The sequence below is a fragment of the Boleophthalmus pectinirostris genome, unplaced genomic scaffold, assembly GCF_026225935.1.
Source record: "Boleophthalmus pectinirostris isolate CB_2022bp ecotype Guang Dong unplaced genomic scaffold, ASM2622593v1 HiC_scaffold_14, whole genome shotgun sequence".
In the NCBI taxonomy this organism is placed as follows: Eukaryota; Metazoa; Chordata; class Actinopteri; order Gobiiformes; family Gobiidae; genus Boleophthalmus; species Boleophthalmus pectinirostris.
In genome coordinates this window covers 7,811,694-7,955,872 of record NW_026571047.1, presented here as the reverse complement: position 1 = coordinate 7,955,872, position 144,179 = coordinate 7,811,694, and the positions used below count along the sequence as shown (strand labels likewise).

The 144,179-nt window shown below is 38.4% G+C and overlaps 2 protein-coding genes across 3 annotated transcripts; both read right to left on the bottom strand.

The window, feature by feature from the left end:
- Positions 1-25,922: 25,922 nt before the first annotated feature.
- On the bottom strand, positions 25,923-28,042 carry rasd1 (RAS, dexamethasone-induced 1). Of its 2 annotated transcripts, none has more exons than XM_020939704.2 (2): positions 27,703-28,042; positions 25,923-26,972 (listed from the first exon to the last, which is right to left on the bottom strand). In XM_020939704.2, exons 1-2 carry the CDS (start codon positions 27,971-27,973, stop codon positions 26,443-26,445), a joined length of 801 nt encoding a protein of 266 aa, XP_020795363.1. In that variant the 5' UTR covers positions 27,974-28,042; the 3' UTR covers positions 25,923-26,442. The 2 variants fall into 2 exon arrangements, with proteins under 2 accessions (XP_020795363.1, XP_055006286.1); XM_055150311.1 differs by having other exon boundaries at positions 26,816-26,898.
- Positions 28,043-30,721: 2,679 nt separating this feature from the next.
- On the bottom strand, positions 30,722-99,523 carry pemt (phosphatidylethanolamine N-methyltransferase). The gene is made up of 7 exons (XM_020939711.2): positions 99,195-99,523; positions 96,474-96,581; positions 57,253-57,368; positions 40,723-40,868; positions 38,264-38,375; positions 33,965-34,039; positions 30,722-31,590 (listed from the first exon to the last, which is right to left on the bottom strand). The coding sequence occupies exons 1-7, from the start codon at positions 99,282-99,284 to the stop codon at positions 31,536-31,538; spliced, it is 702 nt and encodes a 233-aa protein (XP_020795370.1). The 5' UTR covers positions 99,285-99,523; the 3' UTR covers positions 30,722-31,535.
- Positions 99,524-144,179: the final 44,656 nt, after the last annotated feature.

Sequence of the window (144,179 nt, the reverse complement as noted above, 5' to 3'; positions counted from 1 at the left end):
CAGTAGCAGGACAATATATATCGAGAGTTCATCAGTTGAGAAATGCAATGTATATCGAGAGTCCAACAATGATAGATGCAGTATTTGACTGCACAGAGTATATCAAGAGTCCATCAATAGTGTGCAACCATGTACACAAAAACCTTAAACCCAGCTCACACACAGTTCATTGGAACCCACTGGGTTTTGACTGTTTATTCAGAGGGGAGGTAAAGTGCATAAAAAGTTCATGAAGGGAATGTGTGAAAGTCAGTGGGTGATGGGTGTGTGGGTGCTTTGGGAGAGTTTTTGTGGGCTGCAAAGAACCCCCTACCAGCCCGGTAGAGGAGAGGTGCGACTCTGCAGTAGTTCAGTAGGTTCGGTAGGTTCTGTAGGCTCTGTAGGCTCTGTAGGCTTGAGGCCTGCTCCTTTCAGCTCGCCATCAGGGGGGTTAAAAACCTGGCCTGGGCAATAAGACCAAGTTTTAAATCAATTAGTTGTTCCTTTAACAGTAAGGCTAATAATATTTTCAGTGTGCACACAATACAAGTTAAATAGCACTAGCTGTACCATTAACAGTTTCAATATGATAATTCAGACAGTAGAAAAATAATACAACATATTAAATTGTATTCATAGTCTGTATGAATATTAATAGTGTCATTCAATAAAATAAATATGCTTTTCCTAGCCAGGAGCAGCAGGGAAGATAAAGAAAAAAATAACAAGTATTGCACTAAAATGCAGTAGTACATCCTTTGAATGTGCTCAAAATATCATGTATAAAGAGGAGGTGAAACTCACAAAATGGATGTGAAGCATGGATTGTAATTGTGTCAAGGTTTTGTCTAAGAGTATGTAACCATCACATAAGAGGTGAATCAGTTCATACAGAACCTACTGTACCGTCTGTGTGCGCTCTTTATTTTTAGACACTGGATAATACTGAGTCAAACCAGAATGCTCACTATTACAGAATCTGAATCTGAGCCTTACTTAAAGATTGTAATGATTCTTCAATTTTGGCTTAATTTGTTGGAATAATTTGTGTTGTAAATATACATTATAATTCCAGGTCAATCAAAAAGAAATTTGAGAAGAAAAATATGCTGAAATTACAGAAAGAGACTTCTGAAACACTGATGATTCTAGATTTACTCAGAAGAAACATATTTTTTCTGATGCTTTAAACATGATTTCAACTAAATGTAGATGTTTTCTCATGATTTCATTTGTCAGATAATAATAATAAACAGTTAAAGCATTGTGTGATATCACGATTTCCAACCAGGAAGTTTAAACCTAAAAAATGTCCAAATTGGGAAAACGAGTGTTAATGTTTTTGCACAAATCTTAAATACAGTATAATGATCTTTATCGAGTTTTATTCAAATGACGGCTGTGAGATTAATTGCAATCAAATCTTCTGGACATAATTAGCAAATCACAAAGGCTGCAATTATGGTACTTCAAAATAAAGTACCATAATTTCCAACATACAAGAACATACATAACATATTCTGTGTAAAAACTGCTCATTTTTGTCAGTTCCTCTGGATGTGAACTTTGGACAGAATAATGTTATAAATCACAAATCTAATCACAATCATAACGCTTCAGAAAAATCACTATTAAATATTTTTGCAAGTATATGCATAAACTATGCACAGATCACAAGTCAGTCCCCTGTTGAGTGACCAGGTTCCCCTGTGGAGAAACATAACTTTGTGTTCCTTATTTTGCAGTTCTACTTCGAAACATACTGAGTCTAATTTCTGGCTATAAACCAAAAGTTAGTTGACTCAAATCTCAAAACACCACCACATTGCTCACTCACAGTATGAGATCGGACAGAAAAGCACAAGTGTGAACAAGACACTTGCCACAATTCACTGAATGTTCTGCTGGCCAATTTAATGGACCTCTCTCAGTCCAGGTGAGCTCAGGTCTTCTGATAGAGTCATACTGTACCGTAAATTCTGGACTATAAGCTGCTACTTTTTTCTCACACTTTGAACCCTGCGGCTAATGAATCGATGCGGCTAATATATGGACGGATTCCTTGTTTGGCACATTCTCCATTCATATATCCGGTCTTTGGTTTGGCAACACAGTGGATACTCGCAGCCTGAGTGCAGAAAACACCGCTGTCTGTGAGGTTTACACATGGATCTAGAGTTAACATGAAGTTGCTACAGTAGCTCGTGATATTGTTAGCGCACTCAAATAGTTTATCGCCGTGTGATAAAATAAGTTATGATGCTAAATGAACATTAGTGAGGGGGACACTTCTTACCCGTGTGTGTAAATGACGAGAAGAAACACCTCAAACTTCAGTAGACGGACATCCACTCAGACCTGATTGATAGAACTAACCCCACCCCCGAGAGTCTGAAATTTGCTGAAATCCTCCAAGACACTGACATGATACAGACAGGACAGCGGCTCTTTCTGCAGGAGACATGCGCAGGGAGAGATGGGGGTGATGCACCGAGGAAGTTTTGAACAGTTATTTTGCGCTTCATACAAACACCCTCTTCAAGGAAAACACACAAAGAAGATTGATGTGTCTGCGGAAGAAGGAAACAGTGCCGCTGCACATGAGCTCGGCATCAGTGAGTCGATGATGAGATTTTGGTGACAGCAGCATGACAAACTGACTCAATGCAAAAAGACGACAAAAGCTTTCAGAGGCAATAAAAGCAGTTCTTGAAAACGTGGACACCTGCGGCTTATATTCAGGTGCGGCCTATACATATGTACAATTTTAAAATTTTGTTAAAATTTTGTTGATGTGGCTTATATTCAGGTGCGCTCAATAGGCGAGTTTCAGCTGACGTCATTGTTATTAAAAGTCTGTGTTGCATGCTGGGAAATATTTTGGTCGGAGGCAAGAAACAAGATAGCGTCAAACACAGTGCGTAACCTCGTGTATTTATCCCCGATAATGGTAAATTCCTGCTGCATTATCGGATGCACAAATAGAAGCACGGAAGAAGGAAAATGTCTTTTTCGTATTCTGAGTGAAAAGAACCACTAACGGTGAATTAAACGGCTTTCAAACATTCACAGAGCAAACGTAGAAGATCCTAACAAACCGTGGACTCCAACAAGTTCAACAACACATCGAGACTCTTGGAGGTTTTCATCTTTTCTGCTGTGAATGGCCCAGGAGTTTCCACCAAGTCATTGTGGATATCGCCCAAGTGAATATTTGGCCAGGTAGTTGGCGATTCTGACCAGAAATTTGGTTTGGTCCAGGCTCTGTAGGGGTTGAAAAGGGTGATTTTTCGTCCGTTGATGCTTATGACCAATTCCTGGTCAAATCATCTTTGGCCCTCTGCTGTTAGAGTGGATAAATAACCGGGATCAATACCCTTTTACGTGCTTTCTCGCTCCGTCCGTCATGTTGAATTAGTGTTTATTGCCGCCGACCAAAATAATTCTCAGCATGCCACGCGCGCTTTTGTCAACAATGAAACTCGCCTATAGTCCGGAAAATACAGTATTTTCTTATGAACAGGCCTCAGTTTTGATCATGCATTGACTGTTTCAGCTGCACTCTTCTGCGTTCCTGTGTCTGCTTACTTGATTTAAACCAAATTCAGCATTGTTGTCCTTCTTGGAGCAGTAGGACGGCTGGTGTGATAGAGTTGGCATGCCCCCTCATACCGATTTACCGTCTAGTGGGCATGTTTCTCGATCTCGATGACCCCCCTGAAGCGAACGAAGGTGCTTGTTGCTCTCTGTGCCGTTGACTAGACACCTATGTCATTTGCATAAAGAGCATCAAGTACCACTGTTGGATCAACGAGACCACTGACATCACATGACACTTCCTCAGAAAGAACAGATTCAATGATTTATTTATTTGGGGCAACACTGGCTCAGCGGTTAGAGCAGTGGTCACCCCAATTGGAAGGCTTTTCTGCTCAGACCGGGCTCTGTCATTGTGTCCTATGGCAAAACACGTCACCCACATTGCCTAATATGAATGTGGTGTGTGTGTGAGTGATTGGCGGTGGGCCATCAAACCGATGGGGCTGAATAATAACTACATTACAGTGCAAGTGCAAGTGCATTTATTATTATTATTTTTGCACAATATTTTGTGATTGATGATGGTTTGAGGGACCATTGGCACAGATTGGCAGCCACGGTTTTGTGATTTACTGCCCCTATGGCCAGAAAAGAAACTCATACTTTTACTTACAGTACTTTGAGAAGTGGATATATAATGCTTAATATTGTAAAGTGATTTTGTAACTAGCTTTATTAGACCAAAGTTTGGTCTTGATTATTTTTGCATGATTCAAATCTTTATTGCTGTCATTCCACATTCTACAAAGGTCATGAGAACTCACTCTACTGTACAAACTAACCAGGCTTAACCCAGCACATAAACACACAGCCTAGAACAACACTGTGACGTTACTGTTTAACTGGAGCTGCTTCCTGTTGCTTTTTTACATCTTAACCCACAGCGGCACAGTGACAGCCGGTCTGGAGAAGGTCTACCCACCGACCTCAGCCAATCACAGACCAGCACAGTTAGGCATTTAGTTAGGCAGTTAGGATGAATATGCATCCATATTCATCAAATCACGTGCATCAGGTCTCGTGGTGTAAGGTGTAATGGTGCTGTACCTGACTCTGACTGTCTTAAAAACAGGAAAAACACAAGTAGCTCATATTAAACAGTTGCAGTTATCCAAAGTTGTTCGTCATTTATGCACTGTAATTCTTCCCACCATGAGTTTAATTTATAAGTACTTTTCACAACTTGCACCAAAACATGAGAAAAAAATCTGAATAATTATTGATTGCCAGTACCACCTCCTTCCAAGTAGCTCGCCAAGGGATTTCTGAATTATACATATTGGGTTGAATAACTCAAATTGAATTGATTCAATTTCGCATTTCCTTTGTAAATATATCATTTTTATGCTTAATTTTGTACACTGATAACTGGATAATGGGTTATGTAACTCTACCTCATGTTTCGGCTTAGCATGGCTCTTATTACAAAATTTCTGGTGACTGCAAAAATTAGTAGCTCTCTGGCATTTTCATTTTACAAAAAATAGCACACAGAAGGAAACCCCTGCACTAGTATGTGTGTACTGCAGTTACATTGGTATTAATCTAGTTACAGATTTCTTTTTTTTCCCATTGGTTCATGCTACAAGCTCCTTTCCATTTGCAGTCCCTGGGCAGGTCCAACACACATTAAGAGGCTCTTTACATTAAACCGTCTCTAACAACAACATTTCATCAATAGCAGTAGCTCCTTTAAATAACCACAGTCCAATTCAGACATTTGAAACAACTTTTTCTGGCAAAGAGGCATAGCAAGCCATTTGTGCACAACTACTTTTTGAAATATACACTACCAGTCAAAAGTTTAAGAACACCTTCATTTTTCCAGTTATTTATTGCAATTCAAGTCGTGCAAGTCTAATGAAGAGCTTGAAATGGTACAAAGATAAGAACTGAACAGATAAAAAAAGATAAAAGATAGAAAACACAAGACGAAGCACTGCCAAAACTACCTCAGGAAAAAAGAACAAGATGTTGAGTTTGAAAACATGGAGTGTCCATCACAGTCTCCAGACTTAAACCCCATTGATTTGGTTTGGAACGAACTGGACAGAAGAGTGAAAGCCAAGAAACCTACAAGAGCCACACATTTATGGGAACTTCTGCAACAGACTTGGGAAGAACTTTCTGAAGAATATTTGATTTGTATTGTAAAAAGAACGAGCGACGAGTGTGTTCAGCTGTTATATCTGCCAAAGGTGGACACTTTCATGAATCAAAAGTTTAGAATACATTTTGGTCAACAGTAAACAGTAAAAAACTGGAAAAAGTGTGGTGCTCTAAAACTTTTGACCAGTAGTGTATGTGTCTATGATGTGTCTTTTCCTTTAAGTGGAGGCATGCATGTTTTTACTCCAGTTGAAGGATTCAGTTTGCAAAAGTTAATGCAAAAAGTGCTTATATTTTGTAAACTTTTATTTACTCTACAGTACTGTCAAATTTTAAGTAAAAGTTCCTATATAACATATAATTGACTGTTCTGAGCTTTAACTCATGTTATAATGTTGTTTCCTTATCAAAAACATACCTGGAGTTATGTTTTGTTTTATTCACACATGTTTGAATAACTCTTTATTATTAGTCTGTCTACATCTCCACAGTAAGTAAGTAAGTCTTAATTTATATAGCACTTTTCACAGACATTTTTTGTCCCCAAAGACACTTTACAGAGCATTATTCAGCATTATTCATTCACTCTATACCTGGTGATGATAAGCTACTATTGTAGCCACAGCTGCCCTGGGGCAGACTGACAGAAGCGCGGCTGCCATGCCAATCGGCGCTATCGGGCCCTCCGACCACCACCAACACTCACACACACACCACTTTCATACTAGGCAATGTGGGTGAAGTGTCTTGCCTAAGAACACACAATGATTGAATTGATTGTATTTAACTGACCTTTGACTATCAACTGTTCTGGAGACCTGGAGCATGTTTTTTTTTTTTTTTTAGGTTTGATGGGGGGAAAGGGGTGTGCCCGGAGGAAACCCATCCAGACACAGGGAGAAACATGCAAACTCCACACAGAAAGGGGATTGAACCCAGAACCCAGAACCTTCTCATGTGAGGCATGAGTGCTAGCCACTCAGCCACCATGCCAGAGCTCAAAATGTTCTGTTCCACCTTGTGATGTCATGACGCATCAAGTTAACAGCCCCTTTTACCTTTAGTTCAGTAGAAATTGGCCATTCCAGAGGTGAAATCATCAAAATGATTCTATTGAAGGTGTATGGAGTTTAAAAACACAGTGGAGCACTTCCTGTATTACAACATGATATCACAAGGTGGAACAGAGTGTTTTCAGTCTGAGAGAAGAACACCTCCTAAATCTGCAGGGTTTGTGTGTTAAAAATGTATGAATGAAAGAAAACACAACTCCAGGTCTGTTTGTGACGAGGAAACAACAACATTTCCTCAAAATTCTTTCTTTATTACATTTTTAACCAGAAATATCACATTGAGATTTGCAGACCTCTCTTCAAAGTAATCCTGGCATACACAACAGGCTGCTTGACAAATATATTTGCTATTCCAAGTGTTGTCAGAGGAATTTGAAACACCATGGTGACAAAATCAATACGAAAGACCAACAAGATAAAATAGTAAACAGTGGCTTCACATGAACTCCCTCACTTATCTAAACAAGCCTGAGCACACTGTGACCACTGCAATCGAAACAAATACAGGATAACACCCCTACAGAGGAATCCTGCAGCGATCAAAGGAGCAGGCTAGTAGGTCGTGTCAACTATCCATAGATTTCAGGATTACAAAGTCCAAGCGTTTCTCAACAACAGCATTATATTGAAAAAAGGTGACTGAATTCACTCTGCGTCCAAATGTCCACACTGTTCCCAACCTATGTTTTATTTGTATTTGTTTATTTGCAAAACATATAAAATAGTTCATGCAGTTGTATGGAAGTCTTGTAAAAAGCTTATAAAAGAGACCCAGATATAATCAAAACAAAACACATACCATATTTTTCTGACTATAACTCAAGCTTTTTTCATGGTTTGGGTGGTCCTGTGATTTACACTCCGGTATGACTTATATATTAACATTTTTCACACTGACTGACGTGAGAGGGCGCTCTAGGCTTGTGTGTCAGTATCTGCTGCTCCTGTTACTCCTGTACCACTGTCCCTTGGCTCTACTGTGTATGTCTCCTGCAGGAAGAGACGCAAATGCTCTCAAAAAGAAAATCATTTTTTACAGATTACAACCTGCAAGTAGTGAAATCTGCAGCCAAAAACAGTAATCGAGCAGCAGGAAGAAAGTTTGGAGTGAGTGAGTAACTTGTGACACTGGAAAGATGCACGATGCAACTTTCCTGGAAGTCACTGGATGAATCGACAAAGCCTGGATTTCAGTGACAACCAAAACTATCCTGAAAGGCCGGAATAATTCTAACTGGAACTGATGCTGAGTCTGATGACAGCTACACAGAAGAGGAAGTGGCGCTCCGTTTACCTCCGGAGGTGGTGGAGTTGCAGAGTTGGAGAAGTGACACCGAGGAAGAAGAATTGAATGGATTTAGTGATTTTTGTTGTTTATGCTATAGTTATCTGAACAACAGTTCATATGTGACGTTAACAGTCTGTTGTTCTCTGTTCTCAGTGTTGGGAAGGTGACTTTTAAAATGTATTCCCCTACAGATTACAGATTACACACCCCAAAATGTAGCTTGTAACGTAATCCATTAAATGACTTAAAGTGAGTAATGTAATCTGAATACTTCGGATTACTTGATATTGTCATGCTTTTTAAAGTGACATGAATGTAGCAACCACATCCTGAAAATTCTTGTTTGTTCTCTTCAAATTGTCTGTTGAGCCCAATTCTCCATGAACAGACTTTTGTTTACTGTAGCGTAACAAAGACTAGAATATTTTAACATGAGACGTTTTGTCTGCTATAAGAAAATAAAAAGTCCAGTCTTTGCTTAAACATATTAAAAAGATTATTAATTGAGAAATGCTTTCTGTATGAGATCATCTTAAATTATGTCCACCCTACTGTTAGCTGTCATATTGTTTAGTCCTGGTTTTAGTCGTGGTGTTAGTTCTGTTTAGGGGGGCACAGGAGGAGGCGCGGTCCCTCTCTTCTTTAAATACAAAGTGATGTCTGAATTGAGAAAACACAAATGTGTTTTTCCCTGTGCACTGCTGACTCTGTTCTACTGGCTCTTCGACCTCGTCCACTGTGTGACTGACGCCGCCAATGTTAACATGATGTTTACATCGCTCTTATTGCACGCGGTCTGTTTGGGTTTTGAGTGGAATTACTGAAATCATAATTTTAAAAAATGGGGTATAGCCCAAAATGTGAAAACAGGAAAATACCACTGTGTGATCCATTTATTTCAGCAAAGTAACTGTAATCCAATTAACAATCACTGAAACAGTAAGTGTAACTCAATACAGTTACTCATAATTTGTACTCTGATTACGTAATGTCGGTACATGTAATCTATTACTCCCCAACACTGTCTGTTCTATTGTTATTACTAGAATTTACCTTTGAAGATGAAATGTCGGTTCTGGTCTCTGATTTTATTAAATACATTTCGAGAGAGCTGACGTGGACAGTATTGTCGGAATAGGGTGTATAAATAGGGCTTCTGGGTAACTGAAGGCGTGGCTGAGATAAATCGTGTTTGGTTGGAGAGGAGGTGGAGGACAAGCTAATGAATCTCAGTTAATCATATTAACCGTCTCCAGGCAGGCGTTGCAGATTTGCAACAGATAAATTTCAAGTACCTACTTACTCCACATCCATATTATATGAGCTTTGTTTACTCAGGAGCCTTTTCTCCCATCCATGCTGATAAACGTGGACGATGCAGACTGTGCAAGAACAGCTACACGCAAACGGCCTGCCAGAAGTGCAAAGTACTTTTTTTGTTTACAAAGGATAAAAAAAGTCAGAATTGTGTATTACTACCCCATATTATAATTTTCCCCAAATATCAGATTTTTCCTGATACTAAAAATTAATTTGAGCCTGAGAGGGTTAACTCCACTTGTGCATAAATAAACAGGACTATAGAAGATATAAAGCAGCATAACTACTATAGAACAACACCAGTTCGTGTGATATTATATTGTGTTTAATGTGTTTAATGCAGCTTTGTGCCTATTTGTTTTACATTTAACAGAAATAAAACGTAAAAGCACATGGCTCATTTGAATAATAATTTAATAATCAAATTCATTTACATGAGCTCCATCTGGACAAGAACTTGCATGGTTATGATTATTCCAGAAATACTTGTGTGACACTCTGATTTCATTATTATTTACAAAAATGTGTTGAAGATTTCTTCCCAGTGAGACTGATTTACCTAAAATAACTAAAGGAGAAAGCAGTGACGTCCATATTGTATTATTCGATTATTTTAGAAAGCTGTCAATGATTTCCAGGAAACATTAGCGCTAGAAATGGCTAAGCAAACATTTTCGGGTTGTGATTTGAAAAATATGCTTTGAAAGGACTTTGCGAAGAGGACATGGATTCTTTTTATAACTGTATGACTGATTGTGATGGTAACAAAAAATGTGGCAACAAGGCTAACATGGAGAATCAAGATAAATGTCATGAACGAGTGCTTCAATTCAATGGGAGGTCTGTTGATATTTTACAGCTGATGTCATCAACATTCCCTGGGGGTGTGGTGCTAACTGAAAGCACTACTCTGTTAAAAGCCAGGATCATGTTCTATGTACTTCAATCTAGTACTGTACTGTATATTACTGTAGTACATTTGATGACACCATATCACAGTAGTTTAGTTACATCCAAAGTAACAAATAGAGAAGTGGGACGGACATGTTCCAGTTTGTTCTTGTAAAATTAAGCACATCATGTATCAACTGTAAAGAGAAAAGTATTTTCTAAAAACATACGTTTTTTTAGGAGAAGAATCAAGTCTTCTCAAGTCACAGTGGTCAAGTCCGAGTCAAGTCCAAAGTCACTGACCTTCAAGTCAATGAATTGACAAGAGTCGAGTCCCAAGTCTTAGTCCATTTTATCAAGTCAAGTCTCAAGTCCTAAAAATAGTGACTCAAGTCTGACTCGAGTCCAAGTTATGAATTGCAAGTCCCACCTCTGGGTAGTAGAGTCCAGTTAGTGACAGCATTCAAACACCTCGACAGGGCTGCTTTGATTATGTATCTATTTATACCTACCGAATATCTGCATTAAAATGTACTTTGTGGCATATTCTGTTACACGACCAGAGCAGAGTACTGCAAAGTTGGAATACTTTCACACTGAGTTTAATTATATTATGTATAAACAGCTTTATGTTTGTTGGCATAAAATAAGATGAAGCAGCCTGAAAGCTGAAAGAAGAGCCATGAGGCTGGAGTTCTGACGCAGAAGTATTTTATTACTAGTAGTAGTAGCAGCAGTACCATCAGGGAACAGAGGTGGGTAGTACTCAGTTACATTTACTTGAGTAATTTGACAAAACTGTACTTTCCAGAGTGGTTTTCAGACACAAAATCTGATTACAATCTGATTTCTGGACCTGAAGATGACTGAAATGACACAAAACCACTTTACCAGTCATGTTTTTATTCAGAATTAAGTCTTTGTTCATGCTTTATTAAGGCTAATGAAAGTGCAATTAGTACAAAGTGCGACAGACTTTCTCCACGCTCTACTTACTGCAGAGTGAACAAATCCACTAATTAGACACAGTTCAAATTCTAACCTATTTGCCAGAAAATCTCCAGTTTCCATGGCGACACACCAACATGACCTTAGCTGATTTCTTGGTTGTCTTGCAGTTTCCATGAAATATAACAATGCATTAATTATCAGTGCCCCATGACTGACTGGCAATCTGACAAAACTAACTCATGTTTTTCCCGGTCTTAAATCTTGTTTTTGTTTTGTTCAGTTTCCAAATCACCTGACCTTCTCTACTACATGCTCACACCGAGATACTGCATGTTGTAATTGACTACATCTACAAATCTCCTCTTTGCTTTTCCATTACACATTTTTCTGACATATCCAACTTAGATATCAGAGTGTTGAAAATGAAAGTGAGGCTTATAAAACATGTTAATACCGTTGTTTTCAGCAAACATAGCATTTTCAAAACAATAAAAGGTAATATGGTGATTTAAATATGTTGTGTTAGCAGTAAATACCCAATAGAATTAAAATACCCTGTCTTTAATGGTACATTTGACTTAATATAAAGAAGAAAATAATGTGCAACTTGTAGGATGGAACTACTTTTGTTACTGTACATCATCAAAATGGACTACAATATAAGAAATAACAGGGTAGTTTATCTATCATATTTTATTAGATACATTGTTATTTAAAAGTTTGGGGTTTTATAGATATATATATTTGCGTTATGTATACTGAAATGTTTTATTATATTTTATTAAAACTGGTAAAAATAATAAACCTAAACTGCAATTCAATATAAAAAAAAGAGTTTTGGTTGGGTTTACAAGATGAATAAAGTAATAATTTCTTGTTTTTAATATGTTTTATTTTCCAATGTGGTTTTAATCTACAAATGGCAAATATATTAAACTAAAATCTTGTACTTATTTATGTACAAAAGCAGTTGAACTTACGGTGGCCGACAAGCGCCAAAAAACACTTTTACATTTCACGATACACATTAACAAGTTTGAAAACAAAAATACATTAAAAACACACATCTACATCTTGAAAATAAACTTACATTTCATAAAACACATTTACATATGTGCAAACAAATTTACAAAACACAAAACACTTGTACAAGCGCCGAGTCAAATTTAAATGACCAACGACCATAACATTAGTTTTACTCAGGATTAGTTCTGTAATGCGTCATTGTTGTTCACCTTTAAGCTTTCCTCTTTCTTACCTTGATAGTTGTGGATAAATTCTTCATGGACAGAATGTGAAGATTTGGTGATGGGGCAGATTTATGAAGCTGCTAGGAAATACACCAGACATTTCTACAGATCTTTTGCCATAGAAAAGCATTAACTGGAAGTGACGTTTACCCTGCATCACGGCACTTCTGACCATTGGGAAAAGGTCTATGTGTTTCAGGGTTTGTATTTGTGTTTTTGCCACATGTAAATTTGTCTCGGCACTTGTACAAGTGTTTGGTGTTTTGTAAATTTGTTTGCACATTTGTAAATGTGTTTTATGAAATGTAAATTTGTTGTTCAAGATGTAGATGTGTATTTTCAATGTAATTTGGTTTTCAAATGTGTTAATGTGTATTGTGAAATGTAAAAGTGTTTTGCACTTGTTGGCCACCTTATAAACTTAAAGATGTACCATGTCACTTTTATGGTGTGGAGTCCACCAACTGCTTGTCACCATGGAGATGTTATTGTTTTGCCTTAAGATTTCTGCAGTAAGGCATTAAAAATCTGCATTGACCTAGAGGTATGTTTACTGCTAAAAAGATATATACCTTGGGTGAAAAAAGCTTCTCCAAATATCTGACCCGTACCTTGACCTGCTTATCTCCATGGTGATAAATACATTCAGTGCTGAGTTCACTTCAGCCACTGTTACCACATCCACCCCCTCTTCCTGTAGACTTTTGCCGAATCATTACTCCCCAATGTTGTAATTACATTCATCAATTCAATGGCTCTTTTGTGACGTCAAGCATTTGATTAAATCTAGATTTCATGATAGACCCTTTGATTGGATTCAGGAAGAGGGTGCTGTGAGGGATGCAAATCAAAGGGTCCAAACCTCACTTCCATGTGTGGGAACAGACCTTAGATTGACAATAATTATGCAATTTTCTTCCGCTATGCTCTGCTGGAGACTCCTTAGAAATCTCCCCAGTGCTGCTCTTCCTCCTTTAAGAGGATTCTTCCAGAGCAGATCACTAGGGCCCTGTCCACACTAGTATGTATTTGAGTCGTTTTCATTGTGGATGCAGTGTTCGTTCACACTAACCCGATGGAAAACGACTCCAGAGATGGAACGATCTGGTGCCACCAGCTCCCATGTATTAATTTGAGTACGGATCTGATCCGGCACTGATACGCTGAAACGCTGACGTAGGTCTATGCACCATGAACTAATTCACCACCAAAACGCTAAGAGGCTAGAATGTATGTCCATTCATATATACAGTCTATGGTCTATGCGTAGGACCTGCAGACATATAATCTCTGAAAAGTTTCACATGAACCATATCCAACGTGATAGAAGCACAGAACAGACTCACCATCAGCAGAACACCCCTCTGTCACAGAAAGAACACATATAATCCACTGAGTCGTGTCCTTTTGTCCAACAGAAGCTGAACCGCATCAGTGCACCATAGTGAGCTGTTTTTTTGAGCGCTTAGTTTATGCAAATTAGCCATGCGGTTTTAAGTTTTGTTTCTGTAAAAAGTTAAACATTATGCTCAAAGCTGTGTGGATAGGGAAGGCTTGCGGACACAGAAACGACATGTCTGGATGGAGATCATCTCTGATACGGTGATACGCAGATTCGTTTCAGTGCAAATGTAGTCTAGAACATCTCGCTTATCTGTTAATTCTGATCTGACCGTTCCCTTTAAACATCCTATAATGGAACAGTCGGTTTTCTCATACACAGCAGCAAAAAACTGGATCACGCTTCTGGCTGAACTTAAAATGCACCAACTCCCACACTTTGTCTCAAGGGCTTAAACAATGGCATCTGAGCAGCAGGCGCATCAACATTAGACTTCTTCAAACGATTAAACATTCTGACTGATTGTACCATAGATGGATTGTGTAGACATAAATGTATAGTGTTTGATTTATGTTTGTGTTTGTCTTGATGGTCATGTTGTTGATGAATTGTATTTTAGAGGATAATAATACTGATGAATTTGGTAAATGTTAGGGATGCAACAATAACTGAAATACTGTGATAGTGTATCGTCAAAGTTCTCACAATAATATCGCGGACCATCACAATATATCAAATAAAAGTCTCTTTGCCTAAATGAAGAGTGCAGCAATAGATAAAAAAAAAGACAGAGAGAACTACACAGACCATGATCCTTTGCTCCATTTCAGTGTAGACTTCAAGAGGAAATATTCGCATATTCAGTTTTGTTGGCTTCCACAAAATATTGCAATAAATAGTGAGATTATATCGTGAAAATATTGTATCGAGAGATTTGGATATTGTTACATCCCTCATCGTGGGCCTCTCCAACATATCATGAGCTTTCCCACGATATCGTAATAAATATCGTACAGGGTGGTTCATACCATGACAATATCGTATTGCGAAACTTGGATATCGTTACACCCCTAGCAAATATATATTTTACAGAATATTGATGACAATGACATTTTTAGGAGATTATGATGATTTTGAAAACTTGTATTTATGGAAATTAGAATGAATTAATTTTGATTGTTTTAAATGTTTAATGATGAATTGGATAGCGGGTCTTTTAAGGAGACATGGTTACTGATGAAATGTTGTTGTTAGAGTAAATAGTAGTAAACAGTTTCTATAATCTATTCAAGGACTGCAAATGGAAAGGAGCTTGTAGCTAAATCTGGCACAGAGCATCTTTTCTCTCTGAGACTAATGTTTTCTGTGCACTGTCCTTGTTTTAAATAATAATACTTAGAAAAAAAAAAAAACAGCGTTACCTCCAGTGGCCGCTCAAAGTCATTTATTTAGGCAATTGATTTTAAAGGAAGTAAAAGCTTTAATACAAACATGGAGGTACCTAGAATATTTTCTCAGGCCACACTTATCAAATAGAAGTTGAGAAAATTACACAGTTAAAATCACTATGTAACACTGCTGAATCCTACATCGATCACCAATTATGAAAATAAAACTGAAGATCTAAGTAAATAGGCTCTATTCATGCTTACGTCACAAACCAGGAAGACGTTTGGAAACATGCGATGATAACTTCCGGCGGGTTCTGTTCGCAGTAGTACGTCTGACAAAATCTAGGAAAAATTAGGAGAAAATGTCCCAGTTTTCTTCATCTCCATGTCATTGTAGCGTTCCATTATGTTCAGCTAATCAACAATTACAACACCTCAGTTTTCATCGTTTATCCACTGACACACAACCCCGAGCGCACTGAGCACATGTGATTGGAAGAGATGAGGCACCAAATTCAAGATGATTCCAAACAGCACATACGTATGCAGTCTTCATTTTACCATTTACTTCAGTGGGTTTTATCACAGTCGGTCGGTGAGCCCAGTGTCGGGAACTACACCGGAAGTCATCATCGCATATTTCCAAACGTCTTCCTGGTTTGTGACGTAAGCGTGACTAGAACCTATACAGAACAGTGGCCGTGTACTGGTGATGGTGAAAACGGGAGTTGATCGTCAGTATGGCGTATTGAAAATAAGTGATTAAAGATGACTCAAACCTGCACGATCACTCCAAATACAACTTCAAGACGGTAAAGGAAAAGGGAAACAACGAAGGATTTCTGTCTGAGCAGCAGCAGTGAGTTGTACTTCCTGATAGAAAGCTTGGCAGCGGCGGACTGATATACAAGAAAATAGTCCCTCAACATGCAATGCAAGGTTAGTTTTACTTCTAAAATTATTCTGTCGACACAGACATTCACATCGACAGTCTGGTGTTATAATAGATTTTCTTCGGGTGTTTTGTGGAGTGGGTAAGGCTGTTTTTAGTGGCAGGATAACTATGGCCATTGACATGCACTAGCCTAGCACCAGTGACCTCTGCAAATACTGGATGGAATATTTTAAAAAGGCTCACACTAGGAAATGAGGCCCTATGTCCCTAAAATTCCGAACTGTCCCTTTAAAAGCTCTGAAACTGTCACGCCCCTGCTTGTCCTGAGTCTTCTGGGCGTGGATGTGGGCGGAGTCTGCTGGGAGCACCTGAACACCATCTGCAATCAAGCCTGCTACAAAGGCCCAGCTCTCCTGCCAGACTCTGCCAGATTCTGCCAGATTGTTTCGTCTACCAGATGGTGATTTCCCTGTCGGCTCAGTTTTTGATTTTTCACTCGCTTGCTGTATACTTACCTGCATTTTTTGTACTCCTAGTTCCTGCCATTGAAGACTCCTGCATCCCGGCAGCTGGCTCCTCATCTCTCCACCGCCTGTCCACCCTGGTTAATAAACCCTGTTACTTTTGCATTTTTGTCCTTGTTTTGAGTCCTTTTTTAGGTCCACTCCAGTGGTACGCAGCAGAAACGTCAATTTTAACATGCTAGTTTTTGTCAGCAATTTAACTGATGGTGAATCCGTTTTGGCATTTGAAAGCTGTGATCTTGTAAGAGCTGTAGGTGCATGCAGTACACTTGGTAGGCAACATTCACCCATAAACAAATGGTTACTGGTTCAACCCCCAGCATATTGTCCTATCCCATGGGCAAACTCCTTGATCTGTCTTACGGTGAAAATTCCTACAACAACATAGTATACTTTATATTTTGTATTATTATGACTTTAGAAGATTTATAAGTGCACATTGTCACTTTTGGTGGAAGTTCCGCACCATGCAGAATTAATATACTGTAAAAGTCCTATTACCTTCTGTTATATATTTTTTTTATTTGGAGCACAAACTGGTTCTTCTCAGAATTGTTTATCTGAATGAAAGTAAATAGGTTACAGAATTCCATTAATGCTTACATGTCCTTGAGATTGAAAGTTCCCTTTTATCAGAAGCTGGACAAACAGAAATGAATTAAGAAAAAGTACAAAAGCCCACGCATGGCTCCTCGAAATGCTAAGAGATGTGAATTTGCTCAGGAAGGCACCGTGAATTTGTGAAAAGACATGGGTGAGTTCACTACTTAGACCAGGTTTGAGTCCTCGCATTGACGTCTAATGACATCAGCAGGTCTTGGCTCCCACTGTGTGGTCTGAGGGGCTGTAAGTGGAGTCGGAAATCCACCTACACTTTTTATTTGAGACACTTAATCTACAGACAGGCCCGTCTATACAGCGCCTCCACTCAGCATAAAGGCGCCATTTAGTGCAAGTGAAGATAGCTGTTAAAGTGCTTATACGTATCACTTGTGTAATCATATAAGAACTAACGTGTTAATGGTGTGAAGTTGACTTAAGAGAAGTGTTGTGGAGAGAGCTGTGGGTCCTATAGGGTGTCAATCAAACACAAAGTAAGGTGGGTACATGCTAGAAGTATTTAGTACAGACATAAATGGCCTCTTTTACTCAAAATTGACTCTTGTGAGCTATAAAAGCTACACTTTTCTGGTGGAGGGTCTATCAAATGTGTTATTGCTTTGTATGGCATTAAACCTTTCTTTCTACATGGAGACCAAACCAGACAAAGTTACAGGTCAGATCTGCGGAGAGGCGACCCCGCTCACAGTCAGAATTATTGTTTTTCTAGGTATTTTTGAGCTATAAACTATCTGTAATTGAATAAATGTAAGGTAGAGCTGTTTAATGTCATACTGTGGAACATTCCAGACAGATCAATGGGGTATCCATAGAAACCACCAACCAAAAAGTTACATAGTGCACTTTTAGGTCATGTTAGAATGTTATTGCTTCAAAAATATATCTGGAGTGTTTGTTTTAGTAACCATTTATTATTAGTCTGTCAACACCTCTAAAACTCAAAATGCTCTGTTCCACCTTGTGATGTCATGAGGTGGTAGTCTTCATGTTAACAGCTTCCTTTTACATTTTTTAGTTCAGTGGACATTATAAATTCTGGACTGAAGTTATCCAAATGATTCTGTTGAGGGTATACAGAGGTCAAAAACATAGTGGAGCACTTTTTGTATTACCTGATGACATCACAAGGTGGAAAGATGGAGTGCTTTCAGTTTGACAGAAGAACTCAGACATGCGTGAATGAAACAAAACACAACTCCAGGTATGTTTGTGATGAGGAAACAACATCATAACATAGATTTTTTTTAAAAACCCTGTGCAATATGGGTCCTTTAACTTGCAATTTACCATCTTAATCTAAATAACATTTGAGTTCTTGCTTTTTCTAACAAACTTCAATTCTTACTTTTATTTTATTTGTTGTACAGTTTTAATGTTGTTTGCTCATCAAAGAAATACCTGGAGTTGTTTTGAGGACTGTATGGGTGATGTGTCTTGCTCAAGGCCAAGGACGGTGAGAGTAATGCGGGTACTTGAACACATAACCTTCATTTTAGACGGTAAACATTAATTAGTTTTTGAGTTGAGCTGTAGGATGGTGTTATTATGCAAAATTGACTCTGTGATGTTATGTGGTTGTGATTTTAAACCTTAAGCAGCTCCTTTTACCTTTTGTTTAGTAGAAATTGGCAATTCCAGGGCTGACATTATCCAAATGACATTACTTGAACAAATACTTTTATATAATTGTGCCTCATTTGGCACCAGTCTCTTGCTATTTTTGCTCTTTGTAATTAGAATATATTGTGAGAATATTTTGCGATTTGTGAGTTACTGTGTCCAAATAAATTCCCTTGTGGATCAATAAAGTTTGTCTAGGGCTACATTTATATGATGATGGTCTGAACAGAAGAAGCAAAAGTGGCGCCACGTCTTCACTTTTTATTCCGCATTTAAACAAGCGTTTTCAGGAGAAAATCTGTGTGCATAAACGCGTACACAACGTGAGCATGAGCAGATCTCAGACCAGAGTTTTGCATCTTGGGCAGTGTAGACGGAAACACTACGGCGGAGTGTATTCAACTTTTCCACTCTGGAGGGTGGTTTCAGATATTTGTGTTTTTAAGCCCCCAAAACGCCGTCACCGTCTAAAAGGACAGGCACTCACGATTAAATATTTAGTTGTTTTTAAATGCAAGCGTTCTCGTGCCTTCTAAGTCTGTATTACCACATGACATCACAAGGTGGAACAGAATGTTTTCTGTTTGAGCGAAGTAGTCAGCCTTATTGTGCAGGGTCGGTGTTTTTATCAAACATGTGTGAATGAAACAAAACACAACTCCAGATATGTTTGTGATGAGGAAACTGGAAGCTGAGTGGGCGGTAAAAAGTACATTTGACATTAGTTAGAGTAGAGAGTTAGAGTTAGTTAGAGTTTTAGATCAAGCATCACTTCTCATAATTACTCCACATCCTGTGAATATTTCATGTACACACTGTGAGACATATGTGTGAAGTGTCTTCAGTAGTAGCAAAAAATAAACAACCTCATTACCTTCACATATGGTAAGTGTTATTTTATGTACATTGCATAACCACCTTGTATAGAGTTCACACATACGTTTGCGGACTGTTGCATTAAAAGTTGAGTCTGTTTACATTGTGACATTTCCTACTTTCTACATTTTAAATGCATATGGAAGATGTCACATATATGAAGCAAGATATATGGAGTTATGTACCTCATTTTTAGGACTATAAGGTGCACTTAAAATCCTTTAATTTTCTCAAAAATCGACAGTGCGCCTTATAATCGGGTGCACCTTTTGTATTAATTCTGGTTGTGCTTACTGACCTTGGTACACGGCACTCAAAAATCTGTCAAAATGTTTTAGTACGACTTTGGTAAGTTACAAAGCCACACCATTTGACAGATTGCTGGAGCATAACGGTTACTATAGTCAGGAGCCTCGTAGAGTAAAGCCCGTCCTTAGTGTCATGGTTCATGTTTTGTAGCTTTATTGTTGTGTGGCCTTGGTGTTTTTACTTGCTTCTAGTTTTGAGTTTTACTTCCTGTCTTGATTGTTTGCTCAGCCCTAAGTGCCCTAACTTCGTACAAACCGTCTGACCTCGCAGCATTGGATTTCGTTCGCTCGACGGTAAATGGGTCCTTTTTATCATTTAACCAAAAACATCTTTCCCCTTGATAAAATTCACCAAACATTCTCTTTATTCTGGCTTTAAATCCTCGATCTCGAGAATCGTTGCCAACACAGAATATATGGCTCTTCGCTGATTGGCTGGTGCCTGAACTTGCACTTCTGGGGTTTTTGCGAACCGACTATTGTATTTTGATTCCTGACCTAGTTGCTGGAGAGAAATGAAATTGAGCGGAGGCATTAGGTGGCGCCAACCTGACTGCCTCTGCCCTTGGTTGGTCCATTGTATTTGTCATTGTCTGTGTTTTTGTAAGTGTATTGTCAGTTTAGTTTCACTTTTGGGATTATTTGGATTTTTGAATTTTTTTGGTTTGTTATTGAAGAACTATAAAGCAGTCCTGTATTTTGGGTCCTTCCTTTGTTTCCTCGTGACACTTAGTCCAACAGAAGCTGACCTCATCAGCGCACAAGGAGAAAGCTGTTTGTTTTTTTTCAGCATGTATATTTTATTCAAATTACCCATGTGGTTTTAAGTTTTGTTTCTGTAAAACATAAACAAATGTGTGCAAAACTGCATTAAACACATTATTACTCAATGTATATTTGAGTCCTCCTCATAGGAAACAAAAAAACAAACTTAAATGATCCACCCACATTCACATTCATATTACACATTCATCAAGACAGGGAGGCAACTTCAGGTGAATTACATCATGATCTGCTAATGGATCGTGGACATCTGGGCTAAGGGTTCAGTCTCAAGTGTTGTTTGTTGTTGTTTGTTTCTCTATGACAGTTAACCTTGCTGAGCTTCATGGAGATGTTATTGATTTGCCTGGAATGTCTGGAACAACAATAAACGTTTTTGCATTCTTAGTCATTATTATTAGTTTGTATGACCGTAAACAAATGTAAAATCCTTACATTTTTAAATCTCATTACTGTTTATTTTGTATAATATAAATTATAAACTTTTGTGCCCTCTTTTATTGTTACTATTAGTTTGTAAGACCGCAAACGAAAATATATTTGTGCATGTATGTATATATGTGTGTATGTATGTATGTATGTAAGTGTGTATATGTGTATGTAAACATATCTATGTATGTATGTATGTATGTGTCAACCACGTGTTACGGCAAAACAATTGGGGTAGGACACAATAAGTTCAACCTACTCCTTTTGGTCCCAAACATGTACGTGTACATATCCTTATGTCTGTAATGTACCTTGCTCAAACAAACAAACAAACAAACAAAAATAAATACATACATACATACATACATACATACATACATACATACACACATTAAAATGTTCCATGGTATGACATTAAACATATCCATCTAGCATTTATTAATCACAGGTGTTTCTGTTGCTCAAAAATACAATTATTCTTTCTGTGAGTAGGGGTGACTCTCCACAGATCTGACTTGTAATGTAGTGTAGTGCTGTAACCTGCTTGTCTTCCTTCTGATAGATAGGTTTATTCTATACTGTGGAACATTCTAGACAAAGCAATTTCCATGGAGACAAGCAGAGAGTGGAAGTGTTTTGCCGTGCACCTTTAGATATATTCAGTGTTTGGTGTAACACGTTACAAGGTAATGTAACTACTTTTTTCAGGTAAACATAGTGTAATGCACTACTACTGAAAATTTGCTAACAAAACGTAGTTCCTTTTTCAGTTCGGCACAAAGTTACAGAAATGTGTACACGGGATGGTCCCCGTCCTGGTGGTGCAATGCATTTGGGCACTGCACTGAGGACAGTCCACGCTGGTATTGACAGTTGTGCCGGGAGCAGAGGGCCCCGTCCCCGCCCGTGTTGGACGCTGTTTCCCTGCGTAGACTCCACCTGTTTACCTCTTAACGGTTTCGCACCCTCTTGAACTCTCTCTTTAAAGTTCTTTTCAACTTTCCCTTATGGCACTTGTTGACCGTTGGTCTTGTGTCAGTATTTAGCCTTAGATGGAGTTTACCACCAAAAAGTTACCAAAATAAGGAGTAACATAAAAAGTCACTTTCCATAGAAGGTAACTAAGTAAAGCAAAGGATTACTTTTTAAAGAAGTAATGAGCAATGAGCAAACACTTTTTTAAAGTAACTTCCCCAACATATGTGTTACAGGTTAATCCAAGAAAACAGGAAGGTGATCATCAACAAAGTATGAAAAATAAATAAAGAGTAAACAACCAAAAGAATAAAAAAAAATGAAGCAGCCTAAATAAAAGTCAGTCTGTAAATTTGATTGGCTGTTGTGTTGTACAGAGCGGTGAAACTGACTCAGCACATGACACTGCAGAAGGTCATGTCCTGTCCTCAGTTCGCACCACAGTCTATGCTCGCAGTAAAACAGCTAATCCTTAAAGCTAGGCCAGCTGCAGCTAAATTTATCTTTATTTTGGTGAGGACTGCCCTTTTTACTTGTTTGTAACAGGAACAATAATCATTCACAAACAATATTGACATTATAATATTTGTATTTGTATTTCCTTTTATTTAGTTATTTAGTATTTTAGTTATTAGTGAGTTTAGTTATTATTTAGTATTTTTTATTTTTATTTTTATTAGTATTGATTGACTCACCAGCATACTTACATTCATATGACCAAGATCATACATTACAGTTTTAATGATAGACCTTCATCTACATCATATGTGCCATAATTATGACAACAATTTAAACTCAGATTTTAATAAATAATACATTTTACAATACTTTTTTTTTTTAAAAGGTGCATTGTGTAACTTTTATGATGGAGGCTTCGTCAAATCTTCATGGAGATGTTATTGCTTTGTCTGGAATGCTTCTATCTTCATGGAGACCAAACCAGGCCAAGTTGCAGATCAGATCTGTGGAGACACAACCCCACTCACAGCCAGAATTCCTGTTTTTCTAGGTATCTTTGAGCTAGAAAATCATCTGTAATTGACTAAATGTAAGGTAGGAAGTAAGGTAAAAGGGTCTGTAGCCAATTTTGTCCCATAAACTTGAGCTAAATTTGTTTATATCAGTACAGATATATCGTATAAGCAGTTCTTGAGGTCAAAATATGTGTGCTGTGTACTGTTTGATTCTAATTACACCAGAAAATCAGGAAGGTTGTTGTTAACGTACTCATAATAAATAAATTGTTCTAAATTGTATGGTTCAGTTCACGATTGTGCCCTCACCGTTTTTGACTGACTCTATTGTAACGTAACTGTAGCACTCCTTTTTGGAACTACATAAAGGAAGTTCGCCACCACTTAACCCCATTTTTCTGTCCAGTCTAAATGTAAAAAACCTCATAAGATAATTTTTTCTCATGAGTGCACCATTTTGTCTCATGAGATCTTGTCCCATCCCCAACAATAGTAATGTTCGAAACGCATTAGGTAAGTGAGCAATACATTTGGACCACTGCGAATCGCTGAAAATTACAAAAATCAGGTAGAGCTACAGCAACTTTTAAGGTCCCATATCAAGGGTGTTGGACTGGAGGGTAAAGGGTACTGTTTCCAAGGGCCCAGTGCAAGGAGAGCCCCCTCATTTTTCAACATGTAGTGTGGCAAACCAAAATAATTTGCACCAGGGTCTAGAATTTGGTGCTACAACCCTGGCCCATATTACACTATTTTCTGATCTATGTTATAGTATTGTTTCCTCATCAGAAACATCAGTCACAAACCCTGCGTATTTAGGATGAGTTCTTCTCTCAAACTGAAAATAACCTGTTCCATCTTTTTTGGAGATTATATTTGTGATGCGTAATGTAAAATAATTGCCTTTATGTATTTGTTGATTGCTGCATAAGAATGTAATTTATTATTTACTGCCTGATAATGCAATGTATCATTTATGAAATATTGAATAAACTTATTATTATTATACCTTTTAATTTCATGTGGTAAGTTGGATGATTTCAAGGTGGAACAGAGCATTTTGAGCTCTGGAGATGTAAACAGACTAATAAAAAAGGATTACTCAAACTTGTGTATGAAACAAAACACAACTCCAGATATGTCTTTGAAGAAGTAACAACATTCTAACATGACTTAAAGATGTATTGCAGGGGTGTCCAAACTTTTTACATCAAGGGCCACATATCTATACACAGATGAAGCAGAGGGCCGATCGAGGGCCGTAGATTGATGCTCAATACAGTTAATAATTGAATATGTGCATGTTTAACATGTTAGAATGAGCCATCAGTCTTTATTCATGCTAAAACCACACACTAAATATTAAATATTGACTTGATCGAGGTAGATAAAAAAAAAAAAAAAAAAAAAAAAAAACTTGCAGTAAAAAGTTCATTTTTAATTGATGCAAGGTAATTTGGGCCATTTCACCTGGAAGCCTGAGGGCCAAGAAAAAAATGTCTGAGGGCCGCATTTGGCCCACGGGCCATAGTTTGGACACGCCTGGTGTATTGTGTAACTGTTTGGCTGCTTGTTTCTATGGATATGCATCTGAAATGTTCCAACGTATGGCATTAAACAGCTCTAACTCACATCTATTCAATTAAAGCTGTTTTTACTACTCAAAAATACGTAGAAAAAGTATTTTGACTGTGAACAGGGTTGCCTCTCCACAGTCCTGACTTGTAATTTGATCTATAGACAAAGCAATAACATCTCCTTGGAGCAAAGCCATATACTCCACCAGAAACGTTACACAATGCACCTTTAAAGCTCCCAAGAATCCAGTTTGTGTAGTATAATAATTTGTGTAGTATAATACTTTTAAACTCCCCAAACTCCTGCTGACTCACTCCGTGCATTCTCGTCTCTACTGTGGTCTATATAAATCGATATAATGCTGACAAAATATTTAATTAACTATCGATCTTTTGCGACTACAGCCCCATTAACCTACATAATTTACCCAATAAGTCCCAAAATAGCTACAATATTGACATTTTATATTTGTCTCACATGGATCGAACGTCGCCAGCCATCTGCCTCATTTGTACGCAGCAGTGGATTTATTTATTTATTTTGAAACAAGGCTATCAGATGGACACTAATGGACTGGGTAATTAGCTTTGATATTAGCCTTAATGAATGCTGGGAACAACGGAACACGGCGTTTGCATTAGCGTACAGGCGACGGGAGCAGTGTTACGACGCGCTAACACTGTCTGTATTAGACTCGATGTTCCAGCCCGGTGGATACAGTAGACGGCGTGATTGCTGATAGCTAGGCCCAGTCACGTCATACGAGCCCGGGGAGGGAACGTGGTGGAAAAGGTCAAGATTAGAAGACCGCTGAGAATAGCACGAAGCCATTACAGTGCTAAAGAACAGCTTGTTGTATGTGCTATTCAAATGCGAACACGGTGTGATGCAATGTTTTGTGCTAATGTTGAGACATTGGCATACATGTTGTGATGTAATAACAGCGCACGGTAGGCCTTTGTGAAGCAGATTTGTAGTCATAATAACATTGTGGTCGCATGTTAGCTTAGACATTTGTGAGTAATATGTATTTCAGTGTTGTTTTGATTTCTAGCTTCATAAATGTGTAGTATTCTTTGGGGTACATGAAACATAAAAAGGAGTGGATACGTGTGTATAGTAAAAATCACTGCAACAAGTCAAAATGTATTTCAATATATTTTTTATTTTAACTTATTCTCTCAAGTCTTTGCAATAAAAAGGAACAGACAATAAATATACATTCACAATAAAAAATAGTTCATATTGCAAACACATTCAAGTGTACTCGACCATGTAAAGTCTAAGAGCAAATGTAAACAGCTTTTCCCTCTTATAACGTCTCTGGTTAGAGTCTCTTATATTTGTCAATCTTTAGGTCAGAAAGGCGTGACGTCAACACAACACATGAGCACTCGCCACTCACAATCAAGAAGCCACATTACGGGTTTAAGTAAGCTCAGGTTGGTTGAACAAGCTAAGGCTCTCAAATGTCTCTTGGGCTGTGTGTGCTAGAGTCTTTTGTGTGTTTTTTTTTTTTTTTCAGCGGATAGTCTGCATCGCCACAGCTCCTGGTATCCATGGAAACGGCGCTGCGGCGTAAGGGGCGCACATGTCCGCTTTCTTTAAGTCAGCGACCCACCGCTGACTCTCTGCTTTATCACAACTTCTTTTACAGAGTCAGTTTTAGCTAATAACGCATCTTTCTTTGTCCTTGCCCTGCCCGCCGCCTATCGCCTTCTCTTTAATGTACATGAGGTCGCTGTGCACACTAGGTCTTCGAGCGCAAGGGGTCACGATCCCGTACGCCTCGCCGATATCTTTGAGCTTCTTGTTCTTTAGCGACTTCCTGTGGAGCATGTCGCAGTACTGCACGGACACTTTGCGGTGCAGGTCGGGGCTCATCTCGTGAGGTAGCTTGGCCAGCGTGAACAGAGTCTGAAACATCTTATCCACGTTTTCGTTACGCTTGGCCGAAATTTCGAAGTAGGCGCACTTGTCATCGCCGGCAATGAGCTGCTCGATCTCCTCTGGCTGGACCTCTCGGTAGAATTCGCGGTCACCCTTGTTGCCGCAGATGACCAGTGGGACGTCGATGTTCTCCTTGATTTTGTTCTTGAGGCAGGACTTTGTCTCGTAGATCTGGCGCTTGAGACGCTGCACCTCCTGGAATGAGTCTCTGTTGTCCAGGCTGAAGACCAGGATGAATACATCGCCTGAAGAAAATAAAAGAAAATTATACATTAGTCACATGTGATCAGATCACCTCAACAACAGGACATAACATTGGAAACTACACACTATAATTACTATTACCACAATACCAGAAAGCCACTATCAAATAACCTTGCAAATTTTAAGTTGTATTCAGTCAACTCTTCTCTTCTGATATGTGCTGCTGCAATTGTAAAATTTTTTCCACAGAGGAAAAATTACAATTACAAATGTTTTTATTTCTATTTCTTTCATATTTCTTCTGTTTTTTGTAGTAAGTTTAGTAGTAGTAGACTGGTAGTAGCCTATTACTATGATTAATGCTTTATTATTACCATTAATGCAGCACCCATGCATTTCAGAATATTATTTGTAAAACTAAATAATAATAAATAAAATAAGATTAAAAAAAATATTCATAATAATTTGATAAAAAATGTACTGTACTATTTTTTTTATTATAATATAATTTTATATGCGGAATGATAACAAAGTGATGTGACAACAAGAAAGAGGTTCGGCTGTCACACTGTAGCCAATTCTCACTTCAAAGTAGCAATAAACAACATTTTCTTTCAAATTCAGTAAAAAAAAAAACTGATTTTGCACTTCTTCTTTTAAGATTCTAAGGTAGGTATAAGAGGATAAGTGATTTTAACCCAACTCTGCAACTACCCGTCAATAAAACTAAAAGTTCAGCTAGTTTTACCTAAAGTTTTTCGCTCTACGCACCTGTTAATATCGATAGTCTCCTCATGGCGGGAAACGGGTGGTTCCCAGACGTGTCCAAAATGTCCAGCTGGTAAACGTCCCCTTTGATGCTGTACAGTTTCCTGTGAAAGTCCTCTATGGTCGGCGTGTACTGCTCCTCGAATCTCCCGTTCAAGAAGCGAGACACGATAGCGGTTTTCCCAACTTTCGTGGAGCCGAGTATGACCATCCTGTAGCAGTTCTTGGCGGGGATGTCGTAGTCACTTTCGGACGGCGACATTTTCTTAATCATGGTGACAACGCGTGAGTGCAAAGGTAAGTGCGAAGGTGAGTATCGGTTTTAAGTGCTGTTATTGTTTCTCTGTGCGGTTCTGTCTTTCCAGCCGCGGTGCGCTCTGCTTTATAAGCCCGAGAGCGCGGCCCCTCCTCCGGCTAACGTCACGGACACACACATACACATACACGCGGTAGACAGACAAAAAAATAGAAGAGCTGCCCATTCACTGTATCGTTCCCATTGCTGCGTCAGTTTGCTATTTCTAATGAACGGCCGATCGGGATCGACTGTGGGAAGAAAACGCACGGACTGCATCACCAAGTCAGGTCAATCATTTAATGTTCACCAGAGTTACACTTTGTACAAAAACAAAACAAAAAAAAGGAAATGAGTTTTTTGTAACTGGTTAATGTATCCCAAGGCGCTTCCTAAAACCCAACGGAGCGTGTAAAAGTTGCTGCACGGTTGCATAAAACTAAACATGTGCTAAAACATCCGGCTAATGCATGACATGGAAAACGCACAGTTATGTATTTCAGTGGTCCACATTCAACAAGCATACGGCGCAGCAGTAATAATGAACGCCAACAGAGGGCGCTCCTGCACGGGTACAAGTTCAGGACGGCATGACAAGGCTACTGCTCTATGCACAGACTACTCAACTATATGTATGCAGCCTGTAACCTACATTTTGACTATTATATATGCCTATCTACCATGTAAGGCAACATGTAAAATGGGTAGACTGTGTTTTTGTTGAGACAGGTTTGCAGCATTGAGAATCTACTGTGGCCACTTTTCAGCAAAGGCAGGTTTGAAAACAGTGCTTGAGTGGTTTTGAATGAATGCATGAATGCTTGACCTTAACCAATATTTTCAGTATTTCTGTGGGTCACGGTTAGGGTTTTTGACCTGCTGCTGGACTTAGTCAGCTAGTCTGTTTGGTTAATCAATTGTCCATTTTCCCCTGTCTCTGTTATAAGCAATACAATGTGCAGACTGTAAAGTAAACAGAGGTCACTTGGAGAACATTATTCAAGTTTGGTGCCATTTTTTAAAGGCTTTATTGCAGGTATCGCTTAACAAATTATAATATAGCAGGAGGTTTGTAAAGGAAAAAAAACAAATCCTATTCATCAGCAAAAGAGTTTGTGTTAGAATTTACTATTGTCACTTAATTTTAAATTCAGTTGCTGACAAAATAATACTATCTCTAATACAGATATGAAACAAACATTGTACAGTATCTTTTGTTTTTGTTTTGAATGCATTAAGTGGATGACAGGGCATTTGATGTTGGTAACTGAAAAGGATAACTAACAAACCTATGTTGTTGTGTACTCTGGTCTTGATGTGTGTGACTGGCCCCTGAGCCTCTGCACAGTCTGAAGATCAGAGGGGCCATTGTCTGTACGAGTGATCCTGTTGGTTACCCAGCTACACTGTGCGTCACAATGCTCACCAGTCAGCTAACTTTAACCAGCTGCTACTCACTCAATCCACAGCACAAAAAGACTTTATACAAGTGAAAAAATCACCCTGATAACTTGTCCCACTTCACATATTAGTGCGCCATTCACCTTTTATCAGTTTAAATGACTAATAATAAAATAATAAAGAAACAAACTGAGAAAAAGTATAGAATATAAATATATGCCACAGCAAACCTTTGACACGTTCCTTAAATGATACAGCTGCTATGAACCAATTTAGTTGCACCAGTGAGAACCAAGCTGCTCTATCTGCCAAAACCCTAAATGAACCTTTCCTATGTTCCACAGATAAATGTTTAGTTTACCTCAAGTGTTACAATAGATTTGGTATTGTTTCCAGTCTTGTCTAAGTGAGATGATTCAACTCTCTAGGTTTCCTAGTGGGAAATGTCAGTAAGGCATAAATCCTTTTTCATCTATAACTGTTTGATATACAGTTCAAATGAAGCCACCCTGTTGAGTGTGTTTGCACCATTATAATATGACATGTTTATGAGACTGTTGTGAAGTGAGAGGTCACTTAACAGCCTTACAGGTTAAGGGCTCTTTAACATAAAGACAGCACCACTTACAGCCAGGTATAGCACATTTAATGTTTCACTTATGTAATGATAAATACGTACAAATACATGCAAAGTAAACATAAAAATATAAAACATTCAAAGAAATACCCTTTTCAAATATTTGCTTAGTTAGAATCATTTAATTGTTTAGAATAATGTAATCTACAAAGTATAAAGAAACTGTAGTTTGTGTCATCTTAAGTGTGCTTAACACGAATTTGTCCTACAAATAATTTGTTTTCTAGTCCAATAAATAAGATACAGTTGCAGTAATTATTTAACAGAACGTTCTAAACAATTATGCAAGTGAAGTTTTTTCAGTTCATCATTTGTCTCACAGAAGCTGGAGCAGAGTGGAGCCTGCAGTGACACGTGAGGGATCAATGTTGTGTCTTTCATAAAGCCACTCATCCTTCCATCTACACTGATCGAATTTCACACAGAAATGTGTGCTTTCTCCAGGAAACATGAGGAGAAGTGCTGGAGACCACTTTAGTTCAAGTAAGTCTACTCGAAAGAACACAGGGCAGAAAAGGCTTTAGTCATGAACACATTTCCAAACTTAAGCAGTATGTCTGCACTTTTGTGATAATCATAATCATAATTAGCTCAATGCAAATTAAAGACAAATTTAAGTATGATTTTTCCCCCCAGCATTTTTTACTTTAGTTCTTTGATTTAAGGCCAACAAAATCAGACTTCAAACCTTGACTGTATAGTTTTATTTTTACTTAAACAGTACATCCACAAGCTGTTTACGGTTGTGTTGGGGATTAGTACAGTGAAAACCTGAGATCATTCACCTCAACAATTTTATAATTGACAAATCATGGACAGTTCGTAAATTATGAACATTTCACATTTCATATCAACACACTAACAATAACACTGGTTGTCTTTAATGGTACAACATTAGCACTGCACAATATATTGCATTTTTATTCAAATTGTGTCAGTTCAGTCTGACAGGGGTTTTGCTCAGTTTAGTTTTTGCCAAGTTTGAATTTTGACAATAGAAATTAATTAATTAATTAAAATTAATTTACTATTTCAAAATAATTATTACAAATACAACAATAATATTGATGTTACAATACAATAATAATTGAATATTACATGCCTTAATATTGTACAGCCCAGTACAACATCAAAGAAAATGTGAACAAATGCATGTTATATATCCCAGCTGCTAATAGTTAATACTATGTCAAACAGTCTGTGCAGCATAGAGAGGTCAATTAAAATATAGTTTGAACATAGAGATTGTCTTAAAAATAATAAATTAGCTTCAGAAAGATATTTAGTAGGTCATCCAAAAACCAAAACCAAGACTCTATTTCTGCATTCATGAGATAATGTTTGATTAAATAATAATTTTGTGTGCTTTGGTGTGTGTAAAGAGCATTTTAACACAGTGTCAAATGTGGTATAATTTATTCTCATTTAATTTTCCCTGTGTCCACATTACAAGAAGGCATCCTGAGCAATAGTGGGATCCGAAGGCGTCTGTGAAGGAGGCCATTATTCATGCTTGCGTCGCTGGCTTCTCTCCTGATAGATGCGCTCTGTGAATGGTCTGTAAATATAACAGAGCAAACATGAAACGGGACAATAAATCAGAGAGGAGAATGCCGTACCACTCAGTGCCAGGACCGTACATGTGTTAAGTGAAGCGCTGAGTGATGAGAAAATGAGTATGTCCATTGTCCAACAGGAACTGCACATGTGCCTCTCCATGTAATAGCGTATATTTAGGCACCATTGACCCATATTAATGTCATAGCAGTACTTGAGAATTCTCTCTCTTATAACCAATTTGGAAAGTATTTATCTCCTTGAAGCAAAGAGAGCTACCACTTATTAAACAGAATTGTCCCATTTACTAAATATTAATTGTATCTCTTTAGATATTCTTCTTGTAAAATTAAAAAGGATGAATGGACTACGGCTAAATAGGGTTTGGTTTACTAAATTATCTGAGAATGAAACTAATCATAACATAAGGTATGTTTTGTCTTAGGGGATATTCAATTTTACTTTATTTTATTTTATTTTTTTTTTTTACAATGGGCACAGTGGGCAATTGACAGAAAAAGCACATGCATATAGTAAAAAGTTGCAACTTGGAGAGGTGTCTGAACTTCTATTTTCAGCACACAGTATGGTTCCCATAAATCTAAAATCATGTCAAATCCAGTCATGCAGTCCACTCTGTCTTCAAGTTTACCCAAATCAGATCATTCAGAATCAGTGCCACGGGCTACAGATAAATATAACACCATCCAATCCCCCCTCACAGCTTGTGGTGTGTCACCTTCTTTTCTATAAATGACAGATTTCTTATGACTGACAGAACTGGTAAAACCGTAGGGACATACATGTTTACCTGGGCTCTCTCTCACAGCATGTGGTTCTGTGACATCAAAAAAGGCAGGGTCCCACGAACAGAGAACAGTAGTGGTCAATTTTTAGATTTGATATAATTTCATTTTGCTAATTAAATAAATGATACAAGTATTAAATATTTAACTCTGCAATGGTTTTATCAACTATTTATTACAGGGAGTTTTATTTAAATAAACTCTGCATAATTTGGCTTTCAAGTTTAAGGATGTAACATTTTGGTCATATAGTGAAGTGTAATGTAAAATTCAGAGCCAATAGCTTCCACCACCGAGGTTAAGAGGATTGTGTCTCCCTTTGTCTTTTTATGTTTGTACCAAATAGAGGATATGCACAACTGTGTGGTCAATGCGGACACACAGTGGCACACCTGCTCTGTCGCTGAGTCCACCTACATAATGGAAGTGCTGATGAGTAAGTGCTAGCTGCAGCTGCTTTCAGAACAGCCTGCACATTTGTGTATTCTGTGTTAAGGGACGACAGATTCTAAGCCGGTATGTGGGGCGATCATAAACTAGTTTTTAGACTTGTCACGTAATATCCGCTGCTTGTAGAGTAGGATAGACCTCTGAGAAAAAAATAGTCTTTAACGAGGTGGTATTAAACTTCAGTGTGGTATTAATTGCTAACACATAACATATTTAGATCACCATATTACCTTTTATTTTTTGAAAATGCTATATTCACCAAAACAACATATTAACATGTACAATAAGTTTCAATTTTGTTTTTGGCACTCTCAGTCCCACCCCCTTTTCTCTCAACACGAAGTCACTCACCCTTCAGAGCGCAATCACAATACAATCAGTGTGCATTTTGCTAAAGAGACTATGGCAGATTGCATCAGATTTGTGAAGTTGTATATTGTTTTATATGCTTTTGTGTATTGAAAATGATCATGTGGGAGCATAGACTTGTGAGTTTCTTACATACTGCTAACTGTAAGGACAGTCTGAATAGGTGCCCAGGATAAATTGCTAAATTATGTGGCCATATTGACTTGTCAAAGCCTGATCCCGTCAGATCTCAGAAGTTAAGCTAGGCCGGGTGTAGTTAGAACTTGGATGGGAGACTTCTGGGAAAATCAGGTGCCACAGTGGGGCGCCAGTCGCAAAAAACTATTGCTGTGTCCTTAAGCAAGACACTTCACCCACATTGCCTAGTATGAAAGTGGTGTGTGCGTGAGTGATGGTGGTGGAGGCCGACTGGCATGGCAGCCACGCTTCCGTCGGTATGCCCCAGGGCAGCTGTGGCTGCAGTGGTGGCTTACCACCACCAGGTGTGGAGAAAAAGAATAATAAATCTATAAAAAATGCTCTGTAAAGCATCTTTATGACATATGTCTGTGAAAAGAAAAGAAAGACTTACTTACTTAAACATGCATGGATAATATATAAAACCTCTTCAGGCATGTTTTTGATGCAACGTTATAATATGGTGGAAAGCTTCAAAAAGTTGACTGTGTATAATACCCCCCTTTAAAACCCACAAGGACTAATGTTGTGCTTTTTAAATTAATTAATAATAAATAAACCTAGAATACATACCCTTCAAATTGTATTGCCACCTTGTATGCCACTGCTACAATTGCTGTCAGGGTCAGACCAGCAGGACTTGAGCCACTAAAAACACAAAGAAGAGGATGGCAGGTTAAATTTGGTGCTTATGAAATACAATTTACACTACTCTATATTGTGCCTATTTTTGACCAGTCAGTCGATCTCATTGTTTGAGGTGTGCAGCAAAGAAGAGTTACATAATATTATACAACTAAAGAAAACTCAGTTGTAAACTGACCATTAGACTCCATGCTTTATGACCAGCAAATTCATAGAGATAATTTCTGATTTGCGACAGTCAGAAACATTTTCCTTCTATTATTAAACCCTAAAACACTATAACTGCAATTTGGAAGACATTTTGCTTTGACATGTCCTTTTGGGTTTGTTTGCTCATGTGCAATCTGACCTGTTTGACCCACTAATTATGAACCATACATCTGCGATCAACATTACTCAGTCATCGTGGTTTTATAACTTGTGCCGACCCACAAACATACATCATAGCTTGGGTCTTACTCTCTTCTTTTTGAAACCAGGTTAAAACCAAATGGGAATATTAAAATATTCTTTGCTTATTTTTACTGGGGTTTTGTGATGAAGATAGTACAGTTTTTTCCATGTTCAGGTAACTTGAGTCAATTATTTTTGACAACGCATAAAATAAAGTAATTCATATCTGATCTTAGTAGTAAAAAGCAAACATTTAAAAATGGGTTAGGTATGACGTCCCCCTCCCCATAGCTCCCTCATCAGCCCATGTAGCCTAGATATCTTCTCTAATTGACAGGCAGTAGACAGGTCACATGTGCTCTAAAGCAAGCCGTGCCGGGATTCGTGTTTTCTTTGTTCTACTTAACAATGCACAAATGATACCTGATCTTGCTTTTAAACAACCCTGGTGCAGTCTCTTATGCTCACATATGAACAGAAAGTAATCAGAAGGAATAGGAGCATACCCGTGTTTGAAAAAGGAGTCACATTGACCTACTTCTCGTGTGAGAGTTAAAAAGAGTTATGGAAATCTGCCCCACAAATCCACCATACACAGCATCAACAATCCTGGTTGCCAAGTTTCTTCAAAAGTGTATCTGTTTGATACTAGTAGCCAGCAGCAACTGTTTTAGCCCTTATCAAGATTATTTGAGATGAGATAGAAGGCAAGATGTTGCCAGTATTTGGCTGGACATCTACCACTGTCAAATATTTTTATAATTTCTGACACTACTCTGTCAAAATGTCAGCTCTTTACTGGTGTCAAAATCGCCAGATACTGTTGGATTTTCAGCCTCCTCCATGCAGTTTTGCATGCTTCCATTACCAAGACAAACATGGTAGTAGGCTCATGAGACTGAAGGCTTACATGGTTCTGTGGCTTCCCTGACAGAGTCTGGAACTGCTGGAACTTGTCTGGAATCTGTTTCCCTCATGGCCGTTCCTAGAGTCAGTTACAGTCTGCCTGGGCCCAACCTTGGCTCTGTACAACCCCACTGGAGTGGATCCCTGGAAATTCTGGTCTGTTCCTCAGGCTCTTATGATTGTTGAAAAGCCAGCCCCGGTCAGGCTCAGCTTGGTGAAAGCCAGATCACAGATCTTACCTCAGGGGTGATTCCTCTAACCTTTAGGGATAGAGCCTACTATGCTTTCAAACTTTAGACAAATCACCAAGCTGCCATTGTTTACAGTAAGTAAACTGTACACCTAAATGAGTACACTCAGGGTGAGGACTTCCAGTCTGGTCTTAAAGCAATGCGCAGTACTGAGGCACCATTGCACCTCTCTGAGCTCCTTAATCTTTATACTCCTGTCTCTTACAGGACAGCTGACCAGCTCTTCATGAGTGTGCCACAGACCAGCAGCAAGCTCAGAGGGGACCAGGCCTTTGCGGAGGCAGCACCAAAACGGTGGAATAAGCTGCCTTTGCACAATAAACAGGTCTCTTCTGTCCCTTTTTAAAATCACTTCTTAAAATGCACATGCTCATTTTGGACTATGACACAGTTTTTTTATTTTTATTTTTTTTATGTATTTGTTTTATTCAGTGTGTTTTAATATTGTAGCACTTTGTTCCACCTGGTTGTTTTTCAAGTGTTATAAATACAGTTGCAGACTATATTAATCAGAGTCGATAAGTGCAGGGTCTTTTGCCTGTGGCAAACTTTGATAATCTTCTTTTTCTTTCTCTTCAGCAATAACATCCTGCCTCCCCCCACAAGATAAACACATGAATATTTCCTTATGTAACAGAAGGCCAGATATATATTTTTTTTACAAAAGTTATGATGTCTGAAATGTAAGTGCAGTGTAGACAAATAGTGAAAAACTTAGAAATTAAAATAAAATAGTCTGTCATTTACAGACAGAATACTTACACCTATTATGCTCTATGTGTTATATGGAGACATTTTAATGCATTGTCATCTCGAATCCCATTGTTCAATACACCAGACAGTCAGTATAAAGAAATGCCTTTCACCAACAATATAAAGTGTTGGTATTAAGTAATTATTTGTGGTATATTTCTGATTTGCAAATCTACAAATAATTGTACAGCGGTTGAATAATGAGTCTTTACACAAGACCAATTATCAATAGTGGAGTTTTAAAATGACTATTTCGTTTGCGTAGATAATGGTGAATCATGCTACTGTCAAACAACATTGCCCTTATGGGGCATGTGGGGTTAGCATGTGAGCGCAGTAAGTGGCCTAATTAGTGCATGTTGCCTACTGCGAGAGACTAGAGGTGTGACTTTCTGCTCTTCATACTCATCAGTGGAAGCTCCAGTACAAGCTGTGCGCCCCAATGTGACTAAGAGACATTTAGGCACAATGGGTCTGAAGGACCACTAACACTCAGGTTAGAGGGCATTTACATATGACAGAGTATCTCACAAGTACATGTTACATCAAGATCCGAAAACAATGAATGATGAAGGATGAGCAATGGATGCAGGGTGTGAATAATGCAATACGTGGCAGGGTTTTTCAGGGGGGATGTGGGCATGCAACCTGGATTACTCCATGGAGACAGAAAGTAAAAAATACAGTTAGAAACAAACATTCTACATGGAGACAGATAAATTTTATGCAATTCCAGGTTCAGAAAGAACAACTCCATGAGACAACCAGGTGGCAGACATTTCACCAGAGAAGTTACATGACAGGTCTGTGAAGAGTCAAACCCCCTCACAGCAAGGGTGCAGGGTGTTCAAGATTTTTAGTGCAATAACAACTCTTGCAAGTAAATAAATGTATTCCTTTATTTTAGTTTTTCTTATTGGCTGAATTTTTGGGGTTGAGGCTTTAAAGGGGCATTGAGTAACTTTTCTGGTGGAGGGTCTGTCACATGTCTCCGTGGAGACATTGCTCTGCCTGAAAATGAAAAAGTATGAGATTAAACAGCTTTACCTTATAGTATATTTATTAATTTACATATGGTTTTATAGCTCATAAATACCTAGAAAATAGGAATACTGACTGTGAATGGGGTTGCCTCTCCACAAATCTGACGTGTAACTTGGTCTGGTTTGGTCTCCATGAAGATAAAAAAATTTAATACCATACTATGAACCATTTAAGACAAAGCAATAACATTTCCATAGAGAAAAGTATTTGATGGACCCCTCCACCAGAAAAGTAACACAATGCACCTTCAAACTGTTGTATAGGTTATGGGGCAGTTACCAACCAAATTAATAACTGCCCATCAGTGGCTTTATACAATCAAACATTTAGCTATATAAAAGATGAGGAAAAAGAAGTGTTTTGTCCCAAACAAGCAAAGATATTGCTATCCCTAGCCCACTATGTGGTAAATCAAATCTATTGTATTTTTTTATACATGGCCCATCAAGGTAATGGTATTTAATAGAGCAAAACTAAGAAAAACTGGGCATAGATACTTACAACAAAATGTGTTGCAGTTTGCTGTTTTTAGGAAAATCTTGGGGTGCTTCCCTAGCAACATGCCTTATATTGCAGTCTTAGTTGTCATAGTGACAAAGCATACATGAAAAATGTCTACTAGGAAATGTGCACTTGCCAGCGTTTCATCCCCAAGCCTCCTGTACTTAGACTACTTATGATTAGGCTTCAACCTTGCACCGTCTTGAGAATGGCACAGATAAAGGCATTGTGCAGATCTATTTTATCTTGTGCAAACTGTATAAGAAAATGTGTCTTAAATCAATGTATCATTTAACACAGGTTTTGGACCTATTTCTGATAATGTGTTACTTTTAAAAATGAATCTGATTTAAAGATATTTGTGCAAATAAAAACTTACATAAGCGCTAAACCAAGGTAGTTGGCAGTGCTGCCCCAGTACATGGGGTTGTCTATAAGGTTGAATGGGAAACCTGTCACCTTCTCGTCCATCAAGATGCCAAAGTAATCACCTGAAAAATACCATAAAGACGCTGTTATTAGAGACAAAATAGTGGCAGTATCCACAATACTATTTGCTGTTGTATGTTTCTGGTGGTAAATGGAGGCATAAAGATAAGTGGAACAAGACACAAATCAATTACAGAACATTGAGACTTCCTGTTGCTTTTTGACCCACAAACATTTTGAATACATTGAGTAAGACTAGTTTGTGGTCAGTTGTTATGCCATTCCATGATAACTGGTTCATTGGGGGGTGTCTAAAGAAGAAAAAAACAAACAAACAACTGAACTAGGGCATAGCTAACCTAATCACTTTTGTATCCCTCACTATGTAATGAATTGTCCCTGTATTGTGCACAGATGGATGTAATCTGACCCATTTTTAGTATAACAGGACATGAACATTCAAATGGTATTCAACCCCTTTCTAGTAGGTCCCCCAAAACTGTCATTAACACATGTAGTGAAGGTTGCCCATTTTTTTAGTTTTTTTATTTTATTATCGACCATTATTATATAACAATTTGGATTACGGCATTTCAGTTCAACCAAATGTGGGTGGGATGAAATAGGCCATATAAACAAATGTGTTTTGAAAAGGAAAACTACATGTAAATGGCTAACCTCATTTCTGACCTCAAAACTGACTAGAGGCACCCATTCATATTCAAAGGAAGACCCCTGTCCAACTGTGATTATGTGTATTGGTCAACCTGGATTTTTGGATGCATGCTGTTATCTTAGAGGCTGAAGAAGTAGGTGTGTGGAAAGTGACTGTGGTGGTGATGCTTGGATCTGATCAGCCCGTTGAGACAAGGTGTAATTAGATTGTGTTGATATGTTTGTTTTCGTTCCAGAGTCGTAGCTTCCAATCATCAGGTCACTGTGACTCAAAGAGGCTTAATATAGAGCCAAGAGGGCACACTAATTCCCTGCACACCTACACAAACAGCATCAGCAGGTGTTTGTGTGGAAAGAACTAGATCGGTTGCCTGGCCACTCAAAAATACAAGCTTTCCAAAAATGTACATGTCATTTGGACACTGGTTTTATCTCCCATAGTTCAGGCAATCAAGTTTGTTTGTATCAAAACTGTTGTAAAGTAAACAAAGGAAAAAATAAGAGAATGAACTTCACAACATTGATGATTTCAGCTTAACCATTGTCTTAACCACTAAATGATGTTAAACTGAGGTTTGCACAGTAGAACTAATAGTGCAAGAAACTTTTTTGGAAAAAAAGAATTAACAGGTTTTAAACATACAAGGCAAGATATTGTATGAGATTTGGGATTCTTTACAGAGGACAGGACCAGGAGCTGGACAATGCCCAGGTCTGGTTTAGATCCTAAAATATTCCTTAGTGTAAAAACTAACTAGCTGTGAACAGGCTATCTTTAGCTCTAATTTGTAATGTGCCTATTTGTAAGATTGATATTGCCAGTCACATGCATTAATAAAGTCTTTTTTGGAGTACCTTTAAATGCAGTGTCAAATTTGCATATGTGCTCAAACTATTTTAACAGATACTCAGTGAGCAAAGTCGGCACAACAATATCTTGTATACACGATGTACATAACTAACATGCTCTCACATTCATAGACCACCACCCACGCAGACTCACACCTTCTGCTTGTCCGGCTGCCTGGCTCTGTCACCATATTGTGTTAAAGTGAGAGCTTATCAGAATAACTATATAACAAATATGGATTTATAACAAGACCTAATGTTCTGATCAAATGCAATCCAAGTGCTTGTTTTCAGATGTATTTACCCCATTCTCTCTGTCCTAATATAGTATTTTACTTCTAAAGGGGTATTAACTGCTAGCACATAACATATTTAGATCACTCTGCTACCTTTTATTGTTTTGAAAATTCAATATATGCTAAAAACAATGTATATCTTATAAGTTTGACTTTCGTTTTTGATTATTTGAATCTCCCCTACCTTTTCTCCCTGTAGTAAGTCACTCCCCCTTCATACTTTTGTATATTTATGGAGAACTGTTGTGTGGGACCATGTGTGAAGTGGGCGTGAGGGCTGAGCATTGGACTGAATCTTACAGCTAACGTACGGAGTGCCCAAATAGTGCCTGGGAGAGAGCGATCAATTATTGATAAATGCTTGGATGACATCTAAAACTTCTTCAGGCCTCGTTTTGATGAGGTTATAACATGGTAGAAGGTGAAAAGAAAAAAAAAAAGTTGGATAGCAATGACATAAATCATTTGAAGTGGCCGATCAAGGTTGAGTTAATCCGAGTCTAAGTGATAATTAATAATAATTCATATTTTGCAAACAATGAGTGTATGAATGTAGTACTGAAGAACAAAATGGCGTGCTGACACTCACCCAGGAATGTTCCAGTAAATCCCAGAGCCAGGAAGCTACTGACCACCAGCACAGTGCCCACCACCATGAGAACCACACCCATGTAGTACACCTCTGTCCGCTCCAGCGCCTCCCACCGGGGCTGAGTCTTCATGGCCACGGTCATACTGAATATAAAGAAAAATACATTGTGGGCTGTCAGAACATGCTGTCTCCACAAGCTCAAGAGACACAGTCTGTCTGCAGCAAACAAAAGAATGAAATAATGAATAGCAAGTTTAGTGAGATGCAAAAATATAAAAACAGAACACATTTGAAAGAAATGTAAATGACCTACTTTTATCAGCCTTGTACTCTCAAAACATTAGTATACACTGTGACAGAAGGTAATGTAATTCAGTTTTTTCTACCCCACAGTACATCTAGCAGCAGCAGATGCGTATGTTTATGAACATGTTAAGCATGTATGGAACTACAGATGAAGAAGTAAGTGTAACTTTTCCATAAAGAAACAAAATAAGCAATCATTAAAATGTAGGTATGGGCACATCACTGGTGCTCGTCTACTACAGTGAACATAGAAAATGAGACAAAGCTTGCACCCTTACTCACAAACTGCAGTTAATGAATTACAATGTTTTAATCAGTGGATCTTCCTCAGGTCAACAAGCAAAACAAGCACAACTTGAATAAATCATAAACTATGACTCACCACATGTAGATAATGGAAATCCTTACTTAAATTAAGTTCTAAGCTCACCCTGATCTTAAAATCCATAATTCATTTCAATTCAATCTTTATTAAGAACACATGATATCTGGTTCATAGTATAAAAAAAAACCAAAAAAAACAATAGTAAGAATAAAAAGTTAAATACAGTGCATGTTATAACGTATACAGACAAGAGCGCCAGTGTCTCCACAGCTTAGAGGTGAATCTGACAGATCTCCTCACAGGACACACTAGAGCTTCAATGATTTGATTACTCAGATTCACAGCTCTACACATAAATGAATAAATACAACACCTGATTATGACAGCACAGGGTCTCACATCACAATTTACAAACAATTCACTGGCGCTACAGAACCTCGGCACTTTCAGTAATATTCTCAAAGAGTCGTTATACGCCACTGTCAAACTCTGCAAACTCTTTTTCTTATAGTTACGCCAAAGATGCGCAGTATACAAAGGTGAGCAAAAACATTTAAAAAGTGCAATTTTGACATCACTGGAGCACATAGAGAACTTACGGACAAGCATATTGGCCTGGCCATAAAGCTTACACTGCTGCCTGTACATGTCTCTGTCATCAGAGAGGTCACTGGTGACATAATGTCCAAGATATTTGACCTCATCTGTGAGTTGGAGGGCACTCCCGCACAGAGAGAAAACAGGAAAGGACAACTTTTTGTCCTCTTTTGTTTTAACAATCATTACGTGACTTTTCCGAGCATTGTACTTAATGTCATATTCAAAGCCAAACTGAGAACAGATATTTAAAAGCTGCTGCAGACCTGCACTGTAAGGGCACAGTAGGACTAGGTCATCTGCATACATTAAATGATTATACAGATAATCACCAGCAAAACATCCAATTTTACATTCATTCAGCTGCACAGACAGGTCATCAACATAGATATTAAACAGAAGGGGAGACAGGATTCCACCCTGGCGAACTCCATTACTGACCCTAAAAGAGTCAGAAGTAGAATCAGCCCATTTCACCTGCATGGACTGACAGGTACACCAGAAGATAAGTATTCTAATGAGGTACCCTGGAACACCTCGGTTTGTTAATTTGTTGAATAGTTTCCCATGATTAATCCGATCAAATGCTTTAGAAGCATCTAAAAAACACATGAATATAGTGGACCCCTGGGAATTATATTTATCCAACATCTCCTTCAGTGCAAAGATACATGTGTCAGTGCCATGACCATGCTTAAAGCCAAACTGATTAGCTGTAGTGTCCATACTTTCGTTGCCCATTCTTTTTCGTGTGCATGTTAAGATCTCAATTTGTCAATGGTCCCACATACCAAGCAGCCTTTCTTAAACTCTGGAACAAACTGCCTCCCCGTCTAAAAAGCAGCCCCCTTAGGTTCAGAGCTGCTATAATGTTATTATTATTTATGCTGTTTTTACCTTGCATGTGAAACAACTTTACTAACTTATTCTTTGACTCCCTAAAGCACAGTAAACAATAATCCTTATAAAACTACAAGAGTTCTACTAAATTAACTGAATTCTCCAAAGCATTAGTGTAGCAATGTGACTCTTCAGTTTCTCTGCCTCCCTCCAGCCATTTAAGTGCATCTGAGAGTCTGTTCTTGAGTAAAGAATAAACTAAAGTGTTTCCCAAGAAAGCTTTTAACCCTATTTGTCATCATATGAAACCCTTAAGATGCTTAGCTTAGAGAGACTTAATTATACAGGTTGTGTATTAATAGTGCTTTGGACTGAATGTCAGAATCTTCATTGGAGATACATTAGCAACAACATTATAACAAAGTAAACAAAAGAACCATGGAACTAGAGCTGTGCCAAAAATCATAAGATCGTGATCTCAACTTTGGTTGCTCTTGATGATAAGGCAAGCACATTTTAATCGACAGGTCTACAGTCAGTGGTGTGGGGGTAAGAGTGCATGTTGCTGACATGGACTAGGAAAAAGTAGTCAAGCCCACAGTGTGTCTCTGTGTCCTCATGAGTCCTCCTGTTTCACAAGTTTTGACTTAAATCTGCACAGTTTGACTAAAAGTCCAGTGTCTTCTCTCCCTCTCTCTGTGTGCAACAATTTCTGTTTGCAGCACCTTCTGCCCCGCTCCTCCTTTCTCTCTGATCCAACTTCTCATCTTTTCTCCTCTTTCTCTCCTCTTCTGCTTGTGATCTATCCAAGTTACAGAAAGTTAACAACTATTTTTTCACTGTTAATGAGTGAAATTTAAGTCCTGATTTAATGAACAGATGTTGTGATGTCATGATGCAGTAGTTTTCAAGATAACAGCTACCTTTTACATTTGTTCAGCAGATACTGGCAATTCCAGGGCTGAAATGATCCAAATCATACTAGTGAAAGTGTATGGAGCTTAAAAAAACATAATGAAGCACTACCTGTATTACTACATGACACAAGCTGGAACTGTGGGTTTTCAGTTTGAGAGAAGAGGGACCCTAAATATCAAAGATGTTATTATACACCTAACCCCATTTCAGCCTCAACCTGCACACCAATGGATCCCAGATTTCAAACTAGTCGTTATGAAAATGTGAAGACAAGAAGACACTGGACTTTTAGTCAATGTGCATTCTAATAGAAAAAGAGGTGGAATTGGTTAGATTTTCTTATTCTCTCTCTCTCTTTTTTTTATTTTATTTTTATTTTTTTAACTATTGTGTAAGAGGTCAGTAAGTGTGCCCCTGTGGAGAGCTACTGAAATAAAACATACTTCCTGTTTTGAAAAAAAAAAAAGAAAAAAAATAGTAGTAGTTTTGGGATCAAAGTAGGTCAGAAGGTGTGTGCTGCTGTGATTTGGATTGGAAAGCAGAGGAGGTCAGTGGGAGAAACTGGTAGCTACATGGACTCTATGGACATATGACTGTACAAAATGTTTACACAGTACATTGTGATTGTAGTTGTAAATAGAACGTATGCATATGCAACACAGAATCTGAATCAACATCATTTACTAGTCAATCCTGTGGGAGTGATGGCACCTACTCTCTATACCTGAAGCCTTGTCTGATTGCCTGATCAAGATCAATCAGTATGGGGTGAAAAACAACTTCCCTATTGTCCAGCTCTAAATGAAAGTTTAAAAATAAGAGTACTCAGTAACATTTACTCACTTACATTTACTTTTTAACTTTTTAAAGAAAACGCACTTTTGAGTGGTAGTTTTCTAGCAGCATACTTTTACTAGTACTTGAGTAAGATTTTTATTTAAGTAGCAGTACTGTTCTCAAGTCAAATTTATGGTTACTCTGTCTTCCCACTGCGAGTCTACTTTAAATGAAAAGCTTTATGTAGACAATATGAGATGATCTGAACATTTGTGTTTCTTGCACCACTCTTTCAGATATGATTTAGTTTTTCTCATTGTTGTGTCTATCCTTTGAAAACACCAGATTTTGTGCATTATTTTACATTTGGTCTTTCAAATTGCTAACCTCAAATTATAAATCAGATGTTACATTCCAACAGTTACTCTTTACTCTTTAGTTAAGTTAAGAGCAGGAGTTTTATAAAAAAAAAAAAATAATAATAATCTTAATTAAGTTAAGTAACTTCTTTGGCCACTACTTTGTACTTCTACTGTACTTCAGTAATATTATTTTGAACACTATTCTTGAGTACAATTTTTGGCTACTCTACCCAACACTTAAGAGTTATGTGTAATAAGTGCTTTTGCACCATCATGTTACCCCTCTCCCTCTTCAACTAAACTAAACTAAAAAGATAAAATAAAAATTTAATTATGCCCAAAATGCCAAAACAAGTTTAGTCATTTGTCATAATGTAGCACGACATGGAGTGATAAACCTTGCTCTTCCTCTGCTATATTTTGGACTCTTAAGGCAATTATTATCACATATCCTTGAAACAAACATTTCTCAATTTCCGAGTGCAGTGAATCATAGTTTTCTAAAGTTTTCCAGAATGAAATTATGAGTCACAAATCCAACATCACTCACGTTTCACTTTATCTTTTAAAATTAAGCTTTGGTATAACAGCAGCCACCTGGATGTGCACACAAAAGTAAGTATACTGTAGTATTATATGGTAGCAATATGTCAAAGAAATCGGTGACTGGTCATCATCACCAGAATCCACCCACTGCTAAGCCTTTCATGATAATTACTATATTATCACAGGGGCTTCTATAGCTCAAAAATACAGTAACTCCTTCAATGAATATGGGTGACTATCCACAGATCTGAATTGCAATGTGCCGTAGTGCTGTAATCTGCTTATCTCCCTTGTGACAGGTAGGTTTAATCTATACTGTGGAACATTCTACAGAAAGGAATAACACGGCTGACCCTCCACTAGAAATATTACGCAGTGCACCTTTAATCAACAGATATAAGGTCAGTTAAAATATAATAAATGACATAACATAAAATCTATATCTATATCATCTACAGCAAAGATTAACCAAAACAGATTATTCTGAGGTTTTATAGCTCCAGCAGCAAAGGTCAGAAACACAGGCCCCAGGCAGTGAGTCCCAACCTAAAAATGGCCACTACAATGGTCTAGAGCGAGGGGACTTCCAGGAAATAGCAATATATAAGGTAGTGCCCGACCGATATGGATTTTGTTGTGACCGATATGAAACCAATATAATGGGAGTTTGAGCTGCCGATAGCCGATATAATCGCCGATATATTTAGTGATGTAAAAATTCACTGTAAATCTTGAATTGATTAAAAAACTTAGGTTTGGCTCTAGTGGATTCTAAATTGGGTTTATTTAGGCAACATTTATTGTTATTTTGACTCTTTACATCATATTTACAGACAGTAGATTGGCCTAATGGCATTTTTGCATCAATTTCTAGCTACTGTTACTGTCACTGCTAGTGATGGGTATTCCAGTTTTTTTTTTTTTTTTTTTTTTGGAGAACCGGCTCGGCTCACTAAAGCAACTGGCTCTTTCGGCTCCCAAGCGACTCTTGAGATTGTTTTGTTGCAAGCAGGACTAAACCAGAACTGAACCAGGACTGAGTGTCGGGACTCGGTTTCCATCTCTCTCCTTCACTCAAGCCCAAATTTAGTCCTGGTTTATTCATTTTATGCTGAACTGCAGCCAAATATGCACTTTTTTTATCCTATGCACACGCAGATTTCTGAAAGTTTCGTTTTCAGCTGCTGCTGTCAAACTACGGGTCTACATGCGGCATGAAGAGAAAAAGTGAGAAAAAGAGAAAAAACGGCTCCCAATTAGAAGCAGGCTCCCGTTGTTCGCTTCAAAGAGTCGGCACTAAGAGCCGCTTCGATCGCGACCGACCCGTAACTCCTAGCTAGTAAACTATCGCTATTAGCCTTTAGCCACAAAAACGTGCGCACAGCGGTAGTTAATTATATGCATAAATGTGAATCATTCACACGACTATTCACAGCTCATTTACATATCAATGCAGGTCCAGTAACAAATATACGGCCAATGTAAACACTTTACAATAGACCAATAGAAAACAGCCTGTTTATGTGTGGGAGCTACAGCAGCTAATCGCTAACAAAACCTAAACTAGCTTCAAAGTCGATGTATTTTCAACACTCACCGCTCACACAGGCTCCTCCTCACATCACAAGTCTGCACTAATAAATGTCATTTTAATCCAGACTCAAACCGATTGTCCGAAAAAGAAAATAATCTCAGTGTTGCGCACGGCTGCGGGTGTAAACAAACACACGCGAGTGAAGTGATGTCACTCTGGTGGCGTGGACAGTACGGACACAGACACAGACAAATTACACCGTGGATAAATACTGATGCGGAGCCACATATTAGGACATTTATCTGTCTGTAAATTGGATTAAATTAACATAATGTAGAGAGCCTAAGCTTTATAACCAGGTATAACATGCCCACGTGAAATATCGGCCCATATCAGCAAGATAGCCGATAGCCGATATGTCTCCAGGTGCCCATATTGGCCAGCCGATATATCGGTCGGGATCTAATATAAGGTCATTATAGCCCTGGACTTAGAATTTTTTGTGGATACCTGAAAAATTATCTTGCACATTGAATCTGTATTGAACAAAAGAGTGGTTCAAATGTCAAGACAGCCATCGAGAAACACAGGCATAGTGCTTGTGAAGGTGATGCAGGGATCTTATCTAGGTTACCCTTAAATGCTGCTGTCTTCAAAGCACTCACATAAAACTGACATTATTAAATTCATTAAAACTGCTGAATGAATTTTGAAAAAAAACAAACAACAAACCGGTAAACCATATTTTAAAGGTACACTGTGTGACTTTTCTTGCAGAGGGTCCATCACGAGTTTCTCTCCATGGAGATGTTGCCTGGAATGTTTTGCAGTATGGCATTAAACTACGGAGACAGTAGGTGACACCACAGGGCCTAGGGCTGGGTATCATTAAGAAGTTGCCGGTACAATACATATCTCGATACACAGGCCATGATACGATACATATTTTGATACAGTGCACTTTCGATTCGATATATTTCAAATCGATTCGATACAGTTCAATAAAAAATAAAGGCTAAATCATGGCTGTGATACTAAAAGTCTTTGTTAAACCACTTCTTGTCCAAAGTTCATATGAAACACAAATATTTTAATCATGAAAACAGTAAAAATGTCAAATGTGTTGCATAAATGAGTTTCCTTTCACTCCACAAGCAACAAAACTGTAGCTCTGTAACAAAATAATTAAGTAAAACACACCTAAAAATACTCTTGGTGATATATCGATACAGCAGCCCACAATATCAATACTGTATCATCACATTAAACGATATGATATATCGATATTCCGATATTTTTGCACACCCCTAACAGGGCCAAGTTCCATGTCAGATCTGTGGAGGCGAGCCCGCTCACGGTAAGTATGGACGCTTTTAAGTCATTAAAAACCCGTGTTGTTGAGTAAATTCGAGACTGATATGTTTAAGGACATTCCAGACAAAGCAACGGCATTTCCATGGAGACAAGCACATGGCAGATCCTACCCAAAAATTACAAAAAAAAAGCTTTGGTGGTTACCTTCAACATGTTGTCCTGTAAGGTAGTAAAATGTAAAACAATTATTAATACGAGCAATAAATAACCGCTAATTCTTGTTTAATACAGCAGATACTAGGGATGGGCATTCGATGAAATTTTCTTAAATCGATCGTCGGAAGAATTAACGATCGATAATAATTAACGTTTTTATATTAAAATGATCATCATTATTATTACTATCTGCACTACTAATCTGCATAAATAAATTCAACTTTACGACATATAAACCGTAACGACTCTAGAGCCACATCAGCCCGTTTGACATTATAATGTGTTTAATTCAGTTTTGTGCAACTCTCACAGAAACCAAACTTAAAACTGCATCGCTCATTTGCATAAACTAAGCAAAGATAAAAATACAGCTCTTGTGCGCTGATGCGGTCAAATTCTGTCGGATTAAAAGACATGACTCAGTGGAATACAGGTTAGTGTGACCAGATTTACGTTTGTCAAAACCAGGACACCGTACGGGGGGAGGGAGGTGGGGACTCGTCATCGACATTGCGCGACTCTCACCTGGTAAAGCTTTTTCCCACTGGACACCTGAAACATATGTGCTGCTTTGTACACTGTGCGCATGGCCTCACACTTGTCCCGAACGCAACGGAAAACGTGAAATTTCTTATACAAGTCATCGTTAAAAACGCATTTGTGCTTCTGAGTGCAGAGAGCTACGTATACGGACCCTGTTTGGTCACGCTACGCACAGCAACGTACATTCAGTTTGTCGATTAAAATTTACGTAATCGATGAAATTCTTAATGATCAATAATCGATTAATCGACTAATCATGCCCATCCCTAGTAGATACAATATAATGTACATCCTCCGTCTAATTAGGCTTTGTCAGCACTGGCTTATTAGAAAGGCAAAACTAATTACATACAACTTGAGAGCTCCATAAAATGTTTTATCAACAATTTATTACCGTCTCATATCAGCAAAGCGGGTCTTAGCTGCAAATTGAGCAGCTAAAAATAAAATCTCGTTTTTCATGTCAATTAAATGGTAGGGGTAGGAGACGGGCAGTGAGAGTTATTGCATTAATGATTCAGTCAATTAGCAAGGCAATTTGGAGACCCCATAATAACTCTGGCTAGATATGAGTAAGCCATAGCAGATAAGAGATTCCCCAGGGTAACATGGTGTTTTTTGTTATGTTGGCTAGTTAATTGATAGAGCATTACGTAAGACATGATTAGAGTCTATGTTTAGTCACTGATGTTTATTTGCATCTTCATAGCAAACATTAAAATAAGCAGATACCAGGAACCAAATGAGAACCTCTTCATGACGTCAAAAGAAACAAAAAATATTTTGCCCGGGGCTTACTTTTTATTTGCTGACTGTTTGCAACCATAGCAAAATCCCAACTGGCCTCAACAGCATATTGTAACTGTATACAAGACAAGATGGATGATATCTTCCATCCCATTGTGCTCGATATAAAACACAAAGAAAGAGATACTGCACAGCCTGTTATTAAGTAAACTGATGGCACAAAAGTTTCCCCAAAATATATGTAAACAAAGTAGGGATGGGACAAGACAAAATTCCCACACAAGACAATAACTGCTTTTTAAAGGGCCTACACTGAATAAAATTGACTCTTGTAAGATTAAGCCATGTTATAATGCTGTTACCTCATCAAAAACACACCAGTCACACGCTGAATAACATTTTATTATTGCCAGTTTACATCTCCAAAGGGCAAAATCCCTTGTTCCAACTTGTGATGTCATGAAGCGGCTTCAAGTTTTCAAGTTAGCAGTTACCCTTTACCTTTAGTTCAGAGGAGATTGGCAATTCCGAGGCTGAAATAATACAAATTATTCTAGTGAAGGTGTAAGGAGTTTAAAAACACAGTGGAGCACTTCCTGTATTACCACATGACATCACAAGTGAAAATGCAGTGTCTGTGTGTTAAACATGTGTGAATGAAACAAAACACAACTCCAGGTCTGTTTGTGATGAGGAACCCACATTATAACATCGATCAGAAAATAGCATAATATGGACCTTTTAAATTACAGTTTCTCAAAGAGGTGTAATCGCCAGTGCTAAAACTTTCTTGTCATAACCAAATATAAACTTCACAAGGTCTTTTCCCATTTCTTATACAAAGTAATGTCTATTTACATGTTTAACTCATATTTATATTCAAATCGTAAACTATTAAAAACTAGAAAGAATATTTAGTTTGGCCTACATTCATGTAAACAGCAAAGCTGACTTGGCCCAGAATGTCTCATAATGTTTTTTTTCCTTATATATATATATTATATATATATATATATATATATATATATATATATATATATATATATATATATATATATATATATATATATATCCAAAGCTGTGATTACTTGATAAATGACAAGCTAAACAACATGTTTTGAGAAGCCCTCAATCACACCTTTTAAGAAAAATCACACTGAGGGCATTAGAGCACATTTTTGTACACTGAATTTCATTTGGCCATAAAAAAAGAAATCAAGGGGATTCATATTTTTTCAAACTGTTTTTCAAACACATTTTGATCCATATATATATATATATATATATATATATATATATATATATATATATATATATATATATATATATATATATATATATATATATATATATATATTTTTTTTTTTTTTTTTTTTTTAATAAAAACCCTTTAACTGGTGACTTTGTTTCATAAAGTCAATGCATTTCATATAAAAAAAAAAATCACAAAAAGTTAAATATCTTCCACATGCTTGATGCAAACTGGATTTTTTTGGTTTCACATAATAAAACATTCTAAAACGTGTATCTCCACTTTCTCTACTTCATGTGAACCCTATGAATTCAAATTAATGTTCTGAGGTACTTTTTTGCTGTTTACATAAATTCTGCGATATTTAGCACAAATGAAAGACTACTTTCCCACTGATGCCCATATAAAACCATACTGTAAACATATGAAACTGCAGGGGACTTTGTACATGTATTTTTACACCAAAATGTGTTCTTTTTATAATCATTTAAAAACATGATTCTCTGATTCCCCTTTTAATGATGATAATAATGATTTATTAGATTTATAGAGGTTTTTTTTTTTGTATTTCTGATCATATATTTCATACTTCAGTTGTTGCCCCTGCATATGTACCTAGATCTTACAATTACCTCATTAAAAACTAATGTTTACAAAAAAAATAAATAAAAATACTGTGTTCCACTCTTCCTAGACACTAATCTAGAGAGCCTCACCTATCCAAACTAAAGTGTAAGGTTTTTCAACATATAGTGTATGGATGAGCAGCTTGGACACATGTATCTGATGCTGTAATTCCACAACCTGTGCACAGTTTTCTGCTGTTTTTAATGCAAGCTCCTTTACTGGTACAAAAGTGAAAGAGCACAAAAATATGCCTAAGTGTGACTGAAGGTTAAAAATGTAATATATGACAAAACTAAAGGAAGTAAATGCCATTTTCAGTCTGCACCGGTATCAGCTGATATCTGCAGATGATTGGAATGAAACCGATTATCATTAAGTAACAGTTCTAATTGTTTCATTCTCGAAAAAAAAAAAAATGAAAACCAAATTTGCTCATAGGCTCTAATTGGAGGGTGTCAAATTCCATCACAAAATTTTATAGGACAATATTATTTAATACAGATGGGGGGCAATTAAAATGTTAAAATGCAGATTTTTGGTGTCTAGTCCTTAAGCGAAATCATTAGGTACAGCATTTGTGAATTAACCTTTTAGATATTTCATAACAAAGTACACTCTAATCAGTAGGAAAAACTGTCTCCTGCCCTGCATCTGGGAGTATGCCATCATCACAATGTAGAATCTGACAACCACCAACAGTGGAAGAGAGAATAGTTGAACAGTTCAGCAGGTCCACACCACATGCATGCAGCTAGAGCCTTGCGTCTATTTACAGATAATCAAACTCCCTGAGGTCTTCATACATGGACTAAAGCAGGTTTCAGACAGGCTACATGGTGTTCTGGGGCCTGCTGTTCTATAATACACAGTACAGAAAATCACGGTTAAAGATCCAACTCCACCAGCTCCTTTTGTACTTGCTTAGAGGAGGTAATTGTAGCTTGGACCCTTACTCGCTAATATGTGGCCCGTGCATCACATGACAGCTGAATGTCAGAACGCATACTGCCAGCAATATCAATGAAATGTCTTTGTGAACTCTACGACCTTACAATTCAAACCGGATATTACACCAGCAGCATTCACTGTTTTACAATACATTTTTCACTACATTTCATTTCAGTTCAGTACGTTTATTCAGCCTGTCTAGACTCCAGGTGGAAGAGAAAACTATTACAAAAAGTTTAAACCATCCAGCAGAGTGACAGTTGCTTCAATTACAACAATCTTCCTGATCTAACATAGTATACCTTTTCAGTACTTTAAAAAATATCGAAAATCAGACACTAATCAATACTAAGACTAGTTTTGAAACTAGAACTCATATAAGCAGGTTTCAATACTAAAAAAGGCACATTCACAAGACAGAAATGAACCTTTTGTGAATAGCTTTAGAACAGGGTGCTCACACTTTTTCAGCATGCGAGCTACTTACAAAATGACCAAGTCATGATGATCTACCTAATACAGAGTCAAGCAAACTGCACTGAAACACTCTGTGCCCCTTTTTTGGACCCTCACCCACAGTTTGAGAACCTCTTCTTTAAGAGAACTTCCTCTGGCACTTTACACAAAACTATGAAAAAAGTGAATGAAGTAGGTAAGATTTTTAAACCTGTTTTTTAAAGTTCCAAACTGGAGTTGCATTCTTTTCTGGTTTTGCAGTGATTTACCAGCCTCTGCACGTTTACCAAACTAAACGCACATCGTGACAAACACAGATGCATTTGTGCACTTTTGTTAGTCAAACTTCAGCCAAATGTGGCAGTAGGTCTGTTCTGTAGATCTGCTCTATGCTGTAGACCTGCTTTGTGCCAACACTGTAACACAATTTAGACTCGTTTTTGAGCAAACGTGAAGTTTGGTCTTGCTCTTCTAATCAGCAGCACTGTGGGAGGGGCTTGTGTTCCCTGTACACAGGAAGGAGCGAGAGCGTGAAAAGGCGAGGGCGGCGTGCTGACGTGAGGCAGATGGACAGGTAGGATGTTTAGGAAGTTGAACCTGCCCTGTGATGCACGAAACTGGTACACGAGGGCACACGCTGTTGATGTTGATGATGGTGAGTCTATTCTCTGTGTGTCGTGTTGGTGATGGTTCATGTTTTCAGAGATCATGCGTGCAGGTTTAGTGCAACTCTTTATGTTGCAGTAACTAGGATACTGCATATACACGCACCATGACGAAACCTGGATACTGATGTGCATGTATACACATTCTTTGAGTGGTGTAGTGATCTCCAAGAAGATGCCAAAGCCAAAACATGGGACTGTGAGGCCGCAGCTTCGTGTCTATGCACAGAAACCTACATTCAGTTTGTCGATTAAAAATGAACATAATCGACGAAATTCTTAACGATCAACTATCGATTAATCGACTAATCATGCCCATTCCTACTGTACATCATCATGTTGCCTAGAATTCTTCTAAGACACAGGTGTCAAACATAAGGCCCGGGGACCGGATCCAGCCCTCCAAGACATTTAATGTGGCCCTCGGCTGATTTTCTACTAAAATATTTTAATTATATTTTCTATTAAAATATTGGTAATTTTCTGCGGTGCTTAGCATAGCAGCGTCTCCAGCGCCTCTGTACGTGGCCCCTCCCACCAGAGCAGCACAAATGAAGACTTGCCTCTTTCCAAACGCTCTTAAAGGACGATCGTTTTGACTGTTGACCGTGACTCCCTCATCAACAAAATGTCAAAAATGAGAAAAGTGGAGCCGAGTGCAGAATTTTCCAAGAAAAATTTACTTATTCCTGTTTACATACAAGTTCATGTTAAAACATTGTGTTTAAATTGCATTTTTCTTAAAGTTTCAGGTTGTTCATTATATATATATATATATATATATATATATATATATATATATATATATATATATATATATATATATATATATATATATATATATATATATACCAGGGGCTCAAGGAAGCGCTGGAGAGAGCCTGGAAAGTAAAGGCATCAGTGGTGCCTGTGGTGATCGGACACTCGGGGCTGTAACCCCCAAACTGGAAGAGTGGCTTCAACAGATACCGGGAAAAACAATGGACATCTCAGTCCAGAAAAGTGCAGTACTGGGAACAGCAAAGATACTGCGCAGAACTCTCAAGCTCCCAGGCTCCAGAGGACCCGAGCTGAATGAGGGTGAGAGAGACCTACCACCGTGGAAGGTGAGAAACACATTTATAAATTATAATTAAAATATATTTTGTAAAAGAAACAGTTAATCAGTTAAAAAAGATTTCTGTAATAGATTTGTGTTTCTCTGCACAAATATTTGAACTTATTGTTATTTTTGGGGTATATATGCCATGAGTTTTCTGATCCGGCCCCTTTGGGGTCAAAATAGGTTGGACTTGGCCCACGGACCAATATGAGTTTGACACCCCTGTTCTAAGACATTTGTTTGCATTGGTTTGAAATAGTTTCTCAATTTTTTATTCATTCATTATTTAGTGCAAGAGAAAACTGGCAAGATAATTTATCATGCTCTAGCAGCTTGCTCCATGAGAATACATGCCAAACCAATTTGTACTGCAGGAGGAGGCAAAAATATCTCTAAAGTTCATTTTCTCTCAGCATTTATCTGGTTGGTGGGAGGCGTGGGCGCTCTTCTCCGGTGATGAACGCTGTTGGGTGCACTGGTACACAGAAAACTGCAGACCATGTGGGAACAATGGAGAGGTGAGAGCACAGCAGGCTGCTTCACTCAACTCAGCATTTTGGGAAAGTGGAAATTAACTGTGCCATTAAGGAAAATTATGAAATAGGTCAAGTCAAAAGCACAGCCAGTGGTGTTCAAATTACAGCTATTATGACCACATTTTCCGAGGACACCTAACAATAAGAAAGATTTTGTTCAACTGATACTTTTTTGCTTGCTACTACAGTATTTAATCAGTGCAAATTCAGGCATAAATAAAAAGGAAATTAACAAAAAAACAAGTAAAGTCCTATTCTATTCATTTTAAGGTGACACCATAAAGTCTGCAATGGTACTACTACTACTACTAAACTACTACTACTACTACTACTACTACTACTACTACTACTACTACTACTACTACTACTACTACTACTACTACTACTACTACTACTACTACTACTACTACTACTACTACTACTACTACTACTACTACTACTACTACTACTACTACTACAATTACTACTACTACTACTACTACTACTACTACTACTACTACTACTACTACTACTACTACTACTACTACTACTACTACTACTACTACTACTACTACTACTACTACTACTACTACTACTACTACTACTACTACTACTACTACTACTACTACTACTACTACTACTACTACTACTACTACTACTACTACTACTACTACTACTACTACTACTACTACAATTTCTACTACTACTACTACTACTACTACTACTACTACTACTACTACTACTACTACTACTACTACTACTACTACTACTACTACTACTACTACTACTACTACTACTACTACTACTACTACTACTACTACTACTACTACTACTACTACTACTACTACTACTACTACTACTACTACTACTACTACTACTACTACTACTACTACTACTACTACTACTACTACTACTACTACTACTACTACTACTACTACTACTACTACTACTACTACTACTACTACTACTACTACTACTACTACTACTACTACTACTACTACTACTACTACTACTACTACTACTACTACTACTACTACTACTACTACTACTACTACTACTACTACTACTACTACTACTACTACTACTACTACTACTACTACTACAATTTCTACTACTACTACTACTACTACTACTACTACTACTACTACTACTACTACTACTACTACTACTACTACTACTACTACTACTACTACTACTACTACTACTACTACTACTACTACTACTACTACTACTACTACTACTACTACTACTACTACTACTACTACTACTACTACTACTACTACTACTACTACTACTACTACTACTACTACTACACAAAACTAAAATGCCACAATTATTAGGGATGGATCACAGACTCGATAAAGAAGTGGATTAAGTGGGTGTGATGTCACCCATAGCGTTTTGCTCTAGTCAAATGAAACTCACCAAGGCCAGCAGTTATGGGGGCAAATTTGGAGCCGAGTTCCATATTAGGAATAGCAAATTGACTTACAGAAAATATTTCAAAATAAAAACACAATGATCATATATAGTGGGTTAATACGAACATTTTAAGACCAAATAGAGGAGGCTGACAGCAACAGTTACAGAGAGAGGGGCAACGTGTTTTTTTCAATACAAAGTGAATTGTAACCGGAGTCGATGGAGCCAGAAGTTCACCCATACTCACTTCCTATTTGGAACCTGGCTATCAGGTTCTCTATGCCCGTTTATACTGTACATAGTATATGGGAACCAGTATAGATTTTTTGAGCCGTTGTGATATCTGATATTTGGTCCATTGTTGTGGCCATTAACCGAAATTTGCCGATATCGCCAAACTTGACAGTAAGGATCACGTGTATTTGAAGTTGAGTTAAGTACAGATCACAAAGTAGCCTTTCACTTTTGTAAAATAGACAGATATTATCAGATATATCATAACAGAATTGGCTTACCTGTGGCTGCGACAGACATTAAGCAGGATGATAATGAAGCCCAGACAGTAACACGCCACATATGGACTTCCAAACAGAGCTGTCAGTCTCCGTGTGCTGTGCTCCCATCTGGCCACCTGTCAACAACATTCACAGATCATTAGCAAGCCAGTTTAGTCATCAAATATTTTTCATTGTTCATAAGTTGAGAAGCAAGGCGGCAGTTGTAAAATCCAGACTTAATGAAGACTGTGAAGCAATATACTGCTTGAACCAGTCCCACACCAGAGATCAGAATAGCAATTTACATTTTTATTTTTTTTTGCATGTTTTCTGTTCACTGAAAAGTTAACATTTGCACTTCTCTCTCAAATCAGCCACTCAAAAAGGAAGCCAATTTCTCAAATACAGGCTAACCTTTATAACTTAATTCCACCTTGACTTCTCACCGGAATGTGTTTAAAGAGTGTGTCAGCTGATTCATACCCTTTGACTAGAGTGGGAAGTGAAAACTGTATACATGAGGCAACAAATGTTACTAAAGACACTACAAAAAACAGTTCAAAAGAAGAGGAGTGAAAGGCGGATTGGAGGCGGAATGAATGGTCAAATAAACCTTTCTAGGTGATCTTTACGTAACTTTTTGGTGGAGGGTCTGTCAAATGCTTTTCTCCATGGAGATGTTATTGCTTTGTCTGGAATCTTTCACTGTATGCCATTAAATCTTTCTATCTTCATGGAAACCACATCAAGTCAACTTTTTGAGCTATAAAAATAATAATTCTATAGATGGCCATTCGATAACTAACCAGTAGTCCATGGATGAATGATTGACTCCAAGAAATCTGACTTTTTGTCACTTTGCCTGAGATAATTCTTCATCATCAGGAGTCTTTCTCATAGCATTTGACGTCAATCTTGTATTATTTGACATGTGCTATCTAAGACACTCCCTCTCCTATTACAGTGCGTTTGTTATGTGTATTATAGGTCACCCTGCCCTTGGCCAGTTTTTCTTTTACGAACTGAGACTATAAAAAGTAAGTATGCATCAATACACTACAATACAATACGTTAAATAGTCCATTAAAGGTGCACTGTGCAACATTTTTGGTGGAGGGTTCGTCACCTGGAGATGTTATTGCTTTGTGTAGAATGTTCCACAGTAAAGATTAAACCTATCTCAAGTGACATGACTTTAGGCTACATTACAGGTCAGATCTGTGGAAAGGCAACCCTATTTTTTGCAACAGAAACACCTGTAATGAATAAATTCCAGGGAATTCCATGGAAACAAGCAGTGAAGAAAGACCCTCCACCAGAAAAGTTGCACAATGCACCTTTAACCCTCTCAGGCTCAAATTAAATTTTAGTAACAAGAAAAAAAATCTGATATTTGGGGAAAATGAGGTATATATGGGGTAGTAATATTACAATCCTGACTTTTTTTTGAGAGAGACCTTCACATCCAATGCGTTCTGTAATGTTCCAGATTTGCAGTATCGGTCCGGTGTGGTAAATTAACACTGAAGACTGAAAATTATATGAACGCTAACTTTATGTGTATACCACTTTTCATAACAACGAAAACATAAAGCACAGTGTAACAGCTTTACAGCGGCAGAACACATCAGTGCTCCAACAAACAATTTTTATCCTTTGAAAACAACAAAAGTACTTTGCACTTCTGACAGGCCGTTTGTGTGTAGCCATTCTTGCACAGTCTGCATCGTCCACATTTATCAGCACAGATGGGAAAAAAGGCTCCTGAGTTAAAAAAGCTCATAAAATATGGATTTGGAGTAAGTAGGTATTTAGTATTTAGCTGTTGCAAATCTGCAATGTCTGCCTGGAAAGGGTAAAGATTGATTGTCTTTCTCATTACCAAGCCATCTGTATAGTTTTACATGACTGAACTTGAAACTTCATCATTAAAATTCTATTGATAGCAAAATATTTTTAGTAAAACCTCTTCTCATGTCATCTTGGGTTTCAGATGGGACTTCTATCACCATACGCTCGTTCATCAGCCTGGAGGATATGCTAAAAATACTCAGGTGTACCGCTGGGTAACCACTATGGCTGTTATCACACCATTCATCCAATAGAGAAGATGGAGAGAGAAAAGGACAGATGAGCGAAGCCTAATTGGCACGACTCACCACTCTAGTGCAAATTCAATCAGGCCTGGGATAACATGCTTTCTCCATTGCACCCATCATCCTACTTAGACCACTGATTAACCCACTCCAACGAAGCCAGTATTATAGCCATCTCAAGGAAATGACTCCTCGTGACAGCTCCTCGTGATCTTTAATAAAAGGAGTGTGAGGACTTCAAATACTTCATACCTTGATCGAGTAGATTTTTAAACTTGTACTTGTAATGAATTATAATTCAAACCACGTAGTTGTATTTAGTTCCATTTTAGTACAAGCCCCATTGTTCCATTTCAGAATTGTCTGTTTTTTTCTACACCTGCAAACTCACATTAAAAGCGTTGCCTTCTGTTTTACACTTTTTATTTGATCAAGTTTTGTATAAAAGTGTGATCTAAAATACTTTTAATTTTGTTAAAAAGTAACTAGCAACTTGTGCTCTAAGTAGTACTTTTCATGCATGTTTTCCTTTTACTTAAAGTTGCACTATGTAACTTTTCTGGTGCAAGGTTTGCATTATCTGATTGTCTCCATGGAGATGTTATTGCTGTGCTTTGAAAGTTCCACAGTATATCATTAAACCTGTCTATTCCTGGAGACACGCAGATGATGCTACCATGCAAAGTATCATATGGAGGAAATCACACTAGGGAGAATTCGATCTAAAACTTCATCATCATTTACACACAAGAAACAACTTTAAACATTATTGCAACAAAATTATGGTGTTTTCTTCAAATCACAATGTCTGTGTATGACAGAGAAGTTTTGAGCCAAAGTATAAGATGGTTGCTAGGTAACAGTTATGGAATACCCTGATTACCTGATACCTCATGATTTACAACCAAGAAGTAAAATTTAAACCTAAAAAAATTGTCAGATTTGGGGAAAGAATTAAACTTTTTAGTAAAATTTTAACTATCATGATCTAAACTGTGCTTTAGTAAAATCCAATCCAACCTGTCATAGGCACTTTAACTTACTATTTCCGCAACATGCCGTGACCCATAGAGTGTACAAAAGTGAACTAAACGGGTGTGACGTCACTCACAGCGTCCGGCGTTACTCAATTGAGCTTGTGTTAACAGTTACAGGGCTGAATTTGGAGCCAGGCTCTATATTATCAATAGAATTTTTCAGATGAACAAAATAGCAGAAAAAATATTCACCAGGATCATGTAGAGAGGGTTAAGACGAACATTTTAAGATCAAAATGATGAGGCTGCAGTAACAGAGAGAGGAACGACAATATTCCAGTGTAAGTCAATGGGAGCCATGGTCTATGGAGCAACCGCATGCACTTACATAATAATTCCAGAAACAAATATGCAGAGGGTGCAACAGGTGCGGAAGGACACTACAAGTTGGTTCTTACCGGCACAGAATAAATTCAAGTATGATTATTAATAATGTGCTGTTCTCAAACGAAAGCAAAGACAGAAGGAACAAGAACAGGGAGAGACTGATTAAAACCTCCTTAATTCAGATCATGCTAATTGAGTTTTCTGGTGTTTTGTGGACAGCATATCAGGTGCGTTACAAGAGATGAGAAGAGGCTACCCTGTGACAAGCTAAATATAATCCTGCACAAAGGACATCTGGCAAGAAATGCATACACAATCGCTCTAAAGACTTTATTATGTTTGGATAGAATACACAGAGGTGGATAGTACTTTACTCAGTTGAATTTTTAAAGAAACTGTACTATTCAGCATGCAGCATAATTTTACTCCTACTTAAAGGTGAACTGTGTAACTTTTTGGTTGGGGTCTGTTACCTGCTTGTTCCTATGGATACATGATTGCTCTGCCTGGAATGTTCCACAGTATGACATTAAACAGCGCTAGAATACTTTTATTCAATTACAGGTGGTTTTATAGCTCAAAAATACCAAGAAAACAGGCATTCTGACTGTGAGCAGGGTCATCTCTCCGCAGAGCTGACATGTAATTTGGTCTGGTTTGGTCTCCATGATGATATAAAGCACAGGTGTCAAACATACGGCCCGGGGGCCAGATCCGGCCCTCCAAGACCTTTAATGTGGCCCTTGGGTGATTTTCTACTAAAATTTTTTAATTATATTTTCATTAAAAATATTGGTAATTTTCTGCGTCACTTAGCATAGCAGCGTTTCCAGTGTCTCTGTACGTGGCCCCTCCCACCAGAGCAGCACAAATGAAGACTTGTCTCTTTCCAAACGCTCTTAAAGGACGATCGTTTTGACTGTTGATCGTGACACCCTCATCAGAAAAATGTCAAAAATGAGAAAAGTGGAGCCGAGTGCAGGATTTTCCAAGAAAAACTGACTTATTCCTGTTTACATACAAGTTATTGTTAAAACATTGTGTTGAAATTGAATTTTTCTTCAAGTTTCAGGTTGTTCATAATATTATAATAAGAAAGAGTTCATCAATTAAAAAAGATTTCTGTAATAGATTTGTGTTTCTCTGCACAAATATTTGAAGTTATTGTTATTTTTGGGGTTTATATGACATGAGTTTTTTGATCCGGCCCCTTTGGGATCAAAGTCGGTTGAATACGGCCCCCGGACCAAAATGAGTTTGACACCCCTGATATAAAGGTTTAATACCATACTGTGAAACATTACAGACAAACCGATAACATCTCCATGAAGAAAAGCATTTTAGGGACCCTCTACCAGAAAAGTTAGTTCTTTAGGTAATATTTTTATTCAAGCAACAGTACTCTTACTTACGTACAAGCTTGTGCGTAAGTCTACAATGATAAAAGCTTTATGTTGACAATATGAAATGATTTGAACATTTGTGTTTCTTGCACTGCTTCATCAGATATGATTATTTTTTCTCATTTTGTTTATACTAAAATACCAGATTACCATCATATAATAATACCATTATTTAAAGCTTTGCCCATAAAATTGCATTAACTTCAAATTATAAATCAGATGTTACTTCAGCAGTTACTCTTACTTAAGTAGTTTTCCCAAATTCTTATTTTTTTTACTCTAACTGGAACAGAACTTGTTTTCCTTTCTCATAAAAACCACTTTTGGGTTCACCGTGTTCCAGACTAATGTTGCATTTATGAATGGACATGCACATAACAACAGTCAGATGTCAGGACTTTTTTGCTATCCGGCAATTTCTAAACTATGTATTATGTTTTACTGTCTGGGAAGGTAAAATTCAAATTAAATCTGCTTGTTGCTGAATTGTCAGTAAAAAAGTATTCCAATAACAAGGTCAAATTTTGCAGAAATATAGGTCATATATACAGAGCCACGTCTCCAACCAACAAACCTAACCTCAAACAAGAAATGACAGCCTACATTTATTTAAGCTAGTTTGTTTGTTGCTAAGTAAAATCAAAAGCTGGACAATGAAACTGGACACTACCATTGACACTGACGTATCATAGCAACTATAAGACAAGGGGATTAAGAGACGATGACAACCAATACAAACTATTATATTCAACAGTGACATCAGACATTTGAGCCAACTACACTATTGTGAGGTGGGAACATATGAACTATTTTGAGATGTAGCATAATACTGTTTTTAGGTTACAACGCCCAACAGGACAATGCAATAATGTTGATTATCAAGTGAGCTTGTCGTTATGGAAACTGGCTCACCTAGAGACTTTTATAGTATCTTTAGTGGCCCTTTGTGCTTGTGACTATTTTGACATACTGTAATTATTGCTAGCTGGGAGAATAATTCCCTCATGATGTCATGTTTCTTTATCGTATGCCTGTCTCATTAGTTTGCACTCAACTCCTTCTGACGGCTGTAAACATATCCCTCAAGCAGATCATCAGTCTCAGCAGTTATACTGTCCAATAAATGCTGAGACTGTGCTGTTGCTAAAAAGTGCTTCTCCTATATAAAACCGTATGGTATCAGTCCTAACACAACACAGTAGTTCCCATCAAGTAAACCTGTTAAAAAAGGTATGGACTTTTTCACAGGTTCAGATCTTCTTCTGGTTTGAGACCAGTTTAGTCCTGGTATAGATTGTATAATCCTATTAAGTCCTGGTCTTGTTAAGGTTTAGCTCATGGTTTAGTCCCAATATTGAGATGGTGAGCAAGCATAAATACCTCTGCAGTTTACACCTGGTTAGGTCCTAATTAAGTTCTACTTTAGACCTACAAAATCCTGGTTTAGTTTAGACCTAGTTCCAATGCTAGTTTATAAAGAACTGAGTTCTTGGATAGTTTTATGTAAGGTTAAGAACGTTGCATAATCATGGTTGTAGTATATTTGTTGTGGACATCAAACAAAGTTTGAGTCCTTAGCCTCTTTTGAGTTTAAGAAGTTTGTCGTCACTTCAATTCATCCCTATTGTCATATACATTTCCATACACCTTTACATTCTCAACATGATAATAATAAAAAATTATCAATGCATGAATATTATTGTAGAACCTTTGTGCGATAGAGAATATACAGTAGCCCATCTTATTTGCAGTGTTAATTGTATGCTGATTGAGCATGTGTTCCAAAGTTATACAAATTTCATGGTTTCTATTAATTTTTGCTTGTCCTATTGTTAGAATGAGCAGAAGCCATTTGCTTTGCTGATGTGCTGAAGTGTACATTTTCTTGGCATCAACTGACAAAATGGTTGGCCGTGCTTGCACTGTTCTTCAGTTTTTGTTGCCATAAAAATGTGATTTTGAAGATATACAAAAGATAAGGTGCGTTTTTTTGTTTTGTCAGAACTGAAGTTTTTCAAAGTGATAAATAAAAAATTATTTGAGTATTTTTGGTGTTCAGTAACATTTGAAGCTGATGGTTTGGGGGCATATATAGTCTGGATGGATGAGTATTGTCCTTGTGGATGTAGGTCAGTTGGCAGAACATCCTCATGACTGATGCAGTGAAAGGATCAGATGATCTTTAATATGCTGTTCTCCGGCTCCATTGGCTCCAATTGCACATATGGTCCTTTTGATAATACATGCAGCAAATGGTCTCAACAGTTGAGGCTGACCACAGCTCATTGGTTCATTTAGTGATAAAATCTTTCCAAGACAAAGAGGGGAAGCAATGTTGGTACTTTTCTTCCATGCTCTAAAAGGCAAGCTTCTCACTAGAAAGACACTTATTTACATCCAATAACTATAAGCTAACTGTACGACCATGCTCCAGTTTCTGCCACTCCAAAATTACAGAATAATGAAAAATCTTCAAGGAGGTGGCACATACATACATACATCCTTACTGAAAGACTCAGAATCCCATACACTCATCAAAAGGGGGTGGACATCCTTTCTAGAAATAAATAACCCTCCAAAGATGTCACCATTCATAGTGTGTGGGGAACAGGTAAAGCCGTTCATCGTCGAATCATCAGTTCATATTCTAAGCCAAAAAAAGAAAAGAACTTCAGCTTGAATCAGAAATTGAACAAAAAAAATGTGAAAACAAAAATGTATTAGAAACAATAAACTCAAACAACCCTACTGAACAAACCCAACATGAATTAAGGAAATTTAAGAACCAACAAAATCAATTAACTAAAAGGAAAACACAATTTCTCCTCCAAAAATTAAGACAAGATCAGTCATATTCTAATAATAACTCCAGTAAATTTCTAGCAAACCAACTTAAATACAACAAGGAAAAATCTAGCAAAAGACCAAACACAATAAGACATTGACTACATCAATACCCCTCAATTACAGGTATACAAACTCCAAATGTTTCTCCATAAAATCAATTTCTATGCTGACAATGTACTACTCTACCTACAAAACCCACTTTCTTTACTACAAGAAACTATTCAGGTCATTCAGGTCAAGCTCTTTCTCCAAATTAATCAACTGGCCTAAACCCTCAGTTCTTCCTCTACAAAGCAATATTGGAATCAGTCTCTAACCCTGTCTCTATGAACTATTTCACATACTTCGGAGTTAACTTTTCCTCCAGGCTGTCAGAGTTAATCAACCTTAATTTCACTCCTTTCTACTCTAAACAGTAACTGACAACCCTCTCCGTTGGATTAATTTATCTCTTACACTCATTGACAGAATAAGCACAGTTATAAGATGATGACTCTTCCGAAAATAAACTCTTAAATAATCTCTTTAGTATGATTCCAGTTCACCCACCCACTCCCTGGTTCACCTCATTAGACCCAATAGTTACCAAACTCTACTGGAAGAACAAACCCCAGGCATCAAACTGTACTTTACCAAGACCCAGAGACCGAAGGGGGGCTCACAGGTCCAAACTTTTATCACTACTTACTTGCAAATCAATTACAATACATTATTAAATGGATCCACCGTAAATCATTAGACAACATCTGGCTACACATCGAGCTGTTTTATGAAACAACACCTCAATCTCAGACCTACTTTTTATCAGTCAATCAATAAAACGGCAACCCTCTTTCAAATCTTTAACAATATCTTCTACTCTGACAGCCTGGTGGAAATTTTACAAACTCACTCACTCTAACTTAGTGCTACAGTGGTCCCTCGTTTATCGCGGGGGTTATGTTCTAAAAATAGAACGTAAAATCCACAAAGTGAAATCCACGAAGTACTAAACTTTATATTTTACAATTATTATATCTGTTTTAAAGCTGTAAAACCCCTCACCACACACTTTATTCACTTTTCTCAGACAGGACAGTTACAACCCTTTTTGCATCTTTCCTAAAACTTTATGCTGCTGTCGTAGTTATGTTAGTTTTCCTCCTCCTTTCCTTCCTTTCCTAATGAACCGAAGATTAATTTATTCTGTAATAGAGCCCACAGCACAGAGTCCTGGACGGGTCCATTTCTGGAGACCTGCACCCGCACAGTACAGCACCGCACGTGCGCAGTACAACACTGCACCCGCCCGTTAACCTGAGATTATATCAAACTTTTGCGCTGCATACGCCTCGGACTGAACCAAGACTAAACCAGGACTAACCTAGAACTGATTCCAGGACTGAACAAGAGGACTAAACAAAGGCTGAACTAGGACTAAAACAGGAGTAAACCAGGACTAATCCAAGACTGAAACAGGACTAAACCAGGACTGAAACAGGACTGACTGTCGGGATGGGCTCGGAGGTGCCTACAGGAGAAAGGACCGACGCAGAGCTCCGCACCTCACGGAAGTAAGCGCGGCAATTGCCCAATCGCACTTTGTGGACACCCTGCTTCAGTGTTCTCTCTCTTAAAGGTTGTATAGAGGATTTTCCAAGGAATGAGAAATCCAGCGACTGTTTGTCGTTTTTCAAATGTTGCGCATGCGTGAAACCACCTCCCCTCCCCCACAGCTCCCTACGTAGAAACGCCTCCTCCCGAATCCTCCTTACGCCAGACACAGGTTTGTTTCTAGAAAACAGGTACTCATCGCTGCAAATGACTTGTAAACAACTAACTACAGTGTTGGTTAGGTAAGGCGGAGAAGTGAGGAGCGGGGGTAGGGGGTGCGCGGACATTTCGTGCACGGAAAAGAAGTGAGGAGCAGGGAGAAGAGCGAAACGGAGAGAGGAGAGAGGAAGGGGAGCGGTGCACGGAGATTCCGTGTGTGGAGAAGAAGAGAGGAGCAGGGAGAAGAGCGAAACGGGAAGCAGGGAGAGGAGAGGGGAGCGGTGCAGAGAGGGGTGCGCGGAGATTCTGTGCGAATGAACTAGATACAACACGCAGCAGCAAGCGGACTCTTTCTTTGATTTCTTTGTTTTCAGACATAGGATATCGCATTCGTGTCCTGAAAAACGTTTGACTAGCTCTTGGAAATAAAGTACGTTTTCATAATAAGCAGAAGTGACCTGTCCAGGAGTAATTTGTGGACCAGTGCGTCAGTCTTTAGACCCTGCGTCTGCTTCAGTCGCGCCATCGCTGGAATGAATCTACAAGAATCACCTTAGTTTGGCTTCGCTGCTTTTCCCTTGTCTTCTTCTTTCAGCGACCTCAAAAACGGACTTTCTTTTGCGGTTAACTGCTCCTGGATTCTTGTCGCCATTGCAACAAACTTTGTGCTAACTGTGAGGAAGATATAGGTCAAAAAAGTCGCTAAGAACTGTTGCGTTGGTGGAGTAAACAGCGTCTGTGCGTCTGTGGACTGCGTGACAGGCGTACGTAAACCACGTAATGGCAGCGCGCAGGCAAGTCAATTACGCTAGAAACGTAGGGAGTTTGATTGACAGCCTGTCAGCTAACAGATAACGAGGCAGTGTCGTTATCTATTGGCAAATGTTTAGCCCCACCACGTCCAGAGTTGATGAATTTTTATTCTCTTTTTTTTGGTCATCATAATTACAAGGCTACTGCACCTTTATAATGCTATCATTGACAATTTGAAACAAAAAAATCCTCCATTCAACCTTTAAGTCCAAGATTAGTCCTGGTTTAGACCTGGTTTAGTCCTGACCCACCCGTGTGTAATTACTACCCACCCCTAATACGCATACATGTTCATATGCTGTAAAAAAAAAAATAAAAAAAAAAAAAAAAACAAAAAGCATGCCAAATTGCACACAAAAAATAATAATCCGCAAAATAGCGAGACCGTAAAAGGTGAAACGTGATACAGCGAGGGACGACCCCACTATGGAATAACCAGGACTTCACCAGCAATAAAAAGACTACCAGTATACATTTTAAACACATGGGCAGAAAAGGCATCACTTATTTACAGCACATTTCCTGCACCAATAAACTCATTTAATTTCCAACTGGTCCAGGAGTATGGCATTGGGAAAAAAACTGTTTCTAGAATATCTTCAAGTTAGAGTACTCCTAGCAACCTGAAATTTCCCCCAGTGGTATCCAAATTAATTAATATTACCTCAACTAAAAGACATCTCTCAAAAAATTTGCAGATTAATTTCACTGTAGAAAAATCACTCTCAGTCCTATCACACAAATGGGAGCAAGATTTGTCAAACGCTCGGGTGATCCAGAATATCTATTCCACAACCAACAACACCAACCTCCAACTAATTCAGTTCAAGATTCTACACAGAACCCACTACACCGCTCAGTTTGTTTAAAATGGGATTCTCATCAAACACACATGCACTAACTGCACTCAGAACATATCCAACACATGCATTCATGCCCTCTGGCATTGCACACCCACCCAACTGTTCTGGAAAAAGGTGTCTAACATTTCTGTCCACATTCATTGGCACCCCATTATGCTCTTCCTTTCTCAGCGACATTTCTCAACTCACTCCTCACCTTTTTTTTCACTTGATATTATCTCATACACATATAACATACAATTCCATAGGGCTTATAATAATTATGATTTGTTGCTTTTGAGGAGTTGATGGGGATGGGATGAGAAATAAACCTGGTAAACTGCATGGGGGAAAATAATAAATTAATTAATAAATGAATTACAACAAAATATATAAAATTATAATAAACTGAATGTAATCAATCAACAAATAAAAATAATAAACAATCAATAAAAAATTTAAATCTAAATCAAATCTGGCAAAACAAGGACCTATCCCTCTTCTCATGCACCCAAATTTGTCCTTTTTTAACACTGCACAACAGTTTTTAATGCACCTCACAAAGCAAGGCACACAGACACAACTGCACGCTGAGAAAAAAAAAAAAAAAAAAAGAAAAGAAAGGCCTCAGTCACTCACTCTCACATGTACTCAGAGAGACAAGCTTATCTGATTCAGTCCTGCTAATAATCACTCTAAATATAACAACCATTACCTTTGTCTGGCAAGACAAAGACTTCATCCACCAAGCCACAAAAGTGCGTCACTAAACTGCCCTGAACCTCACCAGTTCAGCTCCACTTTGCCAGAGGCTTCCATTACTTCAGACAGTAGACATAAACAATCTATAGATTATTTTCCATTTGTAAAAAAACATTGTCTAAACAGTAGTTTCACATGTTACCTAATACCCAAATTTAAAATCATGTTAACTCTTTCCCCCATAAAGACGACATTTGACGACCCCCCCGTACCCCTAATGACGACTTTTGACACCTCCGCTGTTTCACTAAAGACGAGATTTGACGACCCTTAGAAACGGCTCAGTTTTTCACATGTAAACAGATACTAGGTTGACCAATAGGATTCAAAGATGTGTTTTCGCCGATTTTTTCCGAAGTTAATCGAAGTAGTGACGATTGTAGCTGCCGGAAAAAAAACACAACAAATAACACATGCAATGGAAAGTTGGCGGCGCGCAGTTTTAGAAATGATGATGAGCGGGCGTATTTTATGGACAACTTTGGCGAAAGTGATTCTGACTCTGACTTTTATGGATTTGAAAGTAATGATGAAGTTGATTTTTCTATGGAAAACAGCGATAGCGACGGAGAGTGTTCAGAGATTGAAACTTACCTAGATAAGAATGCCGGTGACGCGTATGCATGGAGTAATGTTATATCCGAACAAACTATCGCGGACTTTGTACTTGATTATGGACTAAAATTGCCCCGAAATCTGGAAGTTGCTGAGGCTAGTCCTATGACATATTTCAGGCTTTTTTTCCCAGATGAGATGTATGACAAAATTGCTAGAGAAACAAACGCTTACGCGGAGCTCTGCGCACGAGAAATCCAAGATGACAAAAACTGGACACCCACTGACGGGGAAGAAATGAAAGTGTTTTTTGGATTATCGATACTCATGGGTGTAAATCCCTTGCACGAATACTCGGAATATTGGTCTGGAGATCCTTTCTTGGGTGTCAGCGGGTTTCTGCGCGTCATAACCATGAATAGGTATGAAAAAATAACTCAGTACCTACATTGCAATCACGCTGCAGCGCGTCTCTCTAGAAATGATCCTTGTTATCATCCCATTGCAAAAGTCGCTCCTGTAGTTGACATGGCACGTCAGAATTTCAAAATGTACTACAAGCATAGTCGTGATATCTCCATCGATGAAGCCATGAAGGGCTACAAAGGCAGAACAGAGCTACGCATGTACATGCCTAAAAAGCCAGAGAAGTTTGGCATTAAATTTTGGGCAAGGTGTGATGGTAGGACAGCTTACATGTCTGACTTTCAGTTATATTCAGGCAAGCGTGATCAGACACCTCTTCAGCAGCTTCATGGACTAGGATATCGAGTCATTCATGATATGACACGTGACTTAATTGGTCTAAATCACTGTGTTTACTTTGACCGATTTTTCTCTTCAGTTTCATTGCTGGAGAATCTCTTGTCAGACCACATATATGCTTGTGGGACAATGTTGTTGACCAGAAAAGATGTCCCCCCTGCCATGAAACAAAAGAAAAAGCTCAAGAAACAGCTGCCCAAAAGAGGTGACACCATGGCCTTTCAAAAAAACAACATCACTGTGTCTGCCTGGAATGACAACAACATGGTAATTGTTGCTCACAGTTGCCTTACTCATCCAAGTGAAATGATTACCTGTGAACGGCAGGTGGGCAGACAGAAGTTGACTGTGCCACAACCCCAGGCTTATCAACAGATATAACCAATACATGAATGGCGTTGATGTTCATGATCAACTAAGGAAAAAATATGCCGCATCACGTCCCAGCAAAAAGTACTGGAAGTACATCTTGTGGTTTGTGATTGACTGCTGTCGTGTAAATGCCTGGATTCTATATAAGCTGGCATCAACCAGACAGTTGGGAAGGAGGAAGCGCTATGCCCAGAAGGACTTTATCTTGGAACTGGGTAAGGAGTTGATCAATGAATTCTCCAGCAGAAAGCGAGCTAACGTTCGAGAGTGTGGACCTCCCATAGACATTGATTTGCAGAAACGCAAGATGACACACTCCTTTGAGCGACTACCTGGAAAACACCGCAGGTGCAAAAGCTGCTACAAGAATGAACGCCGCCATGAAACTGTATATGGCTGTTCAGCATGCAATGCACACATGTGCAATGACTGTTTCCGGCAGTTGCATCCACCTGAGGACTGAGTTGAGGTGTAATTGAATGACATTCACCTGACTCACACCTGAGTCACACCTTTCAGATTAATCAGTCCTTCCAGATGTTTTTCGATGTTCCTATATTGAATATGAAAATGAGTTGATGAAAATGCTGAATATGAGTTGAAAATGCTATGTGTGTTGAATATGAGTTGAATATGAGTTGAATAAGCTATGTGTGTTGAATATGAGTTGAATATGAGTTGAATAAGCTCTGTGTGTTGAATATGAGTTGAATATGAGTTGAATATGAGTTGAATAAACTATGTGTGTTGAATAAACTATATGAGTTGAATAAGCTAAATGGAAAATACGAATTAGGTGCACACAGGTGTACAGCAGGTACAAACAGGTGTACACTTGGCTATACTATGTCTGGTGATAAGAAGTCTGTTTAAATACTTAGACAAATATATTTTTAAATGTTTTTTATGAATATAATGCTCAGAACATGCAGATATCAGATGCTGAATGTAGTTTTTTGTTTTCGATTTTGCACGTGACCAGGTAAACTCTCATTTTCAGTGAGCTGTTATATACCTGTAATTGAGCTGAATCACATTTAAACATCCATAAATGAATAGTTCAGAGTCTAAGGTTTCCAGAGATACCAAATATGTCTATGTTTCAATTAAGTTAATGAGTGTGAAAATCATTTATATTCACTCAAGGAAGTTCGTTTTCTTTTATGCAATTATGCTCCATGGGTAGCCCTAGTAACATATGTATGGGTTGTTAATCCGTGTATCATTCGTTCATTCGTTTTTCAATATAAAACCAAAAATAAGAAAACGAAAAAACTACAGTTTTCTTCGTTATTTGTCTCCAAAACCAAAATGAAAAAACGGATAACGATTCGTTTTTTCTGTTTTCGATTTTGTGTTTAAATGAAGAATGGAAAAAAACGGATAACGGCCGTTTCCCGTTTACGTGACTTCCGTGACTGCGATGCCGAACTTTTGCACCGCATACGGACTGAACCGGGACTGATCCAGGTCCGAGACCAGACCGAGACCAGAGCGGGACTGAGACCGGGACCAGAGCGGGACCAGACCGGACTCCGAGCTTTGACTCCGAGCCTCCACGGGGTCCGAGCCTCAGCTTCGAGCTCCGGCCCTGCCGTGGGCTCTGAGCCTCCGGTCTGGTCCCGGTCTGGTCCTGGTCTTGTCTCTATCTCGGTCTCAGGCCCGCTCTGGTCCCGGTCTGGTCCCAGTCTCACCGCATACGGACTGAATCAGGACGGAATCCAGGTCCGAGACCAGACCGAGCTGCTCTGGTCCTCCGCGATCAAGAACCGCGGTTGATCCGAGGTGGTGCAGAGCCTCTGACTGACGCTTTCACCCCAACGAAAACGAACCGAACTAAAGCTTTTGGTTCAGATGGACCAGGTCCGGGACCAGACCGGGACCAGAGCGCTACTGAGACTCAGTCCCGGTCTCGGTCCCGCTCTGGTCCCGGTTTCAGTCCCGCTCTGGTCCCGGTCTGGTCCCGGTCTCAGTCCCGCTCTGGTCTCGGTCTGGTCTCGGACCTGGATCAGTCCTAGTTCAGTCCGTACGCGGTGCAAAAGTTCGGCATCGCAGTCAGGGAAGTCACGTAAACGGGAAACGGCCGTTATCCGTTTTTTTCCATTCTTCATTTAAACACAAAATCGAAAACTGAAAAAACGAATCGTTATCCGTTTTTCATTTTGGTTTTGGAGACAAATAACGAAGAAAACTGTTGTTTTTTCGTTTTCTTATTTTTGGTTTTATATTGAAAAACGAATGAACGAATGATACACGGATTGTTGTTCCTAGTAGGCGTCCAAGGGGGAAAGAGTTAAAGAGGCCCACTTCTATGGTGTATTAACTGCTAAGACATAACAAAACATAACATTGAAAATGCTAGCCTACAATTGCTGAAAACAACACATTAAACATTCAACTAAAACTTAATAAACATGCTAACAGCCTGAGTACCCCCTCTCTTTGCTCCCGTGCTAAGTCCCTCCCCCCTCAGAGCACTCTCACATTACACTTTTGATACATTTCGCTAATGAATCTACTACACATCAGGTTTTTGAGATTGTAGTGTAGTGTTTTGTATCATGCTTTTGTAGATTTATGGAATTGGTTCCATAAATCTATTTATAGGTTTGATTAAGGCCCAGGAGAGATCACATATATGCATGGACCTAAAATCTCATCAATCACAAAGCTCCAAAAAGATGATTTTGTATAATACCCCCGCTTTAAGAAAAGAAAAACAGAATGCTGAAAAAATGCTCAAAAATAATTTGATAGATTTTCGGGTCAAAGTAAAAAGTAACAAGTAATACCCTGGCTTCAAAGTTATACACTGGAGCAAAATGTAATTTGCAAATTCAAAAGATCTTCAGTAACAATTCTTATCAAAACACAAGGTACAGACATCCTTATGACGCACATAGATAATTTATCTGACGTTCAAACCAAAAGCTATTTTCTTCTGTTAAAGTGATAATTTAGGAATGAAAATATTACACATTTTGTCACAGTGATCTTAAATACAAATTTATTGAAAAAAAAAAAAATGAGATTCAAATATTTAATTCTGAATAACAAGTCTGTAATACATTTTCTTTTCAACTTTGTTCCTTAGACTACATCCATTGAAGTTTTGCTGTAATTAATCAGTTGAAAGTCAGGTTGACATGGCAGCGTTTTGCTTTATAAGGAACATTTCCGGGTTATCTTGTTCACCATCACCTCCCCAATCCACCCCAACTCTTGTGATAAAATGAAAATTCTATGTGCTGACACTTGTCTCCTCTGTATTTATCTCCAAGTTCTCCTTGCGTATAAATTCAGATGACTCACTTGGATGTTCTTTTTCTATCTAAGGATCAACAGCAGACTGTGACCAAAAAAGGACTAACTTTCCCTGCCAACCTCCAGACGGTACACTTCAACAGATACAGTGCAGGGTAAGAAGAATGGGCAAAGCAGCTCATCTGTTACACACAAACCTGACAGCATTCCAAAAAACAACCTTTATGTAATAGTCACATGTAATACTTTGGAGGTGATTTTAATGCTGTGATCATATGTTTGAATGCAACAAATAAACCATGAATGACAGCAATCTATGCATTAAAAGTGCAGTGCATAACATTTCTATGGAGGGTCCATCACCTGCTTATCTCCATGGAAATGTTAGGGCTGAGCGATATGGAGCAAAAAATATATCTCGATATATTTTGCTATATCTCAATATACGATATATATCTTGATATGTGTACAGGAAAAATAACTCCCCAAAACTACTGCAAAAGCAAATATGCCAAATTCCACAATGTTTTTTTTTTTTATTGAAGTGCAAGAGGTCGGCAGTTGATACAGGAACTAAGTGCTTCTGCCACATTTAAGATTACAAAAAATCCTTGATTACATAAATAATAATCTTTTAAATAAAAGAAATAATACATATTGCCTTCTTTTCATTCATAAATAAAAGAACTCAACTCAAGCTCATCTTTGCATTAACTCTGTTAACCGTACAAAAACCTTGAGCTCCTTTAGCAGAGGAAGCTCGGGAGGTTCCTTATTTTAACGGACCCATGTTCCTATCCAGCAGTGAGGAGCTCTGAGATGTCTCACAATCCACTGCAGGTCAAACCCAAGGATTCCAGACACTGTTGAACAAGTTACACTGCAGCAGATTATTCATTAAAATCTTATGTATAAATAAACTTTACATTACTAAGCTTTACAACATATAAAGCATAACGACTATAGAGACACATCAGCCTGTTTGACATTATAATGTGTTTAATGCAGCTTTGCGCACATGTGTTTACGCTTTACAGAAACAAAACTTAAAAACACATGGCTCATTTGCATAAACGGCTCTTTCCTTGTGCCGCTCGTGCGTTCAGCTTCTTTCGGACTAAAGATCACGACTCAGTGGAATATGAGTGTTCTCTCTGTGACAGAGGATGTGCTGCTGATGGTCTTGTCTATAAATGATGGAAAAAGTTCGTGGTGCTAGAAGTTGTTCACTGGCACCAACTTTCGGCATTCACAGAGGTAGTGACGAGTGAATAAGACTCAAGCAGCAAAGTCAGGGAGGTGGGGGCACGCACAGAGAAGGCAAACAAGCGAAGCGGCGAAACCAGAATTGAAAATAAGCATTATATGGATATATACGATATGTCAAAATCCATATCAAGTTTTAAAAATATCAAGATATATTTAAAATATCGAGATATCGCCCACCCCTACTCCACAGTATAGATTAACTGTACCTACCATGAGGGAGACGAGCAGGTTACAGCACTACATGACATTACAATTCAGAATGATAGTATTTTTGAGCAATATAGACGCCCGTAATGAATAAATGTTATATGGGGATGTTCAATGTCATACCAGGGAAAGCATCTCCATGGAGACAAGCAGGTAGTAGGCTCTCCACCAGAAGAAGTTGTGCAGTGCACCTGTACCTCTCCACATGATCCTCTTCAACAGCACCACCAGTGTCAGGACAGCCAGGGAGGGGTTTCTTTAAAGGTGCATTATGGAACTATGCTTGTCTCGATGGATATTGTAATGCTTTTCCTGAAATGTTTCATAGTATAACATTAAAAATACTTATCTCCACTGAGACAATCCTGTTCACAAGAATGCCTGTTTTCCAAGGTATTTTACTGTGGAATAGGGACGCACGGACCCAATATTGGTGTCCGATATCAGCTTCCAAATAATAGTCCAGGCGATATCCTGGTTGAACACAGACAGTCTCATGATGTTTGAACTTTTATTTCTACAAAGCTCTTCTGTAGTTACTGAAGAGATAAAGCGAAGTAACACATTTGTATCAGTTTTATGAAAAATAAATGCCGTTTTCAGTCTCATAGCCATAGTCATAGTATCGCAACTGGAACTGAGGTCACCAGGAAAGCTACATATAGTGCATCTTTAAGAACCTAACCCCTTTGATGGTGCCAAACTTCAATGTGCTACTTATTGCACATTTGTCATGGTTTTAATGCTACATTTACACAACAGATGAAACTTATCCAACACTATTTAAACACCCAAACCACTGTGCGTGGCCAAATATAGTTTCAATATGCAACATTATACTTTTAAACAAGCCACTGAGCTGAGGTTTATACGCATTATATAATGTTTAATCATATGGCCACAAGATCTTAAGAGTTGTCAGCTGGCCTTAAAGCAGAACACTTTGACCAGTTACCTCCCGGCAGTATCTGTGTCAGTGTGACATAGATCTAACGCGACCACAAACTCAGATAATCACCTCCACGTGAGATACCAAGTTAGGGGGGGACACAAAGGAGTACTTCGTACTGGCGATTGAAACGAAACACAGCTTAAAACCTCTCAAGCAGTGGGAGACAAGAGGCCTAGGGCGATATTTTGGGAACTGTATGTGAAATAAGGCTCCCTGAGAATAACAATCTGGACTGAGCGAGGAGCTAATGGACAATGTCAATGGACGAAAGAGGTGCTGAATGATGGTGATCAGGTGATTTAAACGTGGCATGGGTTGCATGTGTCAAAGTTTTTAAATCTAGTGATGCCCCGATCCAGTTTTTATGGCTCTCGATCTTATACCGATCTTTAAACATCTTTTCATTTCTGATACCAACCGATACCAATCCAAATACCATTTTATCATTTTATTTTGGCAATTTTGAAATACCAACAGTTTAGGCAGATCCTCTGTCTTTATAAATAATTCAATATGCAATGCTGAGTTTAGCTCCACTTGAATTAAAACATTACCAGTATGAAATAGGCCTAGTTAAAAATAATCAGTCATTTGTTATGTTGTTAATATTGCAAAACTTTCCAACTCCTCCACAGTGCCGCAGCTTCAGAGCAGCACTCTCACTGTGACAGAGACATTATTAGGGCTGTAGTCAACTAAAGTCATTTTTGGTTGACTAAAAATGTCCTTCAGATTGATTAGCTGACTAAAAACACTCTCAAAAGTATCTCTATATCTGACTGAAACTGTGCTCACAAGACTAAAACTACACAGAAGTTCATACAAAAGATGTATAATGACAGGTGTGTCACAAATTTAATCTGCCTTTATCAAAACATATCAAATCTACATCTAACTCTTACTTCTGCTGTTATAGAAAGTTCTTGTAATTAAAAAAAAAAAAAAAAAAAAGATTAGTCGACTAATTAAAATTCAGGTAGATTATTGTCTTATTATCAACCCTAGGATAAAAAAAAGTTAATAGGTTTACAAATGTATTTAAATAAAACACAAACATGACTATATAAACCAGGAGTGTCAAACTCATTTTGGTCCGGGGGCCGTATCCAACCTACTTTGAACCCAAAGGGCCAGATCAGAAAACTCACGGCATATATATCCCAAAAATAGCAATAAGTTCAATAATTTGTGCAGAGAAATGCAAATCTATTACAGAAATATTTTTTTTAATTGATGAACTCTTTCTATTACAAAATATTTCTAATATTATGAACAACCTGAAACTTGAAAAATGTTTTTCTTGGAAAATCCTGCACTCGGCTCAGCTTTTCTTATTTTTGACATTTTGTTGATGAGGGTGTCACTGTCAACAGTCAAAACAATCGTCCTTTAAAAGAGGCAAGGCTTCATTTGAGCCTGCCCTGGTGGGAGGGGCCACGCACAGAGACGCTGGAGACACTGCTGTGATAAGAGGCGCAGAAAATTACCAATATTTTAATAGAAAATATAATAAAAATATTTTAGTAGAAAATCAGCCGAGGGCCAGATTAAAGGTCTCGGAGGGCCGGATCCGGCCCCCGGGCCTTATGTTTGACACCTGTGATATAAACCAATTATGTATGTCAATCTAATGTTTTGTTTATCTATAATCCGTTATATCGTAAATGAGGCGCATGCATGTTCTACTGGCGTCTTTGTCCTATTATTAGCGCAAAGAACTTGTACAGAATCGGCACATTAACTGTAGCCTGTTTTGAGTTCAATATGGCCAATTACCAACAACTGTGTAACAGTACTCCAATAATCTGTCAACACAATCACAAAAGAAGGTCTTAAGATACGAATCGATGACACTCTCCACTAGGGATGGGCATGATTAGTCGATTAATCGATAATTGATCATTAAGAATTTCATCGATTACGTTAATTTTAATCGACAAACCGAACGTAGGTTGCTGTGCGTAGCGTGACCAAACAGGGTCCGTACATGTGTCTCTCTGCACTCAGAAGGAGCGAGCAAACAGAAACATTTGGTCAGCCTGCAACGTACCGAAACACAAATGTGTATTTAACGATGACTTGTACAAGAAATTCCACGCTTTCCATTGCGTTCGGGACAAGTGTGAGTCCATGTGCACAGTTTACAAAGCAGGACCATATGTTTCGGTGTCCAGTGTGAAAAAGCTTTGCCAGGTGAGAGTCGCACATGTCGATGATGAGGCCCCACCTCCCACCCCGCGTATGGTGTCCTGGTTTTGACAAACGCAAATATGGACACACTAACCTGTATTCCACTGAATCGTGTCTTTTAGTCCGACAGAAACTGACCGCATCAGCGCACAAGAGCTGTAGTTTTATCTTGGCTTAGTTTATGCAAATTAGCCATGCGGTTTTAAGTTTTGTTTCTATGAGAGTTGCGCAAAACTGAATTAAACACATTATAATGTCAAACGGATTGATGTGGCTCTAGAGTCGTTACGGTTTATATGTCGTAAAGTTGAATTTATTTATGCAGATTAGTAGTGCAGATAGTAATAATAATGATGATCATTTTAATATAAAAACATTTATTATATTATTAAGATAAAAATGTTGATTAATCAATAATCGATCGTTAATTCTTCCGACGATCGATTAAGAAAATGTTATCAAATGCCCATCCCTAATCTCCACACTTTAGGAAGGAACCAAGTGATACTATACACCACACTATAAAGTATTTTAAATCCCTTTGAGTATCTGTTGTGTTTATTTTTTACTTTATCCTTTTAACTAAGTCCCATTGAGATTCAGATTCTCTTTTTCAAAAGAGACTTAATTAAGGGAGCAGACAACACAATCAATACAAAACAGTAAAATCACAAAATATTACATTACATTACATAAAAACATTTGCATCTCTCAAGAAAAACACACAAATTCAATAAATGATAGACTGGGGGTCGATATTTATAGTGGATACTTTTTCTTTATACTAGTGGGGACCTTCCTGTTATTATTTTTTGTGTACTTAACAATTGTGTACTTTATATTTAGAACATTTTATAATCCTCCTTTAAGGTTATTGTGTCAGTGGCATGAATTAATTTCTATATTTTCTTCAGCAAATTTGTTTATGTGCTCATTTTAATGCCAACATGATTACTTGAGAGGTGAACAACATGATTGTTTATGACGCATATTCTTATGATTACAGCAACCAACAATTGCAACCACCACGTACACAGTAATGCTAACCGAATACTTCACTTTGCTTCTCCGGCCAAAATTCAAACAGCCCCGTAATCAAAAAATGCCTCCTATTTCACCAAAGAATAAAGACTGCTGCTTCTGAACAATGGGCTTGTTATGAGCTCAGAAGAGGTTCAGCTGGGACAACCGAAGTGCACCTCCTCTCCACAGACCCTTATGTAAGCATCATTCATTCAATTCAAATTTGAACAAGGTCCCTAATAAACTTATCACAAGACTGTCACGCAGAAACGCCCAATTGAGAATGTATTTACTGCTCCAAAAGTTTGATTCAATAAAAGTATGATGTCATAACTCATTTTTTATGCATTATAATTCCTCTGTCTATTGAGGAGCTAAGGTTCATGTCTTGGTTAAAGGAGAGCAGGGTATTTTGTCTCCCAAAGATGACTCACACGTAACATTTGTGAATATTATGAATATATACAATGTGACACGTTTGATTAATGATTCATTTGCTAATCAGATGCAGAGTCTGTGTATTTTTACATACTCATGACCCAATTGTACTGTCACACAGGATGAAAATTAATAGCACCTTCATTTTATTGCGCAATTTATGAATGAAATATAGAAGGGAAATAGAACGGATTATGTAAGAAATACAAGTAATAGCAGAAAATATATTTATGTATATGAAAAAAAAATGTATTGACTTAAAGGTGTTTTTGTAGGTTAGTGATTACTGCAAACTAGAGCCCGACCGATATGGATTTTGCTGTGGCCGATATGAAACTGATATAATGGAAGTTGAAGCTGCCGATAGCCGATATAATCGCCGATATATTTAGTGATGTAAAAATTCACTGTAAATGTTGAATTGTTTAAAAAACTTAGGTTTGCCTCTGGTGGATTTTAAATTGGGTTTATTTAGGCAACATTTATTGTTATTCTGCCTCTTTATATCATATTTACAGACAGTAGGTTGGCTTAATGGCATTTTTGCATCACATTCTAGACACTAGTGATGGGTATTCCAGTTCTTTTTGGAGAACCGGCTCTTTTGGCTCGGCTCACTAAAAGCTGCTGATTCTTTTGGCTCCTAAGTGGCTCTTCAGATTGTTTTGTTGCAAGCAGGACTAAAGCACCTCTAAAGCAGGACTGAATCAGGACTGAACCAGGTCTAAACCAGGACTGAAAAAGGACTAAACCGGGACTTATTTATTTTATGCTAAACTACAGTCAAATATGCTCGTTTTTTTTTTTTTTTTTTTAATCCTACGTACACGCAAATTTCTCAAAGTTTCGTTTTTAGCCGCTGTCAAACCACGAATCTGCACGCGGCGTGAAGAGAAAAAAAGTGAGAGAAAGAGAAAACACGGCTCCCAATAAGGATCAGGCTCCCGTCGTTCCCTTCAAAGAGCCGGTTCTAAGAGTCATTTCGTTCGCGACGGACCCATAACTAGTAAAGAAAGTAGCGCTATTAGCCTTTAGCCGTAAATACGTGCGCGCCGCGGTAATTAATTATATGCGCAAATGTCATAATTCACACCTCTATTCACAGCTCATTTACATATCAGTGCAGGTCCAGTAGCAAATATACGGCCAATATAGTCACTTTAGAACAGACCAATAGAAAACAGTCTGTTTATGTGCGGGAGCTACAGCAGCTAACCCATAACAAATGACAAAAACTAGCTTCAGAGTCGACATATTTCCAACACTCACCGCTCATACAGGCTCCTCCTCACATCACAAATCTGCACTAATAAATGTCCTTTTAATCCAGACTCAAACCGATTGTCCGTAAAAAGAATATAATCTCAGTGTTTGGATCTGTGTCTGCAGGTGTAAACAAACACACGTGAGTGACGCGACTCTGTGGTGTGTTCAGGGACAGTACGGACACACACAAATGACTCCGTAGATAAATACTGATGTGGAGCCACATATTAGGACATTTATCTGTCTGTAAATTGGATAAAATGAACAGAATGTAGAGAGTCTAAGATTTATAACGAGGTATAACATGCCCATGTGAAATATCGGCCCCTATCAGCAAGCATATCGGCCGATAGCCGATATGCCTAAAGTTGCCCATATCAGCTGATAATATCGGCCAACCGATATATCGGTCGGGCTTTACTGCAAACTGCCAAAAAAAAAAGAAAAGTACTGAAGGATACTAGTATAACATACAGGGCTGTCAAAAGCATTGAAAATCAGATATTAATCAAAAGTAAAACTTGATATCAAAACTAGATACTTATTTCAGCAACTATCTATACTGCAAAAAATGACATAAACAGGATTAAATTTGAGCTTTCTTGAACAGTTTTAGTTGATTTTGAGCTGTATCAGAAAAAATGTAAGACCTTATGCTGAGATAAAGAAAGTACTATTATTCTGTATTTAAATTTTTTTGATGGGGCATTATTAATCTGGTGGATAATACACGAGACATTTCCACAGACATTTTTCTATAGAAAACCATTAACCAGAAGTTCCGCAACCCTCCAGTGGCGCACTTCCGGCCATTGTGAAACAGGTCTATTTAAAATGAATGAAATCATGGCCTGTGGAGAGTACTTCGAATGTAAACTTTCAAAGTAGGTCACTAGTTCATATTCTGAGTCATCAACGAGAGAAACAAGAAAACATTTTGACCTGCTAGGTCCACCCTCCATCCCGACCATTCTATGACAAAGGAAGCAAGTACGCAGGAGGTTAAACTAGTGCAGCAGGAGTAGCAGTTGCGGTAGAGTTAAAAACAGAATGTACTACTGAAAAAAACAAAAAGCTAAGGGAGCACGCAGGTACTTATTATTCTAGCCATAGGTGTACAGGAAGTGAATGCGGCAGTGGGGCTCTTTTGGTTGTAGTGGCTGAACACTTCTTTGGTTAAGTAGCTTCAGACAGCTCCTACAAAGACTGAATCATTCTTATCCCCAACGAAAACATGAGTTGAGTCACAACAGTCGGCCAATTTGACTTAAAAGTGTTGGACGTGGTTTTGGCCCAGAAATATGAGACTTTTTTTTTTTTTTAAATGCACAAGATTTTAATTGTTTGAAAACAGACAAAGGGCATGTAGCAAAAGATGAGTTGGATCAGATGTTCGCCAACAAAGTGACTTCTGAACTTATATGCATTAGAATGGCGATGCGTGCATTGTGTAACTTTTCTGGTGGAGGGTCCATACAAAGCTTTTCTTCATGGACATGTTATTGCTTTGTCTGGGATGTTTCACAGTATTAAACCTTTCTATCTTAATGGAGATCAAACAAGATCAAGATCTGTGGAGAGGCAACTAGAGCCCGACCGATATATCGGTTGGCCGATATTATCGGCCGAATTGTGCACCTGGAAGCATATTGGCTATCGGCCGAAATACTTGCTGATAGGGGCCGATATGTTCACGTGGGCATGTTATTCGTTGTTATAAAGCTTAGACTCTCTACATTATGTTCATTTAATCCAATTTACAGTCAGATAAATGTCCAAATATGTGGCTCCGCATCAGTATTTATCTGCGGAGTCATTTGTCTGTGTGAGAGTCACATGCGTTTGTTTACATCCGCAGACACAGACCCAAACACTGGGATTATTTTCTTTTTACGGACAATCGGTTTGAGTCTGGATTAAAAGGACATTTATCAGTGCAGACTTGTGATGTGAGGAGGAGCCTGTGTGAGCGGTGAGTGTTGGAAATATGTCAACTTTGAAGCAAGTTTTGGTTAGCGGTTAGCTGCTGTAGCTCCCACACATAAATGGGCCGTTTTCTATTGGTCTATTGTAAAGTGACTATATTGGCCATATATTTGTTACTGGACCTGCATTGATCTGTAAATGAGCTGTGAATAGACGTGTGAATGATGAAATTTGCGCATATAATTAATTAACGCGGCACGCAGCATTTACGGCTGAAGGATAATAGCGATTGTTTATTTACTCGCTAGCAGTGATGGGTCGGTCGCGAACGAAGCAGCTCTTAGATCCGGCTCTTTGAAGCAAACGACGGGAGCCTGATCCTTATTGGGAGCCGTGTTTTCTCTTTCTCTCACTTTTTCTCTTCACGTCGCGTTCAGACTCGTGGTAGTTTGACAGCGGCAGCGGCTAAAAACAAAACTTTCAAAACTCTGCGTGTGCATAGAGTAAAAAAAAACTTGCAAAAATATATTCAGCATAAAATAAATAAACCAGGACTAATCTTGGGGTCGAGAGAGGGAGAGAGATAGAGACCGAGTCCCGACACTCAGTCCTGGTTAAATTCTGGTTTAGTTCTGTTTTGCACATAGTTTAGATCTGTTATAGTCCTGGTTTAGTGCTTTTTCAGTGCTGGTTCAGTTCTGGTTTAGTCCTGCTTTAGACCTGCCTTAGACCTGCTTTAGTCCTATGACATTTCATGTAAAGAGGCAGAATAACAATAAATGTTTCCTAAATAAACCCAGTTTAAAATCCACAAGAGCCAAACCTAACTTTTTTTTAAATAATTCAAGATTTACAGTGAATTTTTACATCACTAAATATATCGGTGATTATATCGGCTATCGGCAGCTCCAACTATCATTATATCGGTATCATATCGGCCACAACAAAATCCATATCGGTCGGGCTCTAGAGGCAACCCTGCTCAACGTCAGAATACTTGTTTTTTTTAGGTATTTTTGAGCAATAAAACCACCTGTGATTGTGAATGTATGTAAGTTAGAGCTGTTTAATGTTAATATCGTGGAACATTCTGAGCAAGGCAATGACATATCCATTTAAACAAGAAGGTGACGGACCCCCAACCGAAAAGTTACATAGTGCACCTTTAAATATTTGGATATTCTCTTGGTTCAAAAGTTGCAGACAATATGGCTTATATACAGAGAATGGAGAAGTTAGTAACATATTTCAAAAGACATAAGTGGAAGAGATAATAATGTTGCTATGCTACTTTCGGTCCCCAAAGTTTACCCAACCTCTGTATTTTTTTGGATGATAACTCACGAAGGGCTAGGTAGAGCAATCATCCACAAATTCCAGATCCAAACAGTTCATGCTGTAGTTGTATTCTTGGGCAAGACATTTAATCTACTATGAATTACTATGAATCTATGTATTAATGTGCTGTGTGAGTGACAGATTGGGATTGTTGGATTGGGAGCCACAGGGTTGAATGAAATAAACCACCTCTGAGCACTTAACGGTACATTTTATATACATTTGTTAAGTTTAGTTTGAACTGCGTACTCGGCACAATACAATAACACAATAACCTACATACATAACTTATCAAAGAGAAACAATATATACTTATATCACAGTTATAAGTACTAATTTATCTCTGAACAAGTCAAGAATAGGTCATCATCCTTCACAGTGAATGGAAAATGCAAACTGCCACCCACTGAGTCGTGCAATATGTCTTAGAATAGTTCATCTAGTATTCTTTTTGTACAAACGTTGAAGAAACATAATTTTCCTGGGTGCACGAATCTTCAGTCAAAGCTTCAAAACAATTTTAATTTCAATGGAAAAAGGAACCAGTTTGAGAAGATTTTAGCTCGTGATGGAGATTTGTTCATGTTCACCCTTCGCAATCAGTGCTCTGCTGTAATTATCCCCAACAGGTGCAGGAGCCTGTGATGGAGTTTGCTGGAAGCCAGTTGCAAAATAGAACCAGACTTTCATCCAGTTCCGAGGCTGAGTCAAATGTAGGCCACCGACATGCTCAGATGGGCGTGCGGAGGCATCCCACTGCGTTCTATGCAGGTGTGATGACGATACGAGAGGAGGGACGCCTGCCGAGCAAGCGCCTTAACTCAATGGTGACACGGAGAGTTCTGGAGGTTATCAGCGGGATATGGCCCCGTTCTACAATCAGGTCATTGTGCCACAGCGTTTGGTGGCACAGTAACCTCATGGCCCCGCTGAGGCTGGAAATGAAAACTACCAACTCTTCATTTTCAATTTTTTTTCTTTTTTCTTCACCGCCCCGTCACCCTCCGTATATCTATGCTCGTACATTCTAATCCACCAGGTGCGCACGCACTCAACGGTGATGCCTTGCTGTGTCTCTGTCTCCGAGAAGTACATGTTGTTCAGAGCTGATGCAAAGTATGCTCCCATTCACTTGTGTAATTCGTGTTTGTAAAACGACGGTATTTAAGAGCATCATTAAAAAGAGCAGACGCCCACTTTTCACCTGCTTTCGAGGCCATTCAAACCGGCAAAGTGCAAATCCTTCCATTTTAGAGTTCAGCAGAAATATCAGTCTGTTTTTTCTCAGCAATGGGAAGTAGTGGGTGTGAACTTAGTGTTACTATTTTTAATACTGGAAGAATAAAATAGATACGGAAAGAAAAAACAAACAAACAGTGGTTTGTACATAGTCTACTGCATGCAGTGAAGTGGCTCTTATGTCTCAACTGTTGAAGTGCTCAGTTCAAGTACTACTCCTATTCTAACAGGGCAGAATATATAGATAAGGAAGGAAAGCAGAAGACAGTATGTATTTTAAGCAAATATGATTAAATAACACAAAGAACTACTTAAATAAAAAATGTGTTAATAATCGTTCTGCAACATAAAAATATTTAGGATGTCGATCAAATTTTTCTGTGGGAGGTTTCAGATCAGCTGCAAGGTTATTTTGGGAGCCCTAGCCAACATGACAGGTAAATTGAGTAAATGCTAAATTATTCCTTATAAATGTACAATTATTATATTTTTTTTTTTTTTTTTGGATTCTTATAGACTTTTTACACAACAGGAACTTAATCATCAACTATCAACCCTGATGTCAAAATGGAGTTGTATTAAAATCTCATTACCCCCCATTACTAGAATCCCTTCTTTTATTAATCAGTCAGACACCAGCAATGTTATACACACATCCAAAGGGCGTAGTTATGGCACACATTGCTGAAATTAGGTTGGAGTTCAAATTTGTCAGCATCAACTGAGCATCTCCAACATTCACAGTATCTGTAGTTGCAATATTAACAGTTGTAACAGTAGTACATTTTTACACAAAATAATTTATACTTGTGTAAAGACATCTCTGATTATAACAACCTGGGATTCTAGTAGGCCTGTCACGATAATTACCAGATCGAATTATAGTTCAAAACTTGATAGATGGAACAATCACTTGGGGTCTTTTTCATTGTACTAGTGGAGAATTGTTAGTCATTTTGCTGTTCTTCGATAAAATTTTAGCTGAAGAAGGTTGAATTATGGACTTCTATCACTTATTATAGACACAAACTAACTACTAAAGTGTTTCATACTGCTATTAATTTACTGCAGTGTGTATTTTAAATTATATTTTACTCATATTTTGAATTGTTTTTTAGGGATAATTGTACTTTATGGTGTCAGTGGTATAATTTAGTTTCAACTTTATCATTTATCGTCTATAGCCTATTTTCTTCAGCAATATATCGAAAGTAAGCGCCTCAGTATGATGTCACATATAGAAAGGGGCAGTCAGTTGAGTGTGTGGACTCATAAGTATCTTGGAACACTCAGTGATTCAAAATTGACGATAATTGTTCTGCTGTAATTATTCACTTCACACATTCACATTCCTTCACTGTCTGAGAAAGTTGTCCTTTTACTGTGTAGACAGAACCATGATGACACTGTTTTATAAAACACTTATGGAATCGGTTTTAACGTTTTCATTGGTCTCATGGTTTGAGAGCATTTCTGCTAAAAACAAGAACTCCCTGAATCAGTCGCTTAAATGGGCGAGTGAGGTGATTGTTCATCCTCAGAGCCGCCTGGACTCTCTGTACTCGAGACAGTTACAGAGGAGGTCCCAGAGTATTTTAAAAGACGAGCAACATCCACTAAACTCAGAGTTTCAGCTGCTTCCCAGAGGTCAGAGGCTTTTAGTCCCAAGATCTAAAACAAATTAGTTTTAAAAGGAGCTTCGTTCCGGCTGCTTTCGCACTTACGAATAAATTGTAATCAATTTATCTAAGATTGTATGTTTTTAACATATTTAATATTTATTGTGATTTTAGCTAAGCGTGATGGATGAATTTAAGTAATTGTTTATGGAACAAACCATTCTGCACTGGAGCACTGTAACACTTTATTTTGTAATTGTGTTTTTATACGTGTTTTGTGGATGAATGGAATGTGAAATGTGGAACCTGCCTCTGAAATCTGCAAAGCAAATTTACCTACGGGTACAAATAAAGCAACCTAACCTAACCTAACCTATCTTACTTCAAAATATATCATGCATTTCCACCATCAAGAAACCACTCACCCATTCATACACCAGCTACCAACTGAGTCGCCCCATATTTGTCCTCGTGGCAGGCCTAGGTTCTAGTCCATTTGCCAGCTTGCTTTGAAACCCCTAGAAACGTACAAAGTAATTCAGCATACCAATATCCAAATACCGGTGGCAAAATTATTTCCAGAGGCAGAAATAATAAGTTGTACCACACAGATTGTCCCTGAGCAGAAGCACTGGGTCACTTCGTCCTGCAGAGAGCTGGAGTTTTGACTCGATTACAGCGTCGGTGGACTGTTGGGTCAGAACAACCATCTCCTGTTACTCAGCCGACGGGGCATCATGCACCTCAAACAGCCTACCTCCTACATGCAAGTGAAAAAATATATATATATTTTTTTTTTATTTATTAATTTTTTTAAACAGCGAACTATTCTTAGGCAAGGTCAGTGCAGGCGTAGGATGTAGGTGGAAACGTGAGAAAGAGCTATTGTACAGACTTGATGAAATGCCAAAGATAGACTGCTGACTCCTGAGGTGCTTTTAGAATTCTGTGACTTATATAACAAGTATATAATAAAAAAAAAAATCCAAGCTGACTTAAATTTAATAAACCACACCTTTCCCCATCAATTAAAGAGCCCATATTAAGCTGTTTTCTGTTATAATGCTGTCTCCTCATCAAAAAGTGTAGGTTTTTTGTTGTAGAGTAATGTTCTGTTAATTGTGCATTTTTAAGTTTTTTAAGTTTTTTTTTTTTTTTTTTTCAACAAGTTGTCTCTCTCAAACAAAAAACACTGTTCCACCTTGTGATGTCATGCGGTAAAACAGGAAGTACTCCATTGTAGGGATGGGCATGATTAGTCGATTAATCGATAATTGATCATTACGAATTTCATCGATTACGTTCATTTTAATCGACAAACCGAATGTAGGTTGCTGTGTGTAGCGTGACCCAACAGGTTCGTACATGTGTCTCTCTGCACTCAGAAGGAGGGAGCAGACACAAACATTCGGTCAGCCTGCAGCGTGCCGAAGTGCAAATGTGTATTTAACGATGACTTGTACAAGAAATTCCACGCTTTCCGTTCCGGTCGGGACAAGTGGGAGTCCATGTGTGTCACAGTGTACAAAGCAGCACACGTTTCGGTGTCCAGTGGGAAAAAGCTTTGCCAGGTGAGAGTTGCTCAATGTCAATGACGAGTCCCCACCTCCCTCCCCCCGTACGGTGTCCTGGTTTTGACAAACGCAAATATGGTCACACTAACCTGTATTCCACTGAGTCATGTCTTTTAATCCAACAGAAATTGAACCGCATCAGCGACACAAAAGCTGTAGTTTTATCTTCGCTTAGTTTATGCTTTAAAGGTTGTATGGAGGATTTTTTTTTGTTTCAGATTGTCAATGATAGCATTATAGAGATGCAGTAGCCTTGTATTTATGGTGACAAAAGAAAAATACAATAAACATTCATCAACTCTGGACGTGGTGGGGCCAGATAAACATTTGCCAATAGACAACGAGACTGCCTCATTATCTGTTAGCTGACAGGCTGTCAATCAAACTCCCTACGTTTCTAGCGTAACTGACTTGCCTGCGCGCTGCCATTACGTGGTTTATGTACGACTGTCACGCAGTCCACAGACGCACAGAGGCACAGACCTGTTTACTCCACCAACGCAACAGTTCTTAGCGGCTTTTTTGACCTATATCTTCCTCGCATTTCGCACAAAGTTTGTTGCAATGGCGACAAGAATCTACGAGCAGTTAGCCGCAAAAGAAAGTCAGTTTTTGAGGTCACTGAAAGAAGAAGACAAGGGGAAAAGCAGGGAAGCCAAACTAAGGTGATTCTTGGAAATTCATTCCAGCAATGGCGCAACTGAAGCAGACGAAGGGTCTAAAGACTGACGCACTGGTCGCCAAATTACTTCTGGACAGGTCACTTCTGCTTATTATGAAAACGTACTTTTTTTAATTTCCAAGAGCTAGTCAAGGACACGAATGTGATATCCTATGTCTGAAAACGTAATTTTAAATGCAAAGAAAGAGTCCGCTTGCTGCTGCGTGTTGTAGTAGTAGCTTCATTCGCACTGAATCTCCGCGCACCTTTCTCTGCACCCTTTACTGCTCCTCTCCCCGCTCCCTGTTTCGCTCTTCTCCCTGTTCCTCACTTCTTTTCTGCGCACGGAATCTCCGCGCACCGCTCCCCTCGCTCCTCACTTCTCCGTCTTGCCTAACCAACACTGTAGTTAGTTGTTTACAAGTCATGTGCAGCGATGAGTACTTTCTGGCGTAAGGAGGCGGGAGGAGGCGTTTCTACGTAGGGAGCTGTTGGGGGGGGGGGTTTCATGCATGCACAACATTTAAAAAAGGAGAAACAGTAGCTGGATTTCTCGTTCCTTGGAAAATCCTCTATACAACCTTTAAGTTTCGTTTCTGTGAGAGTTGCGCAAAACTGAATTAAACACATTATAATCTCAGACGGATTGATGTGGCTCTAGAGTGGTTACGGTTTATATGTTGTAAAGTTGAATTTATTTATGCAGAGTAGTAGTGCAGATAGTAATAATAATGATGATCATTTTAATATAAAAACATTAATGATTAATTGATAATCGATCGTTAATTCTTCCAACGATCGATTAAGAAAATTTCATCAAATGCCCATCCCTACTCCATTGTGTTTTTTAAGTCTATACGCCTTCACTAGAATAATCTGAATGGTAAAAAGATAGCAACTGACATTACAAGGTGGAAAATAGCATTTGTGCTTTGGAGACAGACTAATAAAGAGTTAGATGTGTGATTGAGACAAAACACAACTTCGATGTTTTTAAGGAAGCAACAGCATTATAACATGGCTTAAAGCTCACAAGAGTACATTTTGTGTAATAGGAGACCTTTAAACTATAAAAGCAGAAATAAAAAAATTTAAAAAAAGATCAATCTGCATTTCTTATAATACATTTTTATTAGACGCAAACCTGGAAGAAAGAGTCTGGATGTTTTATATATTTTTTTGCCATACAGATTATTGAGTCAGCCACTATTGCAATATTGATATTTTTGCAATATACTGTGCAGCCCTAATCAAGACAATTTGTTATTTGTGATTTCCAGTGATTTTGTATTGAGAATATTAGACACATATTAGCACAGATATGTTGGGAAAAAATGGCACATGATTTGGGGTCCATGAAGTGACTTACTACGGTGGGTCAGAACCAATCATATTCCTGTGAAAAGTAAAAAAAATAAAATAAAATAAATATTAAAACAGATTTCTTCAGCAATTATAACTGTTAAATTAGAAAAATAACATACTGAGAAGAAAAAAGTGTGTTGCTCTTGGTGAGCTATAATCAAATGTGGAACAGGAAATAAGTTGAAATTGAAAAGAATGAAAAAAAAAAAAAAAAAGGCTCCGTAAGTGCTTTGAATACTGAATTGACAAAGCTATCTACTACTATCTGGCTCCCCATACAAACCTAGTTAGGGCGGTAGTCCTTGGTTAATCGTTCGATGGTGTCTTAGTCATCCAAAATTTACATTAATTGATTTTATTTCATTTTATATTCATTTTTGTATTATTTTATTTAGATTATTACAATTTATATGGACAACAGCACAAAGGATAAGTTGGTGGCCCCATTCAAAATTGGATAAAAATACCTCCTTCCTTCTCCTTGTCTTTCCTCTTCCTTTTCTCTGACCTACGAGAGCTACGCCATGAGATCAACTATAAGGACAAAGGAGGAGAAAAGAGCGCTGACGAGAAGGAGCTACCACTGCTTTAGGTGCATCTGGATCCTCCTAACCAGCGGCGGGAACAACAGCTGTTCAGTCAAAACTACAACAAGCACACGGTCCTCCACTACTGCGCCGAGTCAAGTCTTATGAGAAATATTTAAACCTTTCATTCTTTACAGCCAATGTTTTTTATCACAACGGTAGATGACATAAATAAAGTACATGAGTGAAATGATTGCTGTTCATTGTGCTAAACCTGCACATGTGTGATCTTTGAAAGGTTTAACACGAACTACCTCCACTGTGATACAAGCACAGAATAGACTCACCATCAGCAGCACATCCCTCTGTCACAGAAAGAACACATTCCACTGAGTCGTGTCCTTTAGTCCGAAGACGCTGACCACATCACCCAAGAAGCGAGCTGTTTTTTCATCGCTTAGAATATATGCAAATGAGCCATGTGGTTTTAAGTTTTCTTTCTGTAAAACTGAAACAAATATGTGCAAAGCTGATGTAGCTGATATAGCAGGCTGATGTAGATCTGTTACAGTATACTATAGTAGTTCAGCTTTATATGTTGAGTTTATAAAGTTGAGTTTATTTATGTAGAATACCTAACCGCTGTTCAGGGACCTTCACGAGGTTCCGACGCTAAAGGAACTATGAAAGGAAGCATAATGTCTCCTTTCCTTACTTCTTCCTAACTTCATTGATCAATTCGGATGGTTGTTGTTGTGGCTGAAGGTGGCGCAGAATAACTGCAAATGTTGAATTAAAGTTGTCAAATAAGAAAACTAGACCTCTAAACTCCTCATGACATAACACACAAATAGCAAACTCAAACTCTTAAGGCTGGCCTCCCTTGTGCCGGGCTCCTGAGGGGAAGTGGAGCACAGGTAATTTTCTGTGTGATTAGAAGGATCTGTTCTGACGGGCTGAAGAGCAACAATGTCAGATGAGTCACTGCTCAAGGTTAGCCAATAATACTGCTGAAAAAATGACTCACCAATAACATCTAGTTAGTTGAACATTAAAGTGAAAGTCAAACCAGCTCTAGTGAGAGTGCAGTCAATTATAGCAATTTGCCAATTACACATGAGACAATCATGTTCAACCGGGATCTGAAGTCAGGGCTGCACAGAGCATGTGTTTTGTCTTTAAAAAAAAATAAAATAAAAATAATAATAATAATAATAATAATAATGAAAAAATAAAAAAGACATTTAAAAATTCCTTACAAAGACCTAAATTGTAGCACACTTGATACTGATTTCAACACCACAAACGGAGCTAGCTTATGCAGCCTGTAAGACCTAACTTCTCTCCTGTCTATCTCACCGTTTCTCCAATTTACTTGTTCCTCAGCCTTTATTACTAATTCCAAATACTCCTCCCCACCACTCGCCACACCTCCTCCTTGTCCAATCAGCTCCCAGTATGCCCAGTTTAAACCCCAATTGCAGGTGCATGGCCGTTTTGGTTTGTGCCACGACCCATTTCCTCCCCGGCACCACCTCAGCTTCTCATCATCGTCCCCTTCTCTCTCATCATCCTCTTACCGTCCCCTTCACTCTCCTCATCTTATCGTCCCCTTCACTCTTCTCAGCCTCACCTCTACCACCTCTAGTGTCCAAGTGTCCTGGAGACCTCTCCCAAACGTCATTTAAATGGCCCTCCATCGCTATGTCTTCTGCTGCCATCTGCGCACCAAAAGAGATCTCGTTCAATAAAGCTCGCAAATATTTTTCTTTCCAGTCTCTACAGGTTGAAATACAATACAACATTTTCAGACTCTAGAAAACAGTAGTTTCTTATTTTATCATGTGGTCTCAAACTACTTCTATAGTACTAAAACTATTCAAGAATATTTATTAATATAATATGATTTTTGTAAACCAAATCTTACATTACTTACTTACTACTACAGTAGTGGAATGTTTGTACTGTGTATTGCCTTTATTTAAATTGGTATGGGCCCCATTTATGAGCGAAGGCCGGCTCCAGGGGTGTCCCATTTACAAAATGTATTTGCTAAATTATGCTTAATAGTTTTTGCTGTATATGTTTGTCATTTTGTAATAAATAAATAAAATAAAATACTAGTTTTAGAATTGATTAACATTATTTTGACAACACTATTGGCCAAGTTTAGCTTTTTAAAATTTTATTTATAATATTTTTTTTTTTTTAGCAAAATCTCATCTTTGTGGAATTACCTCTTAATGATTGCTTATTGTGCTTGAACTTGTTAAATAGTTAAAATGTACAACACCCATGGAGCACTATGTTATATTATGTTAATATGATCACATTTTCAATCACAGTAGTAATCTAAAACCACTTAAAGAAATAGTCTGCCGACTACCGTTTTAGAAAGATGCGGTGCCCAAACGGAACTGACGTTGACGTAAACATCATCTTGAACGGAGTTGGTTAAGGATTTGTTGGGTAATGTTGTGTACATGGCTCCTCAACACAGAAAGCTGCTCTCTGCAAACAGATGCACAGGCATCTGCGCAAACACCTCTCCCAGGGCATCTGGGGCGCTGTCTAAATATAATGTCTTATGTGGCTTTCTTTCAGCCTTGTAAGAAGTGGAGATGTGAATTTACATATTCATCTGAACTAAAGAACGCAGTGAGAGCCAGGATTGTCTTTCTGCAACACACGCGGCGAGTATTTCATGTCTCCATTGGAATCCGTGCAAATGAGCCATATCAGTTCAGGACAGCGCACTTATCGATACATTCATGCCTACTTTGCTTCATAAATACTATTGATATGATTTAATAAAATGATAAGCACTCAAAAGAAACACGGATACCGCGTTTAAAACTAAATATTAGGTTTATTAAAGCTGGGTCCTTGCAAGCCACGCCCACATTTCCACATGCTGACATATCACCACCAACAGATCCATAACACCGGCAAATCCTGTAGCTATCTGCACATCACACTAGTGAGGAGTGATTTTTTTCCCCCTTTTTTTTGATGATTACATTATGCTGCCAAATTCTAAGTGTATCACTGATTGAGAAAAAAAAAGTAGAACGAAGTTAGTACAAAGCACTGGGTGTATGCCGGTGGCAGTGAACACAGTGCATGATTGGCAATATGGTGTCTTGAAAATGTGTAAAAATGGCTGCCCTTTCAAGTCAATGGGCTGAGCTCAATGGCACATGACTCCAAATTAGCCTAGCCCAGTTAGGTACTTCCAGTTGCTGCTGGCCGATTGAGCATGCGCAATAGTGCTCTTTTCTCCCAAGGGCACATGTGAATGCATGCGAGCGCACACCCAGAGCACAGGCTTGTGTATCACGTGACCGCTTTGACCAATCAGAATGACAACTGCAGGATTTTGAGCTGAGAAAAAGTTTATGATCTAAAAATAGGTTAAAAATCACCACAAAATCTGACATTTTTATAAACTGTAGGTGTCCTGTCAGCCGAACATGAGATGTTTGTGATTACATTGCGCTCTATGAGAAATAACCCTTTCACGGCCCAGGGGATTTTCGCTGAAGTACCAGTGAGTGGCCACTATGTCAACTGGAGGCAGCTACAAACAGTAACACCCTATCCAGTTATTTTAATAGATCCCTGAAAATAAGTGATTCATGATTACTCAAATGCAACATGTACAAATCACTCCAAATGCAACTTCCAGAGGCTAAATGAGAAGGAGGAATATGATTAAAAGCTATGAAAAGTCAATTTTGCATAACAGGTGTCCTTTAACAGTGTTTTCTTCAAAAGTCCCTAATTTTCAAAGTTCAGTTTTGTTATTTTAGGCTTAGTGAGAAGAATTTATTAAAATCTAAGCCACCACAACATTGGCCTACAGACATACATACAGGACTACAGAGGAACAATTATTAACAATATATTGTAAAAAAAAAAAAAAAAAAAAAAGTTGGACATAGTTCACACAGTTCTTTTTATGGACATGTACTGGACTTGTATGAAAGGAGATTGATGAGGTGTGCCCTGATTAGATGGGACAAATCACTCATAAAGGTGGGAAACACAGCACAGGTGCCCTCTTCCGCTGCATGATACTGATTGACCATTGTGCTTCCAAGTCACAGGCTAAATATAACCGCTATTTCAGTCGCTACCAAAAAGTAAAACCGCAATCAGTGGCTCTTTTAGTACATACTCAGGGGCTGATCTACCAGATGGTGCACAGCAGAGAAGGGCCAAGGCACTTAAAACATATCATGTGTGGGTTGTGTGATATGAAAATGATAGATCCTGAGAAAGGCACATGGAGGTGCACGTTTAGGCCTTTCGCGATAAAAAGGACGATCCAACCACAGCCGCTAATTTGGAACATGTGGCTGAAGACATCTAATCTTGAAAATTCTCACAACATTGAGATCCTCATCATAAACATACCCAGTTGTGTTTTGTTTGAGTAATCCTTTATTATTAGTTTGTCTCCAAAGCTCACAATGCTGTGCTCCACCTTGTGATTTCATATAGTGTTATCAGTTGAGCCTAGAGAACTCAGAGAACTCAGCCTAAATATGAAGGATTTGTGTGTTAAATGTGTGAGTCAAACAAAACACAACACCAGGAAACAACATTATAACATAGATCAGAAAATAGTGTAATATGGGCCCTTTAAAGATTAGGCAACCTATGACCCATAATAGCAACAACATTTTACACAACACAATTTTACAGCACTTCTGCCATCACGACGTGCTTATATAACCATATTTTTCACTATTTTGAGAATAATACACTTTGAATTCTTAGATAATGTGATTCACTATGCACTTACCACATTCCAGAACAGAGGATTGAAGATGATAGCAGCGACGGCCACACAAAAGCTTGGCTCAGTGAAGTCAATTAGTTTGAAAAGTGTCTGTAGTGGCATCAGGTCCATCTGAAAAAAAACACAGCAAATTCATACAGAACAATGAGTGCCCCAAACTACTCCACATCCCCCAGGCTGCAGATTAAAGTGTATATGACAGGTTAGACAAGTCATTTCTCTATTAAAACATACTTAACGCAGCTGTATTTAAGATGTGACTCACCTTGTATAGTTTTTCCTAGATTTTTGAAGGTGTATTGGGTAACTTTTCTGGTGGCGGGTCTGTCATATTTTTTTTTTCTCCGTGGAGACGTTATTGCTCTTCCTGGAATGTTCCACAGTATGACATAACATAACAAATTTACATTTATTCAATTACAGTTTTTTTTTATTGCTCAAAAACCTAAATATATCCAGATACCTAAAAAAATAGAAATGCTGCTCTCCACAGATCTAACTTGTAACTTGGTTTGGTTTCATCTCCATGATGAGAGAAGGGTTTAATGTCATACTGTAAAACATTCCAGAAAATGCAGTAACATCTCCATGAGATGTTAAAGCAGGTGGCAGGCCCACACACCAGAAAAGTTACACAATGCACCTTTAAAGTTGCTTGCTTGCTATATTTATAATCTATGACACCCGTGGAACATTATTTTATAATTTGGGCATTTTAAATCACAATATAGCTCTAAAACAATGTAATAAAAGAAACAAGTCCATGTCCAGTGGGAGCTGACGTCGCTGTTTGTTTTGTATCAAAACGACTATGCAATGCTGCTGAATCTCTGGATTATCACAATTAAGAAAATAAAATTGGTGTAAACGGGGGTTGACTGGAGCAATGATATCTTGAAGACAGAGTATAAAGATTACTCAAATATGCATGACAACTATAACTTGGTTAAAAGCTCTAAAAAAGTTGATTTTCCATAATAGCTCTGCTTTAAGTGCATCACTTGGGCAGCAGATGTGACATACGAAGGCCCAAACTTTGTGTTGATGACATATAGTAGGTAGAGGCATTAAGTTTTAGACCTGCTCTTTCCTGTATTTTTGTACTTTTCTTTTAAACTTTTTTTTTCCATAAACTACCACTTAAGTAAATATTTCCCACAGGTACTGTCCCACCAAACCAAGTAATAAGTAGAAAATAATGAAAACCTGTCACGTGCATGTTAAGAACTTGCCCATATTTCTCTGTTCTACTTTCAAAGTGGCACGAAAAAAACCCTTGTCTATCACTTGTGTAATATCCTAATAGGTACTTGTAAAATTAGGTCTTATGAAAGTGAAGTTTTCCTCAGAGAGCGTACTTCTGTGGTTTCACAGTTTAGGCCCAATGACGCTTGAGATGAAGAGAACCAATGTGCTTTTATAAAGCTAATAAGCTCAGTTCAAACCAAAGTCTAAGGTCAATGTCATTTATAGTAACAAGCAGCCAAGATTACGTATGTAGGCCTGTAATTAACCTACTTGCACTATTCTTCTGCCATATTGTATGTTTTGTATATCAAATATATCTATTTCTAGTTACCTTATTTGAATGTATGCTCATATTTTTATTTTATCTTAGTTGTAGTTGTAGGGATTGATTGGCAGCCTTACATTGTCTTGCCACAGTGAAATTAGTTATAGAAATTGTAAATGGTCTACCATGCATTTATTGAAATACAGATAGGGATCTGCAATAAATGACAAAAAATCTCAATCATTTTTGGAGTATATTAGACGATTAATGTCAGTCTAACAAAAATGTACTAAAACCGGTCTTTAAAGATATTAGTTAGGGTTAAAGGAACCATATTACACTATTTTCTAATCAATGTTATAATGCGGTTTCTTCATCACAATCATACCTGGAGTTGTGTTTTGTTTAATTCACACATGTTTGAGTAACCCTTTATCTGTATTGGGAAGTAGCGAGCATATATATGACTTACAACGTGAAATCAAATGTGAAATTAAATGCGTAATTAAATGAAAAAAGGCTAAAGTTCACAGTGGCTAACTGTCCAAGAAAATAATTGATTGATTGATAATTGAAATATTGTCAAAAAATAGACTGTGTAGAGTCAATAATAGAGTGACCAGACATCCCTATTTACCCGGAACAGTCCCACTTTTGAGCCCTGTGTCCCCTGTCCCAGCAGACTTAACCCAAACCAGTGATTTGTCCCGTTTTTATACAAGAAATGTCCCTGGTGTTCCTGTTTTTGACCATACCTTGCCAACAGTAAAGAGAGGCATAAATTGTCATTTGTTTAGATGACATACAGAAAAGCTGCTTAAAAATGACCAAAACATGAAAATGTGACTATACTGACTCATGTTAGTCGTGAATAAGTCATGAATGGGCCGAGTGCATAACATTTTTTCTTAATTACCTGTTCTTTTCACAATTTTATTATTACCAACCACCACAAACGGGGATGTCACCCTAGTAAATAATTGTGATAAACATAAATCAAAACGTCATTAAAATTTTTCTCATCATAAATCTAAAATCTGACGTGTACCGTGAGCGTGCTTTTATTTTGATACTCAACTTCCTGTCACCGCTAGCATAACACATAGCTTCAGCACGGTTCATTCAAAGGGTGAAAGTATCCAGCGCTGTCATCTCACGGAAAGAGGACAAAACAAAACCGTGAATTATCCCTTTTTTCCCCTATCGTTTACCTGGGAGTAGTCTACGTTGTTTAGCCCTCCGCAACACTCGAGCACACGTGGATCTCGCGTCTCTCCGTTACGTTCGCTGTCGTCGCTCATAAACGTAATAAAAGTTTAGATTACCTCCAGGACAGACGCACGAGTGGACTATGCCCCCCCGCGCGTTTATCTCAAATGCACTGCACCGCGCTGATATTTAAGAGCTGAAAGTCCGTTAAACCGTGCTCATGCCCCAATGCTTCATGGGAAATGCAGTCTTTCTATCACTATGCACGCGTCATGTTATAACAACTTATTTCAAATCAGTAAGACGATCAGTCTGCAGGTTTGTTTACCAAGTCTTCTTCTCTCCTCAAACCGTGCAGTGTACAGTAGGTTCACTAATGTTGTAGTCTCTAAAGCGCCATCTATTGACACTTTGTATGCCTATTAGTTGGATTTATTTATTTATTTATTTATTTTTGATGAACAAGTAAGCATCTGGCCTATATAGAGTGAATGATTAATGCTGAATAATGCTCTGTAAAGCATCTTTGGGGACAGAAAATGTCTGTGAAAAGCACTATATAAATAAAGACTTACTTACTTACTATACAAATACAGTAATCAGTTCTACGCAGAGACATTTTCTACACATTCTCTACTGTATACCACTATATGTTTAGGGTCTGGTGTCCTGTCATGTCCCGGGGCAAGACACTTTTCACAGTTTGCCTATCTGGCACTAAGTATGTGCAGTGAATGAGGAATGTCATGTAGGCATATGTATTAATTTACTTTGCCAAAAAATAAATAAATAAGTGCGACATTACATATAAATATGTATTACTTTTTTTTTTTTTTTTTTTTTCATTGATGGGTAGATCCTATGCGAAAATAGAGGTAATATTTATAATATAGCTCTACACTTCAGGTTTAAAAACAGCACAATCACAGCTGAACCAGTCATGTGAATAATTGAAGATACGTTAATCTTAGAATTGTCCTTTGCAAACTGGTTTCATGCTGCTTCATGCTTTACGTGTTATGGGAAAGATGACTCTCTCCACTTGTGAAGTGGAAATTACAAGTGTGTTGTGTTCAAGTGCTTTTGTTGTCTTAGTGACGTGAAACGTGGTGGACCCAGAGTTTATCCTGACCTCTTACTTGGGTGAAACAGTTTTAGACTTGCTGAATCATTTGCTACAGCAAGGGGAGAATGTAATTAAATATATATATATATTTAAAAAATAGAAATAATTCAAAAATTATTATTAAAATTATTTTTAGGCATTATCTAGGCTACAATCTAACCAACTAACAGCAACATGTTTTTCATTCACAACACTTTCGCTGCTCTCCGCCATGTTGAAAGGTCAGTTTATCTCATCTCGGCAGCTCGTGTATCATAAAAATCTCCCAGCTTTCCAGTGGAAATTATGATGAGGGTGGGTGTTTATGTGCAATTTAGATGTTGGGTTTTGGTATCTACGTTAATTATCATAGAACATGAAGGCACCATTAGTTGCAGGATTTAGGACACAGTATGAGGAGCTCATTTTGCTTTCTGATTGAATGATTAGCATAACACAAAACACAAAATGCAAACATAAACAACTTTTTACACCACATGCTTGTCTCCATGGAGATTTAGCCTAATTGCTTTGCCTGCAATGCTCCACAGTATAGCATTAAAAATATTTATTTTCAAGGAAACAAGCCAGTGACACTACTGGGCCAAATTACAGGACAGATCTAAGAGAGAATACATCAAGTCATTTTGAGTTACAAAATACCTGTAATGGAATAAATACTAAAGATATAGGCTAGAAGTTAAATGCCATACTGTGGAACATTACAGACAAAACAATAACATCTTCATAGACTAGGAGTTGTGATAATAAATAAATGCTTGACACATTACACTATAAACCCATGTGTTTGTTATTCTCCTTGCCCCTGTTATCTGATCCGTGCTGATTCTCTCCTGTGCTCTATCTCTAGCTGTGCATTTGGACCCCAGTGGCTGGCCCCATGCAGAGCTCCAGATGAGCAGAGCGTACCGGGCTCCTTGTCTCCCTGCCCATGCATGTGGATCTCTCATCAGTTTACAGTGCCCACAAGCTTCCCTCACCATGGAGCAGCAAATGACATCCAGCCAGCAGGTATTAGGACCATGGATGAGCCCATGCTTCTTCCACTGCAGACAAAACACAAAGACGACAATTTAAGCTTTGAAGGATAATATTATGAAAGGTCTGTGTTAAAGACTAATATATCAGTGTGTTCGATAATAACAGAAATAGAGCAAGGGGAGGAACCAGGAGACGAAAATAAGATGCGTAAGAGTGACTGTGAAGAAGAGATTTTTTTTCTACTTTCAATATCTAATAGCTGCTCAAGGTTGTAAGTATCTTATCTCACCCATATGCTCATCTTATTATAAACTGTACAGCCAAAGCCAATCAGAACTAGAGCTGGGAATCACAAGGTCCCTCATGATTCAATATGATTGTCAATACATGGCTCCCGATACAGTATGGCAATACATGTCATAATTGATGTACAGCACATGATATTCTGCAATATATCACTATTTTTAAGAACCCTTTAGTAAAATATACCAAAAAGTACTGCATGGAGATTATGTTAAGTATGTGGAGCACAAAATGCTCAGTTCAGGAGAACCAAAACATTTGTTGGTTTCCTCCAAGAGTTGAGATAATTTACAATAGTTGAGTAATCAAATCAAGCATTTTGTTGAGTTTAAGCTGTGTGTCAAATATTCAGAGTGTTTTCTTAGCTTCTGAAAGTGCCTTCATAGTCCATGAAAGCTCTGCATGTATGCGGACACCACATTTTCAAAAATTCATTTTGCAAAAATAAGGCTGAACACCATCACATATTTTGGATATGTTAAAAACAGACATTTAGTCTTTCTAAAACAGTCCATTTTATGTTGGTGGGTGCTGTCATTTTTTTGGTATAACATGGTAAAGATGGCACCAAATTAATTTTTTAAATTTTTAACACTTAATATCTTCTAGAGCGTTCATCACAGAGGGTCAGTTTTAAAATACAAAGTACTAGAGCCCGACCGATATATCGGCTGGCCGATATTATCGGCCAATATGGGCACCTGGAGACATATCGGCTATCGGCTTGCTGATATGGGCCGATATTTCACGTGGGCATGTTATACCTCGTTATAAAGCTTAGACTCTCATTTAATCCAATTTACAGACAGATAAATGTCCTAATATGTGGCTCCGCATCAGTATTTATCTGCGGAGTCATTTGTCTGTGTCCGTACTGTACCTGAAAACACCACCTGAGTGACGTCACTTCACTCGCGTGTGTTTGTTTACACCCGCAGCCGTGCGCAACACTGAGATTATTTTCTTTTTCGGACAATCGGTTTGAGTCTGGATTAAAAGGACATTTATTAGTGCAGACTTGTGATGTGAGGAGGAGCCTGTGTGAGCGGTGAGTGTTGGAAATACATCGACTTTGAAGCTAGTTTAGGTTTTGTTAGCGGTTAGCTGCTGTAGCTCCCGCACATAAACAGACGGTTTTCTATTGGTCTATTGTAAAGTGACTACATTGGCCGTATATTTGTTACTGGACCTGCATTGATATGTAAATGAGCTGTGAATAGACGTGTGAATGATCCACATTTATGCACATAATTTACTGCTAAAGGCTAATAGCGATAGTTTACTAGCTAGGAGTTATGGGTCGGTCGCGATCGAAGCGGCTCTTAGAGCGAACAACAGGAGCATGCTTCTTATTGGGAGCCGTGTTTTCTCTTTTTCTCACTTTTTTCTCTTCATGCCGCATGTAGACCCGTAGTTTGACAGCAGCAGCGGCTGAAAACGAAACTTTCAGAAATCTGCGTGTGCATAGGATAAAAAAAAGTGCATATTTGGCTGCAGTTCAGCATAAAATGAATAAACCAGGACTAAACTTGGGCTCAAGTGCAGGAGAGAGATAGAAACCGAGCCCCGACACTCAGTCCTGGTTCAGTTCTGGTTTAGTCCTGGTTGCAACAAAACAATCTCAAGAGTCGCTTGGGAGCCGAAAGAGCCAGCTGCTTTAGTGAGCCGAGCCAAAAGAGCCGGTTCTCCAAAAAAACAAAACAAAAACTGAAATACCCATCACTAGCAGCTAGAATGTGATGCAAAAATGCCATTAGGCCAATCTACTGTATGTAAATATGATGCAAAGAGTCAAAATAACAATAAATGTTGCCTAAATAAACCCAATTTAGAATCCACTAGAGCCAAACCTAAGTTTTTTAATCAATTCAAGATTTACAGTGAATTTTTACATCACTAAATATATCGGTGATTATATCGGCTATCGGCAGCTCCAACTCCCATTATATCGGTTTCATATCGGCCACAACAAAATCCATATCGGTCGGGCTCTACAAAGTACACAGCCTGTGTGGGAAGGTGTATGTTCAATATCAAACCTCTGTCTTTGAAATCACACTTTCCACAGTCCTTCAAAGATATCCTCAAATTTAAAGAGTAAAATTTTTGAGCAAATTCAAGCCCCCAGAAATCTGTGATAAACCAAACGCACATGTGTAAAAGTCTAGATTCTACAAGCACATTTGCCAAATTTTAACCCTAGAAAATTTGAAGAACCTACCTTACATAGTTTTTTGAATACAGCAATCTGAAAGTGGCTCCTCGGAAAACTTTGCTCAAAACAGGTCAGGGGGGAGTTGACAAAATATCTTTTAATGACAAAACTATAAGGAGTTGAGAGCTAAAATTTGGGATTTTTCCTATTGCAAAGTGTGTGAAACTCTTAGAATTTTTTTTGTCAAATTTGAGATGGTTGGGCAGGGGCATTTGGAGATTTGGCGTGGAATGACCCATTACTGTTTTCAAGCTTAGGGAGTTTACTACACTTCTATTATAAACATCATCGTAACATATTTAGAGCACCATGTTACCTTTTATTGTTTTAAGCCCCCCTTGCTCCCTGCGCTAAGTCACTCCTCTGTCAGAGCATTACCACAACACAATTAACGTGCATCCCGTTAATAAAACTACTGCGTATCACATCAGGTTTGTGAAGTTGTAGTGTATTGTTTTGTAATAATGTAATCGTAGAAAATTGGCGATATTTCGAATTTTTTACTTACTGTAAAACATTTATATAATTCATGTCTTATCAACACCAATCTCTTTTTTATTACTACATATTTAGAAGTTAATTACCTTTTTTTTTTTACTCTGTTTTATTGATATATATTGTGATGTGTGAGCTACTGTGTCCAAGTAATTTCCCTTGTGGATCAATAAAGCCTGTCTAATTTTAAGTCTAAGCTCTTACACTAAGATTTATCAATACAACAGCCCACGATAGCGATACTGTATCATCAAATTTAGTATCACTGTATTTTGATGTTTTAGCACAGCTCTAATTAGAATCGATGAGCTGAGACATACGGGCAGATCAGGTCACAGTGAAACGTTGGTCCAGCTGATAGTGTTGACTTTTCCACCCAGAGCATGTGCTGACACACCTCCTCACAGGTACAGTGCAGAGAATGTGCCGGGTCATGTCTATGGGAGAAAAACATCCTGCTGTCAGCTGCAAAGGCAAATAGAAATGTATACATTGTGATGTTAGATATTTGTGTGAATGGATCACTTTTGTGTGTTCACAGAAAAATTGATACTAATAATTATATTGTAGTCTGACTACATCTCCAAAGATGTTTGTGAAATCCCTCAGTTATCCAGGTAGGATCCATTGCAAAGGAGAAATTCAATTTTGTCTTCAACTGGCCAAAGTGTTTGTTTGTTTGTTTGTTTGTTGGTTGGTTTCTCAGCTCATTCAATCTCAGGGTAGCCGTAGGGTCTTAAAAGTCTTAAAAAGGTCTTAAATTTCATGTTCCTAAATTAAGGCTTTAAAAAGTCTTAAATTATGTTGTCCAAGTCTTATTTTTTTCACAAAGGTCTTTAATTTCATCAGCCTATTTTTTTGTAAACCGGGCTGCAGTGCAATGTTAAATGGAGGGAGGTAAAAAAAATAAAATAAATAAATAAATAAATAACAACACGAAATCACTTAATGTGAATGAACTTCTAATATGGAGTATACAAAAAACAATACTTTTCTAGCACTGACGGTAATGAGTAAACAGTCAGTACAGTGGAGAAAGATGTTGGATGGATCATGGGGAAGTGTAGGTTTCATCCACAGTGGCTCTTAGATTCTAGATAAAGTACACAGCAAAAACTGGAGGGTTTAGGGTAAAATATTTCAGAGTTGTTTTTAACACCAAAAGTGTTATTTTAACTATTTGAAAGTTAAATGGGGGTTTGAGTTGGGGTTATTTATCAGAGTTGATGTGGTTAATTCAACTTCCTCTAGTGTTAATTCAAATTCCTCTAGTGTTAATTCAAATTCCTCTAGTGTTAATTCAACTTTTCTTAGTGTTAATTTGGCTCCTCCCATTTACCACTTCAAACTCTTGTGAGAGAAGACCAGTTTGAACCAGTTTTGTACATAATTTCTTCTTAAATTAACTAAAATAAAGTAAAAATAAAATAAAACGGCTCTGTGTGTTGTTTAGTTAAATCCTGAATAACTCTACAAAGTGTTATTTGTTTACTCTCAAAACGTTAATATAACTCTGTATTTTGGGGTTAAACAGAAACTTTGGTCCAGTTTTACTTAATTAACATTTCCAAAAATGTTAAATTAACTCTAGAACAGATTGGACTCATATAAACTTTGAGAAAATGTTAAAGTTGATTCTGTGAGAGTCAATTTTAACACTCCACTATTTGCTGTGTACCATAGTTGGTTGGTTATTATTAGAAATGGATCTGGAGTTTTTTGCCTGCATAATGGGTGCAATGTTGGTCTTAATTTTCATTTAAGAGGTCTTCAAAAGGTCTTAAAAAAGTGTACAATTTGGAGTAGTCAAACCTGGGGATACCCTGAAGCTCTTTCTTCAGTTCTGATCAATGTAGTTAGAGATATAATGCAGGGTCAACCAGCAATATGACCAGAACGTTTGCCCAGTTTTTTTTTTTTTTTTTTTTTTTTCATTTTGTTTATTTCGAATATAGCAATGAAGGTGAAAAGTATAAAATTTGACAGAATTGAACTTCTCATTTGCTATACATCTCCAAAGCTCAAAATGCTCTGTTCCACCATGTTCTGGTAGTTTTCAAGTTAACATGTACCTTTTAGCTTTTTTTCATAGATTGTCAATTCCACAGCTGAAAATATCCAAATGATTCTATTGAAGGTGTATGGAGTTTAAAAACACACTTGGGCACTTCCTGTATGACCACAAAACATCACATGGTGGAAGTTAAACATGTTTGAATGAAGCAAAACACAAATCCAGCTACACCAAAACCAAAATGTGCACGTTAACATTTCATTTCTGGAAGAAGATGATGGAGACTGATGTTCCCACGCTCAGAGTTTGCAGACCGGATGGCTGGGTGGTGAAACTGTGTGGGTGCTCTGTCTTGGCTATCTGCCCTGCCAATTCTGGACCTTCCCTCTTTAGGAGATTGGGGGCTGAAAAACAGCAAATGACATAGATCGTCAAACGGTGATTGACGCATAAGACTGGTATAATGGTCAATAGCCATGTTTATATACAGCGCTTTTCCACCTTCGAGGCACTCAAAGTGTTTTACATTAAGGAACCACTCACCCATTTACCCATTCATTCATACACAAGTGCACGCAGACACTGTGGGCGAGGGGGGTTAAGTGTCTTGCCCAAAGACGTAATAACAGCATTCATCTGTGGGAGCTGGAATCTCAATGCCAGCCTGTGGGTTAGTGAATCTGACCACTCTGCTAATGATGTTTATATCAAGAGCAGGATTTGAACCACCAACGTTTGGATCAATGGAGGAACACTTTGAGCTACTGGCATAAGGAGAGCTTCAGGGAGTTCACTGTGGTCTGGAGACGTGTGTGAGCAAAAACCTTAGTTACCATTAGGGCTGGGTATCATTAAGAAGTTGCCGATACAATACATATCTCCAACACATAGACCACGATACAATACATATCTTGATACAGTGAGCTTTCAATTCGATACGATATATTTCAAAACGATTCAATACGGTTTAATAACAATAATGGCTAAATCATGACTGTGATACTAAAAGTCTGTTAAACCTTTTCTTGTGCAAAGTGAATATGAAACACAAACATTTTAATCATCAAAACAGTGAAAATGTCAAATGTGTCGCGTAAACAAGTTTCCTTCCTCTGAACAAACAGAACTGTAGCACTGTGACAAAATAATTTTGAAAAATATACTAAAAAGTATGCTTGGCGATATATCGATACAGCAGCCGCTGAAATCGATACTGTATCATCACATTAAATGATACGATATATCGATATTTTGATAATTTTGCACACCCCTAGTTACCATTTTGACCACATTTATTCACACCACACTCTGTGATGGTAATATTCTACTTCTGTTATTGAGCTTATTTGGCCCCACCCACTTTTGCCATAAATGTGACTAAACCATATTTTCTTTGTGGTGGCACTTCTACATAAGCCGGAATCCCCTTCATTTTAATTGAGAATTTGCGGAACTGCTAAATATAAAATAAAATAGGTTTAATTGTGTAAAATGTTCAATTTTCATGTGTACCAACAAATCAACACCGCACTGATTCTCTGAGAGGCTTTAAACTGGCTTTGTAGTCCAGATAAAACTTATTTTCTATGAGATCGGCAGGCCCATGTAAAATTATACAACCCAAAAGATGATGGCTTTACACAAGCAAGAATGTCAATCTGCACCATCGACCCCCTCCAACCATCACCATACACACCACTTTCATACTAGACAATGCAAATGTCTTGCCAAAGGGCACAGTGACAGTTTCCACTATCACCTGGTATTCTGAGCAGTCTCCCATCCAAGTTCTAACCAGGTCTGACATTGCTTAGCTTCTGAGATCTGACCATTGGCCACAAGTAACAGTGTTCTTACATTGTACAATGTTTGCTTGCTTCACCCACTTTCATTATATCAAAGCTCAAGTCTACATTTAAGTAGCCAGTAATACCTTCTCTGTCTGAAGTGCCACTACAATTATGATGTTGAAACAGTAACCTATTTTCATCTGTACCACTGTCTGTGACGTAGTAGATTAAATGAAAAAAAGCAATCTGCAGCGACTCAAACTCAATTACTTGTGTTTACTTCTCCAAACAGGTGTGTGCGGCACTATTATACACAAGAACAAGCAGTGCTAATGTCAATAAGGCAGGGAGTCATTTCTTTAATTAATTTACAAGACAATGGTGTGGACCCAAGAGCGTAAACACAAATTATGTACAGTCAGACTGCAGTACACACCCGTAATCACACGCTGTTCTCTATACGTAAACACTGAAAACACAAACTGCTTATAGAATCATGCAGGTAATATGACCCTAAAATGATATATAATACAACCTTGATTCCGTTCATACAGATCCACAATGGCAATGAGACATACTGTAATGACCCTTTATAAAGGACTCTAGGAGCGGATGTACTGGAAATTCAACTCAACATGCCTTTTAAACGATCTGCGTTAGAGGAAGTCAGTTATTCTAGAATGTAGTGAATTGAGAGCTGGAGCTGTGCAGTGTTTCTATAAAATCCAGTTATGTCATGAACAGGCAGGTGCATTTGTGGACAGGAAAGATGTCTGTGCTTTTCTCCAAACTGGATTTAACTAAAGTTTGATACAAAACATCTATTTTGATCTTAGCCATTCAAATTTTACTTCCTCTCACTCCTTTTTCAGACACAAGTAAAATCTGCGTGACATTTATTTTTGTTTATTATTATAGAAAATACATATATTTACTTTTTGTATTATATCTATGTATTTAAGTTTTCTATGCATGTTCTATGCATTACTGTACGAATAAACATTCATTCATTCAAAGGTAATAAAATAGCCTGATTCAGCAGACGTTTTCACTTCGTTTCATTTCGTAGAAACCGTCTGACCTTGTGTTCAGCGCAGTTCGTTTGCTCGACAGTAGGCGAGTACTAGGGATGGGCATTTGATGAAATTTTCTTAGTCGATCGTCGGAAGAATTAACGATTGATTACTGATTAATCATTAACGTTTTTATATTAAAATGATCATTATTATTACTGTCTGCACTACTAATCTGCATAAATAAATTCAACTTTACGACATATAAACCGTAACCACTCTAGAGCCACATCAGCCCGTTTGAGATTATAATGTGTTTAATTCAGTTTTGCACAACTCTCACAGAAACTAAACTTAAAACCGCATCGCTAATTTGCATAAACTAAGCAAAGATAAAACTACAGCTCTTGTGTTATTATTATTAGCTGCAATAGGGGTTGAGGCTGTGTGGTAGATGATGCGCACACAAGACAATAATAAAAGGTTGAGGTTTATTAAAAAACAATAAAGCCTGCCACTGGTTGTAAACATTAAACAACAGCCTCGTCAAAAACACCTGAACAACATCACTGAAAGAAGCAACCGGGCAAGAAATAGCCACGCGACGAGCAGCACCAGGGCTGTAGTGGGCGTGGTACGCGAGGATACGCCGTCCACACACTTCTCCTGATGTGAGATATATAAAAAATAAAAATAAAAAATGGTGGTATAATTTTGGGAGGGGCACAAAGGCCAAAATTATATATTGTGAATATTTTGGTTACTAGTGGCTGAACTATATCTATCAGAGCACAATGAACAGCCAAGCGCAAGCTTTACGCAACAACACAACGTAACACGCCGCTCACACCCAGACCAACAACGTCTGCAAAACTACAATAAAATAAGAGGCTCTGGTCACAACATGAACACACGACATCAGCGCCGCTCCTACAGCACACGACAGAACAACCAGAGCAGCTCCATCACACACGAGCTCATTTACGCACTATTTAACCATTAACACTATTTCTCTGTGAGGCTCCATGTTCAGATTTGCCCCAAACTAATGAAAACAAGCCTCTTACCTTCTCCAGAGACTGAAGCAGAGTGTTTCCTCTATCCACTGTCCCACTGGTTCTGTCTCCAAAAGTTTATTGTCCAATATGAAGAGATGAAACTGGTCCAAATCTCTGTCCAGTCTGGTCCGTGACGCGAGGTCCGGGAGCCGAGTGCACGAGCTGGTTGTAAAACTAAAACTTAATCCCACTTGCTACTTAAATGTGAAAGTTACACCAGTTCATATTAGCACCAGGACACCAGGCAGACTTCTGTCTCTGCGCTACGCCCAGGACAAACTTTTACACCCAGAAACGAGCGGGCAAAGGCGGATAGACTTTATCCTCTGCCTGGCCCAGCGGCGGCAGCAAGAGCTCCGGTCTGGTGTCAACTATCCCAGCCCCGGCAGCGACTGTCTCGGGTCCCGGCGGCGACTGTCCCGGCCCCAGCAGCGGTAGCACCAGCCCCGGGTCCCGGCGCGGGTCTGTCAGTGTGTCTTTGACTCTGTCCTCACCATTTCCATTGGAATTCAAATCTAACGCATAGAAAGATCGACCTGTAGTAAAAGTGTCAATACGTTTTGTTTGTGAATTGTACGAGAACATTTATTGTACTGTACGTTTTCAAATGGTTGTGATGATTTATCACACTTATGTCATTCATCAGCAAAACAAACCTAAAGTACAAACACAGCAATGTCCAGGCAAACTTTCCATTTTTTATCTCCTCAAATATTAATGCTCCTGAACGTGGCAAAAAATTAAAGGTGCATTGTGTAACTTTTCTGGTAGAGCATCTGTCAAATGCTTTTCTCCATGGAGAGTTTAGGGCTTTGTCTTGATGTTTCACAGTATGGAATTAAACTTTTCTATCTTCATGGAGACCAAACCAGATCAAGTTACAGGTCAGATCTGTGCAGAGGCGACCCCACTCACAGTCTGTTTTTCTAGGTATTTTTGAGCTATAAAAGCAAATGTAATTGAATAAATGTAAAGTAGAGCTGTTTAATGTCATACTGTGGAACATTCCAGGCAGAGCATGGATATGGATTTCAAAAAATTGTTGCAATATATCTTATATATGTCTTTTTTTCCCACAAGTGTTTTTAAGATTTTACATATTAAAACATACAAAACATTAAAAAAAAACATTATACAAAAAGAAAAGAAAAAAAACATACATTAAGACCCTCCCCCCACCCTAAAACACACAAGTCACTCGATTTGAATTATGATTTCTACATGTCAAAATTCTTTACAATGCGCAAAAATGGCAACCAAATGTCTTTAAAGTCCTCAAATTTTCCTTTAGATATGTAGCCCAGCTTCTCCAGTGCCAAATTGCTGGACATTAATTTAATCCACTGGTTTACTTTGGGCCTCTCCATTTCCTTCCAGTTGAGAGCAATTACATGTTTGGCCTGCAATAAACAAAAAAAAATTATCAGATTCTTTTAATTTAAATTTAAATTAACACTCAGGCTTTTGGGGAAGATGTGTAATATGCAGAGTTTACCATCCAGTGGCATCTCACATTCAATTAAATCTGAAATTGTAGTAGTGACCTCTTTCCAAAACAGTTGGAATTTTTCACACTGCCACATACAGTGAAAAACGGTTCCCTTTTCGCTACCACACTTTACACAGTCATCAGGAACACTGACAAAAAAGGTCGCTGGATTTGCGTAAAAAAGTTATGGAAAGCGGTTGCATGCAATAAAATTATGTTTAGGCTTTGAAACTTATTTCGATCTCCTCTACACATATTTTTCTCAGAACATGAATGTCACTTTTTCATGTTGATGAAATTCTGATCAAATCATGCTGAATATGCATATTGATCTTATGTTACCTTATCGTGAAATGTATAAGTATGTATCATTTTATTGAATTGATCTAATTCTGTAAAATAATACAAAAACAGTCTTTAGTTTTCCACAGTTCTGTATTGTCTTAAACAGAATCAAACACACACAGAGAGCACAAGTACAGAGACACACAGTTTGGAGCTGGACAGTGTGAAGATTTATTCCAGTAAAGATGCTCTGGTCTCTGTGGACACAGGAATAACACATGATGATCACATTATGATGATCTACTCTGTACATGTTTAAATACACTTAAAGTACCTATAATGGACCAGAACAGAATCACAAGAACATTAGAAGTGTATCTGCAGAAACAAAACTCATCGTGTGCTGCTTTTCTTCCTCTTAACGCAGTAACAGGGAGGGCATCTGGTATAAAGTCTCCTAGTGCCACATCACCCTGTAGAAACACGATAACTGTTTCAATAGGAAGTTCATTTTGAAAAATTTGTTTAAAATCATTTTAGTTGGTTTACTTACTTTGTTCTTCTGTGCTCTGTGTTTTGTTGTTTCTCAAACATCTTCCTTTTTTCTGAAACATTAGCTGTAACATTCATGAACTTTCCCACAGCTCCAGCAGAGCTCTGGACGTCACTCTGTGTTTGTAGACGACTCTGGAACAAACACATTCAAATCTTAGTTCAACTGTCACTCTCTTGTAGATGGACAGTCAAAGACAATTTGTTTCATGGAAACAGTCCTGACATTAACTCTAATTTCAAATAAAACACCACAAACATGTTTTAACAATGATGTCATTCTAGGCCAGAGAAACATATAAAATCTTTAAAAAGTCTCACCTCCAGATCAGCTCTCATAATCCTCCTGCTCCACACTGTGTGTCCTCTGCTCCTGGATCTGTCCTGTGTCCTGCGACATTTGAATTTTCCCTCCAAAAGTATTGGGGAGGAGAATTCCAGAGGGACGAGCCTCACCAGAAATTAGAATAAAGTCATGCTTCCTCAACCTGATTAAAACATGCAGATTTAACATCGGCCACAATCAAGTGACCTTTGTAAGATTTAAACATGCTGGACAGAGAAACGTCGTGTTATTGTTGTCAAATTAATTTTTGCAATTTGAGCAACCCCTCTCGGACCATTTTTTCAGTGAATATTTGAATTCAACTTGTGAAATTGTACAGGTGTAATATAAGTCCTAAACATCTTTTTTTTTTCTATGAAAGAATATTAAAAACTCCAGCAGTCTCATCTGATGACAGCCTCTGTCTACTACAGTTCTACAGGTGCAGAGAAAACAGCCTTGACCCAACTCCCACAGATGTGCAATAGCAATGGAACATATTAAAATATCAATGCACCGGGTACTACATAAGAGTCTTGTCTATAACATGAAATAATATGAATATGAATGTATTTGGAGTTCAAGTCTAATAAATAGAAGCATAGTACTTGTACTTCAGACAGCAAAAGTACAAACACAGTAAAGCTGCAAATAAGAAGTGTCCTCCTGCAAAGTGTGGGAAAACTTTCAGTGTATTTCCAGGCTAAAAAGTTACACAGTGGGGTTTTTATTGACAATGCATGTGCGGTAAATTCTCAGGTATATTGATAAAATTGTATAATCTAAACACGGGGATCATAAAAGTGTTCAAGCACACTAAATCTTGGTTGGACTGATGGTAACTTGCTTTTCCATTTGGTTAATTATTTACAAAAGGTTAAAAGGTCATTTGCTTCATACACTAGCAGTCAAAAGTTTGGATACACCATCATATTGAATATTTTATTTTTTACTACTTTCCACATTTTAGATAGATACAAAAAAACACATGCAAAAATTGAAAATTATATTCAAATCATCTAGGTAGCCACTGTTTTGTTGAAAAACAAAATAAAAATCTTTACTAAAAAATTACTACTAATACTAATTAAAAACACCATCTCATTCAGTATTTTTTTCTTTGTCTTTATCTACCACTTTCTACATTTTGTATACATACAAAAAAAAACATCAGATATATGAAGCAAGATATAATGTAATAATTAAAATGTTTTATTTTTTTATTACTTTTTTTTCCAAAACTTTTTTTTATTTTTTTATAAAGTAACGGGTGGCTATGGGTTTTTAAATGAAATATTTGTAAATCAGTTTATTTTTATTTTACTTTTTTTTTTTTTTTTTTTTTAACTACATATACATTTATTTATTTATTTATTTTTCTTTTTTTTTTACCCAGCAACAGTCAAAAAACTCCTCTCCCAGTCCTTCCAACCAGCTCTGCCTCGCACAATGTCGACAAAATGAACTTGGCTCTGAGTTCGTCCTGCCATTACACCAGCTTTAGCCTCATCACTGCATTTTTCCTCCTCTCTCTTCTCTCTCGATACCCTTCAACTCCCTCTCTCTTTCACTCTTTCCTGCTCTCGCTCTTCTCTCTTCAGTCCCTCTCTTTCTCTCTATACCCTTCTACTCCCCCCCTTCTCTCTCTTTACCCTTCTACTCCCTTTCTCTCTACCCTTCTACTCCTTCTCTCTTTCCCTCTCACTCTGTACCCTCTTACCCACTCCCTCTCTCTTTCCCTCTTTCTCTCTCCCTCTCTTCTACTCCCTCTCTTTCCTACTCTCTGTCTTCTCTCTCTAGTCCCTCTCTTTTTCTCTCTATTCCCTTCTACTCCCTCTTTCTTTCTCTGTCCTTCTCTTTCACTTCCCTCTCTCTCTACCCCTCTACTCCTTCTCTCTTTCCCTCTCTCTCTGTACCCTCTTACCCCCTCCCTCTCTCTTTCCCTCTTTCTCTCTCTCTCTCTCCCTCTCTTCTACTCCCTCTCTTTCCTACTCTCTCTCTTCTCTCTCAAGTCCGTCTCTTTTTCTCTATACCCTTCTGCTCCCTCTCTCTTTTCCCCTCTCTCTTTCCCTCTTTCTCTATACCCTTCTACTCCCTCTCTCTTTCTCACTCTTTCTCTTCTCTCTCTATACCCTTCTACTCTCTCTCTTTCTCTTCTCTTTTCTCTCTACCCTGCTACTCCCTCTCTCTTTCCCTCTTTCCCACTCTCTCCTCTCTAACCCCTCTCTCTTTCCTCTTCTACCCCCTCATCTCTCTTCCCCTCTCTTCTCTCTCTATATCTTTCTACTCCCTCTCACTTTTCCCCTCACTCTCTCTTCTCTCTTCCCCTCTTACCCTTTTACTTTCTCTTTCTTTCTTTACCCTTCTCTCTTTCTATACCCTTCTAACCCCCTCTCCTCCTCCTCCTCCTCCCTCGCTCTTCCCCTCCGCCGTACATAACTGCTGCAATCATGCCCGCTTGTATCTGCCCATCCAATCATTCCCATACTTATGAAAACGAACGGTACTCATATTTTTAGCCCCGCACGAGTAGCTGTGCACGCGGACTTCCCAACAACCAACAGATAAGGCAGGAAGCGAGTTAATTTACGAAACGCTGTTAGGAGCTCAGTCCATTCCTTATCAGCGATAGGCATGTGCGTCGACGCCGCTCGTGTACAGTGCACCTTGTTCTGCTTTAAAGTAGGTGACATACGCAAGAAGTAGTCCATGCTCATGAGGGGAGAAACGCTGGACTTACGGTAATTTGCAGCACGCCCGGACAACAAGATGTACTGATAGCGGACGGGCTGGTTTCAGTAAGCTCGCAGAAGCGCGTCACCGGGGTTGTAATGGGAGATCATGATGGTGTTTTGGTGCAGGCTGGGTCCACGTGTCTGAGACTGTAAACAAACACAAGGGCAATCTGATTTAGTGGCTTACGTCAAGGGAGAAGGCCCGTCCAGTAACAACAGTGAACACATGCGAGTGTATTTTTAACAATACCTTTGCGTAGGTATTTGTATTTATTTGTGTTTATGTATTTGTATGAGCTGTCCACTTACACTCAGACTTAAACAAACTTTAATGATCCACAAGGGAAATTAGTTGGACACAGTAGCTCACACGTCACAATATAATACAATAAGAAAGAGTAAAAATTTTATATTTTTTGCTCTCTTTTTTGCTACTGCTTTAGAATGTAATATTACCATTTATTGGTAATATTACATTCTAAATCAGTAGCTAAAAAGAGAGCATGAGACAGGTGTCAAATAAGTATATAAATGTATATGTACAAGTCAAAATACCATAAAAAAAAAAAAAAAAGTAATAAAATATAAAATCTCAGCTTTATACAAGAGGTCATAGGAAGACAGTGCAACAATGATATGATGATTGACAGGACATAGGGTTATCCGTTACATAAGGGTGAGTTGTTGTACAGTTGTAGGGAGTATTATCCGTTACATAAGGGTGAGTTGTTGTACAGTTGTAGGGAGTATTATCTGTTACATAAGGGTGAGTTGTTGTATAGTTGTAGGGAGTATTATCCGTTACATAAGGGTGAGTTGTTGTGCAGTTGTAGGGAGTATTATAGTATGAATGTAGTTCTGTATCTCAGTGTTTGAGAGGAGCTGTAGGAGCCTGTTGGAAAATGAGCTCCTCTGTCTCTCTATAGTCTGGTTGCAGTGGGTGATTTGTTGTACATTTGTAGGGAGTATTATCTGTCCCTCTATAGTCTGGGGCAGTGGGTGAGTTGTTGTACAGTTGTAGGGAGTATTATCTGTTACATAAGGGTGAGTAGTTGTACAGTTGTAGGGAGTATTATCTGTTACATTAGTGTGAGTGGTTGTACAGTTGTAGGGAGTATTATCTGTCCCTCTATAGTCTGGTGCAGTGAGTGAGTTGTACAGTTGTAGGGAGTATTATCTGTCCCTCTGTAGGCTGATGCAGTGGGTAAGCAGGAATGTCCATGATGGAGAGCAGTTTGTCCAGTGTCCTCGTGTCCCTCACTGTGACAAATGTCTCTGGCTCACAATTGATCATGTGACCAGCTTTACGGTTTAGTTTGTCAATCCGCCCAATGTCCCTTTTACTGGTGCCTCTCTCCCAACAAACCTCAGCGAAGTACAGGGCGCTGGCCACCACAGCTTGCTATTTATGTATTTGTTTATTTATTCATTAATTTATATAGTTTACACTTTCTTTTACAGTTCTTTTTCTTTCACTTTCCATTTGATTTGCTTTCAGCTGGCATTAGCAGAAGGTAAAGCATTAGATAAAACATTAGATAATCTAATGTAATTCGTTATATAAAGTTTAAAGGTGCACTATGTTAACCTTGGACAGTAGGATGGATTCTCTCAGTATTTGTCACAAGAATCCATCTTGGAGTGTGCCCGTTATATGGTTAATTAGTTGGACCAGTCAACTCACAGCACCGAGGTTTGTGCAGAAGCCAAAGATGAAGCATCAAACAAACCAAAACAAACATGGTGACGCCAACAGACACACTTCATTCTGTTTTAGTGTCAATACTGATGATATCTGCGCTTTTCTCTCGACTAGATGTAACAACATTTTTCAGTTGGTTCCGCTGTTGAGATGCTCCAACTAATCAGATTCGTATAGTCAGCGTGATGGTCCGTGTTTTTCAGTCTCTTTCAGTGAGAGCTGTTCCTGATTGAGGATGTGTAAAACTCAATTCAGAGTGACACACATATCAATCTGCTGTGGCCCTGGTGAGCACTATGTAACCTTGGTGAAACGTACATGACAGTTAATCTTCATAAAGATGGTTTTGCTTCACCTGGAAAGTTCCTGTCAGTAAATAAACTACAGGTGTTTTGTTTAGAATTTTTTAATATATATATCCGCTGAGTAGAACACCACATTCAAGTTTTGCTTTCATGGTAAAACTAACAACAACTAGCATGCTAATAGCCAGTGTTGGGGAGTAACAGAATACATGTACCAGAGTTACGTAATCAGAGTCCAAATTATAATTGGATTACAGTAACTTTGTTGAACTAAATGGATTACATGGCCTGTTTTCACATTTAGGGCTATATCCCTTTTTTTTCCTTTTTTTTTTTTCCTCAGTAATTCCACTCATTTCCGGACACTAAACCAGGTCTAAACCAGGACTAAACCAGGTCTAAAGCAGGATTTAACAGGACTAAATCATACAGCATGGTCCGTGTCTCCTCGTCTTCTATCAATAATATTTTTAATACGGTTAAGTAAAGTCTCGGCCCTTTCATTGTCTTTAAGCAGACAAAACATCTTAGGTTATGATTTCCTCGTCTTTGCTTCTCTACAGCAAATCAAGTAATCCAAAGTATTTAGATTATGTTACTCACTTTAAGTAATTTAATGGATTCCTTTACAAACTACATTTTGGGGTATGTAATCTGTAATCTGTAGGGGAATACATTTTAAAAGTAACCTTCCCAACACTGCTAATAGCGCACTTCTTAGTTTTCGGCCATAAAACGCTTTGTAATACCATGCAGACAGCTCACAACAGTCTCATTTCTACACCAAGAGCTGCTTATACAATGTACCTGTACTGGGACAGGACACGTTTCACTCAAATACATGGACAAAAGTCTCTGTTACGCATTGTCAGTCACACCTGTCTCCGGTTATGTCAGTTGTATCTTTTTGTACAAACAACCCTAATCCCTGAAGTAGCCACAGTCTTTCAGTCGTGTCACATGTCATCTGCACTAGCCCACTCTGAACATATACTGTGGCAATGATGTCTCCTCTCAGCTTCTAATAACCGGCTGCCATGCTTTTACATAACCAAATGCGTTATGTCATTTGCCCGTTACCACAATGGAAAATCAGAGCTCTTCAGTGTCGTCTACTTGGAGCTTTTCTTCAGTAAAACACGTGCGTCTAGTCTTAGAAATCTCAAAGGACAGAGAAAAATGCCTGAATGAAAAATATAGGGAAGATTCACTGATCGCAGAAATGCAGTAGGGACATGTGTAAGGGCTGTTGATGTCACTGTGTTATATGGAGCGAAGTGGAGAGCACATAATGGTGGTTTGGGACAGGGTTGGTACATGTGGGAGAAAAGCCAAAGATTTCACCTGGAAATGAAACTGAATATTTGATGGCCTTATCTTCTGAAGAGGGGGTATTATGCTAAATGGACTTTTTGGAGCTTGCCGCCATGTTGCCACCGTGTACAACATTAGTCCCTTTTCAGAAATATGACTGCAGAGGTTTTGTCATCCATGCATGTTTGAGTAGTTCAGTGATCGCCTTCGTTTGCTATTCAAACCTTTCTTACTTTTAGCTATAAGATTCTGTATAAGACTCAGCTCACAAGCCTACATCACCCATGCTCCCACGACAATTGTCCATAAAGTTACAAGCGCATGATACAAAACGATACACTACAACTTTACAAACTTGATGCGATGTGCAGTAGTTTCATTTGCAAAGGGAATGTGTAGTCATTTTCAAGTTAACAGTTACCTTTTACCTTTTGTTAAAATGAGATTGGCAATTCCAGGGCTGAAATTATACAAATGATTCTAGTGAAGGTGTATGAAATGTAAAATCATAGTGGAGCACTTGGTGTATTACCACATGACATAAGGTGGAAGAGAGTGTTTTCTGTCTGAGAGAAGAACTCAGCCTAAATGTGCAGCATTTGTGTGTTAAACATGTGTGAATGAACAATTTGCAATTTTGGGACCCCAGGCAAACTTGAGTTTGGGGCCCTCACTATAATTAGGGGTGTGCAAAAATATCAAAATATCAATATATCGTATCATTTAATGTGATGATACAGTATTGATATTGTGGGCTGCTGTAACGATATATCGCCAAGACTGTCTTTTGGTACAAAAATATGTTGTTGTAGTGCCACGGTTTTGTTGCTTGTTCAGTGAAAAGAAACTTGTTTATGCAACACATCTGACATTTTCACAGTTTTTAGGATTAAAATGTTTTTGTTTGATATGAACTTTGAAGTGATTTAGCAAAGACTTTTAGTGTCACAGACATGATTTAGCCTTTATTTTTTATTGAACCGTATTGTATCGAATTGAAATATATCGTATCGAATCAAAAGCTCACTGTATCGAGATATGTATCGTATCGTGGCCTATGTATTGAGGCTCTAACTATAATGCACTGCTTTTTTGTTTCGTTTTGTTTTTTTAATATATTTATTGTTTGTTTTTCCTCATTGTTCTTGAGACATGCACGTCTCTATTTATTTGGATTACGGTGAATTGGAAACTTGTCCATATTAGTTTGGTGCCTGCTAGATAACCATAACTGAAAGTAGTTGTTGTATTTTTCTGCTAGTACATTTTTATTTACGTCCATTACATATGATTATGAGTGTGATTATTATGATTATTGTTTGAAAAGTAAACTGCTCTCATTTAATGCCATATTGAGAAAAATCTATTTGCTCTAAGGCCTCAGCCATTAGTGGCACTGAGGGCAATTGGTTGGGGGCCCCTCCAGGTTTGGGGGCCCTAGGTGGCTGCCTACTGCTGCCTAATGGTAGCGCCGCCTTTGTGAAGGAAACGACATTATAACATAAATCAAAAAACAGAGTAATATGGGCCCTTTAAACTAACCCTTATGCAATTTTAAATGTGCATTTTCATTTATTGAAGATGGAGGTGAGTGATAATTATCTACTACGAAATAAAATAGAACATTTGCAACCTTAGAAATTGTAGGTTATTGTTATAAGAAAATGTGAAAACATAAAGTTAAAAAAAAAACCTTACTTGCCCTGTATTCTTTCAGCACTATACTTTAATGTGATATTTTTGCAGTTGTGATTCTGTGGTTATGTTTGTAAATTTACAAGAATAGAACAAGCTACTCCAATCCCCAAATAGCAGAAGAAATCACAATTTTAGTTTCCACAAAATTCTCAAACTGCAACGGCTGCAATTATTTATCTAATACAATGTCCTTAGCGAAGAAAAAAAATGCTGTCTTACATACAGAAATCTTGTTCTGAAATACATGGGATTCTTGTATTTTTTTATCAATTCATATTTCAGTTCTCTCTCAAATTTTAACACCCGTGGAGTTTACAATGTGCACTATGAACAAACTTTTAAAACATAAATCTAAATGCAAATATCATAGCCCTGAAATAAAACTTAAACATGAGTAGAGCTGAAAGAAACATAGTTGTAGGGGCCTTACCTCCAGAGATATATTACCTATAGTCACGATGAGCTCCTCCGACTCCGCTCTTCCCTATCCTGCCTCCAGATGCCAACAACTGATCTACCACCAGAACTCTGACCAAGAAAGCAGGGTAGGAGAGGTGGGGTAGGCAACAGGCTGAGTAAGCGCTCCTTCAGACCCCCTCTTCCCTCCATCGTGCCGGCTAAAGTTTGCTCGCTGCGGAACAAAAACAGACAGATTAAAAATGACATAACAAAGGCCAAACTCAAATATAAAGACAAGGCCGAGCAGGAGTTCAGCAGGATGAAAACCAGACAAGCTTTACAGAAAATGAAGGTCCTCAATGAAGGTCTAAGTACTGGGCACAACACAACAACTGACCTTGCTACTTTTGCTGACTGTCTAAATTCCTTTTACTCGCGCTGTGAAACTGTCGATCTCTCAGCTCTTTGTGACAAGCTGCTCAGTGCCTGCCCCCAGACAGCCAATCTCAGCCTCCATTCACAGTGGACGATGTACGCCAGCAACTGAGCAGGTGTAAAGTGGGCAAAGGCTGCGGGCCCAGATGGCGTGCCCACCGGGGTGCCCACCGGGGTGCTGAAACTGTGTGCTATGAAGCTGTCCCCAATCCTCTACTCCAGCTTTTGGGATTCCCTCAGATCAGCACACATTTCTACAGCCTGGAAAACCTCCACCAGAATCCCAGTTCCCAAAAAGCCCCGTCGGTCCTGGCCAATTCACTACAGACCCATTACACTTACCTCCATCATAACGAAGTGTTCGGAAAAGTTTATTTTCCACTCCATCCTACCAGTTGTCAGACCTCTGCTGGACCCGTATCAGTTCACCTACAGCCCCTTCCTACAACATCACGAGTCACCTGGTACCTTCGCATCCATCCTGTTTATCAACTTTAGCTCTGCTTTTAATACAATACAACAGCATCATATGATCAAAAACCTCAAAATATTCAACTTTTCTCCATTCATTTATTGGATTTACATATTGCAGTCACCAAAACCGAAGCCTCCCAGGAGTGTGTGCTCAGCCCCTTTCTGTACACCCTCTACCCCAATGAGTGCACCAGCCCAACGCCCATCACCACATACCTCAAGTACTCCGACGACACTTTTATTCTTCCTCTCCTCAGGGACAATAACTCTGTAAGTGGTGCTCCAGTAGCTCCCCGGAGCTGAACGTTGACAAGACCACGGAAATACTCATCTACAGCCACTCACACATCTCAGACCTGGCACCTACCATCCTTCACAAGAACACAGTAGAACATGACAGTCACTTTAAATATCTTGGACTTACACTAGACTTAACTTTGAACATCATGTCAGCAACATTCATAAACGTTCCCAACAAAGATTCCACATCCTCTGCAAGCTCCGTGCCCTCTCTGTCTCCCCACACATTCTGTTATGATTATACACAAGAATTATTCAACTCATCCTTCTCTACTGCTCCCCCCGTTACTTCAGTATGTTTTACATCACCAACAGGAATAAACTTTCAAAGGTCATACACACAGCATCCAAAATGATCAGTCACGGACCTCTCCCACCTCAACAACAAAGCCGTCACATGCATGGCCCAGACAGTCCGCAGGCACCACCTTCTCCATAAGCACTACTGTTTGCTGCCCAACTCAAGCCACAGATGCAAGACTCTGAGGTGGAAGCGGGGACACTTCAGTGAAAGTTTTGTCCCTTCTGCCATCACTGCTCTCAACATCCAGTGTGTCCCTGTTCTAGTATGTGTTCTTGTTCCATGTCCATTTGTCTTTATTGTTTGTATCAATGTTTGAGTGTCTGTGAAAAAGAATTTCCCCCTGGGAACAATAAAGATCTATCAATCTAAAGTACAGTTTCTCTCTTTCTCTGTCTCCTCAAAGAAATTGCTGTGAGATTTCATGGCCATACCGGCTTGTCGAAGCCTGATCCCGTCAGATCTCAGAAACTAAGCAAGGCCGGGCTCTGTTAGTAATTGGAGACTGCTGGGAACATTGGGTACCACAGTGGGGTGCAAAAAAAGGCAAGACACTTCACCCACAATTGCCTAGTATGAAAGTGGTGTGTGTGTGCGTGATGGTGGTGGTCGGAGGGGGCCGATGGCGCAGATTGGCAGCCTTGCTTCCGTCAGTCTGCCCCAGGGCAGCTCTGGCTAGTAGCTTACCACCACTGGGTGTGGAGTGAAAGAATAATGAAATGTAAAGCATCTTTGTGACATATATCTGTGAAAAGAGCTATACAAATGAAAAACTTACTAACTTACTTCCTAACCACTTCACTGATGCAATATCGCAGATTATAGTGAAAGGATTTGCACATTTCACTGACAAAGTGCCTCAGCTCTGATCCCTGCTTTAATGGTGCGTGTTAACTTTATGCAAACACTGACAGCATGGATCAATAGCCCAGCACTGGTCCACTTTGATGGGAAGTGACAGACATCCTCACTGCTCTGCGCACAACGTCAATAGAACTCAGTGACACTAACAATCCACTCTGCAGAGAAATGATACCTCATAGGCGACAAGCTTCATTATTTGTTAACTTCCCCTTCTCAGCTCGGGGTTTATTACAGTTCTGGAAAGGTCTGTCAGCCAGTCATGTGCTAGTAAAAGCAGTAAAAGCAGCAGTTTGTAGGAGAGTTCATAATTTCCGTGTGTGTTTTTTTAAGCTAATACAGATATCTGATATTTGTCTTGTTGCTGTGGCCAATAACTGATAACTGATATTTCCTGGTACAAATAATAGACTGTATATATAAATGAATTAGCTAACTCACTAGTTACCGCATTCCAAATAGGAAGTGAGCATGCACGCTTCCAGCTCCACCAACATATTTTGCTATTTTGTCTGTAAATCATTTCCTATTCCTAATAATAATTTTGCTCTAAATTCACCACATAACCGCAAGCCTTACTGAGCTTCATTTGACTGGGCTAAACGCTATGGGTGATGTCACACGCCCTTAGTCCACTTCTTTATACAGTCTATGGCACTAATATTAAGATAATAAAATCTAAAGCAAGACCCAGAAGTTGATGTTAATTTGTGGTAAATTCACAAATGAATTTTTCACTTTGTAAAAAATAAATTAAAAATGCAAATGCAATTAGTTCCATATTTTTGTAAACATACAGCCACAATTTTAACTTATTACCATTCAAAATCATTAGTCATTAAAAGACAGAGCTGTTGCACTGACAAGCTGGAATGACACATGGGCACAGAGATGTAAAATATCTGTATTTGTCTATATCTATATATAAAAAGTTTTTATATTGGACCAATAACACACGTCACCTGTAGCGTCCGACGCCACTCAAATGAAGCTCACGATGATAGCAGTTATAGGAGAGAATTTGGAGCCAGACTCTATATTATGAGATGGATTTTTTTATGGACAAAGTAATGACAAAAACAAACACCAGGATCATGTAAAGTGGGTCAATATGAACAATTTAAGAACAAAATGATGAGGCTCACAGCAGCAGTTACAGAGAGAAGGGCCACAATATTCTAATGTAAGTCAATGGGAGCCAGAGTCAGAAGGAGCCAGAAGAGCCACATGTGAACTTCCTATTTGGAACGTGGCGACGATGTCCATTTATAGATACAGTCTGTGCCTGTGCCCGACTTTTTTCATGTATTTGAGCAAAATTTGTCTTGCCTCAGTACATATAAGCAGCTCTTGATTTTTTTGTGTGCGTTTTATTGTCAGAGAATGAGGAAGTGCGCGGTTATCATATCTTATAAACTCATAGTGGTGAATAATTATGACGCTTAGAGTGCATAAGCGAGAACTTTGGAACACTGCAAACCGTTTAAAGTAGACTAGTTGTGTTTTTCACATTTTTAAGACAATAAAAATCAGTTACAGCACATTTTATTTACTCCTACTAATTTGTCATTTTGTTGAGGTTTATTTTGAAAGTCTTGTTCATCATTTTCAATCTTCTATAGGCGAGTTTCATTGTGGACAAAAGCGCGCGTTGCATGCTGGGAATTATTTTGGTCGGCGGCAAGAAACACAACATGACGGACAGAGCGAGAAACACGTAAAGGGTATTGATCCCGGTTATTTATCCACTCTAACGGCAGAGGACCCAAGACCATTTGACCAGAAATTGGTCATAAGCATCGACGGACGCCAAATCACCCTTTTCAACCCCGACAAAAGTTGGACCAAACCAAATTTCTGGTCAGAATCACCAATTACCTGGCTAAATATTCACTTTGGCGATATCCACAATGACTTGGTGGAAACTCCTGGGCCATTCACAGCAGAAAAGATGAAAACCTCCAAGAGTCTCGATGTGTTGTTGAACTTGTTGGAGTCCACGGTTTGTTAGGATCTTCTACGTTTGCTCTGCGAATGTTTGAAAGCCGTTTAATTCCCCATAAGTGGTTCTTTTCACTCAGAATACGAAAAAGACATTTTCCTTCTTCCGTGCTTCTATTTGTGCATCCGATAATGCAGCAGGAATTTACCATTATCGGGGATAAATACCCGAGGTTATGCACTGTGTTTGACCGCTATCTTGTTTCTTGCCTCCGACCAAAATATTTCCCAGCATGCAACGCGGGCTTTTAATAACAATGACGTCAGCTGAAACTCGCCTATACTTCTATTTTCAATAACAAAATAAAGCAATACAAGAAACCAATCCCCTAAGGACTGTCGAAAATAAGGCTGGCAAGTTTTGTCGTCCGCCCCTCCAACTGCCAATCACTTGAACCCAACTTTCTTACACAGTGATGGATGGGTGAAATGTCTTGCTGAAGAACACAGCAACAATAGGGACTGATGTGAGCTGAGATAGGCCGGGGGATCTAAGGATTCGTTGAAAACTGCTCTTACGCACTGGAACAGTCTGTTAGAAGCTCACTGAGGCGCACAGTAAGAAAGTTGTGACAATTGCCGTATCCCCAGTGAACTCAGCCTTTTATTTCCTCTGCTTAGCTTTATTGTGAATGAAAGGAATGCGTCACTTCGCAGTGGGGGGCTCTCGAGAAGGTCCGGGGAGGAGTAAAATTAACAGACTTTTTTTCCTAATTCGATCTGAGCGATTTCAAGAGACTGGTGTGGAGATGACGGAGGTAGAGGAGGGAGAATCGGGAGGAGGGCTGGTAAATTTGGCTGAAATGCGCTGAGTCACGAGAGGGAGAGAGAGAGCGAGTGGGGTAAGAGAAAGAAATAGCTGCAGAAATTGTGATTACATTTGACATTATAATAGAGTACATTTAATGGGCCCATCTTACGCCATTTTCTGATCTTTGTTATGAAGTTGTTTACTCATCAAAAACTTACCTGGAGTTGTGTTTTGTTTCATCCACACATGTTTAACTCACAAACCCGGCATATTTAGGCGGAGTTCTTCTCTCAAATAGAAAGCAATCTGTTCCACCTCGTGATGTCATGTCCAGTGTTGGGGAGTAACAGATTACATGTACCAGAGTTATGTAATCAGAGTACAAATTATGAGTAACTGTATTCAGTTACAGTTACTGTTTCAGTGAGTGGTAATTGGATTACAGTTACTTTGTTGAAATAAATGGATCACACGGCGGTATTTTCCTTTTTTTTTTCTCCGTAATTCCACTCATTGCCGGACACTAAACCAGGTCTAAACCCAGGTCCAAACCAGGTCTAAACCAGGTCTAAACCAGGTCTAAAACCAGGTCTAAACCCAGGTCCAAACCAGGTCTAAACCCAGGTCTAAACCAGGTCAAAACCAGGTCTAAACCAGGTCTAAACCAGGTCTAAACCAGGTCTAAACCAGGTCTAAACCAGGTCTAAACCCAGGTCCAAACCAGGTCTAAACCAGGTCCAAACTAGGTCTAAACCCAGGTCCAAACTAGGTCTAAACCAGGTCTAAAACAGGTCTAAACTCAGGTTCAAACCAGGTCCAAACCAGGTCCAAACCAGGTCTAAACCAGGTGTAAACCAGGTCTAAACCAGGTCAAAACCAGGTCTAAACCAGGACTAAACTCTAAACCAGGTCAAAACCAGGACTAAACCAGGACTAAACACTAAACTAGGTCTAAACCAGGTCTAAACCAGGACTAAAACCAAACTAAAAACAGGTAAACCAGGTCTAAACCAGGTCTAAACCAGGACTAAACCAAGACTAAACCAGGTCTAAACCAGGTCTAAACCAGGTCTAAAACAGGACTAAACCAGGACTAAAACCAGGTCTAAACCAGGTCTAAACCAGGTCTAAACCAGGACTAAACCAAGACTAAACCAGGTCTAAACCAGGTCTAAACAAGGACTAAACCAGGACTAAACCAGGTCTAAAACAGGATTTAACAGGACTAAACCTGCTGCGCGGACAGTGTTTCCTCCTCTTCTATCAATAATATTTTTTAATTTGGTTAAATAAATTCTGGGCTTTTTATTTTCTTTAAGCAGACAAAACTTCGTATGTTACGATTTCCTCGTCTTTGTTTCTCTACAACAAATCAAGTAATCCAAAGTATTCAGATTACTTTACTCACTTTAAGTAATTTAGTGGATTACGTTACAAACTACATTTTGGGGTGTGTAATCTGTAATCTGTAGGGGAATACATTTTAAAAGTAACCTTCCCAACACTGGTCATGTCATATAGGAAGTGCTCCACTGTGTTTTTAAACTCGACACCTTCACTGGAATCATTTGGGTAATTTCAGCTCTGGAATCTCTTCTGAACTAAAGTTGAAAAGTAGCTTGAAAAAGTAACTTGAAAATTATCACACAGCATTTAGAGCTTTGGAGATGTAGACGGACTAATAATAAAGGGTCAAACATGTGTGACGAAACAAAACACAACTCCAGGTCTGTTTTTTGACGAGGTAACAACATGACTTAAAGCTCACAAGAGTTAATTCTGAGTAATACAGAACCTTTAACCAGGAATACAATGTTCTCAAATAATGAATATAAATGCAACCTCTTTGATCCTTTCAGGTCCATTTTAGCTCCAACTCCTCATCGGCCACATCAGCATCGCAGCTGCAAAACCATCAGCCTCCTCAGCGTCTCCTCTTCACCACCACCAGGATCTAGGTCAGTCATTCTCAACCCTGGTGGCTCCCAAAAATTTAGCTCAAAAGGTTTTTAGAAATTTACACTGTGTGAATTTTAATGATGTCTAAAACATTATATACCATATTTTTGGACTATAACGTAACGGATTATAAGGCGCAATATCAATAATGTTGAATTCTCTTGTCGATTTTCATACATAAGGCGCACTGGATTATAAGGTGCATTAAGTGAAACAAACAGACAACACTTGAGATTGATTCCTTAGTCCAGGCGTCCACAATCCATTGGCAGATCGTGGTGTTACTCGCCCGGTGTTGCCTCCCTGTCTTGGTGAATGTGTATTATGAATGTGAATCTGTGTGGATAATTTTATTTATTTTTTTCCTACGAGGAGGACCCTAATATACCTTGAGTAATAATGTGTTTAAGTACTAATAATGTGTTTAATGCAGCTTTGCGCACATTTGTGCATTTTACAGAAACATAACTTAAAGCCACATGGCTCATTTGCATAAACTATAAGCACTGAAAAAAAACAGCTTGCTCCTTCTGCACTGAAGGGGTCAGCTTCTGTCAAACTTACTCCTCGTGGCTCCTGACTACGGTAGCTGTAATGCTCCGAAAATCCATCACCTGGTGCAGCTTTGTAGCTTACCAAAGTCAAACTAAAACATTTTGATAGATTTTTGAGCGCCATGTACCACATAAAATCTGTTCAAGGTCAGTAAACACAACCAGAATGAATACATTAGGTGCACCAGAGTATAAGGCGCACTGTCGAACAACAGTTGAGGGAGGAGGGAGTGCACTGAGAAAATTTTAAAGGATTTTAAGTCAGAAAAATACTGTATGTTACTGTGTTGTCTGGAATGTTCCACAGTATAGCGTTAAACAATATATCTCTTATCTATGTCATAATTTTTTACAACATTCATTCTTACCATGAACAGGGTCGCCTTTCCACACATCTGATGTGTAACTTAGCCTAGTAGCATCATTTGCTTGTCTCTATAGGGACAGACAGGTTTAATTCATACCAGGCAAAGCAGTTCATGGGTTCCAGTCTCCTGATACAGGTGACATTTTTTAATTCCTATGGTAACGGTTGAAATTTATATGACATAGTTCACCTTTATGGCCACACTTTGAATCGACTGGGTTGTGCTCAAAGTTATTCCTGACCTCTCATTACTGCATAATATAGTAAGTAAATCATATATTGGCGTCAGTGCTGTTTTTGTCACCTTTTAGCCCATGTTACCCAGAAGCCTTTGCTTTCTCACAGATTCAGCTCTCCAATGGAATCCATTTTTGACTCTGGCAATTATTCACTGACTCATTCACAGACATGATTGGCCTGCATAAAATGCCCTCACATGTGCTCCTATGCAGTTAGAATATAAAGCTAATGGATGTGTATTTTCAAAGCTATAAATAACCTGCTATAATTATGAAAGCTAAATAAATATCGTATCCAGGTAACCTCAACAAAAGCACTCACAAGAAAAGAAATGTCGCATGCTACTAAGTCATCATGCAAATTCACTTTTAGTAGTACAGTGAATCACAGAACTGGATTTAATGAGAGTCAATTAACCTCAGAACTCAGTATTTGGCGGAAATTGTTTTTTTGAAAGTTCAAGTTCAAGTAATAGTGATAAGGTTTGCAAGAAATGAAATGCCCTCATTTACTATTCAAACTGTGTCAAAATATGAGAAGAAACCCAGACCAAAGCAAGTCTAACGTAGGACTGGAAATGATCTATGCATTATTTTTACATTTTACAATCAAAAAAACAGTAGAGAAACAGTTACATGGAAAACATTGTGTTGATGCGATATATATTTTCAGTTTTTATTATCACAAGAAAATTGTTGCTACTGTAAATACTGATCGAAAAATAGATACTTTGAAGTGCGTATGACATCGTTCTAATTTTTTGTTTATTTGCTGGAACCCAGGACATGCTGGAGGGACTCTGTCTCTCTGGGAACGCCTTGGGGTCCCCAGGGAGGAGCTGGAGGAAGTGTCTGGGGTGCCGGAAGTCTGGGAGTCCCTGCTTAGACTGCTGACCTCGCAACCCGGCCCCGGATAAGCGGAAGAAAATGAATGGCTGGATGGACGGATGGTGGGATAACACCTGTAGTAAATATAAATTATAGTTTTACACCGATCAAGATGCAGATTGGTGAAGAAAAGTTGAAAAATATGTTGAAAATTACAGGAAGTACAAAGTTTTAGAACATACTGATGACATCGCGCACACACTCTAGAGGAAATTCTGTCCAAAGGTTAGGCACAACACAAAAGATATTTTAACTATTTTTATTTGTTAAATAATTTCTTTTAAACACAAAAAGAGGTTTCTTTTTTTTCTTCTTTTTTTTCAGCATGTAACTTTTTTAACAAAAGAAACACTAAAAGAAAAGCATGTTTTTTATTATGTTTTCTGCACTGAAAATCCTTGTCCTTATGCTGAGTTCACATTGTTGCTTCAAAAAACGTGCTGTCAAAAAAGAACTCTGGTTAGACATTTCATCATTCCCACTGAGAAGTTCAGATTCAAACACACTGGAGAAATACTGGACCTGCCTACATGCACGTCCCCCGTAGACTTTACATGGAATTCCTACGCCTCTGACTTCAAGGTCTGGACGCAGCATTACTGTGAGCGGACTTGCACCTCCACAAACCTGACTCTTACATGACCTGCTTGTCTCTAATCTTCCACAGTGTAGCATAAAACTCATCGATTGCCACAGAAATGTTCTAAAGTATCGTTTTAACTTTATATTTCCATTTTCATACACATTTGTGAACCACTGTCATTAGCACTATATAGACGTCAGTTCATATCTGATTACTGACATTTCTTTACAAATGATACAAGATTCTGTTCATATGTCACCACGTCTGCCATATTTTTATTCTTCTTGCATGTTCCGAACAGTGGATGATACTTGAGATCAAAAGCAAGCCCCCTTGATACCATTTTATTACATTCGAGAAAAACAAACGTGTATAACGTATGAGGACACTTGAAACCAATGAAACAACGCAGTCTTATGTAACTTTATCAAGGTGCACGAAATGTCAAGACGAAGGCTACATCAGCATCGTCTGGAGGCTGCCGCTAGCTAAAGCCCGACTTACGTAACAGCTGGTGAATCACAATGCCGAGAAGCCATACATCTGCCATCAACCATCTGTGAATAAATACTACAAGATACTGTACCAGTGCACTTATGAGTCTGAGTAATTGTCATTTTATTCTGTGAATAAAATGTATTGGAATAAGCCTTAAAGAGGTATGTCTAGTACTTCCAAAGATTTCTGACAAGAGGGGAAAAGTGCATATTACCAGAGACTACTCATTTTGCTAGTGAATGTTACTATATAAGTAAATCATTTTACTTCCTGATTGGACATGAGCAGCAGAGATAAGACATCTATAACTGTTACCTAGCAACCATGATAACCAAGGCCAAAGCTGTCTTAAGCCGGGTGTACACTGTGATTTTTGGCCCTTTTTGAGACACAAACTCGTGCCACTGTTTTTGGGATCGGGCCGAGTTTTCATTTAATCGTGTGTTGTGCTTCGTGTCTTATACATGGGATAACGCGAATCGATTAATACATCATGACCAGCTCCACATCAGCAATCTTTTATATTTTGCAAGTATATCAAAATTGTTTGAAATTGCTTCTCGTGAAAGTTTCGCATTGTCGTCGCTCATATGAGAGTATGAGAACTTGAATCGTGAACTTTTAAACCCTGCGATTCGGTGGTACAGTTTGAGCTGGAGCTGAGTAAAACAATCAGAAATATCTCACAGTGTGCATCCCTCATTAATTACACAATAGTTCAGTTCAGACTAATAAAAACATTACACCACCTTGTACCCAATTTTCCCCATGTATTTAAGCAAAATTAATCTTGCGCCAGTACAAGTATAGACTATAAGCATCTAACCCACAGAATGAATACTGTTGTTGTGTCTTTGGGCAAGAGACTTGCCCCCAGTGGTTTCTTGATGTAAAGCGCATTTAAATCTTTGAATGTGGCAAAGCACTGTATAAAAATGTGACTGTTTACCATATGATAATCAGGAAGTGCACTGGTCTCTGAAAGTTGTGAAAAAACTCATTCCAATGAGTAATTACGATAAGGAAAATGAGGAATAACTTTGAACCACCACAAACTGTTTAAAATGAACCAGCTGTGTTGATCATGTTTTTAAGAGAGTAAAACTAAGTTACATAACCTTAAACTGCCAGAAAAATGTTTTCCTTGAGCATACATTGTTTGCCATTTTGGATGGAATTTTCTGCGTATTAACTGAAGTAAAAGGATGATGAATATGTACCACAAGTACTTAGAAAAGCTGTCCTGTGCACGTTATTGACCCTGGGTTGCACATGCCTCATTAAAGTATTTTTTGGATAACGTTGAACCGATCAAGTATGGCATGTTTATCCAGTACAAATTTTGAGCCAATTCCCAAGATTTACTTTTCTGAACAATTAAAAATGATATTACCTAACTCACTTCACTTATGTAACATACGTTCCCCCCTACCTCACTTCACTTATGTAACATACTTCCCTGTAAGAAGGTACCCAAATTTCCGGACAATAAGCCCTTACTTTTAACCTCACACTTTAAACCCTGCGGCTTATACAACGATGCAGCTAATATATGGACGGATTATTTGTTTATGAACACAGTGGTAGTGCACGCAGCCTGAGTGCACAAAGCGCCGCTGACTGTGAGGTTCACATGAAGTTGCAACACTAGCTAGCGATGTTGTCAGCATTAAAACAGTTTATCACTGTGTGATAAAATAAGTTCTGATGCTAAATGAACATTAGTGAGTGCAATACGTCTTAATAACCTGTGTGTGTTAAATGCAGGTGAGTGCGTAAATGACGAGAAGAAACATCTTAAACTTCAGTACCCGGACATCCACTCAAACCTGATCGATACAACTAGTCTCGCCTCCGAGAGAACCTGAAATCTGCTGAAATCCTACAAAACACTGATATGACATGAGACAGGATAGCGACTCTTTCTGCAGAAGACATGCGCAGAAAGTGTGAAGTGACAGGTGTGCAAGATCGGGACAGACAGGTGAAGAGCTGATGCTCCGAGGAAGATGCTAGTTTGACTGTGTTTTGAACAGTTATTTTGTGCTTCATGCACACACAAATCTCCCGGAAAACACGGAAAAAGAAATGCAGATGACACAGCGTTTAAGTTAAAGGCCACAGATTTGTAGCGTGATTCATCAGCCGGTTTCACTTTGTAGAAACCGTCTGACCTCACAGCTTTAGGATTCGCTTGCTCGACGATAGGTGGGTACTTTTTTATTTAACCAATTGCTGCTATTTGGTCGTGACATATGTAATGCACCGCTAATATGGCTAACTGGTTTATTAAGCTTTTCCCAAATCCCGTAGGAAGAAGGGCAATAACGTCTTTTCCCTTGATAAAATTCACCAAACATTCTATTTGTTCTGGCTTTAAATCCTCGATCTCGGGAATCGTTGCCAACACAGAATATATGGCTCTTTGCTGATTGGCTGGTGCCCGAACTCACACTTCTGGGATTTTTGCGAACCCTCTAGTGTATTCCGATTCCTGACCTAGTTACTGGAGAGAAATTAAATTGAGCGTAGGCACTAGGTGCCGCCAGCCTGGCTAATTGATCTGGCTGTGGAAGAAGGAAATAGAGCTCCTGCACATGAAGCTCGGCATCAGTGAGTTGATGATGAGACATTGGCGACGGCAGCGTGACAAACTGACTCAACGCAAAAAGACGACAAAAGCTTTCAGAGGCGATAAAAGCAGATGGAAACGTTCTTGAAGACGTGGACACCTGCGGCTTATAGACAAGTGCGGCCTATATATGTACATTTTTGTTTTCTTTAAAAATTTCGTTGATGTGGCTTATATTCAGGTGTGCTCAATAGTCTGGAAATTATGTTAATTTTGGAGCCAAATCTGTAGCCACAGTTCCCGGAGCTTTCCTTATAAAAGTTGAGTCTCTAGAAGGTACTGAGTGCACCGCGCCCTACTTTCTCCTCCCACAGCTGTTGTACCAGGCCATACAAAACACATGGATCCTGTAACACAAAAATGTCTGCTTAATAAACTACTTTTCCTTGCCCTTGTCCAAACAGTTATAATGAACTTTAGATGATACATATACTGTACTACCAAGGAGCCTTAACTGGACATCGCCCAAACTTTCTCTAAAGGTCAGACTTGACTTCAACACTCATGTATGTACACTTATGGTCAGTGGACAGGATAGGTTAACCTGACTCAGATTGATATGAGACCCTACACGTTATCAGTGTGAAATGGCTCTCACTGAAAGTGGTCGGGACGCTGAAGCATCAAAAAGGCACAACAAACTGGAAAATCCTGTTGACAGAGTGGCCAGGCTCTGTCGCACCAGTGGGAGCTCGCCAAGATAGATTTTTTTTTTTTTTCTCAAGCCTCTCAAGCCTCAAATGCAAGACAATACAGGATTAAAAGTCAATATTGCATTATCGTATTTTCCGGACTATTGAGCGCACCTGAATATAAGCCTCATCAACAAAATTTTTACAAAAATTTTAAACTTTACATATATATAGGTCACACCTGAATATAAGATGCAGGTGTCCACGTCTTCAAGAACGTTTTCAAGTTTGGGCCAGTTTCTTTTATTGCATCTGAAAGCTTTTGTCGTCTTTTTGCGTTGAGTCAGTTTGTCACGCTGCCATCGCCAAAATCTCATCATTGACTCCGAGCTTAAGTGCAGCAGCTCTTTTTCCTTCCTCGTCGTTAATTTAAAAGCTGCGTCATCTGCATTTCTTCATGTGTTTTCCATGAGGAGGGTGTGTGTATGAAGCACAGAATAATTGTTCAAAACACAATCAAATGAGCATATTCCTCGGTTCCTCGGCTCTATGGCGCATGACTCCTGCAAGAGCCGCTGTTCTGTCTGGCCTTCATGTAGGATTTCAGCAGATTTCAGACTCTCTCGGGGGGCTAGGCTAGTTCTATCAATCAGGTATGAGTGGATGTCCAGCTACTAAAGTTTGAGACGTTTCTTCTTGTCATTTACGCATACAGGTAAGATGTATCCCCTTCACTAAAGTTTAGCATCATGACTTATTTTATCACACAGCAATAAACTATTTGAGTGCACTGACAATATTATTAGCTAGTGTAGCAACTTCATGTGAACCCTAGATCCATGTGTTACCTGCACATACAGCTTTGTTTTCTGCACTCAGGCTACACGTATCTGCTGTGCTCACACTTTTTCAGCGTGCGAGTTACTTACAAAATGACCAAGTCAAAATGATCTACCTAATACAAAGCCAAGCAAACTGCACTGAAACACTCTGTGCCCCTTTTTTGGACCCTCACCCACAGTTTGAAAACCCCTTCCTTAAGAGAACTTCCTCTGGCACTTTACACAAAACTGTGAAAAAAGTGAAGGAAGATTTTTAAACCTGTTTTTTAAAGTTCCAAACTGGAGTTGCATTCTTTTCTGGTTTTGCAGTGATATTTACCAGCCTCTGCACGTTTACCAAACCAAACGCACATCGTGACAAACACAGATGCATTTGTGCACTTTTGTTAGGCAAACTTCAGCCAAATGTGGCAGTAGGTCTGTTCTGTAGATCTGCTCTATGCTGTAGACCTGCTTTGTGCCAACACTGTAACACAAATTTAGACTCGTTTTTTGCTTCACGTTTGGTCTTGCTCTTCTAATCAGCCGCACTGTGGGAGGGGCTTGTTTTCGCTGTACGCAGGAAGGAGCGAGAGCGTGAAAAGGCGAGGGGCGGCGTGCTGACGTGAGGCAGATGGACAGGTAGGATGTTTAGGAAGTTGAACCTGCCCTGTGATGCACGCTGGTACACGAGGGCACACGCTGTCGCAGACGAGCCGTGCATAGGGAGCGTGTGTGTTTGTGATGCGCCGTAGAGTCTCCGCGGGTTTCAAATGAGCGCACAGGCTGCACTGAGACGCCCCACACGCTCCTGCACCCGCTACAAGTTTATTACCAACAGCAGCGGCCGTAATGAAATATGATCGCACTTGTTGAGTGTCAGACCTCGAGTGAGAGACAAGACCGAGTCCAAACGCGAGTCCGAGATGAGACGCAGCGATCTACCCACACGACCTTGGCGATCGACTGCTAGATCGCGATCGATGTATTGGGCACCCCTGGTTTATATGAATGGACAATGTGCCAAACAGAGAATCAGTCCATATATTTGCTGCATCGTTTTATTAGCCACGGGGTTCAAAGTGTGAGAAAAAAATAGTGTGTTATAGTCCGGAATATCGGTATATGTCTTCTTTAAAGGTGCTCTATGCAACTGTCCGTCACCTGCTTGTTTCCACTGAGATGTTACCGCTTTGCCTGAAATATGGTAGGGCAGTACAGTGTTAAACTGTCCCCCTAGAAACAAGCAGGTGATGCCAGTTACAGGTCAGATCTGTGGAGAGGGACCTGGAATGCTACAGACAAAGTAATAACTGCTTATAACTTCTTTTAGTTCAGTAGAGATTGGAAATTCCAGGGCTGAAATGATCCAAATGATTCTAGTGAAGGCGTATGGAGTTTAAAAACACAGTGGAGAACTCATCCGAAATATGAAGGGTTTGTGTTAAACATGAGTGAATGAAACAAAACAAATGAATTAAGTCAAGTAAAAGTACAGAGACAGGAGCAAAAAGTTACAAGTACAAATAAAAGTATCACATGGGAAAACCTACTCAAGTCAAAGTATTAAAGTATTAAAAATGTACTTAAAGAGTAAAAAGTAAAAGTATCTTGTGTTTTTTAGAACAATTTTAGAGTTTTAGAACAATTAAAGGATGATATTTTTTAAATTTTCTAGCTGTTTTTGTGTATTTTGCTCAAAGTTGGGGTGGAAACTCAAATTAAATGTGCTTAAAAAAATGAAGTCTCAACCATTTCAGAGTGATTTTTACTTTTCAGCCAAGATCTAAAATGTAGTGGAGTAGAAAGTACAGATACATGCTTTCATATGTAGTGAAGTAAAAGTAAAAAGTACAATGGAAATATAGAGAACTGTCTGCAAACCACTCAGTCAAACCACTCAGCAGTTCATTAGTCACTGCTTTCCTTTTGTTCTGCATTAGAATTGTGTCAGGGTTTCATAAGGTTGTGAAATTATTACAGAACATTTTTCAAGTTAAGGACAAATCAAAATAACAGAATCAAAATAAAATTACAGAACATATTATGTTTTTTTTTATTATTTTGACTAAAAGAATGATGCATTCTCGTGGCTTTAATTCTCTTTTAAACACTTTAGGTCAACTTAGGGATAAATATTTCACATAACTAGTTGTGTTTTGTTTCATTCACACACGTTTAACACACAAACCTGCTTATTTAGATTGAGTTCTGTTCCACCTTGCGATGTCATGTAACGTATGAGGTGCTCCACTGTGTTTTTAAACTCCATACACCTTCACTAGAATCATCTGGATAATTTCAGTCCTGGAATTACCACTCTCTACTAAAATAAAGGTAAAAAGTTGCTTTCAATTTACTACCGCTGCATGACATCACAAGGTGGCACAGAGCATTTTGAGCTTTGGAGATGTAGACAGACTTAACAGAGGTGGACCCAAGTCTCAAGTAAGTCTCAAGTCTTTGCCCTCAAGTCTGAGTCAAGTCCCAAGTCAAATACAGGCAAGTCCAAGTCAAGCCGAGTCACTGGCCCATAAGTCCAAGTCAAGTCCAAGTCGTTTGCGTTGAGCTTCAAGTCATTTCAAGTCTTTAAGCCAAAGTATAGCTTCAATTTTTGCAATTTATATGACTTTTAAACTACATTGTACTTAAAAAGTCAGGGTATATTTATTTAAGAGTTGTAGAAATGCTATTTTTTCCTTTTTAAATGTAAAGATCTTAGTGTGAGTCATTACGGTCAGAATAGAAAGAATTAAGAATTAAAAGTGCTAAATAACAGTTATTTTGTAATAAAGGATCATGTTTTCTGTAGTTGTATTTTATATTACTATAGTACATTTGAGGATACCATCCTGCAATACTTTAGTTACATCCAAAGTAACAAATACAGAAATGGGAGGGACATTCTCCAGTTTGTTCCTTTAAAATTAATTACACATTTATGAACTGCAAAGAGAAAAGTATTTTCTAAAAACATATATATATATTGAGAAGCATCAAGTCCCAAGTTATTGATCTTCAAGTCTCCCAAGTCTTTGTCCATTTTATCAAGTCAAGTCTCAAGTCCTAAAAATAGTGAGTCAAGTCTGACTCAAGTCCAAGTCACGACCTCTGCAGACTAATAATAAAGGATTACTTAAACATGTTGGAATGAAACAAAACACAACTCCAGGTCTGTTTTTGAGGAGGCAACAACATGACTTGAAGCTCTGAAGAGTCAATTTTGTGTAATATAGGACTTTAAAAATAATCTCTATACTATACTACATACAATTTTTTTATTATCGCTGTGGTATCATTATCATATTATATATCACATCTGTTCCTTAGTATCAAAATCAAGCTTGCATTTTTAGTATCTTGACAACACTAACCTGCTGTGCGTAACCATGGCAATGACAAAAAAAAAGTTACCTAAGGTTACAGTGAAAAACAGTATTTAACGTAATTAACATTTTAGTTCAAAACATTTTTGGTTAATTTTATTGTTCAGTAATTTGGCTTGTTAAAAAAAATCTTGCTATGCGGTTGGACATCATAATTGGGGAAGTGTAATTGCCCCATGTTAGTTTATTGAGTTCACATACAGGTGAAAAATAGTTTTAGAAATCCATTGTGATTTTAATTGTCTGGCGCACTGTGTTCGCATCACGTGTACAAAGCATAGATTTTTTTGGGATGTGAGGTTGGTTTCCCGTGTTGGTCTCCTAGCAACACTCTGTGACATCTTTGTTTTGATTCGCTCACGTGCAGATGGGAGTGATGCTCAGGGTTTGGCATTTAAAGATCCGGATCAATCTGTGTATGTGGTTGATTCCTTTGATTCCTTTCACTATTTGTGTGAGAATAAAGGAGGTAAGGACACGTAGGTTTTGGAAGACCACTGGCCCCTGGGCTCTCTTTGAAATAACACCAAAGTTTAGTTACGAAATCGAAACTTAAGCTTAAAAGTGTGCCCTAGATGAAAAGGTAAAGAACTTTTTTCTATGTTGTTTTCTCATCGCAAACAGACCTAGAGTTGTGTTTTGTTTCATTTCATGTTTAACACACAACTCTGCATATTTAGGCTGAGTTCTTCTCCCAAACTGGAAACACTCTGTTCCACCTTGTGATGTCACATAATAATGATACAGGAAGTGCTCCACTGTGTTTTTAAACTCCATACACCTTCATTAGAATCATTTAGATGATTTCTGCCCTGGAATTGGTCATCTCTACTGAACCAAAAATTTTAAAAAACGTAGCTGCACTTCATGACATCACAAGGTGGACTATTAATAAAGGATTAAACGTGTGAATGAAACAAAACACAACTCCAGATATGTTTCTGAAGAGGTAACAACATTAGATCACGACTAAAAGCTCACATTAGTCAATTTGGTGTAAAATAGGATGTTTATGTAAACTCTTATGTGTAAGTTTAGCTCTTGTACAAATGATTGTTTAAATCTTATTGTACACCACTGTACACAGTCCACCTCTGGATTGATTACAAAAAAGAGAGTTTGCACAGACTGCAGGTGACCTACAATGACGCTTTTGAGGAAGCCATGATGGACAAGTGTGACGGAGATGTTTGTTAGCAAAACACCACCTTTTTAATTAACTCATATGCTTTTGCACTTCTTTCAACACATTGTTCTACACATGCTGCATGAGCATTACAAGGCCCCATACAGATAAACCCATGTTGCTTATTTTTGCATAATTAATATTTGTCAGTGTTACGTAAAATGTTTAATAGGCCAAGTTCACCTCCTGCCAATCCGCTCTGTAGTTATGTAGGTTTATAACATTAATTAAAAGGTAATCTTAACTACTGGGGGCACTGGCTCTATGTTAGAGGGCATAATATCTTTTAAAGGTGCATTGTGTAACTTTTCTGCTGCTTGTTTCTATGGATATGTCATGGGGCTGGAATGTTCCACAGTATGACATTAAACAGCTCTACTTTAAATGTATTCAATTACAGGTGGTTTTATAGCTCAAAAATACCTAGAAAAGCAGGCATTCTGATTATAAGCGGGGTCGCCTCTCCACAGATCTGACCTCTAATTTTCTCTGGTTTTGTCTCCATGAAGATAAAAAGGTTTAATGCCATACTGTGAAACATTCCAGATAGAGCAATATGATTAGGGTGAGTGTCTTTGAGTGTCCAAAACCATGATGTGAATGAGTCTTTTGAACGGTTTCTTAACATGGTTCTAGTTTTTTAAAAGAACCAAATCTTTGATCACTGATTAAAGCTGAAACAACACAATAATCAGCACAGAAACAGAGCAGGCAACACCTGAAAATCTGAACTGTGCACATAAATATAAATAAATATTTGCAATCTTAATTACAGTTATTTTTTGATGAATTATTATTGTAGTTCCACTTTATTTAGAATTACATAATTTCAAAGGGTAAACACACTCCCACTCTCAGTTTGAACTATTTTAAGCAGATCTGAGCCTGGGTTATTTCTCTGTAATTAGTTTGTTGTTAAATGAGTTCTAACATCATCTCAAATAATACAATATAAAAAGAGCCAGTGTTTTGAACAGCTTTTTCACATGAACCAATCCATGAAATTTGGATCTCGCAAAGGAACCGAAAGTCCCATCTCTACAGTAGACCAAAAGTGGGATAAGATGATGAATTATAGTCCTTATTTGCAATTTTTTGGTGTAAAAAAGTAAAAAAAAAAGCCTCTTTTTTAACTTTAAAGGGCCCATATTACACTATTTTCTGATCTATGTTTTAAAGTTGTAGCCTGGTTCATCAGCCGGTTTCACTTCATGGAAACCATCTGACCTCACAGTATTAGGATTCATTCGCTCAATGGTAGACAGGTAGTTTTTTTATTTAACCAATCGCTGCTATTTGGTCGTGACATATGTAACGCACTGCTAAAGGGGCTAACTGGTACTGTATTTTCCTGGCTATTAGGCGCTCTGGATTATAAGGCGCACTGTCATTAATGGTCTGTTTTCGGACATTTTTCACAAATAAACCGCACCGGACTTGAAACGAAACACAACAGTTGGATGGCTCAGTGGGACTTTGTTTGTGGCGTTCACGGTGACTCTGGGCTTTGTTCAGTTGTAGGGAGTGTAGGGAGGGTGCTGTCTGGGACCGCTGGATTGTCGGCGTGTTCGCAGTGACTCAGTTGTTCAGTTTGTGGCTAAAAGTGGCACATCCTGTGTTCCATTCCTCGTCCGTGTGGAGTGATGAGTGTGGCTGCGGGTGTCGTGCTGGGACACTCGAGTGGATTTGTGTATAGGGTGCTCTGGATTGAGGGGCGCGCAGTCGTTTTTTGATGGGGTTGGAGGCTTAAAAGTGCGCCCGGAAAATATGGTAAATTAAGCTTTTCTCAAATTACGTAGGAAGAAGGACAACAAAGTCTTTCCCCTTGATAAAATTTACCGAACATTCTCTTTGTTCCGGCTTTAAATCCTCAATCTCGGGAATCGTTGACAATACAGAATGTATGGTTCTTCACTGATTGGCTAGTGCCCGGACTCTCATTTTTGGGGTTTTTGCGAACCATCCAGTGTATTTTGATTCCTCACCTAGTTGCTGGAGAGAAACGAAATTGAGCGGAGGCACTAGGTGACACCAGCCTGGCTAATAAAGTTGTTTCCTCATCAGAAACAGACCTGGAGTTGTGTTTTGTTTAACACAGAAACCCTGCAGATTTAGGCTGAGTTCTCAATCTGAAAACAGTCTGTTCCACCTGTGTTTTTAAACTCCACACATCTTCACTAAAATCTTTTGGGTGATTTCAGCCTTGGAATTGCCACCTCTACTGAACAAAAGGTAAAAGGAGCTGAAAATGTCATGACATCACAAGGTGGAACAGAACATTTTGAGTTTTGGAAATGAAGACAGAGTAATAATAAATTACTCAAACACGTGTTAATGAAACAAAATACCACTACAGGTATATCTTTGAGGAGGTAAACACATAACATGGCTTAAAGCTCACAAGAGTCAATTTGGATTAATATAGGCCCTTTAAATTGCTTTTTTAAAACACTATAGTTACTTTAATTAAATTAAAGACTAAAATTAGCCATTCAGTTTCATTATTCAGCTTGTTTCTGATTATCAGGAAGACTATTTGCATAATTGTCTTCTCTCCCCATTAACTTTATAGTGAAATTAATTGAAATCAAGAGTTTTCATCTCACCAAACTTCAGCAAACCTTACATGGAATGTTCCGCAGTAGGACATTAAACATGTCTGTCTTTCTTCTCATTTGTTTATAAGTCTTTAATGCCATACGGTGGAAAATTGCAGACCAAACATTTACTTTTTATGATTTTGTCGTTTCGATTTAATTTAGTGGGATTGTAACTGTTGTAAATATAAATAATAGTTTTACACCAGTGAAGTTGCAGTTTGTGAAGAAAAACTGGAAAATACGTGGAAAAATACAGGAAGTAAAGTAGAGTTTTTAAACATACTGAAGACTTTATATATATATCTAAATATACTAAATGCATGAAAGCAGCTTTGAGCGTCTGGAAATACGACTAATGCATTGCTATTTCCGTTATTCCTGGAGCTGCTTTGTTCCAGCTCCACTGCACATGTGCTCAGGCTCACGTCTCTGGAACAATAAGTGTTTGTGAGCTCACCACAGAACAGCACGTGGTGGATCTACAGCAGGAGACAGTCCAGCTCTGCTTCTATCCCTGGCCAAATATCAACAGTCTGTTCTGCACCAACTCCTCTGTCAACAGGACTCACAGCTCAGCTTCACTCTGGGATTAAACAGGTCAGAGCTGGTCATACAGTTACTCAAGTCTATATAGCAGGGGTGTCAAACTCATTTTGGTCGTATCCAACCTACTTTGATCCCAAAGGGGCCGGATCAGAAAACTCATGGCATATATACCCCAAAAATAGCAATAAATTCAAATATTTGTGCAGAGAAACACAAATCTGTTACAGAAATCTTTTTTAATTTGATGAACTCTTTATTTTACAAAATATTACAATATTATTAACAGCCTGAAACTTTAAGAAAAATGCATTTTCAACACAATGTTTTAGCATTAACTTGTATGCAAACAGGAATAAGTCCATTTTTCTTGGACTTAAGAGAGAGAACCCAAGCAGTTTGTCCGTGAAGCATGATTGGGCAATTGCCGCGTTACCCCCATAACAAAAGGACGACAGCAGAAATAAGTTTTAAGAAGGATGCAAAAAGGGTTGTAACTGTCCTGTGTGAGAAAAGTGTATAAAGTGTGTGGTGAGGGGTTTTACAAACTTAAAACAGATATGATAATTATAAAATATTAAGTTGACTACTTCGTGGATTTCAACTATCGCGGGTTATTTTTAGAACATAACCCCCGCGATAAACGAGGGACCACTGTACAAATAGCAAGTATTGAATTTAACATAGATTTTATTACAGATTAAGGACTTGTATCTGATATTTACTTTCATAAACAACTAACTCATTTTAAACTAATTTTATTCCTTACTTACCTAATGCATTTGGAGCATCCTAATGATTCACCGCTATGGGTTTAAAGTGCTCTTCTTAACTTTCAGTGGCTGTCACGATAGGCTAACTAGCATTCATGTAATGCTTTCCAATGCTTTATAATTAGGTTGTGTTGCAAACAGAGAACACTGGTCTAATTTTGAGCTTAAAGCTGCGTTCAGATTGCTTGGTCAGGTTCAGGTTCACATGTAAAGTCTGTGAGGAGCGCACGTGTAGGCTGGTGTAATGTTTTTGCAATGCATTTTGAACATTCACATGTTTGAGCGTTGATGCCAGAGTTTTAAAATCTGAACTTTTGTTGTAATTCGCTGTGCGTCAGGGAGTCTCAAGCATCAGCCCAAAGGTTGGGCACAATTTTGATTAGATTTTGAATTTTGATGCGGTT

Coding starts and splice junctions, on each gene's coding strand:
- rasd1 (XM_020939704.2), bottom strand. CDS start 27,973: ATGATTAAGAAAATGTCGCCGTCCGAAAGTGACTACGACATCCCCGCC. Junction 26,973..27,702: donor GAGACTATCGATATTAACAG/GTGCGTAGAGCG, acceptor TATTTTCTTCAG/GCGATGTATTCATCCTGGTC.
- pemt (XM_020939711.2), bottom strand. CDS start 99,284: ATGAGCGACGACAGCGAACGTAACGGAGAGACGCGAGATCCACGTGTG. Junction 57,369..96,473: donor ATCCTCTGTTCTGGAATGTG/GTAAGTGCATAG, acceptor TGTTGTTGACAG/GTGGCCAGATGGGAGCACAG. Junction 34,040..38,263: donor TACCTTGGTTTAGCGCTTAT/GTAAGTTTTTAT, acceptor TTGTGTTTTTAG/TGGCTCAAGTCCTGCTGGTC.